The 142,347-nt window shown below is 49.6% G+C and overlaps 2 protein-coding genes and 1 long non-coding RNA gene across 6 annotated transcripts; 2 read left to right on the top strand and 1 right to left on the bottom strand.

Annotated features, from left to right (window-relative positions):
* Positions 1-40,688: 40,688 nt before the first annotated feature.
* Positions 40,689-43,071, top strand: B3GALT5 (beta-1,3-galactosyltransferase 5). The gene is made up of 2 exons (XM_080655265.1): positions 40,689-40,824; positions 42,098-43,071. Exon 2 carries the CDS (start codon positions 42,098-42,100, stop codon positions 43,031-43,033), a length of 936 nt encoding a protein of 311 aa, XP_080511391.1. The 5' UTR covers positions 40,689-40,824; the 3' UTR covers positions 43,034-43,071.
* Positions 43,072-57,953: 14,882 nt separating this feature from the next.
* On the top strand, positions 57,954-118,938 carry IGSF5 (immunoglobulin superfamily member 5). Of its 4 annotated transcripts, none has more exons than XM_080655261.1 (10): positions 57,954-58,082; positions 80,652-80,709; positions 84,182-84,255; positions 88,208-88,525; positions 94,275-94,574; positions 103,853-103,993; positions 107,517-107,532; positions 108,889-108,971; positions 110,224-110,297; positions 117,249-118,938. In XM_080655261.1, the coding sequence occupies exons 3-10, from the start codon at positions 84,198-84,200 to the stop codon at positions 117,342-117,344; spliced, it is 1,086 nt and encodes a 361-aa protein (XP_080511387.1). In that variant the 5' UTR covers positions 57,954-58,082; positions 80,652-80,709; positions 84,182-84,197; the 3' UTR covers positions 117,345-118,938. The 4 variants fall into 4 exon arrangements, with proteins under 4 accessions (XP_080511387.1, XP_080511389.1, XP_080511386.1 ...); XM_080655260.1 differs by lacking the exon at positions 57,954-58,082 and adding an exon at positions 80,104-80,393; XM_080655263.1 differs by lacking the exons at positions 57,954-58,082; positions 94,275-94,574 and adding an exon at positions 80,085-80,393.
* Positions 73,682-80,415, bottom strand: LOC308241733. Its single transcript, XR_013959882.1, has 3 exons — positions 79,943-80,415; positions 76,132-76,370; positions 73,682-75,764 (listed from the first exon to the last, which is right to left on the bottom strand). It is a non-coding gene; the product is annotated as an uncharacterized lncRNA (long non-coding RNA).
* Positions 118,939-142,347: the final 23,409 nt, after the last annotated feature.

Here is a 142,347-nt window from a genome sequence, read left to right as displayed (position 1 = left end):
TTTTTTGTTTAGGTTTCTGACTCCTTGGCCATAAGTATAGCTTCCAGTAATAGAAAACCCTACTTAAACCTGCCGTTAATCAGATGTTGTGAAGTCATTTTTCACTCTTTATATTAGCATGATGGACTTTTAAAAAATCACCTTTTGTAACTATAAACATCACCTCCCATCTTCGCGTCTCCCTCATTTACTGCTTCTGCCCTTATTTCGTGAGAAGGAGGAGGAGAATTTAATGAGGAAAGAGATCTGGAGAGGGTCATATTCCAGTGAGTGCTGGGGGTGGGGAAGGCTGCTGTTTTGTAGATTTACACTGGTGGGGAAGTGCATGTTTATTCTGCCCATCCTTACGAGTAATAAACTACTTCAGGTAAGTTATATAGTCTCATACCTGCCCACCTTTTATGGCGTTTCTTCTGAAACAGGTACATGTCATAGGCAGATTGCTTCAAAGGGAGAACACGATACCTTCCTTTCGGTGAATAAGTCAGACAGAGGAAGACAAATACTGGAAATCTTACTTATATGTGGAGTCTAGCAAGACAAGACACAACTGAACTCACAGATACAGAGAACAGATGGGTGGTTGCCAGAGGCAGGGGTTGGGGGTGGGCAAAATGGGTGAAGGGGTCAAAAGGTACAAACTTCCAGCTGGGGATTAGTACAGCCTGGTAAAAAAATACGCGTCTTCCTTTTAAGGAATGGCTGCGTAGCAATTACAGTTTACATTTAATATTTTTCAATTACAGCTTACAGTCGGTATTTTGCATTGCTCTCAGGTGCATGCACAGTGGGTACTCAGTCATATACTTCTGTTTTCAAGTCAGTTCATCTTAATCAGGTCCTTCGTTAGGGAAGTTAAAACATAATTAAACCCAGATGTGTGCAGCGAGGACCTCAATGTAAGGTTCGTTGACAATTTTTTTATTTAAAAGAAAATGTATTTTATTGATTTTTTTACAGAGTGGAAGGGAGAGGGATAGAGAGTTAGAAACATCGATGAGAGAGAAACATCCATCAGCTGCCTCCTGCACACCCCGCACTGGGGATGTGCCCGCAACCAAGGTACATGCCCTTGACCGGAATTGAACCTGGGACCCTTCAGTCCGCAGGCCGATGCTCTATTCACTGAGCCAAACCGGTTAGGGCCTGTTGACAATTTAGCTCCTGGAAATGCAACACGGCGTGTACAGATATTTCCCTAAGCCGTCACCTCAGCAAATGGACAAGGACAGGGTGCTCTTTGCAAAGGTTTCCCCAGACACTGGGCATCCTTTCTTTTGTAGGGTTTCTAGGTAGGTACTTTGAATAAACAAGGACCGCCATTCATTTCTGATTTTATGAGACTCTACATCCTTGGCCACACTGGTGACTGTCTTCATCCTTTCCCCGGTCAGGCACTTACAGCTGCAGACTCGGGCCAGCCCAGCCCAGTGCTGGCCGGGCTTGAGGGCCGCACACCTCCTTCCTGGGCATGGCGTTGGCCTCGGGCTCCGAGCCAGGCACCCGTGTCGCAGGGGTACCCTGGCCTCCCCAGGATGCTTGTTGGTCCATTGGACTGGGCTTCTGATCAAATTTCTCCTTGATTTTCTGCCAGGACTGCATCCTGGTTTCATGGCCACGAAACACTGCTTGGTCCTTGTCAGCCTCTCCCCTGTCTCCACCCCCACCCCCACCCCCGCCCCCCGGCCCTGCTGCCCGGGGAGAAATGTCTATTCAAGTCCTTTGTCCATTTAAACAAATCAGGTTGTTTGTTTTGTTGTTGATGAACCCAGCGTGTTAACAGAGAAGATACTCTTACTGTCATTAACTTTAGCTCTGGGAAAGATGTTGAGTGGCATTTCTTTCTTTTCCGGTTTCCTCTTTCCACCATAGTTCTCCACTAGTCCTAACTTGTTGATATCCTAGTTTGTCCTGTTCTCAGGCTTGACTGAACAGCTCCATTTCTTCCCACCCCTTCCCACATCAGTTTTCTTTTTATTTTTTATACAACAAATATTCACCGAGTACCTGCCTACTTGCTCCCAGTGGACCCTGAGGATACATGAAGGAGCACCAGTCCCTGACCACGAGGAGCTCATAGTCTAGTTGGGGAGTCAGCCACAGCAAGTGAAATGCAGTGTCAGCACTGCAATAGACGTCCCAGGGTGCTAAGGGAGCCCAGGAAAGAGGGGAATGGTCAGTTCTGGGGAAGACGAGGCCGAAATGTACATAGAGTAGTGGTGCCTGAGCTGGGTTCTGAGGGATGCATAGGAGTTCTCCAGCAGCCACATCCCACGTTTTGGATCATCGTCTTGTAAGACCCCCAAAGGGACCCTTACTCTATCTCACGGATCGGCGGCAACCCCAATCATCCGCAGGAGGCGTCACTTGATGCAAACAGCAAGAGGCTTTATTCCAGCGCGCTGGGGCTCAACTCCTGACTCACGCGAGCGAGGAGTAGAACCCCGAGCAGACAGTCTTACAAGTATATATAGGCAAAAACTATACATCGGGGGGTTACACATGTGAGGGGGAAGAGAGGACAAAGCCGCCAGGAAATTCCAACAGGGCTCGTTAATAACATGTTTAATGACAGGGCCTAAGTTTTCAGTCAACAGTCCCATCCTGTAATCTCCTGTCCTGCTTTTCTTATCTGTCAGAGCACTATTTGCTTTATCTGCTCTTAACTCAGTGCTATTTTCCTGAGACAGGTCCAAGGGTCTTGTTCCCACCACCGGCGAAGGGGGAAGACCTTGGAGTTTTAAGATAAAACGGACAGCTGTAAGAAAACTTTACTCTTTCAGTTAGGGTTTGCTTTTTTCCTGAAGCTCCATTTTCCATTGTTGCTTTTTAATCTCTGGAGTTAAGAAGTTCAGGATTTGCCTCGATAAGATAAAGTAAACAAAATTCTTTACCTTTCATTCCCCCATTTGCTTTTTGGTAAGTTCTAATCATGGAACTTCTGTCTTTACATACTCTTCCCCAAGGCTGTCTCCCTGTCGGAGTGACTGGTAGTGCTGCCTGAGCATTAGTACCTGTACAGCACTTATTCTCTCCCTGATGAAGGTGACTAGGCGATTTAAGATGCAGGGCCCAAAAGTGAGAATTAAAAGCAGTATAATAAGGGGACCCATTAGGGAGGATATGAGGGTGGTGAACCAAGGGGACCGGCTGTACCAACTTTCAAACCACCCTTGATGTGCCTCCCGATCTCGTTGTCTCGTTTCTAATCTTTCTCTAAGTTTGGACATGGAATCCTTTATTACACCGGAGTGATCTATGTAAAAACAACATTCTTCTTTTAGTGCAGCACATAATCCACCATCCTTGAGGAATAGGAGATCTAAGCCCCGCCTATTTTGTAGTACCACCTCGGATAAAGAGGTCAGCGACTCTTCTAATTTTGTGATTGATTGCTCTACTGCTCTTAGATCTTCATTTACAGCTGCCCGTAACCCCTCGATATACTGAGGAGTCTGAACGAGCGCAGCCGTCCCTGTTCCTACTCCGGCCGCTACCCCCAGACCTAGCAGGACGGCTAAAGTGAGCGAGACCGGTTCCCTCTTCTGTCTACGGGGTCGTAGGTCGAACTCAGCCTCGAAAGAGCCTGCCTCATGGTAGATAACTCTGGGCACCAGCTGTACGAGGACACAGTAGTCTTTGGCGGTGTTGAACACCGATGAGGAAACACATGGGGTCAGCCCTGTACTGCAGGCCCACCATCCGCCTACGGGGGGGACCAGATAGTAGTTGGTAGTTGTTTGGGGGCTTCCTATGGTCCGGTTACACAGATGCTTACGGTTTGTAGGAACTGTACCTAAGCAAGTGCCATGCCCAGAGACTTCTGTAAGGGTGAGTTTACTGTTCGACCCCCAGTTACAGGAGTCATGGGAGGTGGTATTGTTAAAGGTCCCTGAGAAGGCAATCCCCTCGTAATAGGGAGGGCTTGACACTAGACATAACCAGCAAGACTCTGTCAGGTTAGGGTTGGAAGCATTGAGAGCGCTGAAAGCTCCCTGTATCAGATTAAGGAGTCTCTGCCCTGTGCTCGGTATCTCGGGTGTATTTACTAGGCCGGGGACCGAGGCAGCAGGAGGCCCCGGTGGGCGGCGGCTGCAGCCCGCAGTCCGGGGACTGGGGAGGCCAGTAACTGGGTTGAGCTGAGCTGTATTATCAGGCCTATTTGTTGTGACTCGGGGAACGGGCGGTCTGATATGGGCGGTTGGTGACCGTCGTTCAGATAGTACTAGGTTAGGCCCTACCTGGACGGCGGCCGGGGTTTCAACCTTAAGCTTGATAGAGAAGGTAAATCCATTGTCATAGCTTGACATATAGAAACGTACTCCCTAAGTTCTCCCTCTAATCCATTCCTGCGATTTCCTTCCTTTCTCCGTGAAGGAGATGTTTAGGGGATTGCACCACCCTTGATTGTTACAGTTGGTGGCCGTAAGATTTTTCTGTACCTTTATCAGATCCCACGAGGAGGTGGGATGCCAATAAGTATTTCCAGTAGTTTCACAGCCCCATTCTGCACAATAATAATGGTCTTTTTCTCCACACCTCCTTGCCTCGTTCCTTGACCTCCCATCCCGGGGGCAGACATAGAAAGGAGTCTGGCTTAAAGTGTCACGGGAGCGTGGGTAGCTACAGCCTGGGTCATACCCCTCGACAAGGCGGTATTCTGCTCCCCCAAAAGGCCTGTCTGAGGGTACCCAAGGGTTGCGAGCCTCCTCGGAGGTCACGGTGGGGATATCCCAATTGTCTAATCCAGCTACTAAGGCGCAAATGTCTGGGGTTAAGGACGGCCACCAGGTCCAAAGGGAGCTCTCCTTGGTGGTGCTCCATATTACATCTCCAGTCTGGGAGAGGACCTGCCATGTTAGTCGTTGGGGGGCATGAGGGTTAGGACTACTTATCGGGGGGAGGTGCGCCAACAGGAGCAGGAACACGGTGAATGCGGAGCTTGAGGGGGTTGTCCATTTTCTCCACTTTCCACACTGGGTCTGGTGGTGGCGCGGGCTTGACATGTGAAGCGTGGATCCAGGCGGCGATGCCATCGACCTTCACTGCAGTCGGTGTTGTGAGCAGCACTATGTATGGTCCTTTCCACCTCGGTTCCAAGTTGGCCGCACGGTGGCGCCGAATGTACACCGAGTCTCCGACCTGGAACTGATGAGGTACTTGCAGGTCTCCTGGCTTGTAGGCCTCGGCCAAGCGACTCCACACTTCCCTTTGCACAGTCTCAAGGGCTTTTAATCTGGTGTACAGAGATTGAGAGGAGTAAGATTCTGGGGAAGGGAGGTGCTGGATGGTAATGAGTGGGGGGTGAGTCCCATAAAGAATTTCAAAAGGAGTTAGCTTGAGGGAGCCAGGGGTATTGCGTACCCGAAACAAAGCAAAGGGAAGGAGGACTGTCCAGTCTGTTATGCCAGTCTCTAAGGATAATTTAGTCATGACCTCTTTTAAAGTTCTATTCATTCTCTCTACCTGTCCTGAGCTTTGGGGCCTATAAGCACAATGTAATTTCCAATCAAGCCCCAGGATTTTGGCCAGTCCCTGACTTACCTGGGCAACAAACGCAGGGCCGTTGTCTGACCCGATTACCTTGGGCACCCCGAATCTCGGGAAGATGTCTTCTAGTATTTTCTTGGCCACCACCTGAGCAGTCTCCCTCTTGGTAGGGAAGGCTTCAACCCATCCTGAAAATGTATCTATGAATACTAATAAGTATCTGTATCCATACCTGGCTGGCTTTACCTCAGTGAAGTCTACCTCCCAGTAACTCCCAGGGCGGTCTCCTCGGAGCCGCTTGCCCTGAGATAGCTTGCTGGGCTGGGCGTTCACCATCTGGCAAGGCTTGCATTCTTTTACAGTTGTATCTGCAAGCTCCCCTAGTTTCATGATATAATACGGTGAAGACTGGACTATAGTTTTTAAATGTTTTGGGCCCAGATGAGTTAGCTTATGAAGGTGTCTGAGAAAAATGATAGCCTGTTTTTTTTTTTTTTTTTTTTTTTTTTTTTTTTTTTTTTTTTTTTTTTTTTTTTTTTTTTTTTTTTTTTTTTTTTTTTTTTTTTTTTTCGAATTTCTCATTTTATTTTATTTTTTTTAAATAAATCTTTATTCAGATTATTACAATTATTTCTCCTTTTTCCCCCCATAGCTCCCCTCCACCCATTTCCCACCCCACCTTCTGCCCTTACCTCCCCCCCACTGTCCTCATCCATAGGTGTATGATTTTTGTCCATTCTCTTCATGAACCCCCCATACCCCTTTCCCCCTGAGAATTATCAGTCCACTCCCTTTCTATGCCCCTGATTCTATTATATTCACCAGATTACTCTGCTCCTCAGGTTTTTAATTCACTTGATTTTTAGGTTCGCTTGTTGATAGATATGTATTTGTTGTTCATAATTTTTCTCTTTACTTTTTTCTTCTTCCTCTTCTTTAAGAATACCTTTCAGCATTTCATATAATACTGGTTTGGTGGTGATGAACTCCTTCAGCTTTTTCTTATCTGTGAAGCTCTTTATCTGCCCTTCAATTCTGAATGATAGCTTTGCTGGGTAGAGTAATCTTGGTTGTAGGTTCTTGCTATTCATCACATTGAAAATTTCTTGCCACTCCCGTCTGGCCTGCATAGTTTCTGTTGAGAAGTCAGCTGACAGTCGTATGGGTGCTCCCTTGTAGGTAATTAACTGTTTTTCTCTTGCTGCTTTTAATATTCTCTCTTTGTCTTTTGCTCTTGGCATTTTAATGATGATGTGTCTTGGTGTGGTCCTCTTTGGATTCCTTTTGTTTGGGGTTCTGTGCGCTTCCTGGACTTGTAAGTCTATTTCTTTCACCAGGTGGGGGAAGTTTTCGGTCATTATTTCTTCAAATAGGTTTTCAGTATCTTGCTCTCTCTCTTCTTCTGGCACCCGCATAATTCTGATGTTGGTACGCTTGAAGTTGTCCCAGAGTCTTCTTACATTATCTTCAACTTTTTGGATTTTTTTTTTTGCTTTTTGCTTTTTCAGTTGAGTGTTTTTTGCTTCTTTGTATTTCAATTCTTTGACTTGATTCTTGGGTTCCCCTATTCTGTTTCTGGGTCTCTGTATAATATTTTTTATTTCAGACAGTGTATGTTTAATTTCTAGTTGGTCCTTTTTCATATCTTCGAGGGTCTCGTTATATTTATCGGCCTTTTCTAGGATATTCTTAAAAAGTCTTATAACCGTGGTTTTGAATTCTATATCCAGTCGTTTGTTTTTCTCCATTTCTTTCGTTTGTGATCTGATTCTTTGACCCCGCATTTTCACTGATTCCCTGAGTTGGTAAGGTAGATATTTGTGCTAGGTTTCCAATATGGCCCAGTGGGTCTGCTTCCCCAGTTAACCTGAGGTGGACACTCTTGGTGCACCCCTTTGTGGACTGTGTGTACAGCCTTGTTGTAATTAAGTCTTTATTGTTGTTGGTATCACTGGGAAGAATTGACCTCCGGGTCAGTTGGCTGTAAGGATCAGCTGTGTCTATGCTGGGAGAAGTTCGGTGCTGGAGACAGCCCTATAGGATTAGACTTGCCAAATTGCAATAGCCTCTGTGCTCAGCTTGGATGGGGTGGAGTCTCAGTCTTGGCTTCCTGTCAGCCCCGCCCCTGCGCGCACGTGCGCTTTCAGTCCTCCGCCTTCCCCAGCTCGAGTCTCCGCCTGAGAGTCCAGACTCCCCCCACAAGAGCGTGGGTCCCCAGGGGCTCGCCTGGAACCGGGGTTCACTGCAGTCAGAACTGGGGCACAGTGCCGTCAGAAGCCTCTGACTCCCCTCCACCAGGGAAAGCCCGCAGCAACCTCCGCAGCCCTTGTGCGCACTGGCGCGGGCACGCTTTCAGTCCTCTGCCTTCCCCGGCTCCCGAGTCTCCGCCCGAGAGTCCAGACTCCCCCACAAGAGCGTGGGTCCCCAGGGGCTCGCCTGGAACTGGGGTTCACTGCGGTCAGAACTGGGGCTCAGTGCCGTCAGGAGCCTCTGACTCCCTTTCACTAGGGAAAGCCTGTGGCAACCTCCACAGCCTTTGTGCCCACTGGCACGCGCACGTGCGCTTTTAGTCCTCCGCCTTCCCCGGCTCCCGAGTCTAAGCCCGAGAGTCCAGACTCCCCCACAAGAGCGTGGGTCCCCAGGGGCTCGCCTGGAACTGGGGTTCACTGCAGTCAGAACTGGGGCTCAGTGCAGTCAGAAGCCTCTGACTCCCCTCCACTAGGGAAAGCCTGTGGCAACCCCCGCAGCCTTTGTGCGCACCGGCGCGAGCGCGCGTGTGCACTTTCAGTCCTCCGCCTTCCCCGGCTCCCGAGTCTCCGCCCGAGAGTCCAGATTCCCCCCACAAGAGCGTGGGTCCCCAGGGGTTCGCGAGGGACTGGGGTTCAGTGCAGTCAGAATTGGGGTTCAGTGCGGTCGGAGGCTTCCTTCCCCCTTCCGCCAGAGGAAGTCAGCCAGGCTCTCAGCCGCCCTTCCTCTCTGCGCGCACAAAGCCCCTTTGCCGTACCTCCAATTCTCTGTGAGCTTTTCTCCTTCCTTCTAGTTGTAGTATTTTCACTCAGCCTGCTTTCCTGTGGTTCAGGATGGTGTCCGTTCTGTCTTTTAGTTGTAGTTTTGAAATTGTTGTGCGAGGCAGCAGTTTAGGTGTTTACCTATGCCGCCATCTTGGTTTTTTCCGATAGCCTGTTTTTCAGGGAGGATTCTTTTTCCTTCTGTAGTTTCCCGGATCCCCTCTGGAGTCTCCAGGCGAAATCCTAATCTGTTCATTCCCTCAAGGTCTGATTCTGAATATTCAATGTTCCTGATAGAGGGATATACCGCATCCTCAGGGTGAGACCTCGGTTTTTCCCCAGACAAAGATAGGACGTTGAGTCCCTGAGCTGCCCGCTTGGCTTCTCTGTCAGCCCTTTGGTTCCCTTCTGCAACCCTGGACCCACCTTTCTGATGTCCGGGGCAGTGAATAATTGCCACTCTCTTAGGAAGGTGAATGGCCTCTAACAGGCGTAGAATTTCTTCTTTATTTTTGATTTCCTTCCCTGCCGAGGTCAGTAGCCCCCGCTGCCGGTAGATGGCCCCGTGGACATGGGCAGTAGCGAAGGCATACCTGCTATCAGTGTAGATGTTAATCTTCTTCCCTTCTGCCAATCGCAGAGCCTGAGTCAGAGCTAGTAACTCGGCCTTCTGAGCCGACGTCCCTTCGGGTAGGCTGCTTGCCCAGATAATTTGCTCATTATCCACTACCGCCGCCCCGGCCACCCTTTTACCTTCTATTATGTAGCTGCTTCCATCAGTGAACCAGGTCAGCTGAGCGTCTGGCAAGGGCTTGTCTCGGAGGTCCCTTCGGGTCCCCGTTTCTTCTGCCAGTATTTCTTGACAGGTATGCAGCACACTCTCCTGGGTGGACGTGTCAGGTAGTAGGGTAGCTGGGTTGAGGATGGCAGGCGGCCCGAACTGGATCCTGTCTTCATTCAGTAGGAGACTCTGGTAGTGTGTCATGCGGGCGTTGGACAGCCACCGATCAGGGGGCTGTCTGATGATGCTCTCCAAGGAGTGGGGGGCAACGACCGTTAGCTTCTGTCCCATAGTTAATTTGTCAGCATCTTTCACTAATACTGCCACTGCCGCCACGGACCTCAGACAGGCAGGCCAACCACTAGCAACGGGATCTAGCTTCTTGGAGAGGTAGGCTACCGGCCTCTTCCATGGCCCTAGAGGCTGGGTCAGCACCCCTCGGGCTACTCCCCTTCTCTCGTCCACAAATAGGACAAAGGGCTTTGCTACGTCCGGCAATGCCAGGGCCGGGGCTGACAGTAAAGCCTTCTTGATGTCATCAAAGGCTTGCTGTTGGCCGTCACCCCACTCAAACGGGGCACCCTCTCTAGTCAGAGGATAGAGGGGAGCTGCCAGGGTAGCGAACCCGGGGATCCACAAGCGGCAAAACCCCGCAGTCCCTAAAAATTCTCGCACCTGGCGGGGTGAGCGAGGAACGGGTATCTGAGTCACAGTTTGTTTTCTGGCCTCCGTTAGCCATCTCTGCCCCCCTTTGAGGGCGTACCCCAGGTACGTTACCTCCTTTTGGCAGATCTGGGCCTTCTTGGCGGAGGCCCGATATCCTAAGCGGGCGAGTTCTTCTAGCAGTAGTCCCGTGCCTCGTTGGCACTCTTCCTCAGTGGCCCCGGCCAGTAGTAAGTCATCTACATACTGCAGAAGTGTTACCTGGGGATGGCTGGCACGGAAGTGGGCTAAATCTTGGTGAAGAGCTTCATCGAAGAGGGTCGGAGAATTCTTGAACCCCTGGGGTAGCCGGGTCCAAGTCAGTTGTCCTGTGGTCCCAGAGTCAGGGTCCCTCCACTCGAATGCAAAGATGTTCTGGCTGGAAGGGTGTAGTCGCAGGCAGAAGAAAGCATCCTTTAAATCCAAGACAGTATACCAAATGTGATCCGGGGGGAGAGAGCTCAACAAGCTGTAAGGGTTAGGTACAGTGGGGTGGATGTCCTGTACCCGCTTGTTCACTTCCCTTAAGTCCTGTACTGGGCGATAGTCTCCTGTGCCAGGCTTCTTAACAGGTAACAGGGGAGTGTTCCATGGCGACTGGCACTTCACTAGGATGCCCTGCTGAAGGAGGCGCTGGATATGGGGCCTAATTCCTTCCCGGGCCTCCTTTGTCATGGGGTATTGGCGTACAGCCACAGGAGTCGAAGTGGCCTTAAGCTCTATGACTACAGGCGGCCTTTCTGCAGCTAGTCCTGTTCCAGCTGTCTCGGCCCACGCTCCCGGATACCTGTTCAGCCAGTCATTTATGTGACTTTTCTCTGCTCCCTGTTCCTCAAAAAGTCTGTGTTCATCATCTAGGCGTATGGTCAGGGTGGTAGTCATTCTCTTGCTTTGGGTCACCTCCGGGCCATCAGGGGTGAAGGTAATCTGGGCTCCCATTTTGGTTAGGAGATCTCTCCCAAGTAGGGGCGCAGGGCACTCGGGGATGACTAGAAACGAGTGGGTTACCCGTCCCGTCCCTAAGTCTACCGTTCTTCGGGTAGTCCATGAGTACTGTTGGTGCCCTGTGGCTCCTATGACCCACGATTTCTTGTGGGAGACGGGTCCAGACGGTTTGAGTAGGACCGAGTGTTGAGCCCCAGTGTCTACTAGGAACTCAACTGGCTTCCCCTCCACCTTTAGTGTTACCCTAGGCTCGGGGAGGGGTTCCGAGCCCCGTCCCTGCTAGTCTTCTTCTTCCTCCAGAGCTAACACTTTCTTGGAGGACCCGTTCTTCTTCTTCTTAGGGCACTCTCTAGCCCAGTGACCTTTTTCTTTGCAGTAGGCACACTGGTCTTTGTCTAATGGGGTGCGGTTGCCCAGGTTACCTGACTTTTTAGCCCTGCCCTGGGTCTGTTCCTGGCCTCTCTCACCTACTACTGCGGCCAAAATCCGTGTCAGGTTCTTCTCCTGTCTGCGATCCCTTTTGCTTTCTCTTTCCTCTCTTTCCTTTTCTTTTCTTTGTTCTTTTTCCTCCTCAGTTTCCCTCTTATGATATACTTTCTCTGCCTCCTTAACTAAATCCTGTAGGGTATAGTCTTGTAACCCTTCTATTCTCTGCAACTTTCTTTTAATATCTATTGCTGACTGCCCTATGAAAGCCATGGCCACGGAAGCCCTTTGCCCCTCAGAGGTAGGGTCAAACGGGGTGTAGCGCCTGAAAGCTTCCATTAAGCGTTCAAGAAATACTGACGGGGGTTCCGTGGCCCCCTGGATAACCTCTCTTACCTTAGCCAAATTAGTGGGGCGTCTCGCTGCCCCACGGAGGCCGGCCACTAGAGTCTGGCGATAGACTGTCAGTCGCTCCCTACCTTCTGCCGTGTTGAAATCCCAGTCAGGTCTGGAGAGGGGGAAGGCAATCTCGATGATGTTGGGGAGCTGGGTGGGTCGTCCATCTGCTCCTGGTACATTCTTCCTTGCCTCCAATAAAATCCTCTCCCTCTCCTCAGTAGTGAAAAGGGTCTGCAGGAGCTGCTGGCAATCATCCCAGGTGGGCTGATGAGAGAACATCAAAGACTCCACCAGCCCGGTTAAGCGCTGGGGGTCCTCTGAAAAGGGAGGATGATTAGTCTTCCAATTATACAGATCTGCGGAGGAAAAAGGCCAGTACTGGAGGGGCTGAAGAGGAGCCGGTCCACCATCCGTTGCCGCCGGCGGGGGCCCGTAAGCCCTCAGGGGGAGGGCGATGGTGGTGTCGGGAGTCATTCCGCGGCGGCTCCTGGTGCCCTGTGCAGGCCCCGGCAGAGACTCATTAGGGGGAGCAGAGGGGGCAGCTGCAGGAGCCAGCGGTGCTTCTGGCTCTTCCCGACCCCCTACTGGAACCGGGGCAGGAGGATACGGGGGAGGTGAGTCAAGGAGAAGGAGGTCAGACTGGATTTCTGGATAAATCTTCTTGGGGGGGTTCGAGTGACTGGATTTCTCCCCAGAACTGGGAGATTGGATGGCTAGAACTTGAGTGGCCGGCCGGGGCTTGGGTTTTACAACCCAAGGTCGAACCCAGGGGGGTGGATTTTGCACCAGGTCCTGCCAGACCACGATGTAGGGCTGCTGATCCGGATGGGCTCCAGGTTCTTTCTGAAAAACAATTTCCTTAACAGCAAAAATAACAGATAGGTCAAAGGTTCCTTCTGTTGGCCATCCTATATTAAAAGCAGGCCATTCTGAGGAGCAGAAGGTCCGCCATGGACCTTTCTTGATCTCAACTGATAGGTCGCGACCTCTTCCCTTAACTTCAGTCCAATGGTCTAAGGTCAGACTAAGAGGGGTTGTCATAGTCTGTCCCATCGTCAGTTCGTACGTCGTCAGAAACACAAATAACAAAAATATTACAGACACAAGGACCCACTTACTCCACCTTGTCCGCCACAAACACGCAACAGAATCAGACGGGCGTGATTTTGACAATCTCTGATCCAACAGTAGAACCCGATCAGCGCCCTTACAGTAGGAGACTACCAGGCGTCCCTGGCTCTCCTCCACCCTTGGGGCGTCCCCCAGGGCTGCAACCTGTGGCCCTCCAGGCACGTCTACCAACCACTGTTCGGCCACTCTCACGAGTCGCCGAACGGCTGCAAAACCGAAAGCGCGCACACAGGACCAGACTCACTAGCAAAACACAAGACAAAGACAGACAACCTCGGGGTACCCCTTCTTACCTCCAAGGTCGACTCCGCGGATGAGGGGGGTCGTCAGATCCCGGACGAGCCCCCAAAAATGTAAGACCCCCAAAGGGACCCTTACTCTATCTCACGGATCGGCGGCAACCCCAATCATCCGCAGGAGGCGTCACTTGATGCAAACAGCAAGAGGCTTTATTCCAGCGCGCTGGGGCTCAACTCCTGACTCACGCGAGCGAGGAGTAGAACCCCGAGCAGACAGTCTTACAAGTATATATAGGCAAAAACTATACATCGGGGGGTTACACATGTGAGGGGGAAGAGAGGACAAAGCCGCCAGGAAATTCCAACAGGGCTCGTTAATAACATGTTTAATGACAGGGCCTAAGTTTTCAGTCAACAGTCCCATCCTGTAATCTCCTGTCCTGCTTTTCTTATCTGTCAGAGCACTATTTGCTTTATCTGCTCTTAACTCAGTGCTATTTTCCTGAGACAGGTCCAAGGGTCTTGTTCCCACCACCGGCGAAGGGGGAAGACCTTGGAGTTTTAAGATAAAACGGACAGCTGTAAGAAAACTTCACTCTTTCAGTTAGGGTTTGCTTTTTTCCTGAAGCTCCATTTTCCATTGTTGCTTTTTAATCTCTGGAGTTAAGAAGTTCAGGATTTGCCTCGATAAGATAAAGTAAACAAAATTCTTTACCTTTCAGTCTCTTTAGCTGCTGTTTCCTTGTATGGAAAGTTTTATCGAAACCAACCGCCTTCGACTGCCTTCTTTATCTTCCTAAAGGATTATCATTTGCTCTCCAACTTGAGCCACAGTCACTCCAATGAAGTTGCCTTTTGGAATTCGGAGAGTTTCTGGCTCCAGTTTTCTGTAGGATTGACACTGATGATGACCCGTCCTTCTTTACTCTCCTTTGGTTCCTGGGACACTGCTCTGTGACACTGAGGGGCGCGGGGTGAGCAGTGGGGTTTAGGACTGTGGACCCGGGGCGCCTTTAGCAGGCTGTAGATGCTGACTGTGAGCATTCATTCACTCCAGGACTCAGGCTAGTGATTCCATCCTGCGGGGTCTCCTCAATAAAAGAGGACATCAGCACCCACCTTGTAGGTGTGTGGTGAAAACGAATGCGTGATCACATGAAAAGGGCTCAGCACAGTAGCTGGGACACAGGAAATGTAGGTTTTAACCACTGTTGGCACATTCATCTGGTTTCCCCCTTATGTATCCAATGGATCCCTTCTCACCTCCATTTTCCCCTTCCCGACTCTTGTTTTCTGAATTCTATTCTTTGCTTGTCATTGTTCTGTTCCTAGATGTCTCACTGTTGTCATTTCAATGTCTCCGTTTATGCAGGCAGATTCTAAAGAGCTCACCTCTGTACATGTTAGTAGGAGACTTTCTTAAAGCACACAACTATGTTGTAGGGACACATTTTTTGGATACATTTGACCCTTGTCAAATCACTCCACATCACCTGCCTCCTCACCAGATCCTGCCATGTCAATTCCACTTCCAATCTGGAAGAATTTGACCTTTCAGCAATTTCTACAAGTGGCATTATTTTGAAGACGAAATCGCAAGTGTTACCTTGCACAGTGGACCTAATGGGACCAAGTCAAGTGATTGTACCCAGAGCATATGTCAGAGGGGATTGTAGGACCTTATGAACCAAGCAAGCTAACATCACCGAAGTCTTAGGAATGATCGACTATTGCCTGGAAGCTTACTAGTTCCTGGGTGCCACGAAGCACTTACTTGACTTTCACAAAAACTTTAGGAGGTAGTTAGTGCTGTTTTCTCATTTTAAAAGTTTTCCATTCTTCTTGTGTAGAGGAAATGGTCTTAAGAAGGTAAGTATGCCTACAGTCGCATAACTAACAAGTGTCAGACTTAGGGTCTGACCCAGTTCCCTTGGATTTTAAACACAGGACTTCTTAACACCTTGATTATCTTCTCTACGTAGCATTTCCCACGTCCAGTTCTCATTTTATTTTTCTTCTGCCCACTTTCTGTATTTATTGGATATGTTAGCACTTAGCCCATTTTAAAGAGCGGGTATGTGCATATCTATCAGCAATATTTTGTTTTAATGTTTAAAGAAATTTAATCCTGCATTTAATTTTATTATTCCTATTTTCTATAATTTTTTTTTGTTTCCAAAATTCTTTGAGGGTTTAATTGTTTTCTTTCTTTTCTTTAATAATGAAAATACTTAAGACTATGCATTTGCCTCTAAAAGCAGATTTGAACACATCCTGAAAAGTTGTAGCTAGTGTTTTCACCTGTTTTATAAGTAATCGGTTGTTGCATATTTAATATCTCCTTTGACCTCATACTTTTCTTTATTTCTAAGTGGTTGAGTTTTTTATGATCTTAATAAAAATTAGTGTTAATTCCTAGTTTTATTGCTGTATGGCCAGGATGGTGGCTTATTGTTTTCCTCAAGTCTGTGGACAGCTACATTGCTATTCAGAAGTGCATGCAGTTAGAATAATGGAAATGCTGCTTTAAAAACAAAATGATGAGGGTTTAAAAGTGGTGCTTAGAAGTCACTTATTTTTATCTAACTTTGAGTTCTTGTTTCTCCAATTGATATGTTTTGTTCTTTTTATTGGTAAAATATATTCTCAATAAAATTTTTAGGGCTCGACAGCTTTAGTTTTTATGGGAAAATGGCCCCAGCTTGTTCTGTAACAACTGCACTCAAAGCCAGATACCAGTGAAAAAATTGTTAAGTGCGACAGTGGGACTCTCTAACAAACCCACCCGTGTTTAACTATTTTAATGAGCTTTTAAGAAGCGTCATATTTTCACTGTGAATCATTTCACATTAAACTCTGTGGTTTTCCTGCCAAAGTTGTCTTTAGTGAAAGCTGTGTCCTCTTAGATTTGAGTGAAGTGAATGGGAGTGAGCTGGAAGCAGATTCCGCAGTAAACCCAAACGCTGGGGCGGGAATGTTCTGAGCACCTGCGTCTTGGTTCTGTTCGTATTTCCTGTGATGGTCTTAGCCACGGAGAATGTGTGAGTCAGGAGGGTCTGCGGAGGTTTAGCTGCTTCTGAGAGTCACGTCTGCGATTGGCAAACATGTGAATTTGAAGTCTGTGCCTGGCCAGACTTTGCTCTTGTGTATGCGCTGTTTTCTGAACAAAGCTGATCTTCTGTCCTGTTTTTTTTGTTGTTGTTGTTAATCCTAACCTGAGGATATTTTTCCATTGATTTTTAGAGAGAGTGGAAGAGAGAGGGAAAGACAGAGAGAAATACTAATGTGAGAGAAACACATTGATTGGTTGCCTCCTGCACGCGCCCTGACGAGGGCCCGGGCCGGGGAGGATCCTGCAACTAAGGTATGTATCCTTGACCAGAATCGAACCTGGCACTGAGCTGCACTGGCTAGGGCCCATCCTCTTAATGTACTTACATCCTGGGACCAACAGGCAAATGCTGGGATCAGTACTATGCATGTACCCATAATTCCCTGTCTTTCTTCTCTGCTCAGCTGTTTATTCCCCTTCCTACCAGAGCTGCCTGACTTATACACTGAGTGGCCAGATTATTATGATCTCTGAACGCATAATAATCTGGCCACTCAGTGTGTGTGTGTGTGTGTGTGTGTGTGTGTGTGTATGAATTCGTGCATGGGTGGGGTCTGGCCAGCCTGGCCAGGGGAAGGGGACATGGGCGGTTGGCCAGCCTGCCTGCTCGTCGAACTCCTGGTCGAGGGGACAATTTGCATATTAGCCTTTTATTATATATGATATACACTGAGTGGCCAGATTATTATGCGTTCAGAGATCATAATAATCTGGCCACTCAGTGTATTTCTGAACACTCTCAACAGCGACCCATGCTTTGCCTCTAATAACCCGCCGGCCTCCTCAGTGTGAACAGTGGGCGGAACTCTTGATATTTTGATATTGCTTCCTCTTCCATTGAAATAAGCTGGGCTCTGTTTCTGCTGAGAAATAACCGAAGGCTTATGAAACGTACGGAAAGCAGAAATACCAAGGGCACGGAAAAGTTTCGCAAAGCAATCTCATCCCGAGGCGATGCCGTGTGAAGCCAGCCTTTGTTTTCCTGTAGGACGATGTATTCCCTTGCACAGAACCCTGCTTCGGCTTCTGGAGATGTGGGCATCTCTCATGGGCCATTCAGGACTTTCCTTTGGGGTTCTAGGTGCCAAATTCCTGTGCGTCGGGACCCCTCAATGGTGAACAACACAGAAAAGAATGCTCCGTCCTCCTGGTGTTACTGACCAGTGGGAAAGGTGGACGGTAGTCTACTAGGAAGGTTTGTACAAAGAAAGAATCAACTCTGATCCCATTAATGGAATTGATAAAACACCACACAATGGGTGGGATGAGGAGTAGATAAAGGGCTGGACAGGGAGGGGTAGGCTAGAGCTAGCTGAGCAGAAGTGGGGGAAGTGGCGGGGGGGAGGGAAGGTGGGGGGGGGAGGAGACGTGAGGGACAGGTGCACAGGAAGGAAGGACCAGGTCTGCTCTGGGAGCTGAGAGGGAACCGGTGTGGCCTGAGGGTGGAGGCAGGGGCGGGTCAGCTGACACAGAGAAGTCAGGGTGTGAGCGGATTCGGAAGGAGTTCGGTGGATGGGTCAGGTGCCATTTTAAAGACCGGCTGTACTTGTTTGACAAGCAATGACATTTCAGGCCATGGAGCTCACATGCATTGCAGGCAGCACCTTCAACCTGAACTTCACAGGGCCTCTTGTTTCGGGAGCTTCCCATAACTGAAGTCTGAGCAGGTCACAGTTTCCAGAATGACCACACTTCCAAGTTTCAGTGATTTCTCTTCCTTCTCTGCCCTGATCCTGGGGTTTGAATTCCTATCACTCTCACGTCCTTCACGGAGGCCGGTCAAGCAGCCTGGGGTCTGTGGCTCTACTGCTCGGGCCGCCTGGGGTCTGTGGCTCTACTGTTCGGGCTGCCTGGGGTCTGTGGCTCTACTCTTTGGGCCGCAGTGTCCAGAATAACCGGGGAGAAGATGTGCTTTGAGAGAAAGCGCTTGTGTTTGTTTTCAAGGTGTTTGATATGGGGCTAAGGAGGATGTCCTTCCTGCCCTGGCTGGTGCTGCTCAGTGGTTAGAGTGTTGGCCCTCGCACTGAAGGGTCATGGGCTCCCTTATCGGTCAAGGGCATGTACCTGGTTGCAGGTTTGATCCCTGGGCCTGATCGGGGCACAGGTGCAGGAGGCAACCAATCGGGTGTCTCTTTCACATTGATGCCTCTTTCTGTCTCTCTCTCTGTATCATTCCCTTCCTCCCTCCCTTTCCTTTCTTCCCTCCTTCCCTCCCTTCCATTCTCTCTAGAAAACAATGGGAAAAATATCCTTGGATGAGGATTAACCAAAAAAATAAAAAAATTCCACAATAAAGAGTGCCATCCTTCCTGTACTCCACCAGACCCAGGCAACCCAAGATCTTTCCCCAAGTTTGCAGCTTTTCCTCATGTGGTTGATTGCATCAGGCCCATCCAGCGTATTCTGCTGTGTTCTTATTTTGCCGTGTTAATAATACGTTTAGTTTTTGGTCAGAGGGAAGGCCCGCATTCTTAGCTTTTTAAAGTAATTGAAAGCTTATTTTTTTTAAAAAAAGGTCATTGTAGATGGGCCTTTCTGAATCCATGGATGCCTTCTCTTTGTTCCTTTTGATGTTGCAGATAAGTTCAGAAAAGAATGCTTCTGAGGTCTAAAAGAGTCCAGCTGCAAACCCTGGAGTCGTGCTCTCGGTGTTTTAAGGTTTGGGAGTGGCAAGTAAAGGCACTTTAAAAGAAAATGGTGGAGGAAGCTTCAGCAGGGGGTAGAAGAACCTCAGCAGGACAGACCCCATAGCACATGCACGTCCCCTCACTGTTCGTCCGAGGCTGTGGCCCTCCGTGTCCGGGGAGAATGAGGGTCTGGAAGGTCCGGACATGGAGCCTCCCAGGGGGAAGCCTCACTGAAGCCTGGAGGAGCGAGCGTTCCTCTGCAGAGGGCGGTCATGTAACTGAGGGAAACCCAAGGAGACCCCGAGCTACTCACCCTGAGCAGCAGCACATAGCAGGTGCTCAGTAAATGCAGAGAGGATCCCTGGTGTGGACTGAATGGGTCCCCTCGCCAAATTCCTATGTATGTGACAGTGTTTGGAGTTGGGTGTTTGGGAGGTAAATAAGTTTAGATGAGGTCACGAGGGTGGGGCCCCCATGATGGGATTAGTGTCTTATAAAAAGAGGTCCACACCCAGCCGGGGTGGCTAAATGGTTGAGTATTGAGCTATGAACCAGAAGGTCACAGTTCAATTCCTGGTCAGGGCACATGCCAGGGTTTCGGGCTCCATTTCCAGTGTGGGGTGTGCAGGAGGCAGCCGATCGATGATTCTCTCTCATCATTGATGTTTCTATCTCTCTCTCCCTCTCTGCAATTAAAAAAAAAAAAAAAAAAAATATATATATATATATATATATATATATATATATATATATATATAAATATATATATATATATATATATAAGAGATCCAAGCCCAGCGGGTGTAGCTCAGTGGTTGAGCGTCGACCCAGGAACCAAGAGGTCACGGTTCGATTCCTGGTCAGGGCATGTGCCCGGGTTGTGGGCTCGGTCCCCAGTGGGGGGCATGCAGAAGGCAGCCAATCAGTGATTCTCATCATTGAAATCAATAAAAAATATATTTATATATATAAAAAAAAAAGATCCAAGAACTAAAGAGAGCCCTCGAGCACATGTTCTCATCCCTGCCCCCCCCCTCCCTCCACCCCTCTCATCTGAGGACAGTGGGAGGTAGGCTGCAAAGAGGGCTGTCGCTGGAACCCCACCTTGCTGGCAGCCTGGTCTCCCACTTCCAGCCTCCAGAACTGTGAGAAGATGAAGTCTGCTGTGTAGCCGCCTAGTCTGTGGCATTTTGTTACGGCCGCCGAGCTGCCTAAAATGTCCATCTCTGAAACGCCTCCCCAAAGCTCTCCCTTGCTGATTCTGAGACCTGTGATCATTGGTATGAATCCCTGGGCCCCATCTCAGTCGCTTGGTTTGATTGGAGATGCCGTGTTCAAGGAAGTCAGGGGGCCCCTCTGTTGAATCATGGGTAAGGGAGAGAGGCCCCATGGGACCCTGACTCATGTCTGCAAAGCCCAGAGAAGGCCTGTGGACCCCCTGACGTCTTCAGAAAAGGTCAGACTCCTCCTGTGTCATCAAGGCCATGCTGCGCCCACCTTTCCTGGTCTCCATCCCCACCTCCAAGCTCTCCCTCTGCACGGTCCCCTGTTTCTGGAACCCACCAGCCCCCCTGGACCTCCTGCCTCTGCCCCGGGCCTCCCTAGAACAGCTCTCTTTTTTAAAATGTGTTTTTATTGACTTCAGAGAGGAAGGAGAGGGAGAGAGAGAGAGAGAAACATCAACGATGAGAGAGAATCATTGACTAGCTGCCTCTTGCACGACCCACACTGGGGATCAAGCCTGCAACCTGGGCATGTGCCCTGACGGGGAATCGAACTTGGACCTCCTGGTTCGTTGGTCAATGCTCAACCACTGAGCCATGCTGGCCGGGCTAGAGCAGCCCTCCTGAGCATCCCAGGTGGGATCTGTGTTCTCGCCTCTCTCTGTCAAAGAAAACCCAGCTGGACGGGGCAGAAAGAGGCAAGACAGATTTTGTTCAGAAATGATTGCCGTAGGGGAAGCAAGACCTCAGTATAGAGCTGGGCTCAACTCAGAACGCAGCGTGGAGGGCAGGCTTCATGGTCAGGGCAGGCGGGTGAGGGGGGCAGTGACTAGTAGGGCAGGATTCTGAGCTGACTCGGCAGGATTCTTGCAGAAGGCCACCGGCCAGGCTGCCAGACACCAGGCCCGGGGGAGGGAATTTGATCAGATTCTGCGGATGGGGATTCTGGCTAGACCCACTCCGCCGGATTCTTGCTAACATTGGGCCATGAGTAACGGCCACGAAGTCAAAGGCAAGGAGGGGGTTCAGAGGGGCCTGACCGGGGTTTGCTCAGGGAGAGGCTGCCAGGCGCACGTACCTCCTTGCTGTGTCATCGTGGGCCGTGACCTGTCACAGGCTCATCTTCCTCATGGGTGAACCCCAGGCCCCTGGGCCCCTCGGCCCTCAGAGGGGGTTCTCTGGGGCTGGGATGAGGGCGCTCTGCCTGTTCTCTGGCCACGGCTACCCTGGGAATTCTTCCAACAGGAGGTGTCCTTGTCCCAGCGGGTCAGCCTCACAGGACATGCGGGATGCCCTGGGGCCATGCTGGGGGCACTGCCTGGTAACATTCCCTAAGCCACAGCCAGTTCTGTTCACCTCTCCTGGCTGAGCTGATGAGGTGACGTGAAAGGCAGAGGAAGAAGCCATCCTCCCCGGGTTGAGACACTTAATTCTCTTCTCACCGGAGAGGAGTCTCCAGGCGCCCTCTCCACCCACGGCGTCCAGAGCAGCCCGAGTGACTGGCCACGGCCAAAGGCCGCTCCTGCCGGGCCCCGGGAGCTGCCCAGGGAGCCCCGGAGAGGGCAGGGCACGTCTCAAACGGGAGAGGGGCTGGAAGAGTGGGCAGTTATTTTAAGTAGGAACATTTTGCCCTGGCTGGTTTGGCTCAGTGGATAGAGCGTCGGCCTTCGGACTGGGTGGTCCCAGGTTCGATTCCGGTCATGGGCATGTACCTTGGTTGCACGCACATCCCCAGTGGGGGGTGTGCAGGAGGCAGCTGATTGATGTTTCTAACTCTCTATCCTCTCCCTAATCTCTGTAAAAAAAAAATCAATAAAATAAATTTTTAAAAAAAGTAGGAAAATTGTAAAAAGTTGTCAGCACCACCACCATTGTCCCCATCAAATTAAAAACATATATTTTACCCAAAAGTGGTAAAATCATGCAGCTCACATGTCCCTCTCTACTCGACCCCAGCCCCCACTCCCAGGCCTCGCTCAACCTTGGGCCGTCAGAAGGGCAGCGCAGATAGAAGTCACCACCACCACCCACCTCAGGGTGACTGAAACGTTGGGGGGTGACCTCCGCCACGGCCTCAATGTCCACCACTGTCTTCCCGCCCCTCGAATCGCTGCCGCCCTTGGTTTTGGAGTGTGAGCATCAGGCCAGGGGCCTGGAGGCAATGCCAAATGCCAGGGCAGAGGAGTAACCTGGGGTCTGACACCTTAGATGGGAAACAATTACAGTCTTTTTTTTTTTTTTTTTAAATATATTTTATTGATTTTTTACAGAGAGGAAGGGAGAGGGATAGAGAGCCAGAAACATCGATGAGAGAGAAACATCGATCAGCTGCCTCCTGCACACCTCCCACTGGGGATGTGCCCGCAACCAAGGTACATGCCCTTGACCGGAATCGAACCTGGGACCCTTCAGTCCACAGGCCGACGCTCTATCCATTGAGCCAAACCGGTTAGGGCAACAATTACAGTCTTATTTGCGAGCCTGTAGCTGAAGTTTCCCCCTCTGCCATCACCACGGCGGGCCCTGCAGCCATTCCCGGGCTGCGCAGCGCCACCCGCTGCGGGGCTTACGTACCAGCTTTTCGTTGCCTCACAGTCTGGAGGGTGGGGGTCCGAGACCAAGGTGTGGGCAGGGCTGGTACCTCCAGAGGCTGTGAGGGAGCCTCTGTCCCATCCTCTCCCCCAGCTTCCGGTGGTTGCTGGCCATCTTGGGGTTCCTCGGCTTGTGGGAGCATTGCCCCTATATCAGCCTTCATCGTCACATGACGCTCTCCCCATCCGTGTCCCAATGGCCCCTTTTAATTAGGACACCAGTCATACCTGGATTAGGGCCACCCTCATGACCTCCATGTGACTTGGTCCATTTCTGACCTCCACATAAAGGTCTCATGCAGAGGTCCTGGGGTCTAGGGCTCCAACATATGAATTCACGGGGACACAGTGAGCCCATAACAGGCACGGGCCCACACAGTAGTGGAAGAAGTCACCGGCATTTCACATCACAATAGTTGTGGGCGTTTCTAAACGCGGACACAGCTCTTCTGCCTTCATTTTTTTTTTTTAATATATTTTATTGATTTTTTTACAGAGAGGAAAGGAGAGGGATAGAGAGTTAGAAACATCGATGAGAGAGAAACATCCATCAGCTGCCTCCTGCACACCTCCTACTGGGGATGTGCCCGCAACCAAGTTACGTGCCCTTGACCAGAATCGAACCCGGGACCTTTCAGTCCGCAGGCCGACGCTCTATCCACTGAGCCAAACCGGTTTTGGCAGCTCTTCTGCCTTCAAAACGCGGTGGAGGCTAGACGTGGAGCTGGAGGTCGTGGTTGGATACATGAGTGCAGAAGTGCACTCGGCACAGAACATTACCCCGGCGGACTTTGAAAACATCTTGATAGCTTTATTTCAACATAGTTGATTTTCTTTGTAATCCTATGTTCATCGCTCTTGGCTGAGCCGTTTTGTTTTATGAACTGTGTTAAAAAGATCCATGATATACCTCGGCCGGCATGGCTCAGTGGTTGAGCATTGACCCATGAACCAGGAGGTCACGGTTCAATTCCCGGTCAGGGCACGTGCCCGGGTTACAGGCTCGATCTCTAGTAGGGTGGGTGTGGGAAGCAGCTGATTCTCGCATCACGGATGTTCCCATCTCTCGCTCCCTCATCCTTCCTCCCTGAAATTAATCAAAAATATTTAAAAATAAGATCCATGATATAGGTTGGTGGCTCCTTAACTGCCTTTGGGGAGAAGTTCCTTCCCCAGCCAACTGGAGGAGGCCCCATTCTGTCCCTCTCGCTGCCTCTCCAAGGGGTCACATGCTCTTCTCTGGTGGCCCCGGGCTGTGTTCCCCCTCCAGGTGCCCTCGGGCTCTCTGCAGGTGTGGCCTGGGTGTGAGCCACCAGCCAGGAGTGAGGCTCTTGGGGCAACTTGCAGACCACGCTTCCCGCTCTCCTTGGGGTTCGGGTCACCCTGTGGACAGTGCACCCCGCTCGTCTGTGACTGGGACCGTGTGGGCAGAATGCTCTAGCAAGGTGGGACTTGAAGGGGAGAACCGAGTTGACACCACTGAGTGACACCACTGAGTGCCACCCGTCCTACTAAAGGGCACAGTCTGGTCAGAAGTCAGACAGTAATGCTGTTGTTGTTAATCTTCACCCGAGGATACTTTTCCCTTGATTTTTAGAGAGATTTGAAGGGGGAGGGAGAGACAGAGAGAAATATTGATGAGAGAGAGACACATCGATTGGTTGCCTCCTGCATGCACCCCGGCCAGGGCTGGGGAACCTGCAACCAAGGTACGTGTCCTTGACTGGGTATGAACCCGGGAATCTTCAGTCCGTGGGTCGATGCTCTATTCACAGAGCCAAACCGGCTAGGGCAAGACCGAGTAATTACTGCCCAGCATCCGGTGACTTCCAGCCACCCTGTGTGGGAGGTGTGAACACCCAGTAGGAGATGAAGACACAGGTCCGGTGCCAAATCACACCACTACTGCAGCCGAGCTGTGTGTGTCTTTCAATGTCATTGACCCCACTCAGTCCCTTTATAACATAAGACCTGGACACAGAATAGGTCTTGTCTGTGGGGTGATACACGGGCTCATGAAATGCATTGTGTAAAAAAAAATCATCAAATGTGTGCTCACATAAGTTGGGGCAATTCTACACAAATATCACTTTTTTTAGAGATTTATTTTTAATGAAAATATTTTTTAAAATATCAGTGTGATATAACTTACAGCAGAATGTACAGATTTTAGCTATATGGCTCAATAAATGCTAACGTGTCTACACCCACATGTAACATGTAACCACCACCCAGATCAAGAATAGAATATGCCCTAGCTCAGTGGTCGGCAAACTCATTAGTCAACAGAGCCAAATATCGATAGTACAACGATTGAAATTTCCTTTGAGAGCCAAATTTTTTAAACTTAAACTATATAGGTAGGTACATTGTTATTAACTTAATTAGGGTACTCCTAAGCTGGACTTTGCTAAAAACTTAAGGGGCCAAAGAGCCGCATGTGGCTCGCAAGCCGCAGTTTGCCGACCACTGCCCTAGCTGGTTTGGCTCAATGGATAGAATGACAGCTTGCGGACTGAAGGGTCCCAGGTTTGATTTCGGCCAAGGGCACATGCCTGGGCGTAAATATTTCTCTCTTTTCCGCGTCCAGCGCAGCTAGAGAGCGGTCCAGTTCCTGAGTAGGGGCGGCTGGGGATTGAGAAAATGAAAGAAAGAGACAGACACAGAGATGGAAGGAAAAACCTGGGACCGGGTGGGACTGCTGCCCTCTTCTGATGGAGACACAGTGACCCAGAGCCAATACAGCATGTTTATTTTATACCCCAAATGCCAGGAAGTTTTACTAAAAGTAAAGACAAAGGAGATTATTCTCATTCTTGGGTGGGCCTGAGTCCTATTCATTCCTGGTGCTTGGCTGGATTTACATAATCAAACCCACCCCCTGGCACCTGGGCAGAAATGAAGGTCAAGCTGACAACACTTCTGCCTTTTGGCAGCATGTGTTTCCAGCATGTGGCTTTGCCTACCGCCCTGGATTCAGCTGACAATTTAAAGAAACGCCCATGTGCCTTCCCAGGGGCTCTCTACACCTGGGTTGTGGGCTCGATCCACAGTGGGGGGCGTGCAGGAGGCAGCTGATCAATGATTCTCTCTTATCATTGATGCTTCTATCTCTCTCCTCCCTCTCTCTCAAAAAAAAAAAAAAAAAAAAAAAAAAAGAATAGAATATATCCAGCTCTCCACAAGCGTCCTTGTGCTCTTTCCTGGTCAATGATCCCCCACCCAAGATCCCAGCTCCTCTGACTCCCGTCATCATTGAAACTCTGCCTGGTTTTCAACTTCACTTAAATGGAAGTATTCAGTACGGACTCTTTCACGTCTAGCTCTCTTCACGCAACACATGTGTGTCAGAGGGCTATGTGGTGGGTAGGTCAACAGTTTTTGTTTTGTTTTGTGTTTATGGCTGTGGAACATTTCATTGGTCCATTCTGCTGTCGATGGAAATTTCTTGTTTGTATTGTGCAATTTCTCAATCGATTGCTTTTTAGCTCCAAATTCGCTTTTTGACTGCTCTGTGAAAATGGCTCTAGGCCCCCAGGGACTTCTGTCGGTGGGCCATGCTGTGCCCTTGACAAGGAGGTCTGGACCTCGGCCGTGGAGAGGGTGCTTTCTCTGGGGTATGAGTATTCATCCTCGGTGTGAGGGGCCGTGGCTTCCCCTCAGATCCGCCATTCCTGTATTTTGAGTTCTCTTTAGTTCTGACGGCTGATCTCTTGTCCCTCGAATCTCTCATTAAAGGGAATGATCCTTTATATTAAACATTCCCTAGTCAAATGACTGTGTGGTTTCTCTCTCCTGATTGAACCAAAGCTGATCTCATAGGTTTTCATTATTATGAGCAATGTGCTCTGAGCATTCTTGGCCGTGAGCCTTGGTGGAGGTAAGTGATCTCTTCTGCTGGGTTTGTGCCCAGGCGTGGTGTGCTGGCCACAGCATGTCTTTTACTGTAGTAGATGCTGCCAAAGTAAACACCCAGAGTGTTGGTAGCACGCGGCATCGCCACCTACTTTATTTCCGTCCTTTTGTGGGTGGCGGTGGTAATTCATGGGGCTTTCATTTGCATTTCCCCAATGACTGTCAATGTCACTTCTTGGGTTTTTGGCCATTTAGGTCATCTTTTGTGACATATCTGCTTACAATTCATTAAAAAAATTTTTTTGGCCTTTCCTTGTTGATTCATAGAAGTTGTTGATTTATTCTGGATAATAGTCCTTTTCCAGATTTAGGTAGGACAAATAGATAGTCTCCCAGTCTGTGGGCCTTGGAACTCTCTGGATGATATCTTTTGAAGTTCTGTTTGTTATTATAATTTTTTGTACGTGTGATAACAGGTCAATTTTAATTCCAGCACCTAATGCTACATACAAGGGTGCGCTTTATAAACCCCCTGGGGCTGTTGTACATGTTCAGTACCACTTAGTATCTCAAAATCAGGAACATACTTTTGAGTTGTTTAGACACAGTCCACAGAATTAAAGAGAAAATCAAGTTACGCTGATTGTCAGTTTGAAGTGTTACACTACCTTCTATGAGAGTCAGTGCCTGGGAGGGTGTTGAAGGTGATTTCAGATCCTCGTCCCGCTGTACTCCACGGGGAAGGGTTCTCAGGAAGCTCTGGGACAGGCCAAGGGTGGGGCTGGCCAGGACCCGAGCAGCAATCACATTCCACCACCGTTTCTGTGGTTTTCACCTTTTTCTTTGTCCGTTAAAAGTGAACAGTGAGAATGAAATACTTAGCTTTACCTAGACACAGGTATGCTGTGCAAGCAAATACAATGTAGAAAAGCACAGAGCAAAAACATTCACCATCTCTGACTCTGGAAAGATCAATTCCATATTTTATATTATAAACAAAATCAGTTTTACTTTTATTTAATGCCTTACCTAGAAATACTTAAAAAGGAAGACAGACATAAATTCTTTATTTCTACCCTCAGCGTGGTTGTGCAAAGAGTTGAATTAGAAAACCAAGAACATTGAAATGCCTAAGTCCAGAATGAGTCCAAATATGTGGCCACATAGAATAGTCTCATCTTTAAGAGTAGGAGTAATAAAAGCTTTTAAAGCTTTTTTGAATTGATAATACAATGAGCACTTTGGTATTTTGGCCACCGGAAAACAAAGGTTGTAGCATTAGTAAAGGTCTGAGCTGTCTCATTTTTGAGGGTTCAATTCAGTGTGTTTAAGGTGGCTGAAGGTGACATCAGAAGTTTTAGAGATAGACAACAATTCACATCGAAACACACACGCCTTCCTATGTTTGTTTCTATTTAGAGTAACAGTGGGCACTATTTAGAGTACCAGAAGTTCACAGTTATTTCAAAATCTATGATTCCAGCTTGGCAAACAGCTTAGGGTCCAAATCAGATTCATCCCTGTTAAAATGTAAGCTCTTAGAAAAGAATGCATGTGCATGAAGATATATATTTCAAAGCAATCAGGTAATCTTCGGAGCCACCTTCGTGTTCCCTGTAGATGTGTCTTGAGATGACCCTAGGATTAGCTTCGTGGAAAGGGTCAGCCAGCTTCTTGGTCTGAGGCCACCAGGGGGTCATTTGTCCCAGCCTGGAAAGGTACCAACGTGACGGAACGGTAAGGAGAGGAGGAGAAGGTACTTTCCCTGGCAGCTGGTCGCTAAAACTCAAGGGATTCTTGGGAAACGACATAGTGGCAGCCTTTCTTACATTTTCTTTCCGTTGGTTCTGGTGAAGGAGGACGTTCTTGCTTTTGAGATTTTCTCATAACCGGGACAAGTTCTTGGAAAGCGTGATCCGCATCCATCCTGATCTTTGCTGATGCCTGTGTGTGAGTCATCTCCAGGTGTCCTGCTAGCTGCTGTGTCACCTGTCTTCGATGGTCCAGGTCTGCTTAGTTACCAGTTAAAATCTTCGGGAACTCATCTCCATCCTTGACTCGGAGAACCTGTCTCTGAAACTGGTAGAGTCCTTCCCACGGCCTCTATCTGTGACTGGAAGCCCGACGGGAAACGCTTCCCCGCTCTCACAGGCTGTTCTCTTCTAGCTTCGTCTCCTCTTGTCCTGTGGTGTCTAGAATACCGAGCCAGGCTGCTCTGACATCGATCATGCTCTGGTTTCTGGAGGAATCCTCGAAGGTTGGATCATAACCCGTCCCATCCTCATGGCCCACCCAGCTGGCTTGGCACCGGTCAGTTCTCTCTACCCCCATGGCCATGGGCCTTGGAGATTTTGGCCCCGGGTGCTCCTTCTGTGCTCAGGGCTGGGCTTGACCATTGATGCCCACAGATCTTTCCCTTCAGATCCGGGAGATCGTCCTCCCCCGCCGTCTGAACGTAACTCTCCAGACCACGGCTTTGGCTTTCTAGCCCGTGGGCAGGTGGGCTCTGAGCCCTTTCCTAGTCTCCAGGGCCTGTAACCTCAGGTCAGAGGTCCTGCCCATCGGGCCTGGCGAGGGACCCTCCACATGACCAGGAGGAGGTTGGGACGCTGACTTGCAGGTTCCTTTGGTCGGCAGTAGACCAGGTTATCTCTGGCCAGAGACAGCGCTCTGTGCCCCCAGTTCTCGTCTTGCTTTTGGAATGAATTCAAACAAGAGACAACAGATAGCCTTGACTGGTTTGGCTCAATGGATAGAGCATTGGCCTGTGGACTGAGAAGTCCCAGGTTTGATTCTGGTCAAGGGCATATACCTTGGTTGCAGGCATATCCCTAGTAGGGCGTGTGCAGGAGGCAGCTGGTCGATGTTTCTCTCTCATCGATGTTTCTAACTCTCTCTCCCTCTCCCTTCCTCTCTGTAAAAAATCAATAAAATACATTTTTAAAAAAAGAGAGACAACAAATAACAGCAAAAGCAGGTGAGGATTTGCTTGTAGGAAAGCAGTGCACTCAGAGAAGCCCTGAGCGGCCGCTCAGCTGGCTGAGACTGAACTGAGTGCCCTGATATTTGGGAATTTAGAGGATTTATACCCCTAGGCGGGAACGAACCCCCCGACCCGGCAAGGAGCTAGTCGCTCCTCCCGCATGTCTCAAAAAAATGTATCTTTAGCTCCAGGGCTCCTTCATCTAGATGCGAGGCTACCTTCTAGACCAGGGGTGGGCAAACTTTTTGACTCGAGGGCCACAATGGGTTCTTAAACTGGACCGGAGGGCCGGAACAAAAGCATGGATGGAGTGTTTGTGTGAACTAATATAAATTCAAAGTAAAGGAGCGGAGGGGAGAGCAAGAGAACCCTCCGCTCTTTCGGCTCCGCGGGCCGGATAGAACAGCCGAATGGGCTGGATCTGGCATGCGGGCCATAGTTTGCCCACGGCTGATCTAGACCACACCCCAGAGGGCCCTGAACCTTCCAGCTCACACAGGGGCCTGCCTCCTCCCTTGCAGTTCGTCAAGTCTCACAGTTACTTCCTCCAAGCCCAGCTGCCTCTCCCAGCCTCTCCCAGCGCGTATCTTTCACCTGCCTCCTCTCCAACACCTTGAGGGCCCTTGCTTTGTGCAATTATTTGTTTCACTGCAATTCAGACGTGCCCGTGTCTAACCAGTGCACGGCCTCTGGGGCACCAGGTGGGGCACACCCATGGCCCTGGGGCAGTCCAGCACAGAAGGGCCCAGTGAACCCAGCCTGGAGCCGGAGCCGCAGCATTGATGCCTGCAGAGGAGCTCACGGAGGGTGGGGGGTGGAGGAGAAGGGAGGAAGTGCCTGCCACCTTCTGACTTGCCATCATCTATAATTCATGTGCAATGGTATCTACTCCAGTTCCGAGGTGCTGAGCCCGTGTCTGTAATGCTCACAGGTTAGAAGAGCAAAGCTTAGCGTGCAGCATTTGCTCAGTAAACTGCTGCTCCCTTACTGCCCGGCCGGCTGGGCCACACAGCCTGTCCTCACAACCTGTCCTCACAGCCTGTCCTCACAGCCAGGGCCACACAGCCTGGGCCTCACAGCCTGGGCCTCACAGCCTGTCCTCACAGCCAGGGCCACACAGCCTGTCCTCACAGCCTGTCCTCACAGCCTGGGCCTCATAGCCTGTCCTCACAGCCTGTCCTCACAGCCTGGGCCACACAGCCTGTCCTCACAGCCTGGGCCACACAGCCTGTCCTCACAGCCTGGGCCACACAGCCTGTCCTCACAGCCTGGGCCACACAGCCTGTCCTCACAGCCAGGGCCTCGCAGCCTGTCCTCACAGCCTGTCCTCACAGCCAGGACCTCACAGGCAGGTCCAGGTGTGCGTGGAAGATGGGGTTTCCATAGCAGAGATAGTAAACCTGTTCATGGCTCGGCCCCAGGGAAGGTGGAGCTGCTTTAGGCTAAGGGCTCCTGCCTTCAGCAGGCCTGTGGGGGCCAGAACCCAGGGATACACACTTATTTCCCTAGAAACGTTCTGCTCAGGCTCTGTCCCCTGAGGGCTCTGTCCCCTGGTGGCTCTGTCCCTATAAATCTCTCTTTTCCACATCGAGCGCGGCTAGAGAGCGGTCCAGTTCCTGAGTAGGGGTGGCTGGGGATTGAGAAAATGAGAGAAAGAGACAGACATAGAGATAGAAAGAAAAAGCTGGGGCCTGGTGGGACAGCTGTCCTCTGATGGAGAGACAGTGACCCAGAGCCAATACAGGGCGTTTATTTTATACAGTCTGATTAAAACAAGGGTGGATTAACATGTATACAAAGGTTCTTGTTTTGGCAATGCTGCATCTCCCACAGCCCATTAGCTACTTAGGAAGGAATTAGGGAAGGCTACAAGGTCAGATTTAATTATGCTAGGAGAGCTCTGCCCTCCAGGCTGGGACTTGTTTGTGGCCCTGCCACAGGTCAGTCTGAGGCTTAATCCTATAGCCGCTGCCTACATCTCCCCCTTCTTTTGTTTTTAAGCTACCATAATAAAACTTAAATATGAAGAACAAAGCTCCGACTATTAAAACAATAACAAAACAATGCCAATGCAAAAACCAAACTACAGACATGTTAACACTTTAAAACTTGAACATCAAGAGCAAAACTCTAGCTATTAAAATAACAAAACAATGCCAATGCAACACAGCAATAAGAGAGAAATCAATCTACAGACATGTTAACATTTTTAGCTACTAAATGAAAGTTTCTTTTGCTGCTGGTGTATATTTTCTGAGTCCTCAGATTTGGCTGCACAAGATTTTACAGAAGACTGGCAGCTAACCAATGCTAGCATAGCCAGAAACATGGTTGAGGGAGTAGCTTCCACTTCTTGCTTTTCTATCATCTGCTGGGCTTCAGTTGTTAACTTCTTCAGCTGACCCCATGTTGGCACCTCGGTCCCTTGCATAGCATTCGTTTTTCTTCTTCCACATTGCTGTCATCAGGCCAACTCTCAGTCTTTGGAATGATGGGACAAGGAGCTTCTCTGGGTCCATTGTGGTGATGCACATAATGCTCTGGCATCCAAATTGGCTGCACTGCTCCTTCTGGAAAGATACAAAACACAGCCTCTTCCCCACATCATTACTGAACCTGGTAAAACTCTTGTCTCGTTTGTGCATCCTTTCATTGGGCTAACCCGGCGGAGGCTATTGTACAGGAGGCCCAATGCCTTTTGGCTGCAGTATGACCTTCTGCATCGCAATTTAAAAAATTTAAGTATAAAGAGCATGACTGAGTTCGTTTTGAGGTGACACATAATATCTGTCTCCCTATTTTTGTTTCAGCAATAGCATTTTAAGAGTACGATTGGGTCTTTCCACTATTGCTTGACCTTGAGGGTTGTAAGGGATACCAGTTTTATGATAAATTTGATATTGTTGACAAAAGTGCTGAAAAGCAGAACTAGCATATTTGGGTTCATTGTCTGTTTTTAGCTCCAAGGGAGGTCCTAGTACCGCAAAGGCGGCTAAGCAATGATTAATTATGTGCTTGGCACTTTCTCCTGTTCGGGGAGTCGCAAAGATAAAGTGGGAGCAGGTATCTACATTAACATGTACCCATCTGTGCTTACCAAACTCCGGGACATGGGCGACATTCATTTGCCAGGTTTGATTAGGTTTAAGACCCCTAGGATTAACCCGTAACAATTGTACAGCACAATGAATTACACACTGAGGGCACTGCTTAACAATTTGACGAGCTTGCTCCCTAGAAATAAGGAAATGTTTGCGCAAGGCAGCAGCATTTTGATGATGCAAAGCATGGGAGGACTGGGCAAGAGAAAATGGGGTAGCCTCTTGCATTATAGCAAGGAGGCGATCAATAGCTTCATTTACCAGGGAGACCTGAATGAGATTGGATATGACCAATAAAGCAGGGAAATTGTTGTTCTCTAATGACCTTTTGAAGGCTGAAAAATAAATGAAAGAATTCCTCTAAATTAGTGTGCCCTATAGTAGCTGTTTCAATAATTCTGGCCATACTTACCACATAAGCACTATCACTGTATAGGTTGATGGGCTCCGTAGCAAAATCTGTCAAGGCATAAATAAGAGCTTGTATTTCTATCCGTTGTCCTGAAATATAAGGGGTTTGAAGGACCTTTGTTCCCCTCCTGCAGTAGTATCCAGACTTTTCAGAACTGGATCCATCTGTAAAAATGGTTAATGCCTGAAGGTAAAGGACGTAACTGAGAGAAACTGTAAGACTTTATTTGTAGGATAATGGTTAGTATTAACTGTTTGTGCTCTTACTTTAATTTCTCCAGTATAGTCCTGATCTACCACCCCAGGGAGAACTTGAAATCCTTTCAATGTCAAATTGCTCCTCCCTAAAATTAATCCCATCATGCCCATGGGAAGGGGACCATACACTCCTGTAGCAATGGCCTGAGGCCCCATCTCTGGGGTTAGTACATATCAGGAGGTGGGACTGAGGTCTGATCCTGCACTTCCTGGGGTGGCACAGTAAAAGGTTTTGAAAGTTGGTTTTGGGATCGAGCCAGCTGGAAAGGCTGCAGTGGGGTTTAGGATAAGACCCCTCCTGTTTGGTGGGGCCGGGGCTGGCCCCGCTTGGTTTCCCTGCCTAGGAGTCATTAAATTATCATCAACATCAGTCTTGGAGTGGCATTCATTTACCCAATGCTTTCCTCTCCTGCATCTTGGACCATTCCCTGAACGTAGGCTGGTCCAATATCAGCACAAACACAGATAAAATGCTTCCATAATAAGTAATCTCCAGGTGAGAGGCAAGCCTCTGTGACAATATTAAACCTTGGTAATCTTAGTTCCCCTGCCACATACACTTATTTCAATTTGTCAATTTAAATCAGTCCGAGATAAGGTTTATTTTCTAACATTATTTGTCCTTAGGGCTGTGGTCGGCAAACTGTGGCTCGTGAGCCACATGTGGCTCTTTGGCCCCTTGAGTGTGGCTCTTCCACAAAATATCACGGCCTGGACGAGTCTATTTTGAAGAAGTGGCATTAGAAGTTTAAGTTTAAAATATTTGGCTCTCAAAAGAAATTTCAATTGTTGATATTTGGCTCTGTTGACTAATGAGTTTGCCGACCACTGTCTTAGAGTGTGGACAGTAAATTACACGAATTGGATTTATGCTATCAGTCTTTTTGAGTATCTACACTAATAAAAGAGAAACATGCAAATTGACCATCACTCCGCTATACCCACCAGCCAATCAGGAGGGAATATGCAAAGTAGAAGGCCAAAGATGGTGGCCGCCCAGCTGCTCCAGGAGCAGAGTGGCTGGGCAGGTGGAGCAGGATGCCTGCTATGAGAGGGAGAGCAGGGGGCGGAGGGATCTACAGGAGCGGCACTCCAGCCACAGCGAAGATGAAGACTGCAGACTCTGGAGCCTGCAACGAAGACGAAGATGGCAGACTCCGGCCGGAGCGAAGGCCTGGGTCCCGGGTGCCGGAGGAAAACTGGTGCTGGAAACCAAGGGAAGGAAGGCCTATTGCACAAATCTCTTCGTGCAACAGGCCTCTAGTATAGACATAAGCTTTGGTTAGGGAGGCAAAATACGAATTATTTACTTTTAAGTGTCCTTGGTTTAGGGAAGATAGGATTTACTAGATGGTCCCAAGCCACTTGGCATTTATATTTTTTAGATGGTTGCAAACTGCTCTTACATGTGAGTCACAAGATTAGAAAATTGACTCTGTAGGTCTTTGCATACACTTAATAAAAACTTCTTAGGATTCTTAAGTATTGAATAAATTTGTCATTTCTCCTGTAGAGATTTTTAGATAAGGTCTTAACTAATTAATGTCCTCTAACAACCTTTAAAAGTAATTTAAGGTCTTGAGGCAATCTTTTCGTATTTCTACCTTTTGAGGCCTAATACATTGATTTTTAAGTACAGTTTCTAGGTATTTGAAGGGCATTTCCCACTGTATTTTTTCCCTAGAGCAATCTCTAAGCCACATTTAGGGAGTTTCTTTTAAAAACTTTTACTTTCTTTTATTTTTTATTTTTTATTTTTAAAATATATTTTATTGATATTCTACAGAGAGGAAGGAAGAGGGATAGAGAGCTGGAAACATCGATGAGAGAGAAACATCGATCAGCTGCCTCCTGCACACCTCCCACTGGGGATGTGCCCACAACCAAGGTACATGCCCTTGACCGCAATCGAACCTGGGACCCTCCAGTCCGCAGGCCGACGCTCTATCCACTGAACCAAACCGGTTTTGGCTACTTTCTTTTAAACAGAACAATCAACTTGGTTGCTTTTCAAAAAAACTAGTAGGAGAGAAACATGCTGGCCAATACTGCAATGCATACATCTCAAGTAAAAGTAACTTTCTTTTTCTTTACGGTGTCTCATTAATGGTGAGATTTAATGCCTAAATAATAACGTTTGGTTTACTTTGTAAATAGTAGTGGAAGAGATTTTAAAATTTCTCCTTTTTAAATTTATTTTTAAACAGTATTCTTTTTGCAAATTTTACTGTGGACTTTGTTAGAACCAATTGCTTATATGTATTTAAACAGAACACAGTTATTAATTTTTATTTGATAAAGCTTCCCACATGATTTTGAATATATTAGATAGGCCTAATTTAGTTTAAAAATATTTCTTTTAAGAGGAGAGAATAAATCCTTGAATCTTTCCAGGGCACTTGAAATGTCCCAAAGCTATCTCTCAGTTAAAGTCTTGAAGTTTAACTTGGAAAGACTATCAAATATACATAACCCAAAGATTATATTATATACCTTTTGTAATTATTTTTAAAAGACATCAATTAAATTCAAACTGGTCTTAGCATTAAAAATTTGGTTCAGACCATAGCATTAATCCTTATCTTCTAATTCGGCCAACAAAATACTATTTCCTAGGTTGAAATTCCACCACACGCAATACACATAAGGACCACAATACACCCCGAACCACCAATCTCTCCAGAGAAAACACGAGAACCATTCTTCTCAAAGATGAACCTCCACACTCCATGTACTCTGCCATCACAGCCATACAATTTCTCCCAACCTAATTTGAACTCCAAACTCGCAGAAGCCTTAAACTCTAGCCGGCAAGCCAAACACCTAGCATTTATCATACTAGCAACATATCCACGTCTCTAAGGATATATTTCAAACAAAACACAAGGCACATTCAATTAATAGATTCAATTCTATTTTCTAGATTCTTCACATGAGGCAAACTCAGACTGACATTTCAGTACCCTGTCATTTTAAAATACTTAGATATTTAACACATTTTTTAATTTAGCAATGTTTCAAAGTCCTAAGTTACCAAGGAATTTGGAAAATTATGTTTACTCATATATAATTACCACTGAAAAAGATTTACCATATACCTTTCATTTTAGTTATGTATATTTTGCCTTAACAACTTTGATTTTAAAGTCAATTATTATTACCCAAGGCATTTTGGCAAATTCTGTAACAGAGATAACTTACTGACTTTCAGTGGCTTTATTATTTTATTTTATTTTCCTTTATAAAAACAGGAGTGCCCCAGGACCTGTGAGACAACCTTAGAATGTGGTCCATTTTTAAAAAAAAATATATTTTATTAATTTTTTTACAGAGAGGAAGAGAGAGGGATAGAGAGTTAGAAACATCGATGAGAGAGACATCGATCAGCTGCCTCCTGCACGCCCCCTACTGGGGATGTGCCCGCAACCCAGGTACATGCCCTTGACCAGAATCGAACCTGGGACCCTTCAGTCCGCAGGCCGATGCTCTATCCACTGAGCCAAACCGGTTAGGGCAGAATGTGGTCCATTTTTATTCAAGAACTACCCTTTTTATGGAAACACTAATCTTGTTGCCCAAATACAGCCTTGTGTCATTTTTGCCATCTTTTAAAGAAAAAGGGAGTCTTGGGGTTTATTCTATAGCATCGGTGAAGAGATATGGGACTCAGTTCAAGAGCCGCCCCAAATCGGGTGGGGCACGCCATTTCTCTTAATCTAGCCTTTGTCTCTTCAGAGTACAGAAATCCCAGATGTATCCCTAAATTGTGAGAAGTGTCTCATCTGTCCAAATTTCAAACGACGGACCGGGAAATAAAAACATGGCAAAATGAGATTTTAATAACACTCCTGGGAGCGGGCATCCATTTTACAGGATCACCAAAAACTAGTCAATGGGCTGGGGCCTTTTTTAGTTACCTCCTTCTGTCTAGGGAACTTTCTTAGCACCTGTGTTATCAGCCACGTGTACCGCTCATATTCTTTCTCTCCCCATTCCCACATTCTGTTTGCTCTGGGAAAATTTAGTAATGGTCTGGCCTTTGTTTAAACTTCCCTGAGTTGCAACTTTTACAGATTTTACACTTTTTAAATTAATCTTAGACTCTTAAAATTTTAACACAGCACAATAAAATCATAAATCAGAGAAAAGTAAATTAAAATTACAATACAAACACATAGAAAGAAATTTAACTAGCTAAGAGTGTCTGGTGGCCTGGGAGGGAAAGAAAAGATTTTTTTAAGATAAAGAATTATTGGCAGTTGCTGAGAAATTCCTTTAATCCTTTCTACTTGGTTCAGTTCACTACAAGTAGTTTGAGCCTCCAGCAAAATGAAATATGAAGTCACTTTCACTTTCAGCTGAGTGCCTGCATCCAGCCATAAAGCCTGGGTAGCTGTGAGCAAAACCTTTCTTATCACCTGAGTCATCCCGCTCTGCCTCAAACTCTTCAGGCGTCCTCAAACTACGGCCCGCAGGCCACATGCGGCCCGCCGAGGACATTTATCCGGCCCGCCGGGTGCCGCTGCCTGTCCTGCTTAGCAGCCGACTCGTCCCGGGCCCGCAGTGCGCATAGGAATTTGTTCATAGTTTTTTTTTAAACTATAGTCTGGCCCGCCAACGGTCTGAGGGACAGTGAACTGGCCCCCTCTTTAAAAAGTTTGAGGACCCCTGCGTCTAGCTCAGCCGTGGGCAAACTACGGCCCGCGGGCCGGATCTGGCTGTTCTATCCAGTTCTCTTGCTCTCCCCTCCGCTCCTTTACTTTGAATTTATATTAGTTCACACAAACACTCCATCCATGCTTTTGTTCCGGCCCTCCGGTCCAGTTTAAGAACCCATTGTGGCCCTCGAGTCAAAAAGTTTGCCCACCCCTGGTCTAGCTCCTGCTCATAATTACGAGGTAAATCTTTATCAGGTGAGCTCTTGACTGGGGTTGCAGGAGTGACAGGCAGAGGTGGAGGAGGCGCAGAGAGGGGAAGTGGTATTTTTAGAGATTTGTATTCCTCCACTGTAGGCTGTAAAGCCATGGCCACACCCTGCTTAGACATTCTTAAACTCTCGGGCGCTGGATCAAGGCCATCATGAATTAAAGACCATAGTGTGAATGTAGGAATAGGATTCTTCTCTGGACCTTCTGCTGTGTATCGGTCACGCAACTGCTGTCTGACCTTTTCCCACATTTGAAAGTTGATGGTTCCTTCTTCAGGAAACCAAGGGCAAGTTTCATTAACAAAACTTAAGAAATCAAGAATCTGACTACGCTTAACAGAGCATCCTCTAGCTTTGAGCATAGTTTTAAGCATTTGAGAGTAGAGACCTCTTTCCTGAGACCCTGAATTACCCATGTTTTACACGCAGCTAATACAACAATCCGCTCCTTATCTTTAATTTGTTTCGAGGCACACTTCTTGGAGCGACCCCCTTGCCTGACTTTTGAGAGTTCCCTTGTACTTAGGTCCCTGGATCCGGGCACCAAATATAAATATTTCTCTCTTTTCCGAATCTAGCACGGCTAGAGAGTGGTCCGGTTCCTGAGTAGGAGCAGCTGGGGATTGAGAAAATGAAAGGAAGAGCAGAAACAGAGATAGAAGGAAAAAGCTGGGGCCTGGTGGGACAGCTGTCCTCTGATGGAGAGACAGTGACCCAGAGCTGATACAGGGCGTTTATTTTATACGGTCTGATTAAAGCAAGGGTGGATTAACATGTATACAAAGATTCTTGTTTTGGCAACACTTGCTGCACCTGCCACAGCCCATTAGCTATTTAGGAAGGAATTAGGGAGGGCTACAAGGTCAGGTTTAATTATGCTAGGAGAGCTCTGCCCTCCAGGCTTGGACTTGTTTGTGGCCCTGCCACAGGTCAGTCCGAGGCTTGACCCTAGAGCCGCTCCCTACGTGCCCCTTTGGTTCTGGGTGAGTTCCTGAATCTACCTCCACTGGAAGGTGGGATCAGGTCCTCATAGCCCACGATATAGACACAATCAAAGATGCCGATGCTTTGTAAATGGTTTGGGAGTGTGATGTCTGCAGAGCGGTTTCTCAGCCGCTGCACTGTTGGTAGGAAGAATGTTCCAATTCACACAAAAAACAACGACGCAGGGAGCTTTGGCCTACTGGGGTCCTGCCACCAGCTCTGCCTCCTGGGTGCCATTTGGCATCCGGCGAGAGACCAGTGCAGGCAGTGAGCTGAGTGCCCACCCGAGGGACTGAGGCCCTGGGAAAGGGTCCTGAGAAGGGGTGCATTGGGGCACAAGAACTTAGGTTTACTGCTGAGGCGGCCCCCTGGAGACGAGCAATGTGTCTGAGACAGGAAGCAGAATAGAGGAATATCATCTTTCTCTTGCATTTAAAAATATTTGATTTCAGAAAGGAAAGGGGAGAGATATAGAGACATCAATGATGAGAGAGAATCATTGATTGGCTGCCTCCTACACCCCTTTTCCCCCCAATGGGGATTGAGCCTGCAACCCGGGTATGTGCCCTGACCGAGAACTGAACCATGACCTGGTTCATAGGGTGATGCTCCACCACTGAGCCAGGCCGGCTGGGCTGCATTGGCTTTTTATGTTTCTCTCTAAAACACATCCCAGGCCTGCAAATAAATAAGCTCACAAAGGAAGAAAGAAGGGAATAGCATTCTCCGCATCCTGCGAAGGCCAGCTCAGACTCCTCCTCCTCTCGGGCAGCGATTCCTCTGACAGTGTGGGGGCTCCGGCTGGAGGGGAGTCCTGGCGGGGAGCGGGGAGGGGAGAAGAACAGGAACTGGACCAGGTCGGCCTCCTGAGAGTTAGCTGCTTCTGGAAAGCTCCATCATTGTTCCACTTCTTTTCTGAACATACTTGAATATATTTGGAACAAAACTTTAACTGAATAAAAGTTTGAGGTCCTCTTTTGCTGTCAATACAACCACCCTTTTCTTCATTTCACTCGGTCATTTCCTATTCTTCCCGGGCCCGCTCACCTAGGATGATGTTTTGAAGACACGGACCCTGAGTTGAGAATTGAAGGATTTCTCCCCTCTGGGAAGTGTGTTAAGCATCAGCCACACTCTGTAGAGAAGTTCGGTATCAGCATGAGAAGTTGGACTGTAACTGACTTATGTCTCCTTACAGAGCTCCGGGTGCTGTCCTAAAGGATGCTCGGGTACTTGCATGATGTTATTGTTGTTGACAGGTGAACCGTGTGGTGGAATTTGTCTCCACTGGACCCGTTTTACAGATGAGAAAAGCGAGCCTGGGGTCGGGCTCTAACGTTCTCCCAAGGTTACATAGGCAGGTGGTGGGGTGACACTGAGTGAACACGGAGCTCAGCAGCCGGTGAAGAGCTAGCTGCCCATGAGGCACGTGTGATTTGAATGACCTGTTTTTGTTTTTTTTTCCCCCTTAGAGTGATTCCTGGGAAAGAGGGTCATTTTTGGTAAAGAAACAAGCCAGAACCTGAGAGTGGAGAACGGCCTATGCAGACAACAGTTTGTAACGAATTTCCTCTTGGAATCTACCCTGTGGCTTAGCTTTCAAACCAGAGGTTCATCTTTTCCAGGAAAACGTGAGTTATTTGCTTTCTTAATGTTGACATTAGCACAGATCATCCGGGATTTGTTGAGAACACACAGAGATGGATGGGCAAAAGATGATAGAATCAGACAGGTGCCTTTATAAAGTACCCTAGAACAGCCCGGCCGGTGTTGCTCAGTGGTTAAACATCGACCTATGTGAACCAGGAGGTCACAGTTCGATTCCCCGGCAGGGCACATGCCAGGGTTGCGGGCTCGATCCCCAGTGGGGGGGGCGTGCAGGTTGCAGCCGATCAATGATTCTCTCTCACCATTGATGTTTCTATCTCCCTCTTCCTTCCTCTCTGAAATCATTAAAAATACATTTTTTAAAAAGTAACCTGGGCCCAAACCGGTTTGGCTCAGTGGATAGAGTGTCGGCCTGTGGACTGAAAGGTCCCAGGTTCGATTCTGATCAAGGGCATGTACCTGGGTTGCGGGCACATCCCCAGTAGGGGGTGTGCAGGAGGCAGCTGATCAACGTTTCTAACTCTCTATCCCTTTCCCTTCCTCTCTGTAAAAAAGCAATAAAATATATTTTTAAAAAAAGTAACCTGGAACAATAAAATAACCACCTCTGGTAGGGGTGGCGTTTCAAGATAGTTGTGCAAATCAGAAAACGGGTCTTTTTATTTCTGGGAGGGATAACATGGTGCTTAATTCCATCAGAGAAGAAGGGTGGTCCTGGCATTTAGAGCGGGAGCACGTGGTCTCCATCCTCGCAGGCTCTGCAGCTGGACTTCCCGTGGCGTCAGAGAAGGGCAGAGCTGGAGGGAGCTGGTGAGCGATGTGGTCGCTTATCCTTCTAGATAAGAACCCCGAGTCTCCCCGGTGAAGGGCTGGCTGGCCCCTGGGCCGGGACCAGTGTCCGCTCCCCTGGTCTGTGTCTCTCTATTGAGCCCCGGCTTCCGTCCTGTGTGCAGCGAGATTCCCGAGCTTCTGAAACACCAGCCCGTCCCCCGTCCCAGCCTCCTGGGTAAAGCAAACGTGCCCTCCTGCTCTCGACGTCGGACCATTTAACTTAAAATAAATTTTTTTTGATTGATTTCAGAGAGGAAGGGAGAGGGAGAGAGAGATGAAAACATCCATGATGAGAGAAAAACATTGTCTGGCTGCCTCCTGCACGCCCCCTACTGGGGATGGAGCCCACAACCCGGGCGTGTGCCCTTGACCTGGAATCGAACCGTGACCTCCAGGTTCATAGGTTGATGCTCTCCCACGGAGCCACGCCAGCCGGGCCTGACGGTTTGATTTTGTGCCTTTCAGATGGCCTCGGCGAAGCTGAGGTGGCTGTACGCGGCGCTGGTGGTGCTGGGGGCCCTCTGCCTGTACTTCAGCATGCATAGCCTGCCCCTGTTCAGAGGAGACCTATTCGTTTTCAAGAAGGAGCGCGGGAGGTTTCTCCAGCTCCCCGCCGTGGACTGCCGGCGGGACCCCCCCTTCCTGGTCCTGCTGGTGACGTCCTCCCACGAACAGCTGTCTGCGCGCACGGCCATCCGGGAGACGTGGGGCAGGGAGAGGGTCGTGCGGGGCAAACGGACCGAGACGTTCTTCCTCCTGGGCACCACCCCCAGCGAGGCCGTGGCCCGCGCCGTGGCCCAGGAGGGCCGGCGGCACCGCGACATCATCCAGAAGGACTTCGTGGACGTGTATCTGAACCTGACCCTGAAGACCATGATGGGCATCGAGTGGGTCCACCACTTCTGCCCGCAGGCGGCCTTCGTGATGAAGACGGACTCCGACATGTTCGTGAACGTCTCCTACCTGGTGGAGCTGCTGCTGCGGAAGAACCGCACGGCCCGGTTCGTCACGGGCTTCCTGAAGATGCACGAGCTGCCCATCCGCGAGAAGCGCAACAAGTGGTTCGTGAGCAGGTACGAGTACCCGTGGGACAGGTACCCGCCCTTCTGCTCGGGCACCGCCTACGTGTTTTCGGGCGACGTGGCGAGCCAGGTGTACAACGTGTCCGAGAGCGTCCCCTTCCTCAAGCTGGAGGACGTGTTCGTGGGGCTGTGCCTGGCCAAGCTGCGCATCGGCCTGGAGGAGCTGCACTCCGAGCAGACCTTCTTCCCGGGCGGCCTGAGCTTCTCCACCTGCCGCTTCAGGAGGATCGTGGCCTGCCACTTCGTCAAGCCCCAGAAGATGCTGAGCTACTGGAAGGCCCTGGAGGCTTCCCTGGGAGAGGAGTGTCCAGCGGAGTGAGCGGCGCATCGGGGGCCCGCTTCAGACAACCCGTGGGCATGTTTGTGAACAATCTCTGGGTGGCCTCGCTGAGGATGGTCAGGGGGTCGGGAGGGAGCGAGGCACGGAGGGCGAGGAAGGAGAGGGGAGGGGAGGGAGGGGAGGAACCACGACACCAGTAGTTTTCCAAAACTGAACCAGAACGCGAGCCGGAATGAAACGGCTGATTCGTTTCGAGTTAGTGCCCGAGCAATAGCACATTCCACCTCCCGCGTCCCTACACCCTCGCACCAGGTGTTCCATGCACACCTATGTCTTCTCATGTTGGGGCCGGCTCCCAGGTGAGGTGGGGCTGCTGCCATTGCCATGGACAAAGGAGGAAACGGTGGCTCAGGGAGCACGGGAACCTGCCCTCAGGCTCACGGCCAACAACCGCTGGAGCAGGGAGGAAACGCTAAGCAGGGGTCCTCAAACTACGGCCCGCGGGCCACATGCGGCCCGCCGAGGACATTGATCCGGCCCGCCGGGTGCCGCTGCCTGTCCTGCTTAGCAGCCGACTCGTCCCGGGCCCGCAGTGCGCATAGAAATTTGTTCATAGTTTTTTTTTTTAAACTATAGTCTGGCCCTCCAATGGTCTGAGGGACAGTGAACTGGCCCCCTGTTTAAAAAGTTTGAGGACCCCTGCAGTCTAAGGCCATCAGCATCCAGGGCTCCCCCCACCCCCGCCCATCCCGCCCCGTGCGACCCAGCCCTCCCTTGGGAGAGGACATGGTGAGGAGGCTCGGAGCACAGCCTCGCTGATGGCACCCTCTGTCCATGTCGGAGTATCCCCTCAACTCCTGACCCTTGTGCCCTGTAGTGCTAACGCTGGGGTGAACACCCCCCGGCCCCCCAGCTGTCTTCTGGGTGAGTCCCTGTTAGACGCTGGCCTGCAGTGGCTGCAGCTCAGTCCCTGAGAAATGGCCGCCCCGGACACATCAGTGTGCACACAGTTCACTCAGACATCACCGCAGGGCCTGGCCCGTGTGCAGACCTGGCCACACGGCTGACCTCCCCAGGCGCATGGCATGTGCCCTGAGCCACCGGTGGCGTCCTGTCTGCTCCAGATGCACTCGATCTGCACGTTAGGTCTCCAGGTTCAAACGGGAGGGCAGTGGGCGCAAGGCTCGGCCAGTGAAGTGTTCTGGAGCTCTTCTGGGAATTCAGCTGGATTTGGGTTAAGTTGCTTTTAAGGACCCCCTGGGACCCTGGTCGCTGGGCTGAGCCCTGGTCAAGCGGGATGGTCTCCCCGTGTCTGTTCCCCAAGCCTGACCCAAGCTCATCTTCTTCGAATTTCTCGTGTGGCCAAGAAGCAGCTGTTTTGTGGTGTGGAGTTCAACCTTCAACGTCCTTCTCCCTGGAGGACCGTGCGGCCTGCTCTTCAGGGCGGCGTGCAAACGAGGCCCTGCTTTGCAGGGGTCTCTGCCCATTCAGCCGCTGTCACGTGACGTGCAAGGCTGAATGCTGCGGGTCACCGGATGAATGGTTCTTCCTGTTGACGTTCTTGAACTTGACTTTGCCAGCACTCAAAGCAAAGGCCTCACGTGGCTGCATAACAGACGCATTGGACTACCAGGGGTCCTCAAACTACGGCCCGCGGGCCACATGCGGCCCGCCGAGGACATTGATCCGGCCCGCCGGGTGCCGCTGCCTGTCCTGCTTAGCAGCCGACTCGTCCCGGGCCCGCAGTGCGCATAGGAATTTGTTCTTAGTTGTTTTTTTAAACTATAGTCCGGCCCTCCAGCGGTCTGAGGGATGGTGAACTGGCCCCCTGTTTAAAAAGTTTGAGGACCCCTGGAAGCTCTGGCCCGAACTCAGAGCAGGTATTTGCTGCAAGACGGTCACGCGTGTAAAACTGCAGAGCGAGGCCCGCGTCCTGTTTTGCACAGCATTTGTGCGTGTGGACCGGCTGCTGCTTGTAGGCGTGTTCCCTTCCCCCGGCTGCTCTGACGTGCCGGGTCACGTTCGGAAAAGCCTCCTGTTCAGCTGGAAACCCAGGGGTTGAGCGCGTTTCCCGAAGCCCAGCTGTTGCCAGGGCCACGCGCTGCTGTCCGGCCGGCTGGGCTGTCCCGATCCCGAAGACGATGGTGGCTGGGTCTGTGCTTAGACGCCGGCCTCGGCTGGTGTGTGTGTCCGTGTGGCCATGGGGCTCGGTGGCGAGGCGTGGCTGAGGCCAGTCCAGCCAGCTGCCTCTGCGCGCTGACGGTCAGCGAGTTACTTACCTTCTCTCTGTCTCAGTTTGCTCACCTGAACAATGGGACAGCAGTGGTTCCACCTCACAGGGTTCTTGTGCTGGTGGAGACAGTGCGTGCAGATCGCTCGGTGTCGTGGGGCAGTAAAAAGAGCAGGGCGATGCTTGCTTCTGCTGGTGCCCCGCCGTTCTCAGCCGCTGGGGCGGCAGCGTGGAGCCTGAGCGCTCACGTGGTCTCGCCTTTGCACCATCAGTTGCACACTGACTACACAATAAGCGTGCGCCACGTGCTGCAGGGGGTGAGGTGGCTGCGGGAATTGTCTGCGGTCAGTCACATGGTGCAGAGACTTACCCGACTGCCAACTTCCAGGCAGAATATCCAGAGAGAGTGAGAAAAGCTGAAAGCGATCAACAGCCTCTCGAATCGGGGGTGTCTCTTCCACGCGAGAGAGCTGGGCGTGTGCCGCTCAGTCATCGGCACCCCTTTGCGTGGGTCTGCAGGCCACGACGGGGCGGCCGGGTGGTTCCCGCGGGCTCCCGCGCCAGCACCCAGCGGCTCCGTGATGGACTGGGCACTTTGCACGTGTGGTTTCCTTTTGTGGCTGCCGTGCCTCCTCTGAACAGTGAGACGGTATTTGCCTTTGCTCATGGCCCCCTCCCACTTGGAAATACTTGTTTTCTCATGATTTTTTTAAAGAATTCATTTTCAGCATTTGCCCCACGAGCGCTGGCATTTTAGCTCTTTTCCTGGAGGTGGTATCAATCAGTCAGCCTCCTCTCTCCGTCCAGGTCCCTGGTGTGATGCCCGGAGGGAGGAGGGAGGAGAAACGGATCTATTGAGTTACCGGTGATCTCACCAAGGAGGGGTCCGGCGGAAGGCTGGGCTGGAGTCGAGGATTAAGTGAACTGTAACCCCCCCCCCCCCCCCCCCGACACCAGCGCCCGAGCCTCTTAGAGATTGTCATTGCCGCTTATTTTCAGTTCTCTTGGTTGCACACGATTCACAGGTCTGTATGTGAACATGAGGAAACTTTTTCCTGGGCTGAGGTGTCTTTGAAGCAAACTCTCAGTTCTGTCCCCGGGAGAGAACGCGGCTTCCATTCTCCGTGTGACTACAAAGGGAAGGATCTGTGGCTGTGGGACCTTAGAAGCGTGAGTTCCTCTCCGTTTCCTGCTTTTCAGGGGTGACACCAGGAAAGGACCGCTGCTCTCCGAATGGCCCTGAAACTGAGCGGTGAGCTGCCCGCCGCCCGCCCCCCCCCCCCCCCCCCACGTGTGGGGCACAGAGCCATGAAGGACTGCTGGGCACATCCAATCGGAATATGGACAAACAAAAAATTAGTTTCAAATTAACTTTAGAAATGATTCTTACTTATCAGACCTAATCAATCTTAAATATCAGTGGAAAAATGAATTCCACAGCCAAATGCTTTTGGTATCACCTGGTGGTGGTTTTTTTTTTTTTTTATGAAGGAGTGGTAAAAATTTAAATTTTGCCTGGAGTAAGTACAACAGTGAGAAAACACTCAGGCTTGCTGGCCGGCTGACCATGGTGGAGGGAGGAAGAAGACAGCGGAGTCAAGGTTGGCTCAGAGAGCTCTGACCTGGCTGGAGATGAGGTTGGGGTTCCTGGGGCAGAGAAGAGGAGCGGAGATGAGATGCAGAGAGTGAGTCAGAGACCTGGGGAGAAATAGAACCAATAGGAGGGGGAGAGTGAGCGCCATTGATTTTAAGGCATTGTCCCCAACAAGGGCTGATGTTGCATTCTTTAAAAAAAAAAAAAAATATATATATATATATATATACGTTTTATTGATTTCAGAGAGAGGAAGGGAGAGGGAGAGAGAGAAACACCAATGATGAGAGAGAATCATTGATCGGCTGCCTCCTCCATGCCCCCTACTGGGGATCAAGCCCACAACCCAGGCTTGTGCCCTGACTGGGAATCGAACCGTGACCTCCTGGTTCACATAGGTCGATGCTCAACCCCTGAGCCACACTGGCCGGGCTGATGTTGGGTTCTTGAGTCGGAAGGCTGGAACTTCAGGCTGAGTTTCTATGTTGTAGTCTTGAGAACAATTCTGTCTTCGGGAAAACTCACTCTGTGCTCTGAAGGCCTTCAGTGGGTTAGATGAGGCCCATCCATGTTGTAAATCTGCTCGACTCAACATCTACTCACTGAAATGTTACTCTTTGCGGAAGGCTACTGATTTCCTGTGTGTCACATGTTTAAAATACCTTCACAGCAACATGTGGGCTGGTGTGGGCCCAGCACCGGGGTCCCACAGCCCCGTCCCGCTGACATACAGCGTGAACCATCACGGTGAGCTTATCATATGTGCCAAGCGTGCAGGGCTGGCCGGACACCCCGGTGGATGTCCCCCAGGCCATGCCTCACTAGGAAGGAGCTGAGCCATTGGCTTGTCGGCAGAAGGTTTGCAGAGGCCAGAGTGTCCATCTTGATTTCCTTTCTCTTCCTATTACCTTGCCAGGTCCCTGAGGCCATGCAGGAACTTTTTTCTCCCCACTGTGATGGGTGTTGTTGTTATCCTTAGCACGAGGATGCCCTGGCTGTCTCCCAAGGAGAATATCTATCTTCCTCACACACTCCTGTTGCTTGTAATTGGATGCAGAGTCCCTGCTCTTCTCTCCCAGATAGACACTGGAGTGTGACCTGGGATGGTTTAAGTGGCTCAGAGATGAATGAGCCCTGGCATGGCTGATGCTGGTTCTTTCTGGCTGCTCCATGGAGACGTTCGCCTCTAAGAAGATTCCAGAGGCGCTCGTGCCTACCGCCTATCAGAAGTGGGGTGGCCCGAGAATCTCAGGGGGTCCCGGTCTTGCCTCTGCCACTGATGTGCCCGGTGGCCACAGCCCAGTCTTTCCTGATCTCTGGCTTCGAGTTCCCCTGCAGACCTGGCTTGGCATCAAGCTCTAATACTTCTACCTCCTGAGCCATCAGGATGGGTCATTTGTGTCAGACACGCATGCACGTGGGATCTGGCATGAGTCGGTGTGTGTGACCATCTGCTCAAGGACTTACGGGCACAGATGACAGGCTGTCAGACACAATCAACCTGAAATCTGAGTGGAAAAATGAATTCCAGAGCCAAGGGTATCTGGTGTCACACTGTTTTGTATTATCCGTTTGTTCTACTACCTCCCTTCTCTGGTTTAAGAAGTTAGTGCCTGATGCATGCAGAGTGTAGATGGCCAGTGTGGTATTTACACAGCCCGGCCCAGAGATCCTGCCACGCGCATGCTCCGGGGAAGTCAGTGCAAGGCCAGGGTCTCAAGGGTCCCGTCCTTCAGTCCCCACACAGAGATAAACCAAAGAGGTGATGATACCCTTAGTTAAGTTGTGCTTTGGAAAATACCAGATTGGGGAGGATTGGCTTAGTTTATACGTGGTCAAATAAGAAAGCAAGGAAAATCCAGCATGACTAGAAATCACTTAATGTCAACCAAGGAGATGTTGTAGTCAGATTTTGTTTTTCCTAAGAGACAGTAAATAAAAGTAAATTTTTATGTTACCGAACGATACTTGAAAATATTGTTTCCCTGTATTTCAGAGAGATCTATTAGACTCATGTCATATTTCGGGAATAGGCGTAAGTATTTATGATTTATTAATAATGGTATACATATTTAATAAAAATTAAATTACTAAAACAGCATAATGTTCTTACATTGGTTAGTTTTAAGTTATAGCTAGATGTAATAAACTTGCACTCTTCCTGAAAATTTGGCAATGTATGGACTAAACTGGACAATATTATTATTTTTGTACATGATGTTTTCTTTTTTATTTATTTTTATTTATTAAAAATATCTTTATTGTTGAGAGTATTACAGATATCCCTCTTTTTCCCTCCCATTGCCCCCTTCCACCCAGCTCCCGCCCCACCCCAGGCCTTCATCACCCTATTGTCTGTGTCCATAGGTAATGCATATGTGCATCAGGCCTGTAGTATACATATAAGATCTTTGGTTAATCTCTCCACTGCCCCCCGCCCCTCTGAGAATCATCAGTCTGTTCCATGTTTCCATGTCTTTGATTCTATATTATTTATCAGTTTATCTTATTCATTTATTTTGATTTTTAGATTCAATTGTTGATAGATATATATTTATTGCCATTTTATTGTTCATATTTTTGATCTCTTCCCTCTTCCTCCTCTTCCTCCTTCTTCTCCTTAAAGAATACCCTTCAGCATTTCATGTAATACTGGTTTGGTGTTGATGAACTCCTTTAGCTTTTTCTTGTCTGTGAAGCTCCTTATCTGACCTTCAATTCTAAATCAGAGCTTTGCTGGGTAGAGTAATCATGGGTGTAAGTCCTTTCTATTCATCACTTTGGATATTTCTTGCCACTTCCTTCTGGCCTGCATAGTTTCTGTTGAGAAATCAGCTGACAATCGTATGGGTGCTCCCTTTTAGGTAATTAACTGCTTTTCTCTTGCTGCTTTTAAGATTCTCTCTTTTTCTTTAACCATTGGCATTTTAATTATTATGTATTTTGGTGTGGGCCTTTTTGGGTTCCTCCTACTTGGGACTTCTGCGCTTCCTGGACTTGTAAGTCAATTTCTTTCACCAGGAAGGGGAAGTTTTCTGTCATTATTTCTTCAAATAGGTTTTCAATATCTTGCTCTCTCTCTTCTCCTTCTGGCCCCCCATAATGTGAATGTTGGTATGCTTGACGTTGTCCCAGAGACTCCTTACACTGTCTTCATATTTTTGAATTCTTTTTTCTTTTTGCTCTTCTGATTGGGTGTTTTTTGCTTCCTCATATTCCAAATCCTTGATCTGATTCTCAGAATCCTCTACTCTACTGTTGAATCTCTGTAAATTATTCTTTATTTCAGTCAGTGTGTGCTTAATTTCTGACTGGTCTTTTTTATGTCTCTGACATTCTCACTAAGATCCTTGAAAGTCTCACTAAGTCCCTTGAAGTTCTCATTGTCCTTTGAAGCTCACATTAAGATCCTTGAATAATCTTATAACCGTTGTTTTGAACTTTGTATCCAATAGCTTGCTCGCTTCCATTTCTTTCATTTATAACATGTTTCTTTGTCTCCACATTTTGGCTGCTTCCCTATGTTTGTGTCTATGTATTAGATAGAGCTGTTATGTCTCCTGGAATCTGTAGAGTGGCCTTGTGTAGTAGGTGTCCTGTAGGGCCCAGTGGCTCAGCTTCCCAAGTCACCTGAGCTGGACACCCATGGTGTGACTCTGTGTGGGCTGGGGTCTTGTTGTAGTTGAGCCTTGAATGTCATCACTGGGAGGAATTGGATGCCAGGCCAATTGGCTGTGAGAACCAGCTGCATCTACAATGGAAGAGCTGCTGTGCAGGATACACCCCTATGGAGCAGGACTTGCTTCAGTGGGGCTTTGGTGCTCACTGAGTCTGCTCTTTGAGTGTGTCCCTTGTGGATGGGTAGAATTATAATCTGGTATGGTCTGAAGCTATCCACCAGGTGATTAGCTCTGGGACCTTCCTGGAGGTGCAAAGTCAGCCACTGCCTGGGGTCACCTGGCAGGAGCTACAGAAAGATGGCTGCTATTTTTATTGGGTGAAGAAGTGCCTAGGTGAGGCCCAGCTGTGAGGCAAGGTAGGCTGGTGCTAGTGCTGGGTGTTGGGCCTTTTATTGATAGGTTTGGGGCACGCTGACTCCAGCTGCTGCTTGTTTAAGAGATTTTAGCAAACTGTGAAGCCTAAGCCAGGACAGGCCATTCCTATGGAAAAGCAGCTGCAAACAGGTTGGGTGGGGCTGAAAATTGGATGGGATGGGGTCTCAGGGAATCACAAGGGCGGAGCGAACAGTGTGGGAAACGCTGGTGGAAACGCAGATATGGCTGCCAGTCAGCTCTGTGACGGGAGGTCCCAGCACAGAAACAATGATCTCTGCAAGCACCCCTGTCTGGGAGAAAGCCACCCCAAGTTCCTGCCCCAATGCCAATCAGCCCAGTTCCTCCTTGTTTGTCCCCCAAAACCACCACCCGGTGCTGGAGCTCAGAGGAAGCAGAACTGTGTAAGTTCTTGTGACGGCCCTTTAAGAGGAACACCTGGGACTCCAGCAGCTTCTGTGTCACTCAACCACAACCCCCACTGGTTTTTACAGCCTGAAGTTATGGGGACTTCTCTTCCAGCTCTGGACCCTGGGATGGGGGTCTGGTGTGGGTCTGGGATCCCTGCTTCTCACGGGAGGCCTTGGCGATACCCCTCCCGATTCAAGATACGCCACATGTGGGTGTTGGGTCAGCCCGTTCTGTGCCTCTACCCCTCCTACCAGTCTCAATGCGCTTTCTTCTTTACTTCTCTAGCCGTGGGACTTCCATTCAGCCAGGTTTCAGGTGGTTCTGAATGATGGTTGTTCTGTATTTTAGTTGTAATTTTGATGTGGTTGTGGGAGGTGGCGAGTACTGGTGTTTACTTTCGCCGCCATCTTGGTTCTCTTAAATGATGTTTTCTATACTTATTTTGTGTTTGGGAAAATATTTTTAACATTTGACTTTGATATGTTTAGGAAAATATGTTGAACAACCTTGACAGACTTCCTTTGTAAGAGACAGAAATTTCTTGTTTCACTTGGACTTTCAAAGTCAAGTCTGACTCTTAGAAGGTCTTTAAGGGTCAGAGTCAGGAGGAGGGTAGTCACTACCCGGTAGTGGGAGGGTGAGGCATCCTGCAGGAATTACACACCCAGAGCATTATGTTGCAGGCATCCTTTGGCATTTTCTTTCTCTCAGGTATATTTATATTTTTGAGAAGCTATTGTTTCAGTTTAAGGAATCAAGCCTTGTGGACAGATATGATTGTACCTTTGAATCTTCATGCTAACTTATCTCTGAGGCATAGATTGGATCCCTGATCTTTCAAAGTGTCATATAAATAAAAATAAAATGATTGACACAGGTGTGTGTGTGTCTTTTTTACTTTAGCTTGTATTTGCCACAATGCTTGTGATGCTGTGAACCTGGAAATCACCATTCACCCACATTCCCTGCAGGTTGCGTCCCCAGACTGTCTCAAACAAAACCAAAGTTGGGGGGCAGGGAGGGGATGCAGGGCTGTGTGTGTGTGTGTGTGTGTGGGGGGGGGGATCAGGCATGGGATGCCTGGAGGTGAGTAGAGAAGGGAACGTCTTCTAAGGACAAATGACCTGCTCCTCCTTACCCTGCAGCCAGGCCTTGTCCCCTCAGAGGTCCATCCTGCCCCATCTGTCCTTTCCACTTCCCCTCTCACACTCCCCTCCCACCACTCTCTTCCTCCGTCCCATCTGCAGCTCTAGTCTAGAACATTCTAGAACATTCTCACAGCACACCGGCATCCTCTCACGTTCCCGTCAGAGACAACTTTCTAGATGCTCCTCCTTTGCCAGTACCGTCCCCTTCTTTTCCCCCTTAATACTAAAACGTCTCCAAAGACAGCCTTCCCACCAGCACCCAGAGGGGTAGGAGGAGACCAGAGCCCTGTGTCACAGAGGCCACGGAGAGAGAGCAAAAAGAGGGAGAAGGTGGCTAGCAGAGTAAACGTGTCTGACGTTCGTGGAAAAGAGGACCCAAGGCTGCTCAACCCCAGGGGTGTCACGAGGCACTTGGCAAGAGCCCTTTCGGTAGCAAAGGGAGAGGAATCTTGAAGGAAGTGAGTAACGGCATGCACCAAAGGCAAGGGAGTGGAGCCAGTGCCATTTCTCTTCTCTCTTACCCAGTTTGGGTAAAAGTGTGTGTGCAGAGGATGTCAATGGTTGACTGGTTGTGAATGAGAGACAAGAGATCTCGGTGAAGATTGAATTCAGCATTCAATCTCACTCTGGGTGCTGGGAGGTGGGTGGGGAGAGACATTCACATGTACTTGTCCTGGATCTGACAAGAATCACGGGTGAATGACAGAAGACTGGAAGCAATCCAGATGGCCATCAAGATCTTGGCTCCCTTAAACAAAATGGTCCATCCCCACAACGGATCACTCTGGATAAGTGAAAAGGAATGAAGACAGTTTCTCTCTATTGATATGGATTGATGTCCAGGATATATTGTTTGGGGAAAAACACACAGTGCAGACCAATATTTGCTACTTCTAATGTAAATATTCTGACTTGCTGGTATTTTCAAAAAGACTAAAAGACACATAAAAATAATACTAATGTTATCCAAAGGGAAAGGGGTGGAGAGGTTTCCACAAATATAGTATACAGTTTTGTTTTTGAACCATGCAAATGTCTTACATAATTTAACAAATTTAATCAAAGTAAGATTAAAAAGCAATTCCTAAAAATGGAAAGCAATGAACTCTACCCCTATCAAGTGGTAGCAGAAACACACAGAAAAAAAAATTTCCTTGGTGACTTTAAAACTCAATATTTTGACTCTACATCCCTAGGAAAAAAATGTTCTAAGAATCAAAACAAGAGCAAATAAATCTTAAACTCCATTTGGTACTTTTACTGTTGTTAGTGATATTCATATTGTTATTATGGAACTATTATATGCTTATTAATGCAAAGCAAATACATAATTATTGTACTGTATTAGAAAGCAAGATTTCCAGTATAAAACAGATACACGCATAAAATAAAATAAGTTAAGTAAAAACTCTATAACATTAAATTTGAATGGGAAATATCAGAATGGTCTATGGTGTTTTTATCTTTAAAAATATTTCTGAGCTCTGTCCATTACAAAGGCTAAAAAGCAATGACACCCAGATTGTGGCTTCTACTACAATTTCCCCACGAAAGAATCAGAGTTCCTCAAAAAGAATGACTGATTTATGGTCTGAAGCAGAAAATGAGCAAAATGAGGCTCATCTTGCTATGCCAGAAAGCAGCAAAGCTGTGGAAGGGGCAGCACAGCGAGGACCACGGGGTGCTAGAGGGCAGAGAAAGGTCATAGGCCAAGGAATCCAGGTGGCAAATAACTTACTAGAAAAATCTCAATTGGAACCTCACCCAATTAAGGTTGGTAGTGTGTGTTGGGGACCCTTTTGAAATGGTGTCCCTCCAGTTTGGAAGTGGCTGAGGCACGGGAGTGAGCCACGGAAGTACTACTGATATAGTAACAGAGGGCACAGTTGAGTTAGCTCAGTGGTCAGCAAACTCATTAGTCAACAGAGCCAAATATCAACAGTACAACGATTGAAATTTCTTTTGAGAGCCAAATTTTTTAAACTTAAACTTCTTCTAACGCCACTTCTTCAAAATAGACTCGCCCAGGCTGTGGTATTTTGTGGAAGAGCCACACTCAAGGGGCCAAAGAGCCGCATGTGGCTCACGAGCCACAGTTTGCCGACCACTGAGTTAGCTGATTATGAAACAGTGTGTGTGTTTCCTCCAAAGACTCTTGGACTATCACAGCGAGCAGGGGTGTGTATGCAATTGAATATTTTTTCTCTACAGCCTGACACCAAGATATTTTACTTTATTGGAGAATTTTATTGCCATTAAAAAATGGCTTGGGCCCTAGCCGGTTTGGCTCAGTGGATAAAGTGTCGGCCTGCAGACTGAAGGGTCCCAGGTTCGATTCTGGTCAAGGGCACATGTCTGGGTTGCAGGCTTGATCCCCAGTAGGGGATGTGCAGGAGGCAGCCAATTAATGATTCTCTCTCATCATTGATGTTTCTATCTCTCTCTCTCTTCCTTCCTCTCTATAAAAATCAATAAAAAATATCTTTAAAAATGGCTTGGCATCCCTGGCTGGTGTGGCTCAGTTGGTTGGGTCATCGTACCATATACTGAAAGGTGGCGGGTTTGATTCCTGGTCAGGGCACATACCTAGGTTGTAGGTTTGATCCCTGGTTGGGGCACCTATGGAAGGCAACCAATTAATGTTCTCTTTCACATAGATGTTTCTCTCTCTCTCTCTCTCTCTCCTTCTCCCTCTCCTCCTTCCCCTCTCTCTAAAAAATCAATAAGCATATCTTTGGGTGAGGATTAAAAAAAGGCTTGGCAGACTAAAATGAATAGAAGCTAAGCAATATTTGTAGCTTCTGAGAATTATAACGATGGGACAAAATAATATACTGGATTGGGAAGATAAGAACGTATATTAAAAATTCATGTCATCAGCAGTGTAACTGACAGTTGTCCTCACAGGGAGCCAGTGGGAGTGTCAATGTGCTGGCCCATCTCACTGACCCCCTCAGGGCACCAGAAGAGGCAGGTGACTCACAACCCTTTGTTTCACTCAAGGAAATCTTTTCAGTCAGCTTTGATTTACAACCCTCAGTTAAGACCTTTAAAAACAAAATAAACAAAAAGGAGATTTTCTCCCAGCAATGTCATAATGTAATTTACTGACAATAAATGTGTTTGTAGAATGTGGGTATGGCAAAGAGCACACAGTGACCTTGAGTTTGTGTAACTTAGCACCTTGAGTTTGTGTGCGGTGAATGTTTTCCAGAGCACAGGCTCCGTTGGCCAACAACTCTGAGAGGTGGTCAGAGGGGTTCCATCCCCATTTTGGGGAGGACAGATAAGATTCAGGCACCTGTCCCCTCCTCACTTTTCCTAATGCTCCACTTCTTGTCCTGCTTGTCTGTTTACAGATGGTGCTATCAGCAGAGCATGTTAATACCTCAGGATCTTCCAACTCTCGTGGCTTTCCCAGCCTCCCTTGCGATTGGTTTGGGGCCAGAATCATTCTTCATTTCCACTTGTTTCTTATTGATGAGTTCTACCTCCTTTTTCTATGCTGCTGTAGTTCTTATTAAGTTCCGTAATGTTCTCATTAAGTTGCTTGAAGTTCTAAGTTGTTTGAGCACCCTTATAACCATTACTTGGAATTCTTTATCTGACAAATTGCTTGCCTCTATTTCATTTAGTTCCTTTTCTGGCGATTCCTCCTTTTCTTTCATTTGGGGGTGTTTCTTTGTCTCCCCATTTTTGTTGTCCCTTTGTATTTGTTTCTATGTATTAGATCAGATTGCTATGCCTCCCAGACTTGGTGGGTGGTCCTCTGTAGCAGGTGTTTTGTGGGACCCAGGGGTGCAGTCTCTCAGACCTCCTGAGCTGGGTGCTCTAGGAAAGCCCTTTGTTTGAGTTATTTGGGTTCTCCTGTTGTAACTGGGCCTTGAATGTTGTCCCATTCATGGATGGAGTCTCCTCTCAGGCTGGCTGACTATGAGGCTCACCCCCAACCACGACATGTGAGCTGTTGTGAGGATGCTGCCAGAACAGAAGACAACACAACACGACACAACACAACAAAGCAAGAAACAAGAGAAACAAAACAAAACCACGCACAAGACCCCCACAACAACCACAAAAGCAACACCAGAGGAGAGAGAACTGGGAAAGAGAAAAGAGAGCAGGAATGATAGAAGAAAAGAAAGAAATAAGAGGAGGAAAAAAGGAGAAAAAAGGGGGAGGAAAAAGGAATATGAAGAGACAGAGATGAAATAAAGAAACTAAGAACAAAGAATAGGGGAAAGAAAACAGTATAAAAGAAGAAAAATATTTGGAAAAGAAAATAGAGGAGAAAGCAGATACACCCAAAATAAGAAAAGGAAAAAAGATGAAAAAGCAGGAGAAAAAGAAAAAAAAAAGAGTAGGAAAAGGGAAGAGAAAAATTAGATATCTGAAGAAACAATAGAGACTAAAATAATCACAAATCAATAAAGTAGACAGAGAAGGTAAACAAACAAACAAAAAAAAAAGGGAAGAGAAGGAAAAAAGTGTCTCCACAGAGCTCAGTGCCTCCTGGGAGCTCCATTTGGATCCTGCTCCTCTGCCGACACGGCTGTCTGCTCTGTCTGCCAGTCTGAGCTTCCCAGAAGGTGCGTAGGCGCTAACCCCTGTCAGACACTGTCCCGCTTTGGCTCACGGCAATCTGCCTGAAGCGGCAACAGATCCACGGTTTGTGTCTGTCTCCCCAGGACTTGGCTGCACACGGAGGGGCTGAGCTACTACCCCAAAGCTGGTTTGTTAGCAGCTCAGGCCTAGGGCCGGCTCAGTGAGCTTCCCCAGGTTCCCCGGGCTCTGCCTCTGCCCGCCTTCACCTGCCAGCCCCCTGTCAGTCTTAATCCCTTGAAGGTCTGCTTCTGAAAGGACTTGAGGTGGAATGGGGAGTCTAGACCAGCGGTCGGCAAACTCATTAGGCAACAGAGCCAAATACCAACAGCACAACGATTGAAATTTCTTTTGAGAGCCAAATTTTGTAAACTTAAACTTCTTCTAACGCCACTTCTTCAAAATAGACTCGCCCAGGCCGTGGTATTTTGTGGAAGAGCCACACTCAAGGGGCCAAAGAGCTGCATGTGGCTCGCGAGCCGCAGTTTGCCGACCATGGGTCTAGACCTCTGGTTCTGGTTCTCCCATGAGGGGGAGGTGCTGTTTAGATTCCAGGAACGTGGTAGGTGATTTTCCCTGCCCCAGAGTTACTCCCCTGCGCCTGGCCCAGTGGGACGGGCTGGCAGCCTGGAGTTGCTATCAGCTCTCCCGTGGGGGGAAGCACCCGTGCGGGGGGGAAGTTCCCAAGATGGGGGGTGGTGGCCCCAGCCCCAATCCAGTCACTGCCGCTTCCTGAGACTGTCCAAACCAGTGGGCTTGGCCTCCGCTGCCGACTCCTCTGCAAAGGTCAAGACGCGGGGTGTGGCCGGCAGGGCTCCCGAGGGCAGGGCGGGCTGGACCACCTCGGGCGGGGTTTTTCCTTTTCCTGAGCGGTGGCTTCCTGGAGCAGGCAGTGCCTCTCAGGGGGGAAAATGGCCATTTCGGTTTGGGGGGGTGCGACTGAATGAATGCAGGATTCCGGCTGCTGCTTCTCATCTCCCCCCAGTGCTTCCAACCTGGCCTCTCCTTAGGCACCTGGAGTCCGCCCGGCCTCCCTCCACCGAAGCCTCGGGTGAGTAGCTGCAACAAACACCTGTGCTCTGTGTTTAAAAACAACCTTCCTTACCCCCTTTTCACCCCCACCCCCTAAAACAAACCCCACAAAAAACCCCTGAGGCTTTCTGTCAGGCCAGCTCCAGACTCCCTGGCGGCCAGCAGCCCTACCGAAGGGCCTTGATCTTCTCAGGGAAATACCCCTCCCACAGCCAAGAGCCCCCTCTTCTCTCTGGACTGCCACCTGTGGAAGCGGGACCAGCCCGTCTCTCGACCTCGCCCTTCCTACCGGTCTCCAGGTGTTTCTACGTGTTAGGTAGATCCTTTCCTGGTACGTCTCCCCAGCTGGACCTCAGCTGGTTATTCCGAGTGCATGTCCCCAATTTAGTTTTATTTCCAGGCTGGCCCTGGGGGGAGGTGCAAGAGAGGTCTGCCTATTTGTTAATGTGGTGTATCACGTTTATTGATTTGCGGATATTGTACCGGCCTTGCACCCCTGGGATAAATCCCACTTGCTCATGTTGTATAATCTTTTTAATGTGTTGCTGGATCCGATTTGCTAATATATTGTTGAGGATTTTAGCATCTATGTGCATCAGGGATATTGGCCTGTAATTCTCTTTCTGTGTGGCGCCTTTATCTGGTTTTGGAATTAGGCGAATGCTGGTTTCATAGAAACAGCTTGGAAGTGTTCCTTCCTCTAGTCTAGGGTTTTTTTTTGAATAGTTTGGGAACTAACAGGTGTTAGTTGTTCAGTGAATGTTTGGTAAAACTCCCCTGTGAAGCCGTCTGGACCAGGATTTTTGTTTACTGGGAGTTTATTTTATTTTATTTTTTTAAATTTCTGCTTCAATCTCATCAGTAGTTATTGGCCTATTCAGGTTTTCTGATTCTTCCTGGTTGAGTTTTGGAAGAGTGTATTTTTCTAGGAATCTGTCCATTTCGTCCAGGTTGCCCAGCTTGTTGGAACAGAGTTGTTCATAGTATTTTCTTACAATCCTTTGTATTTCTGTGGGGTCAGTTGTTACTTCATCTCTTTTGTTTCTGATTTTATTTATTTGGGTCCTCTCTCTTTGCTTCTTGGTGAGTCTGGCTAAAGGTTCATCAATCTTGTTTATCTTTTCAAAGATCCAGCTCTTGGTTTCATTGATTTTTTTGCATTGTTTTTTTTAGTCTCTATGTCATTTATTTTTGCTCTGATCTTAATTATTTCCTTCCTTCTACTTGCCCTAAGCTTTTATTATTGTTCTCTTTTTAATTCTTTAAGTTGTAGGGTTAGGTAGTTTATTAGAAACTTCCCTTGTTTTTTGAGGTAGGCCTGTACTGCTATGAACTTCCCTCTCAGGACTGCTTTTACTGTGTCCCACAGATTTTGGGTTGTCCTGTGTTCATTCTCATGTTTCCAGAAAGTTTTTGGTTTCTTCCTTGATCTCTTTGGTAACCCATTCATTGTTTAATGACATGCTATTTAGCCTCCATTGAGTGTTTTTACTGTAGTTGATTTTTAATTTCATGCCATTGTGATCTGAGAAGATGCTTGATATGATTTCAGTCTTCTTGAACTTGTAGAGGCTTGTTTTGTGTCCTAACATGTGATCTATCTTTGAGAATGACGCATGTGACTTGAGAAGAATGTGTATTCTGCAGCTTTAGGGTAAAATGTTCTATAAATGTCCATTAAACCCATCTGATCCAGTGTGTCCTTTAGAGTCTCTGTTTCCTTGTTAATTTTTGGTCTAGAAGATCTGTCCAGTGAAGTCAGTGGGGTGTTAAAGTCCTCTCCTATGACTGTATTGCTGTCAATCTCTCCCTTAAACTCCTTCAGAAGTTTTTATGTATTTAGGTGCTCCTATATTGGGTACATATATGTTTACCAGGGTTATATCCTCTTGATGGATCAATCCCTTTAGTATTATGTAGTGACCTCCTGGTGATGGCCTTCATTTTGAAGTCTATTTTGTCAGATATGAGTATTGCTACCCCAGCATTTTTTTGTTTGTTTCCATTTGCATGGAAAATTTCCCCCCATCCCTTCACTCTCATCCTGTGTGAGTCTTCTGTTCTGAGGTGGGTCTCTTGTAGACAGCATATATTTGGGTCATGTTCTTTATTACTGCTACATCATTCTTCATTTCTGACTGGTCAACTTTCATAATTTCTATATCTTTTCTCATGCCGTCGAGTATCCTGGAATAAGGATAAATTTCTTATCTCCATTTCATTTAGCTCTTCTTCTGGAGAATTCTCTTGTTCTTTCATTTGAGGCTTGTTTTTTTTTTTTTTTGTCCCCCTGTTTTGGCTGCCTGTTGAGTTTGTTTCTATGTATTAGGTACCTCTGCTATGACTTCCAGTCTTTTTGGAAGTTCTCTGGTAATGTTAGGTGCTGTTTGTGACTGGCCCTGCGCACCCCGTTTGGAGCCATCAGGAATCCACAGCTTGTGACTCGTCTGCTGGGGCTGGATGCCTTTGGAAAGGACTAAGATGTGTATCAAGGTCTGCTTCTCCTAGTCCCAGGTCCAGAAGCAGATAAGGCAAAGACTCAAAGCCTCCAGAGATCTGCCTCTGCCTGCAGGCTGGTTGTTATTCTGAGCCTCTGAATGAGCCTCAGGCTATAGACCACAGCAAGGCAGCGTCTCCACGGGTGGGGCAGAGGTTTTCCAAAAGCTGCCTGGATGGTCAAGTTCTGCCCCGGAAAGAGTTCTGCCGTGTGGGGGAATGACCCAGCACAGGAAACTGAACCCCGCCTTCTGAGCTCCCACCCCAGAGCCCTCAACCCTGGACTCTCCTCAGACAGCTCCAGTCCACTCTGCCCTCCCTCTGCTGGAGCCCCAGGTGAGTGGCTGCACATGAAATTTTGTGCGTTCGCCCTTTAAGAGGGTGCCTGCATTTCCAGCCATCTCTCCCTGGCAGACAGCAACCCTGCTGCTTTTCACAGCCGGATGTTACGTGGGCACCTTTCTCAGTTCTGGTGCTCTGGGCTGGGGAGCCCAGCTTGGGGTGCAGACCCCAGAGTTCTCAGTGGGAACCCCCCACAGCTGAGATCATCCCTCCAGAACTTCAGCTGCTGTCTGTGGGCGCCTGGCCAGCCCTCTTGCGCCTTGGGACTGCCTACTAGTCTCTATGCCGCCTCCACTTTCCATCCTCCGTTATCAGGGTTCTCTCCAGCGAGTCTCCAGTTGATTATGTAGAATGGTTTTTCTATATTTTAGTTGTGACTCCAATTTGGCCCTGGGAGAGTGTCAGTGTAGCTTTCACTTAATCGGCTGCCATTTTGGAACCCCACCGAGTCCTTTTTAAATAAATGCAAGGGATCATAAAAAGCCAAGCATCTGTCATCCTTCGTGGTCAATTATGGGATGCCCTTTTCTTAAGATCGAGTAAAAGGCAACCATATCCTTTCTCACCACTTCAATTCCACAAACTGCTGAGGTGCAACGTTCCAGTCTGGATGGTGACCCACAAGAGCAGGCGTCCTCAAACTACGGCCCGTGGGCCACATGCGGCCCGCCGAGGACATTTATCCGGCCCGCCGGGTGCCGCTGCCTGTCCTGCTTAGCAGCCGACTCGTCCTGGGCCCGCAGTGCGCATAGGAATTTGTTCATAGTTTTTTTTTTTTAAACTATAGTCCAGTCCTCCAACGGTCTGAGGGACAGTGAACTGGCCCCCTGTTTAAAAAGTTTGAGGACCGCCAAAACCGGTTTGGCTCAGTGGAGGAGCGTCGGCCTGCGGACTGAAGGGTCCCAGGTTCGATTCCGGTCAGGGGCATGTAACTTGGTTGCGGGCACATCCCCAGTAGGAGGTGTGCAAGAGGCAGCTGATCGATGTTTCTCTCCTCTCTCATCGATGTTTCTGACTATCTATCACTCTTCCTTCCTCTCTGTAAAAAATCAATAAAGTATATTTAAAAAAAAAAAAAAAAAAGTTTGAGGACCCCTGCACAAGAGGAAACCACCCAGGGAATATGCTCCGAGGTAGGAAAACTTGAACTGTGGTTGACAAGTTGACGGAGGCTCAGTGTGGACAACACTGGAAGCTGAAAGTTCCCGGCCAAACAGTGATAAGTGGTCTCACACAATATTGTCTGTGGTTACAATTTTTCCCCATTAAAGTTCCTCCTACTCCATCGGAATGAATATCTATCCACTTTCCCTTTGCTTGGTTTATATATGTAGCGATCACTAATTCTTCTCTCCCCATTCTACTGCTAGTCAGTTCTGTTTGTCACGTGGCCAAAGGTAGTGCGTCAATCTTCTGATGTAACTTCCAGTGGAGCCCCCTCTCTCGAGATCCTCAGGCCCTGGCCACCCCCAGGCTCGCTGCCCCGTGGGCATCCTGGGTCTCATGCCTGGAATTGGTGTCTTTTAGCCTCTTGTGTGGGCGGAACACACCCTTTTGCATTTACAGAGAAAGGAAGATGTGTGATCTCTGGCTTGTGTGCTGTTGTTGCTTTGGTATCTTCTTAGTTGGCCCACACTGGGGTTGATAGCTTGATTGGATTTGGAAATGGCGTTGAGAATAGTTTTCTTTCCAGTCCCTCTCTGGAAGCATCCCCTGGGAACTGGGGAGAGTGGTTGGCCTTGCAGAGAAGCACTGGGGGTTAGGGATGGTATTGGGCGGGGGGCGGGGGGGGATCCCTTGTTCACTATGCAACTTTTTGTGCTGTTTGATTTTTAAAAATTATGTGTAGACACTGTTTTATAGAGTGATGTGGTACCTACGTACGATGGACTACTACTCAGCTATACGAAGATTGTCATTTGTGACAACATGGATGGATTTTGAGAGTATTAAGAGTATTATGCTAAGTGAAATAAGTCAGATGGAAAAGGACAAGAACTGTATGATTTCACTCATATGTGCAACAAATGAACAAACAAAGCAAACAAACAAATAAACCAGATCATCGATACAGACAACAGAATGATGGGTGCCAGAGGGTTAGGGGAAAGATGAAGAGGGTAAAAGGGGTCAAATACAAAGTGACAGAAGGGGACTAGACTTCGGGTGGTGAACACACAATAATGTATACAGATGTCAGATTATAATGTTGTACACCTGAAACTTATATAACGCCATTAAACCATGTTACCCCAATACATTTAATACAAATTTAAAAAAATAAAGGAAAGACATTAGAAAACACGGCAAATACAAAGAACTTAAATTATCCCTCAATTTATCATTCATTACATTATATTTACCATTGTTTGAGCCATGTGAGCAATATATTCAGTGCAATGCAATGATTTTAAGGGAGCTTTCGCTAGACTATGCCCATGTGTAAACCCAGATATAATGACCATAATTGCATGATATAATGTTATCTCAGATATTAAAAAAAAACACTAATGAAGATTGGAAAATTTTAGGGAAAGGGTGTACAGCAAGACAAATTTTGGCCACCAGAGGTTGAATTACACTGGTTTCAGTCTTCCCACATGGCTCAGGGCTGGCCCACTTCCTTTGTTGTCTTTTTCATGCACCCAAACTACGAGGAGGAACTCCCTTCACCAAGGAGACATTTAAAACTAGAACGTTAAAAAGGCTGGCCAAAACGTCCCCGTTAGTACACAGCAGAGCTCAGACGCAGATGCAGGACTAACTCCAAAGCCTATACTCTCTCACCTGGTGCGTCTGCCTTGGAGAAGCTCACAGTCCAAACCATCAGAGACCAGAGGGAGCGCAGCCACCTCAGGGTGATGCTGGCCTAGAACCAGGGAGGCATCGGGTGTCTCAGCAGATGGCGGCTCTGGTGGATGACACTTGAATCTCCCAGAATCTCCTCTTATTCAAGATGCTGAGACCCAGGGGAATGAAATGCCACCCTGGGAGGCGGGAGGAGGGAATTCACCCCTGGTTGAAGTAGTTTTACCCAGATGTAACCGAGGTGACCCTAAATTATCAATGACTGTTCTTCGAGGAGGGGTCGGGGAGAGCTTGAGATAGAAATGAAATTCAGACATAACAAACCAATAAAAATAAGGAACGATACCTCTGCGGCTCACCTAAGCTTTGTGGATTGAGACACTGGCGCTTTGAGGGCTCTAGCTAAATGCCAGGCTCTGTGCTGGATAATTTATACTGATTAGACCATTTAATAATAACAGCCGAATGGGTTGTCGACGATGATTGTTTGAGACGCGCTCAACTAGTAAATGGGGGAATCAGGTGTATGGGGATTTCTAAGGTTCACTTCCCTTTATTTTGAATGATGAAGAAACAAAAAGTAGAGTCAGATACGCATCAAACTATTTTAGTTTATTCACTGGCTGCTGTGGTTGAGAGAATGTGTTTTGGGCCTGACGCTGAACTTCCATCTTCATGCTCCTTCATTCATTACTTCTTCAAAGTCTAGACTTCATCCACCTCTCCAAAGTCTAGACCTTGCCACAGGTTAGGATCCCCAGGAGATCCCTGAGATGGAGATTTCTGTGCAGGTGGTGACTGGGGGTGGGGGGGAGGTGGGCGGTGATAGGAAGCTGACTCATCTATGAACTTAACCTAGCCTTTTAGCTCCTCTTTGGCAGGTAATAAGGGGCAATTCTCACCCATGTGGCCACAGGAGTGAACTGAAGGAGAAATGCTGATATACTAGTAACAGAGGTCAATGACCTGAGGGTAGGCTACTCACGTGGACATTCTGGTCCTGTGGTGCCTCCTTGGTAGATTCCACTTCTGTTGTGAGAGTTATTTGCTGATTGCTTGCCTGACTTTATGAGTTTACAGGTCTGGACAAGACCCAGGCCATGATGGGCGGTTACAGCTGCATGGTCATTTGGTGTCCATGGTCAGAGACTCGGTCTCTATCAGGACCCAGGGCCAGACAAACACTGTATTTCAGGCAGTATATACATTTCTCAGCTGCCGTTGGCATGCTCTTGCTCTAGAACCCCAGGGGTCGGCACTGGGCCTCTCCTGCTGGTGCTTGTCCCAGTGGCTCCTGGTGTAATTCCCACCGCAGATGCATGGAGGTCTACCAGCCAGTGCGGGCCAAGCAACCGGCCCACGGCCCCACAGCCTGACCTACTGCAGCGCCCTTTCCTCTCTGGGCCTCACTGAGAGGTGGCACCTGCCGTGTCACACAGCAGATGTGGTGAGCAATGGCCCCAAGTTTGGAATGTGCTACCTCCAGAACCCGGAGTGGTCCCCCAGGCCTGTGCCTCCTTCTCAGAGGCAGGAGGCATAAGATGCACTAATTCGTCAGACCGTTGGGCCCTTACAAATGTATTGATGCCCTGGATCCCCATAGCTTTTGTCTCCCACCTTCTGAGCACATATGTCTTACAAAGACCTCCAACATACTTGCCACTTTTGTCCATTCACTCTGCTTAACGTGCCCTCTATATAGCTCGTAGTCCAATGTGATGTTCTGAGCAACATCCAGATGGTCCAGGTCTTCTCAGATTATATTATAACAGAGGGCAGGAGAACTAATATAGCCCTGGGAAGAGTATAAATAAATACCGGTATCCACCCCATCTACACTAATAAAAGAGAAACATGCAAATTAACCATCACTCTGCTACGCCCACCAGCCAATCAGAGTGAGTATGCAAATTAACCCAACAAAGATGGTGGTTAATGTACATATGCAGGCCAAGGGAAGACTGAAGACAGTACACAAGGAAGAGGGAAAGAAAGCAGAAAGCGGAAAGGGCAGGGCGGAGGTGGGAGGGAAAGTGCAGGAGGGAAAGCGTGGGGCAGTGGCGGCGGGAGGGAAGCCTGCCTCGGTGGCCGTAGGGAAAGTGCGGGAGGGAAAGTGTGGGGTGTGGGGTGGGGGCGGCGGCAGTGGCGGGAGGGAAGCCTGCCGCAGGTTTCGCTCCCTTTTCTGCTTCGCTCAGGCTGCAGGAAGCCTTATTCTTGCAGGAATAGGCCCGAGGAAGCCCTATTCTTGCAGGAATCTTCCTGCAACAGGCCTCTAGTATATAATATATAATAATAAAAACATAATATGCTAATTAGACCTGACATCCTTCCAGATGACCTTCTGGATGAAGCTGGGGCTGTGAGGGAAGCCCGGATTCCAGATGCTAGAGGGAAGCTTGTGCTGGCAGCCGGGGGAAGGAAGGCCTACTCTTGCACGAATTTGGTGCATCGGGCCTCTAGTTTATCAGAAGGACAAACTGCTTCTGATCCCCCTTCCTGATAAAGATGGACAATCATGCATCCATCAAACCAGTGGCCGCGTGCCATATCTGGGCTAATCGGCTCTGGAAAAGAGACCGCCTCTGCCACAACAGCTGTATTCGGGGCTACTGCCTGGTTGAGTTTGCAGGAGTTCACTGTTCCCTTCCAAAACCGCTATGAATTGGAAGGGGCCCTGTTAGTGAATGAAATGGGGGAGGTGATGGAATCTACCGTCCCCCTCAGTGGCCTTTAAAGGCCTGTCCTTTCTCTTAGGAAACTTTTTTTTGTAATTTATTGTCTAGACTGGAATTCAATTTCATGTTTCACTTGGCCTTCCCTCCCTGATGGTTCTAGCCACAGGCCCAGGAACCCAGGTGTGATGGACCAGTGTCCTGGGGCTGCCACACACAGAACCACAGCTGGGGCCTACACAACAGAAATCTATGGTCTCAGTCCTGGAGGCCGGAAGTCCATGATCAAGGTGTCAGGAGGGCTGGTTCCTCCTGAGGCTGTGAGGGAGAATCTGTCCCATCCTCTCCCCCAGCTCCTGCTGGTTGCTGGCCGTCTCAGGGTTCCTTGGCAGTAGAAGCATCACCCCATCTCTGCCTTCATCGTCACATGGCATTCTCCATGTGTGTCCCGGTGTCCACATTTCTCTCTCTTTTTTTTTATAAGGACAACAGTCCTATTAAATTAGGGCCCATCCCAGTGACCCCATTCTAACTAATTCCATTTGCAGCACCCCATTGCCAAACAAGGTCACATTCTGAGACACTGGGGATTGGGACTTCAACATAAGAATTTTGAAGGAAACACAGTTCAACCGATACATGTGGGCTTTGTCATCCACCACGTCCGTCTGTTCCAGTTACACCTGGAGGACAGGGACGTGACCACGGGGAGAGTGTGGACCTGCTGGACCGGGGCCACGCCTGCCTTTGATATCTACCCCCAGCCTGTCCTCGCTCCAACATGAGCACCTGATGGCGCTTGGATGCCTGGTATCAACACCGGCAGGTGTCCCCTTTCCTCCCTGTGCAGCCACCCACTGAGTGGCTGGGCGTCCCTGTGGGGAATGACCGGGAATCATTACCAGGCACATTTGCTATCGTGTTGAGGTTCTTTCTACTGAGAGCACAGTTTCCCCTTCAGTCAGTGGCTCCAGCCTGAGAACTGGCTCAGGTGCAGAAACTGGGCCTCCAGGGGGGACAGAGGCAGGACAGGCCCGGGGACCAAGCAACAGAAAGGTGCTGGGAGCAGAGGCCTCACCAACCCGAGCCCGGGAGGTGGAGTGGCCTCTCAAGGGTGTCCTGAATTGAGGCCTGGGCTGGGCCTTTGTCTCACCTTGGGGCCATTGGGTGTGGCTGCCCTCGGGAGGGGAGTGAGGCAGCTCCCTTTGGCCGAGGGCCACTCCAGGGAAGATGCTAGACTGCGAGTCACACAGGCAACACTCCTGGTGGCTGGGGCCCCTGGGGACCACTTCAGCCTCCACAGTGGGCCTCCTTGGAGAGGGCATGTGTACAGTGCAGCTCAGATCCCAACCAACCTCGGAAAGGAGCCTGTCCTGCCTGTGTCCTGACAGTCCCAAAGCCCAGACCTACTTCCCAGGAAAGAGTTCAAGGTCCCAGCCCGAGCCCCGGTCCAGGTGCGCTTCCCCCGGAGGACAGGAATGTGCAGACCGCACAGATGTCCTGGGTCGAGGCCAACCCACAGAGTGTGTGTGTGAGGGGGCAGGGCCCCGCCGGTGCCTCTCCCCCAGGGCTCTGCCTAGATCTCTGACCTCTCGGGGGCAGGACTGTGAGAGGTGCAGGGAGAGAGCGCCCCCCCCCCCCCGCCCCCGCCCCCACCCAGTGGAGCATTTCCCCAGAGGCCAGCAGCGTGCACTCCAGAGCAGGCAGGTCTCAGCCAGAGCCAGTCCCCTCGGTTCCGCCCAGCTGTGCTGTGGGTTTGGTTATCCAGCATCCATCCTACTTCTTCTTTTGTTAAAATTCTTTATTGTTTAAATTCTTAAAAACAGGGATTCTCCTGGAAAAGGGCTTCTCCCCGTGTGTGTGTCTGGGGAGTCAAGCTGTCCGCCAGCTCCAGGCAGAGGCAGGCACAGGACACACAGACGCTCCCTGAAACTTTAACCTTGAGGGGCGTCGTCCACGGAGGGAAAAGGTGGCGGGGGCACGTTCATGCCACAGGTAGGGCCTGAGTCAAGGAGGAGAAGCCCTGCTGTGTAGACACCAGGGTCTGGTCCTGCTTCCAAACCCAGTTCTCAGTTCCGTCGTTCTTGGAGCTGCCCTGCATCCCCCCACATTTTGCTGGTGACCCCGGGGGAGGTGCTGTTTGCAGCCAAAGGACCTGAATTGGTCTGATGCGATGCAGCTGAGGTCTGGCCTCGAGGTGTGGGCTCCAACCAGGGCTCCGGGCACAGAACCTGAGCGAGCCAGCCGGTCCCTGAGCAGCATGTGGGCTGGCCGAGCCCGTTCTGAGCTGCGTTGCTGTCCTGGCTCCAGACCTGTGGTTGAGGACTTCCTGCTGAGAGGGGGGTGGGTGGGGTGAGGCAACTTTTCTTAAAAGGGACAGATTCAGATGGAGGAAGGAGTCCTTATGCCTAAATAATCCTTTCTTATGAAACTTCCTGTTTTGGTGATAAATCTACATTTTCCTTTTCCTTTGTAAAAAAATCTTGATTGGAATTTTCCTATTTCTTATAAAGATTGTGCTTTGGAGTCACTACCAGGGAGCATCAATGTTGACCACAGACCCTTAAAGTGGGTCTCCCGTCTCCTTTCCGTTTCTCAGCCGCCCCTGGGACGTGATTGCGGATAATCCTGTAATGCTGGAGTTTTATTATGGCCACAACTTCATTTTGTACCAAACAATGCACACATTTGGTTAGCATGGGAAATTTTCTTTTTTGTTAAATTTCTTTCTTTCTTTCTTTTTCTTTTGAGAAACATCAACTTTTTGTTCCACTTGTTTATGCATTCATTGGTTGATTATTGTATGTGCCCTGGCTGGGGCTTGAACCCGTCATCTTGCTGTATGAGGACAATGCTCTAACCACCTGAGCAACCCGGCCAGGGTTAAGTTTCAACAAGCAAATGGGACTCAGTGTTTGAAATGCTTCTTTTCTTCTTCTGTTTTGCTGACGGACATTTTTTTGAAGTGCTTTCTTATTTTTTTTGGTGTGTCTTATTCAGGGAACTGAAAAATAAATGATTTAGTGTTTTTCTTGGTGCATTGGCCTGGAAAAATATTTTTATCTTTGACCAGTTTGTTGCTTGGTGAATGCTATTTCCTGGACACTGGGTCTTAAAACCTCCCTTGAATGTGCTTTTTTTCTTCACTAGAAGGGGAAAATAAAACCCTTTATTTTCATATTGAGGGTGGGATCAGCAAAAACGGAGCTGGCAAAAATTTTAGCTTTTTATTCCAGCTGACCCCTTTTCCTCAAGAAGAGCATGTCATTCTCTCTTTTAAGACCTACAGTTGATGATTCCTGGTAAAGGCCTCTTTTTAAATGTAAATAATTATGTGCTTTTCTTTTTAACTGGGTTACATTATTCCAACTTCCATAAAGTTCTGTCTAAGCTGCTGGAGGTCCATATATTGACCTTTTTAATAAACTAGTCCATTCATGGATTCATTCATTCTCCATGGAGCACTTACCTATGGCTACTTTTGTTCTACATCAGTGGTTCTCAACCATTCTAATGCCGCGACCCTTTAATACAGTTCCTCATGTTGTGGTGACCCCCAACCATAGAATTTGTAGAGTATAAACAATGTTCTGGCTAATTTTAGCCTGAATTATGAAAGTAGGAAAATAATTTTATTCAAGAAGAAAATATGGCTGAAGAATAATCACTCATAGATTTTATAATTAGTATGATTAATTATCTTTTTTGTGTGTTCCAGTTTTAGGGTGAGCATTCGTAGAATTACTGACTCATCCAATATCACAGAATAAGATGAAGTGCATGTGTGTGTGTGTGTGTGTGTGGTCTGTGGGGAGGGAACCAACTTCAGCACGTTATTAAAATAAAATTTTATGTGCAATTCTTTCTTACTCAGTTTATTGCCCTGCAGTGCCATCTGGTGGTTGATAAGAAGGAAACCATTTCAATTGTCACTCAGATAATTGGAATAGAAACGTTTCACCCTGTACCTGGGATGAAAATGTCGTGTATTACCCAAACTTCAATAGTTTGGGTGTAAAAAGGAAACCTATGAAGGACTTCCCAGAGCAACAGGCATAAAGTTAGACTGTCAAAGAAAGGCAAACCTACACTGGATACAAGAGTAATAATTAGCCAAAACCGGTTTGGCTCAGTGGATAGAGCGTCGGCCTGCGGACTAAAGGGTCCCGGGTTCGATTCTGGTCAAGGGCATGTACCTTGGTTGTGGGCACATCCCCAGTGGGAGGTGTGCAGGAGGCAGCTGATCGATGTTTCTCTCTCATCGATGTTTCTAGCTCTCTATCCCTCTTCCTTCCTCTCTGTAAAATATCAACAAAATATATTAAAAAAAAAAGAGTAATAATTATACTGAGCATTTATATGATGCACCAATGCTTTCCATATGTTATTTCATAAAATCAACACAGTACAGAAGTGAAAGGTACATGTAATATTATCCTCATTTTATTGGTGAAGACCTGGGGCATGAAAGTTTTCCAGGTAAAATATAGGCGTTCGGTTAATTTCAGACAATCAACACATATTTTTTCAGGATGTCCCGGATATTCACATAAGCAATGAATAATTTGTAGCAGAAGTAGATCCCATGCGGTAGTTGAGACATATTTATACTCGTTGGTCTGTTTTTGTTTGTTTCCTTCCCCCTAAGTCTGGCAACCCTCGCTCGGAGTGGTGAGGTGCAATCACGTAGACAGTAAGGACAGAGCCGGCATGGACACCAGCTCTCGCTGCAGGCTGAGCGTGGGGACCACGGTCCACTCCTGACGAGGCGCACCTTCGGGTGGGGAGGCAGGAGCCGAGCTATTGAACTGTGCTTCTGCTTTCCACGGTATCTGGCGTGGACTGTGTGGCTCGTGGAAGTATGGACTGTCATTATGAACAGCACGTTTATTTCAAGTGAGTGAACTTCACAGAATTTTAGGGCAGGAAGTGCACTTGGGCAAACAGGCAGAACAGAACCCAGGCCTGGAAGGCGCTGGAAGGTGCTGGAAGGTGCGAGAAGATTTTCCCATGGTAAAGCAGAAATGCCAGCCTGGAACCTGGGGTGCCGTGCAGTGGGTGTAATGCCTGGAGTGGCAACACGATGTGAGCATGGGGAGCACCTGGGGACTCCTAAGGGGACTCCATGCTCACCTCCCAACCGGCAATGAAACCGGGTGGCGCAGACGAGGGCGCACCCTGAGGCCCTCTGGCCAGGGACCAGTCTGTGGCAGCCTGGCCTCGGCAGACTGGCAGCCCGTCTGTGGCTGTGAGCTGGGCCTGAGTTGGGGCCCCACTTGTAAGACCAAGTTTGGCTGGTTGCCAGCGCCAGAAATGCAGGGAGCATGATTTTAACACAAAGGAGCAGTGTATTAGAAGGACGCTAGGTGACTCCCAGACGTCACGGACGGAGCTGGGTCTCAGGCACAGCCAGAGCCCCACACCTGCCCCCCTCGCTGCCCCCCATGCCTCCCGCCCCCCTGTGTGCTGCCCTTCTGTGCACATGCCACCAGGCCATCGGCATGTCACGCTTCCAGCCCTGAACGAAGACTGACGTGTCCTTGGGTCTCACGTCGGGGAATTCTCACCACCCCCTCCCAGTCTGCGTCCACCTCTGGGCCAGCCCGCTGTGGCCTGATGAGCAAGGTGGTGAGAAGCAATGGCCGGTCCACAGCAGCCCACGGAGGCGGGTGAGGGCAGCTCCTGGGGAGAGAGGTGCGGGGCCCCACCAATGCGCATGTCCCCTAGGGCCAGCCCTGTGGTTCTCACTGTGGCTTGTCAGCGGGCGGATGGAAGCCTCTTGTTGTGTGGCTTCTGACGGGCTTGTCTCCAGGGTCCTCTGACTCTGCAGGGGCCCGTGGGTGATGGCCCTTCACCTGGCTGGTCCCTGAGGAAGCCACAGGTTTCCCACGGGACCCGCCTGGCCACTAGGTGGCGACAGACCTCAGAGGATGGGCTGGGTCATTTGGGTGTCCCATGCTCTGGGACATCAGAGCCCCGAGTCCCGCAGAGGGCCACCCAGGGGGACTGGAACCTCAGGCATGTCCCCAGGCAGGAATGCAGCAGACACTTGAAGGCTGCAGGGTGGGGCCCCTGCAGGAGCTGACTGGAGGGGGGCGGGGGGCAGGAAGCCTGCAGGGCTGGTGGGAGGGCGCTCCTTGGGGCTCTGCCGTATGGGGAGGTGGCAGCGTGGTTCCGAGGCCAAGACCCAGGCTCTCACTGTGGGGGAGACATCCTGGGGAAACAGTCTCCAAGGAAACCCGTTTCTGGGTGAATTAATGATAACGTAGCTGTCTCCTCACTGAACATGGGCGGGAGGACCGGGGGTGGGGGCCCCGATTCTGTGCCAGGCGCCGGTGTCATCCGGTGACAGCGCTGATGGTGTCACACAGACCAGAGGCTGAGGGCTGCCGGAGCTGCCAGGAGCACACGGCGTTTTAGGGGCTTCCAGAACCGGAACACGGTGCTCACCTGGACTGTGGGCTCCAGATGGGGAGTGGGAGGCAGCAGAAAGGCAGGCCTGGGCTCCCGGTGCTGCGAGGCCATAGGGTCCCTCCTCCCTTCTCCCCTTTCCCCCTCCTCCTCCTCACTCCTGTGACGACCCCCCAGCTCCCGGGCTGTCACCTCTTCCTCAGGTGGCACCAGAGACTAACTAGAGTCCTGCGGTTAAATCCTAAGTTCCCGGGGAATGGCTCTGGTCGCCCATCTAGGTCCGGTCCCTGCTGCCAGCTGCCGTTCTGGGCAGAGGGCCGGCCACTAGGGTTAGAGATGGCGGCCAGGGGTCAGGAAGGACGTGGATTTGGGATGCCCCTCTGTGGGGTGGAGAGCAGGTTTCATAAGGAGCGTGTGGTCCAGGAGATGCCTCAAAACGCACGTTCCGGAAGTTGGTGGCTCAAGCTCAGGCCCAGTGTGAGCTCCTCCTTCTGCCCCCTGACGCCTTTCCTTCAAAGGGAGGACATTACACAAAAGCACAGATACCAGGAGGCAGGGGGTCCTGGGAGTTCAGAGAGGTGAAGCCACTTGCCCAAGGACACACAGCAGGCTTTTGGTGTCTCTTCTCTGCTCCTTGGAATCACCTCCCAGGTAAACTCCTTGTCACGATTCCTTTATCCCAGGCTCCTCCTCTTGAGAAACCCAGGCTAAGCAGCCACACGGTAGATCTTAGCACAGGGGTGGGCAAACTTTTTGACTCCAGGGCCACAATGGGTTCTTAAACTGGACCGGAGGGCCGGAACAAAAGCATGGATGGAGTGTTTGTGTGAACTAATATAAATTCAAAGTAAACATCATTACATAAAAGGGTACGGTCTTTTTTTTTTTTAATTTCAATAATTTTATTCATTTCAAACATTTTAACAAGAAGAATGTAAACACTAATTATTATAATTTGAAACTTCAAAAAAATGGAGGAATCATAGACAATAACATACCTTATATTGAAGATGGCAAAGGCAAAATAAAATTGCCTAACAAAGGAAAGGTACAAAAGCCTTTCAAATTAAACTTAAATATAATAAAATCATTTAAAACTAAAACAAATAGAAAAGAACAAAATGTGTAAACAGTAAATTAAACATTTTCTTTAGTGCAACTTCCAAATTATGCCCGGGACGTAGATGTAGATGGCAATGTAGACTGGGTTGAAAGGTTTTTGGTCTTTAAAACATCCACTTCAGTGGGAACAGTGTTGTTGGTCTCCTTTTTAGCTAATGCTCTGATACTGTGCTCTCCAGGGGCGTGTCTCCCTACATCACCAGGATAACATGTCTGTCTACGCATTCCCAGGGTGATGTCGGGGGACGCGTCTGCGGGCATTACAAGGAGCCTCTGGAAGACTGAGAGGTTGTTCCTTCTACTGAATGGGGATATAAATCCGCCCACTCAGAAGAAGGAGCTGCGGCCGTGTTTCCCGACGTTGCCATGTTAACACTGCTGCTGGTGAAGGAGCGGAGGGGAGAGCAAGAGAACCCTCCGCTCTTTCGGCTCCGCGGGCCGGATAGAACAGCCGAACGGGCCGGATCCGGCCCGCGGGCCGTAGTTTGCCCATGGCTGTCTTAGCATCTCTGTTGTACAGAAGAGAAACCCAGTGGGTAGAGGTTAAGGAACACACCGTTTGTGATCCCCGAGCCACGTCCTTTCTAACTCCCTGGGACCCAGACTTTGCCCAGGAAATCTTGCATTTCCCTGATGGCATCTAGCTTTTATCCATGAATCCAAATGTGTTAGTTAGTTAGTGTTAGCTGCTACAGAGATCAAAACAACAGCGGCTTAAACAAAGGAGACATTTATTTCCCTCTGCAAGAGCCTAGATGTGGGCTCGCCCTCTTTGGAGAAGCTTCTAGGGCTCGATTGCTCCTGTCTTTCTCCTTGCTCTGCCACCTCTGGGTGTGCTTTACCCAGAGATGAGCCATTCCCACCTCCACTCGCCAGCCGGCAGGAAGGTGGCAGGGGCTCGGGGGTGGGGGCAGAGGAGAATACTGCTCTTTAAGGGCAGAATCTATTCATGCTGCCCTCACCACAATTTGCCTCACGGCCATGCCTAGCTTCGGGGTTGAGGGGAGGGCGGGGAGATGCCGTCTGCATTGGTGCCCAGCTAAAGAGTAGGATTCTGTGGCCACAGAAGATGGGAAAATGGATATTGGGGGATGCCAGCAGCTGTTCATGGGCACTGTTTGCACGGGGCACTGTATCAAGCTTTGCTGGGAATAGAAAGACAGACACGTGGTCGCCTTAGAATTCAGATGAGGGGGACCCCAAAGGTAAAGTTTCCTTCACAGGTAGAACTCTCCAATGTGGTCCATGGAACAACTAGGGTACAGTAATGGGGGTGTGTGGATACCCCAGTATTGCCAGCCAGCAGGTTTTGGCCTGAAAAATCCACAAAATAAATACTTAAACGGAAGGGGGACGAGAAGGTAATATTAAGCCAGCGCAGGGCTTGAAATGCAGATCTCCGTGGCATACGATAAAAAACCCGGAGAACCCACTGACTGACTTCAGTTTTGAAGGAGACACGCCAGGTGAATGCAGGCAGGGTGGGGACACGAGAGACACTGGACCGGCAAAAGCTAACTGGGCAGCTGCATTCTCAGTGATGAGACGAGGCCAGCAAGCACTGGTGTCTTAGCGTCTGGGGCTGTGGAACGAAGGACCACCCCAAGTGGCTTAGAAAGGGCACCGTCTCACAGTCCTGGGGCCAGAGGCGAGGCGTCAGGGCGTCACAGGGCACGTGCCCTCTGAGGCCTGCAGGAGAGGGTGCGTCCTGCCTCGTCCAGCTCCTGGTGGCCCCAGACGGTCCCTGGCTGATGGCCTGATTTCAGTCTCTGCCTCCGTCTTCATGCGGCCTCCCCCGCGGTCTTTCCCCCTTGTCTTCCTCTATGCCTGTGGCTAGGTCCGAATTCCTCCTTTTTAAAACAAAATTTATTTTTATTGATTTCAGAGAGGAAGGGAGAGGGAGGCAGAGACAGAAACATCAGTGATGAAAGAGAATCATCGATTGGCTGCCTTTGGCACGTTCCCCCTACTGGGAATTGAGCCCACAACCTGGGCATGACCCCTGCCTGGGAATCGAACCGTGACCTCCTGGTTCATAGGTTGATGCTCAACCACCGAGCCACACCGGCTGGGCCAAATTCCTCCTTTTTGTAAGGCCCCCAGTCCTATTGGATTAGCGCCCACCCTAATGACAGCATTTCAACTGGACTTCTCTGTGAAGACCTATCTCCATACAAGGTCACATGCGGAGTCCTGAGGGGGTGGACCCCAGCATACCTTTTTGGGGAGATACAGTTCAACCCAGAAGGGTTTGCTTGATGGATGTTCGTCTCTGAAGTCAAAGCAAATTGCACTCGCATCCTAGAAGCAAGCAAGGCGCCCTGCTGGGGCCGACACTGACATCCGAGCTGCGTCTGCAGGCAGCTGAGCCCTGATTGCCAAAAAAGGGCCGTGCAGGCGCTTCTCAGCGCGCACCTGCGCTCCGTCAAGCCGTGTGACATGCCTACACGAGAATTCTGCAGTAAAAATAGACGAGAAGAAATTAGATGGCGATGTTCCAACGGCACTTTATGCTTGTCTGTGCTTTGGAATTCATTTTCAGGAGACTTTTTATTGTCTTTTATAATCCAAGTTCCCTTTCAAAGGGCCACCTTTATTTTGCTTTCTGTCTGGCCATTAGTATGTGACCTGAATTAGGGTGTGAGCAGGACAGTAATTAAGTGAGGGCTGGGGCACCAACAGAGAGCCCCCCACATTTAATGACGGCTTTCAAAAGCTTGGGTGCATTTAAACTATTTTTATTGATTTCAGAAAGGGAGAGGGAGAAGAAGAAGGAGACGGAAAGAGAGAGATAGAAACATCAATGATGAGAGAGAACCATTGATCGGCTGCCTCCTGCACACCCCCTACTGGGGATGGAGCCCGCAACCCAGGCATGTGCCCTGATTGGGAATCGAACTGTGACCTCCTGGTTCATGGGTCGACACTCAACCACTGAGCCAAGTCGGCTGGGCTTTGGCACATTTTGCAGCCCTGTCACCCATCAGCAAACACCACTCTTTGCCCAGTGACAAGGCCAGGTGGTCCTCCCAGGCCTCTTGTCACCCAGAGGACAGCTGGCACCTGAGCCCCGAGGCCCTGGGCTGGGAGCCTGGTGTCTAGGACGCCTCTGTAAGCGCGGGTCAGCTCCTCCCACGCCTCACGTCCTCTCCTCACAGCCCAAATGATTTGGGGATGTGGTGGCTTTAAAACACGACCCCAAGTTCTTCGGCATTTCTCCACCGAGGGGTCTGAGCCCCCGCTCCCTGAACCTGGACTCCGGGACTGCTTGCCAATAGAACACAGCGCAGTGGCTGCCGGAAGGATTCTCAAATAACCACCAGTGACCCCCATCACCCCATCACACGCTCAGTGTGGTGGGACCCGTGACGATGCTAGATTATGGGGCACAAGGGAGACTTCCCAAGGGGGCCTCATCTAATCCCATGAGCCTTCCTACTCACTTCACCCCAAACGTGCCCACCCCCATCTGAGCTCAAACCCAGCTTCCTCAGGGGATCTGCCCCCACTGCACCCCTCCTTCGAAGATTTCTTCAGAGCCTTCGCCACAACTCAAATTACAGTGTGAATATGTTGTATTTTAATTTGAACTTCGTGATTTTAAAGTAGGCTAAAAATATTAGTCGAATACCTCTTTATGCTCAAACTTTGAAATAATGCAAATCTCCCAAATTCAAAAAAAAAAAAAAAAATCCCCTCAGGATGGCACAGTCTGAGAGCTGCATTTCCCAGGATTTAGAAATGTATTGCCACTGGCCTGGGTGGGCATCTGAGCAAGTGGTGGCCAGCAGTTTCCTGGCCCCGGCGTTGGTGGGGATGGGGTTGGGAGACCCCACCTTTGCTACGGAACTTCTGAGAGTGGTTATCCTCATTATATGTGCATTGTTGGGAGGGCACTTGCAGGGGGTCAGAAGATGACACCCCAAAACGTGCCACTTTGGCATAAGGATTATTTTAAGCTGAAGATAAATGAGAAACAGCAGACACCAAAGGAACTCTGCCTTCCCCTGCTTTGTACCAGGAAGGGCAAAGGATCGTAACCACTGGAGACTCTTAACAGAATCTACAGAATAAACCTTCCCCTGACAGCCTTACCTTCCATTCATCTCTCCACTTACTCATTCCCCCACAAGTCTCCACCCGCAAAGCCTAGGTTCATTTCCTTTGTCTTGCCACTTCTCTAAGGACTTACTCTTCGGGATGCTAATTATATAAGCCCAAATTCCAACCACCCCTTGGAGTTACTCCTCACTGACTTTCTCCCAGATGTGTGAGTGCCGCATCTGTTAATAACCTCTTGTTAACCTTTGGTCTTTGTCCTGCTACTCTGTCTTTTGTCAATTTAATTCTCAGGCCCCAAGCCACAACACGGAGGAGAGGAGAGGAAAAGTTTATTTTTTCTTCCCAACACAGTCGTTGTAGTTATAACAAATGTTTGTGGAAGCTCTAACAATATTCATTGGTTGTAGTGCCAAGGCCAAGGCTAAGGCTGGGGCTGGAAATCTTGGGAGTAAATCAGATGCAATACCAGTCCTTGTGACCCCCATGCTGACTGATATTCTAAATATCAGGACTGAAGCTGAGAAAAATTTTTAAAAAGCACATCAAGGCAAAAAGAATTATACTGCCCTTAGATTTTTTTTTTTTATTCCTGTGGCTCATTATTCTAAAGTTATTTGAGTTTTGTATTATGCTAGGCCTTATGACCCTCATTCATAAGTGGCAAGGCTCATGAGTAAGATGCTATGACCCCGTGTAGATTTGTAAGATTATCAGACTAACTCATTGACTCCCTGAGTATCTGATTTGCTCACCATTTTTCTGACCAGCTCCTAACATAGGGCTTTGTAGAAAGGGGGAAAAAAAAATCTTTTCTCTATCCTTTTATGTCCAGTGGCTGGGACTTGTGAATTAAAAAGTCAGATTAACTGGAGAAAAAGTTTATTTTGCACGAATATAGGACCAACAAAGAAGTAATTGGCTCATTTAATGGTTAAAGGTTTATATCCCTAATTTATAGGAAAAAGGGAAGGGGGGTGGGAAGACAGGCTTCTTATGGGATGAAAACATAGGTTTCTTGAGGAAGGATAAATAGAATTTTAGGAGCACAGACAGGAGGTAATAAAGTGGGAATGCTTGTTTAATAGGTACGCGTGGTCTTTCTGTCTTCAGGATCGTAAACTCCCAGGAGAAGGGAGTTGGAGTGGGTCTGTGCTCTCCCTATGGGAGTAGATCCTGGGAGAAGAATAATTTATGGCAGCCCCAGTGCTCCAAATTGCTGCTCTGAGGTGCTGTTTTCCTTTCATCTGTTGAATCTCAAATGTCTTCAGCTTAAAATAATCTTTCTGCCAAAGTGGCTATTTTGGGGTGCCATATTCGGATCTCCTTCGACTGGAAGGGGCAGCAGTTCCCACTTATTTACTTCAGGGTCTCATTCTAAATACATGATCCTCATTTCTGTTGGTATCTGTAACTGTGTAGATGCCCTTGACCCTGAGTCCCTCACAAGATTAAAATGTAATGGGGACCATCAAACATCAGAGGGAAGGTAGGGGAGGATGGGGGTAAGGGGGAGAGATCAACCAAAGGACTTGTATGCATGCATATAAGCCTAACCAATGGACACAGACAACAGGGGGGTGAGGGCATGAGTAGGGGGTTGAGGCGGGTAATGGGGGAATAAGGACACATATGTAACACCTTAATCAATAAAGAAATAAAAACAAATGTAATGGGGGAGCCCAGATGGCGTGGCTCAGTGGTTGAGCATCGATCTATGGACCAGGAGGTCAGGGTTCGATTCCCTGTCGGGGCACATGCCTGGGTTGTGGGCTCCATCCCCAGCGTGGGGCGTGCAGGAGGCAGCTGATCAATGATCCTCTCGCATTATTGATTTTTCTATCTCTCTCTACCTCTTCCTTCCTCTCTGAAATCAAGAAAAAACGACGACAAAAATGTCATGGGAAGACAAGCCAGGTACTGAAAAAGAACCACGTAAGAGAGGACAGTTCAATATGGGGCTACTTACCGGGACTTAGGGCGATGGCTTTTTCCAGAAATTGTCACAACGCTCGCTCGGAACAGCCAAGTTCCTTTGTTTACACCTGAGGGGCTGGGCGTGGGGCCTGGGAGGCCCCAGCAAACTTCCTACATAACAGCTCCGAGCTGACATTCACAGGAAACTGATTCACTCCTCAAGGTGGCCACAGTCCAGGGCTCTGCACCCCAAGGACTCTCTTGTTTTTCTTTCACAAAGAACCCGTTCTTGTGCGTGTGGAGGTGCCGGCAGGGAACCGGCTTCACCAGTCCCTGGCCGTGCCAGAGGCCACAGGGCACAAGGTTGGCTGGGCTGCGTCCTCGGGGCGGCAGGACCCGGCAGCCAGCAGCCGGTGGCGGAGGACGGCGCGCCCCGACGGTCTGGGCTCTGCAGGACTTAGAAAGGCCCCCGAGGAGGAGCAGGCCCTGCAGGCCGAGCCGAGGTCTGTGCCGGCCCCAGGCCGTGGCATTCCTGGGCCGGACTTTCTGGGCTGCTGCTGGGGGCTGGCTAATGATTACCAGGAAACAGGCTGGCACGCCCGCACCTTCGGGGAGCGAGGGCCCGTGGCTGGCCGAGGCTGCCTCTGCGTTCAGAGCCTGGCCTGTGACGTGACAACCCTTTCGTGAGGAACTTCCTGCTTGGGGCCGAGCCTGGGTCAGGGTTCTCTGTGGCTGATTGAATTGTTCCCGTGTTTGTGCAGAGACAGGACAGAGGCCAAGACGGCTGCCGGAGCCTGGAGGGAAGATCTACCTGCGGAGGTAAGACGCCCCCCCCCCCCCACTCCCCGGTGGGGTCCCGGACAGGTGCAGTGGGTCCGGCCCAGGTGCTGGTCTCTCCAGGCAGCCGGATCCCGCTGTTCTCCCAGGGGAAGTATTGGGCGATCAACACCTATCCTGGCTCCCCACTCCCACCGAGTTAAACATTGAAAGGGCGGCTGCTCTGAGGGTGAAGGAATTTGAGACGATGTCTGATCAAGAGGGTGTCCCTGTCCCAGCTCGCAGGGATGCGCTGGGGCTGGGACCGGGGAGGTCAGGCTTCCGTGCCGGAAAGTTACTGTGACTCCGGTGTGCCCAGACACCCTCCCTGGCGTTGGATTAAGTGCCCGAGGAGAGGCCTGTGGGCAGGCGACATGCGGTTCCGAGGCTGGCCTGCGTCTAATAGGCATGCGTGGTCTTTCCGGCTTCAGGATCATAAAAGGAATCTGGCTGTTCCTAGGGTTGTGGCAACTTCTGGAAAAACACATCTGCCCAAATCCGGGTGCCACGGCACCTCCCAGTGCGGGGCACGCAGAGCCCGGGGGACTGAGGGACCAGGGGCGTCGGTACCCTCTCGTAGGCACAGTGGTTTGCAGCAAGCCAGTTAATTCTCACGCACCCTGCAACGTGCTTCTTCCTTTTGGGGCTTGAGGTGTCTGCTAGCAGAGAGGGACGGTCTCCTTTGGATGTTCTGGTAACAAGCTCTGGCCGAGAGCCCGGGAGTAGGCATTTGTGCGTGGGGTGATTAAGGGACATGGTCAGATTCAGCAGTTTTCTTCTTGAGGGGACTATCTTGGGGCTTTAAGGAATTGGTTGGGGGTTAAATCCTGTCTACTGAATACAATTTAATAAGATTTAAGACTTTCAAGAAGACTGAAAATTTTCCACTAAAAGTAGGTAATTCAAGTCTTCCCCAATGAAATGAATGAGAACTTAAAATCCAGGGGCCCCTCAAACTACTCCACAGAGATAGTAACGTGCAAATTACCCGGCACAGGTCTTCAAGCACTTAAGTGGCTTGTCTGGTTTTAGTTTACACTTGAAATCAGCTTTATGACAGTTCCCTCCTGCACATGCCCTTCCGACCAAACCCGGGTCTCACACCCCATCAAAGACCCTCATCTGTGCTCACCTGACCCTACACCACCGTCCCGGCTCTGCCCGGCTCCTCAAAGTGGAGCCCCCGACAGAGAACGAGCGAGATGGCGTGTGGGCGGTGGCGGGGCGAGGCATTAATAAGCTGTCATCGTTCCCAGTGGGCGTGTGGGGTGAGGCATCAATAAGCTGTCATCGTTCCCAGTGGGCAGCCTGACCGCTTATCAGCGACCGAAGCGTTTGCTGGTGACCTTTAGCTGTTGCCCAGGCTTCCTGGGCGCGGGGCGCACTGCTCATTTACTGCTCTCGGGAAACTGTCACCGTGTGGGACCCGGGCTCAGTTTCTCCCTCTTCCTCTGCGGGGGGCCAGCATTCTAGACGATTGGTGGCGATGGACGTGTGGGGTTGCGCTCGCTGATCCTCGGAAATAGGTGCTTTGATTGGGGATGTTGGGCCGCTCTCACGGGCTGTGGTTTCGGTTCGCTGTGTGCACAGCTGCTGCCAGGCGTGCAGTGTCGGAGGGGTTTGCTGAGTCCAGTTCAGATCACGGCACGGGGCGGGGTTCCACAGGGGGAGCTCCCAGCCCAGACACTGAACCTCATGCCCCGACTTGAGAGGTTATGGTCATGCACGTGCTGACATCTGCTTCCCAGAGACGTCAGACACAGGGGGCGGAAGCCCGTGTTCCTTCTCATGGGCTGTGACTACCCAGCACCACACTCACATAAAACATACGGACCCATGTTCCTTCTCATGGGCTGTGACTACCCAGCACCACACATGCATGTAGCATGTGGTCCCATGTCCCTTCTCATGGGCTGTGACTACCCAGCACCACACATACATGTAGCATGTGGTCCCATGTTCCTTCTCATGGGCTGGGGCTATCCAGTATCACATTCACATTTAACACATGGTCCCATGTTCCTTCTCATGGGCTGTGACTACACAGTACTACACGCACATGTGACACGTGGTCACGGCCTGAGTACCGCTGCGACCCCTCGCGCTGCTGCTGTTGACTCAGCGCCGTGTGGGAGGCGTGTCCCCCGATGCCGGTGTGGCCGCCTTTCCCGGTGCCCATTTCGGGGCTTGTATTTCTGCTCCTGAGTCTGTCCGCTCTGCCTGTAAGAGAGGAAAGGGACCGGAGCCCTGGACTGGGAGTCCGCACACTGCAAAAAGCCCGCACGGAGCTCTGATGGAACCGGCACCCCATGTCCTCCAGGGAGGTGTGGCTGCCCCCAGCACAGCTGTGAAATCGGGGTGATGCCCGCGACGCAGGGAAAGCCACCCTGGGTCACTGTGCCCCACATGGTGGTGGTGGAAGAACGTGTGCCATAAAGAGACCCTTTCCTCGGGTTAAGGAGGAGCTGGCTATGGTTTTATTATTTTGTAGACAGTTCATGATACGTTCGGTGGGTGATGTAGCCCTCACTGCTTCCGTGAGACCCAGCAGTGCTGGTGACTGCCTTGGGAAGGCCCGTCTTTGGGAGAAGGGAAGAATTAGGAGAAAAAAATGCAGGGATGGAGGATGAGCAAGAGGGTCACCAAAGAGCAAAGGGTTGAAAGGGAGGGCCGAGAGGTGTACATGGCGGGATCCCCACGTGCTGCCAGAGTGGAGAAGACCTCACTCTGTCGCCTCTTGACCTCCCCTACTTCTGACTTCTCCCCTTTCCCCCCTCCCCTGCCCCAGCCCCAGAGCCCTCGCTGCAGTTCCTCAAGTGTGCCCGTCACCACCCACGCCAGGGCCTTTGCACTGCTGCTTCTCTGCCTGGGAAGCTCGTGTGAGGCACCCCCATTGTGGCCTCCCTGTGTGAAGTGACAGCCAGCCCACCCCAGCACACCTCCCGCACCCACATTCCCCTCTTCTGTTCCTCTCCACACCTCTTGCTGCCTTCTCACGGGCTTCTGACCTGTTCTTCCTCTTGTCGCCTGCTTTTCCCTTTGATCATGTAAACGTGTCTTGTGCAGGAATTTCCTTTCTCAGCGATCCAAGCGTCACGGTTGCAGCGAATTGCTGTAAGTCCGGGCTGTCACACCGTGGTCAGCAACTCCGTGGCAAGGGTATCCCAGGGCACCCCGGAATTGGTCCTGGGCTTGGCAGTAAGGTCACGGGATGCAGTGATTCTCAGACTTGAGCACATGCAGAAACGCACATTGCTTGGACAGGCTGCGGGCTCAGCTCTGGCGTCGCCGGCCTAGCCGGTGTGGGGTGGCCCCAGCATCCAGCTTTCTAACATGGTCATAGGTGAGGCCGGTCCACGGGCCACACCAGGAGTGCTGACTCCTCCGCCCTCGGACGTGGGGCGGGTCGGCCTCTGCGCAGCGCTGCCTGTTCCCACCCCTGCTGGTCACCTGCCTGCCTGCTTTCTTTTCCCAGGTGAGGAGATGCCAGGATGGAGGGCAGCTGCAAAGGTGTCCTGGCCGCGCTGGTCGTGGTGGCTGGCCTAGCAGGTAGGTCACACGAGCGTGGCGGGATGTCCCACGGCTTCCGCTTGGAGTGGGAACCCAGGGAGGCCCCGGCGCTGGCGGGTGTGGCTGCCAGGGGCTGTTCCTAGGCCCCTCCCACCACGCCCCTTCCCTCTGGGGGCTCTTTAGGGGGACCCACTTCCTGCTGCGCTGACTCAGCTCTGGGGCGGTGCTGCAGGTGCAGCGGACCCCCAGTTCTCTTCATCGGGGTTCGCGGCTCCTGGCCATGTGCCCCCGGGACCTCTCCACAGCCATCGCTCCTGTTGAGATGTCCTGTCCCTTTTGTGTTTCTCTCTGGACCTCTCCCAGGGTGTCGGTCGGCATGGCCTCGGGGTGTCCCCGGCCAGGGTCCCCCTCAGACTCTGCCACGCAGGGCTGAGGTGTGCAGACCTCGAGGTCTCAGAGCAGCCGGGCTTGTCCCCCAGCTCTGCTTTGGCTCCGTTGGTGGACAGGCCGTTGCTCAGGTGTGCTGGTCTCGTTTCCGGCGGGAGTTTGCTCCCCGCGGGGGAGGCGTGCTGTGCTCCGTCCGCGGGGGTTTTGAGGCCTCGCAGTGGAGAATTTGCACGCAGTCATGAAGGCCCGGCTGGATGAGTCGCCACGAGCCGAACACCTCGTGTATGAGCATGAGGCCAGGAACCCTCCACCAAAGCGTCTTCGCGCCCCCCACCCCCAAAGGGACCACTGTCCTGACGTCTAACGGCAGAGTATCTTCTGCTGGTTTTGGACTTATATACATACTAGAGGCCTGGTGCATGAAAACTTGTGCACCTGGGCGGGGGGCCCTCAGCCCAGCCTGCCCCCTCTCACAGTCCGGGAGCCCTCAGGGGATGTCCTACTGACAGCTTAGGCCCACATCTGCGGGAGGTGACTGGCCGATCATGGGAAAGCACCGCCCCCATTACCCCCTTGCTGCTGCTGCCTCTGGCCTCCCTCTGTGGGAGGCGACCCGCTGATCAGGGGAAGGTGATGCCCCCATCACGCTGCTGCTGCTGCCCCTGCCGGCTACCGTGGCTGCCTGAGCCTTGGCCCGGCTCTCGCAGCAGCAGCCACTACGGCTTTGTCTGGAAGGCGTCCTGAAGACGTGCAGTCTCATTAGCATATTACCCTTTTGTTAGTATAGATGAACTCTATTTCAGATGGCTAGATAATGCTGCTTTTTTAAAAAAATATTTTTATTGAATTCAGAGAGGAAGGGAGAGGGAGAGAGAGAGGAACATCAATGATAGAGAGAGAATCATGGATCGGCTGCCTCCTGCACGCCCCCTACTGGGGATTGAGCCTGCAACCCAAGCACATGCCGTTGACCGGAATCGAACCCGGGACCCTTACGCCACAGGCCGACGCTCTATCCACTGAGCCAAACTGGCTAGGGCAGAAGGGAAGCCTGTCCTCTTTGCGGAGGTGGACTGGTGCAGTAGGGTCATGGGGCGAGAGAAAGAGAGAGAGAGAGAGAGAGAGAGAGAGCGAGCGAGGGGCGGGGGAGAGGGCGAGGGGCAGGCTGTAGACAAGCTTTGGGAAACTGGAGAGTGCCGGCATGAATAAGTATCTTGCATGCAGATAGGATAAGCCCCTGGCGGGGGGGACCTGGTGTTGGGTGACCACTGTCGCTGGCATACAGGAGGTCCCTGGGAGGGGGACATTGATCGTCCCCATGGCTCTGCCCCTCACTTGCCCTTTCGCTCTACACAGGGAAAGGGAGCAAAGGGGAGGGGAGCTGTGTGCCGAGGCAGGTGACTTTGATTAAAGGTCTTATTTATAGTTTGCTCATATTTGCTCTGGGTGGGACAGGGTCATGCACACCACCAGCTGATGGGGTGCAGGAGAGAGGAACGCGGCCCCAGGACCCCACTCTTCCGGAAGGGCAGCTTCTGAGTCACGAGGAGGAGCTGGAGGGCGTTACCCGTGGTGGGAGCCCAGATGCGGGCTGCGTGGCCAGGGCAACTCAGTGCTTAGGGTTTGGCGCCTCCTGTTTAACTTAAAGGTCAAGTTCAAACTCAGAGAGTTCCCATTTGGTGCAGGTCCCTCCCCCTTCCCTCTCCCCCTCTCACCTCCCTAGCTGCAGAGTAAGCTAGGCAGCCTTGGGCCTTCTTGGTCACACGTGCAGCCGGCAGGGCATTCAGATGGGTGTGGAGGGCACAGAGTGTGGAGTGAAATGATCAGCCTCGCCCCAGCGGGAGAGGATCCCAGCCGAGCTGTTATTAAAGTCACACTTTCTCTTTTGCTCTCCTGCCCGGAGGCACAGCAAAGAACAGGGAACAGTGGTCATGCTCACCCAACACAGGAGCAGCCCGAGTTACAGCTGACCTTCCCTCAGGTTGGCCTCTTTGGAGCCAGGGCCCCCCCGCTTGACCCTGGCTGCCACTCTGCCCCGTCCTGCTGGCCTCGGACCCTGTCCGTGCAGTGGTTCATTGTCCGCCCTTAACCTGTTCCTGTGGTGCATCCCCGCAGTGCATTCTGGGAACGCAGGCGAAGTGTTGCTGTGTTAATGGGTGTCCAGCGGTGCGCTTTCTTCCCAGAAACCTATAGGGCTCTCACGAGATTCTTTTATTTTTTTATTTTTATTTTTATTTTTATTTTATTGATTTTTTACAGAGAGGAAGGAAGAGGGATAGAGAGTTAGAAACATCGATGAGAGAGAAACATTGATCAGCTGCCTCTTGCACACCTCCTACTGGGGATGTGCCCTCAACCAAGTTACATGCCCTTGACCGGAATCGAACCTGGGACCTTTCAGTCCGCAGGCTGACACTCTGAGCCAAACCGGTTTTGGCACGAGATTCTTTTAGAAGCCGCCTCACAGCTGGTGAGCGGAGGGCGAAGTGTTGGGAAAGGCGTGATGGCAGCAGCGCTACTTTAGTCTCTGATTTTCTTGGCTCATCTTGTTGGTCCACGTGACCCCTTCTTGCAGGTCATGTGACGGTGACCGTCCACTGAGTGCCTGCGGGTCACATGAAGGGTTTACACGGATCGTCCTATTTGGTCCTTGACTAAGTCCCGGTGGCACTGGCGTCCCTGTTTTGCCGCCGAGGAGCGTGGGGCGTGGAGAAGTGGAGATGACTTGTCGGGTGAGCCAGGATGCTCATTCTGGAGTCTGAGGTCCCACACTCTGGAGGTTTTACACTCAACCAGAGGCGGTGAGACTTTCTGAGGGGCTGCCCAGTGCATGCCTGGGTGTTCTCATGAGGGCATCTAATGCCCTACGCCTTTCTACCCATTGTCCCTCTCTGTCTCGTCTAGTCCTTAGGAGGAGGGCGAGGCCCCAGGGACAGTACCATCTTGTTGATACTTCGAGATGAATTTCCCAGGACAGTATATGCACGACCCAAATTTCATCTCTCCAGCTGTATTCTTTCCCTCGCAACCTTGTTCATCCTCCAGCCACAGACACTGTCCTAGGTGCCCCACGTGGGGGGGGGGTCTCAGGGTGCAGGGGGAAGGCATGGGCCATGATCACAGCATGTCAGGGTCCCCATCCTCTTTGTGAAGACGAGGTACTCCACTGTCTCCTCCCAGCCCTGGGAGAAGGTCCTCCTCATTTCACCAGGAAGAAAAATGCTCATTTCATAGTGAGGCTGAACAACTTCCTACAGCGACAGAGCCGGGCTAGTGGTGGCTCTCTGGACCACGCTGGGGTCAGATACCTGAGGTCACATCCCGCAGGAAGAGGAGGAGGGTCATTGTTCCCTCACTGCCAACCCAGCTGGGGTGCTGAGGACTGTGGAGTGAGGAGAGGGCCATGGGAAGGAGGGATGGAGTGGCTTCCTGTCCACTGGAAGCTCCTGATTATCTGGGAAGACCTGGTGTTGGGACCAGTAAGACCTGGGATCTGAGCCACAGGACAATCACATGGGGCTCACAACTTGTATGCAGAAGGGTTAAACTCTACAGTTGATCTATGTAGATTCATCACTTACTTGAAACATGGGGTGTCTTTTAGCCTTTGGATCCAGCTACCAAATCATAGAAGGACCCAAGAACGCCACGGTGCTGGTGGGCCAGGAGGCCCGCTTCAACTGCACCGTCTCGCGGGGCTGGAGCCTCATTATGTGGGCTCTGAATGGCACGGTGGTCCTGAGCGTCACGCCCATGGGGGTCATCATCACCAGCAACCACTTCACCTCCGAGAATTACACGGAGGGCGACGACTTCACCTCCGAGATGATAATCCATGACGTGCAGCTCAGCGACGCGGGGCACATCAAGTGCAGCCTCCAGAACAGTGGCCGCGAGGGATCCGCTTTCCTTTCCGTCCAAGGTGCGCGTGCGTGCGGGGGACTCAAAGAGGAGCGTTGGGAGTTTGTTGGGTTCAGTGTCAGAGAAGTGGAAGGGACCTGCTGAAGTGCATGCCATAGATGGTGACCTGAACCGATGAATGTGTTCTCATATTTGTCACTTCCCTCCCCTCTCCCTTCCTATTTTTTTGTTTTGTTGTTGTTAATCTTCACTGAGGATATTTTTCCATTGGTTTTTAGAGAGAGTGGAAGGGAGAGGGAGAGACAGAGAGAAACATCGATGTGAGAGAGACACATCGGTTGGTTGTCTTCTGCACGGTATGTGCCCTTGACCGGAATCGAACCTGGGACGTTTCAATCTGTGGGCTGACGCTCTATCCACTGAGCCAACCTGCTAGGGCCCCCTTAAAAAATATATGGGTTAGTCATCAGTTAGTGTTACCCTGAGAATTCTTCTGACCTGACGAGTGTTTGTTGTTGTGTTGTTTATTTCTCTCCTGCCTTCCTCACGGCCTCTCTTTCTACTTTCTTCCTTTCTGTGTCTCTCCCTCTCTTCCTTCCATCTCTTCTTCCCATTTCTATGATTAAGACTCTTAAAGACAGGTTTTGTCTCTTCCCATCTCATCCATGTTGGTACCTCCTAGCTTTTCTGGAGTTATATCCTGGAGGTCTTCTGGGGCCAGGCCTTCCCTTGTCTCTGAGGTAGAGCGAGGTGGTGATCATTGCCTGTCTCCAGTCTTACCCCTCTTTTTAAAAAAAATATATTTTATTGATTTTTTTACAGAGAGGAAGGGAGTGGAATAGGGAGTTAGAAACATCGATGAGAGAGAAACATTGGTCAGCTAGCTGCCTCCTGCACACTCCCTACTGTGTATGTGCCCACAACCAAGGTACATGCCCTTGACCGGAATCCAACCTGGGACCCTTGAGTCCATAGGCTCTATCCACTGAGCCAAACCGGTTAGGGCGCTTTACCCCTCTTTGACACCTTTATCAATTTTGAATCATGTGTGTCAAGGGTTTTAGAGATAAAAGAGTAAACAAATTTATAATAATGGATAACTTAATTTTTTTAAGTGGTACTTCCATTGCCTCTTTTTTTAAAAAAATATTTTTATTGGTTTCAGAGAGGAAGGGAGAGGGAGAGATAGAAACATCAGTGATGAGAGAGAATCATTGATCAGCTGCCTCCTGCATGCCTCCTACTGGGGATCGAGCCCACGACCTGGGCATGTGGCCTTGACTGGAATCGAACCCAGGACCCTTCAGTCCACAGGCCAGCGCTCTATCTATTGAGCCAAATCGGCTAGGGTGATAACTTAATTTTTATTTTCAAAGTTAATTTTTAGGCACTGAAGATCATGCTGCATAGTGGAAAAAAAAAAGGTTGATTTACAAGGATTCAGAACATGTTTATCAAAGTTTAATCCCTTTGCATTCCTTAAAAATGCAATTATATACTCTTTCTAGATGCACTGGAGCCAGCAGAGTGCCCGCTTCCTATGGCAGCATTTTTTTAACAACAGACCACATTGTGTCTTTGACATTTTTCTTATGTTTACTGGTATTTATTTGCTTGTCAGGGAGAAATTCCCAAAGATTTGGTCTGCATTTATGCTGTCATCAAATCAAATGGGGAACTTTTGGTGCAGATACATGTCTACCTATTTCTACTTGCATTTTTAAATTTAGCCAAACTGTTGTCTCTTTATGTGTCTTTAGTTCCATGTGGTTTAATTAGGGGCACGTTGATATTTTGTGATTTTGTGGCATTTGTTGACTTAGTGAGGCTACTGGATTCCCGGCCTAGTTCGCATAACCAGATTCTTATTACAGTACTTAGTGGTATAAGGGAAAGAACACTGGAGAAGGAATCAAAGGTACGGGTTCTGGTGTTTCTGTCATCACTTACCACCCTGATGACCCCTGAATTGGCTCCATGTCTTCACCTTTAAAATTGGGACAAGACTCTGCCCACTTCGCAGGTTGGCCGTGAGGATCAGTGGATGGAATAACTGGGGATGGTCTGAAGACTCCAGAACCAGAGTGGGCTAGTGGCCAGCAGTGCAGACTTGGGTGCCCCACTGCCGGGCTTAAGTCCCTGCTTTACTGCCCACTAGCTGTGTGACCGTGGGCATGTCCCTTCGTGACCTGGTGCCCTGGTTTCCTCATCATAGGGATGTTGTAAGATCAGATGAGGATCGTCTATGTGTAAAGTCTTTAGAACAGCACCAGGCTCATTGCAATCTCCAGGTAGTCATTCGCTATTATTATTATTATTTTTTTAATCCTTACCTGAGGATATTTTTTCCGTTGATTTTTAGGGAGAGTGGAAGAGAGAGGGAAAGACAGACAGAAACATCGATGTGAGAGAAACACGTTGATTGGTTGCCTCCTGCATAAGCTGACCAGGCCCCAGGTCCGGGGAGGAGCCTGCAACCAAGGCACGTGCCCTCAACCGGAATCGAACCCGGGACCCTCTGGCCACAGGCCGACACTCTATCCACTGATCCATACTGGCTAGGGCAATTCGCTATTATTTATTGCATCCCCGGTAGGAGCATGCCATCGGGTTAGGCATTCAAGGGGGACTCAGAGGTGAACAAGACTAAGTAAGACACAGCCCACCCTATAGGCCAGTGGTCGGCAAACTGCGGCTCGCGAGCCACATGCGGCTCTTTGGCCCCTTGAGTGTGGCTCTTCCACAAAATACCACGTGCGGGTGCGCACGTACAGTGTGATTGAAACTTCGTGGCCCTCGCGCAGAAGTCGGTTTTCGGCTCTCAAAAGAAATTTCAATCGTTGCACTGTTGATATTTGGCTCTGTTGACTAATGAGTTTGCCGACCACTGCTCTAGGCCCTTAGGAGAAGAGAGGCTCATGCAAGTGCATGAACCACAGCGGTGCACGCAGACGCTGGCAAGTGCACTGGCAGGGAGACAACTCAAGTTCAAATTGGGAAGGAGGCGAGAGAATCGGCAGTCTTCAAGGAGGACTCCAGAGAGAAGGGGCCATTGGCGATGTACCTCAAAGGTCTGGAGATGCAACATGGGGATGAGAGAGAGGAGGGAGCGCTCCTGGATCAAGGAAACAGGACCAAGGCATGACCTGTTACTGCTATGTGTTTGGCATATCCAATGCCTAAGTCTATGTGGATTTATAGCATCTCTTCTCAAAGCTATACATCTATAAAGTGTCTTCAGGCATGCAGTTTTACAAGTTAATAATGACTGTAGCTTTTAGTTTGGAAACAAATAGAAGAATGTCTTGGGAAGTTAAAGTCTTCCCCACGGACCCCGTAGAACAGAGGACCCCGTAGAACAGAACTGAACTTGATCCTTTGAGCCTGGTTCCACTGGCCTGGATGGTACTCTCTGCTCAGAGGGATAATGTTCTGTGAGAATAGGGTCTCGTTCAAGAATTTTGATTAAAAAAAAGAGGAAGCATCCAATTTATCTTGAAAGTAAATTTCTAAAGATCTTTTTGTTCTCTTCAAGTATCAACAAGAAAAACAAAGAGAACTTATATAACTCCATACTGAGTCATCCAAACATCTATGTAAAATGTTCTATCACCTACTATAAAGTGTCATGAAAGCCAATGGGAAAAGTTGAGTCACAAATATACACAGAAAAAGCAAATGCTTCCTTCAGATTCTGCATTTGTCCACTCCACCCATTCATCACACACCACACTCTAGACCTCTTGTGTTTTGAGGGCCAACTTCTTCTGTTATTAACTGAGCCAGTATCATTCCTCCTGGTTTCTGCCAACCTAAACGTCTCCACTGAATGAAGCAATGAACAAGCCAAAAAGAACAAAGACAAACCCTTTGGCCTTGAGGGACCCATCGGGTGCCCTCTCACTGCCCGAGGGGCCCGTCCGGTGCCCTCTCACTACTGGAGGGGCCCATCCGGTGCCCTCTCACTACTGGATCGGGTGCCCTCTCACTGCTGCGTGTACAGTAGTCCTATCACTAGCAAAGGTGCTCTACTTGCTCAAAGGGACTATTCAGGAAAGAAATATCTAGAAACCGAGCATTTCTGAGTCCTCGGATGGAGCTTTCAGAGCAGATCCAGTTCAGTCTCGTCTGGGATCGCCTGGGTGTCTCCCAGGCCCTTTGGGGTGGTCTGTTTTCATAACAAGACTAAGACGTTTGGTGCCACGCCCACTCTTGCTCTCCCATGTGAACAAGTTCTCCACTGCACCCTGGGGAGGGTTGTGTAACTCCGAGGACCAGCGGTTTCCAAGGGACTGATGTGAAAGGGCAAAAGGAGCCGTTAAAGGGCCAGAAGGACAGTGGATTTTAACATCACAGACCAGGAGGGCTTCTTGATATAGTTTCAGATTCCACAGCGCAACTGACCCTCCAGAAGCCACTACTTGTCAAGTTTGGGTGCAGTATCAGAGAATGCCCATGGTTGTCTGGAAAGCCTAGCGTGCTCCTCACTGCGTCAGCACATCTCTGTGAAGTCAGGTTTTCTTTGTAAAATGTAAACAAAGCCATCTATCACAACAGATGGGATACAGAGGGGATGAGAGTCCAGCCAGAGACCGAAGAGAGATGCATAAACATAAAACAGTATCACTCTTCTTGCTCATGTATTTCCGTTTAGGATGCAGGCATTTTTTATAAAAAATATTAACCTCTATTTACATGTCAGGGGTTGTTATTATTTTTTTGAATATTGAAAAATAAACATATTTAATTCTAATTTCCATCATGGTAAGTCTTGATAGATATAACCCACATAAACAAAGGCCTTTGGAGTGCTCAAGGATCTGTAGGAGTGTTTAAGGTACGGAAGCCATGAGGATTGGAAACCACTAATCTAGTCAAATCATCTCATTCGACGGGCAGAAAACAGCCTGGAAGTCTCAGTGACTTGCGGGAGGCGATGCCTACGTCGTGGCAAAGTCAGGATTGTGGGCAGAGGTTTTGATTCTTAGTCCAGTGTTCTTTCCCTTATATTACGCGGCTGGGAGTTTCGACTATTTTAATTGGAACGTTTCATTGCATCTGTGTTTCAGTAAGGCTGTCTACCGGGCCGACCTCAGGTGACTTTGGTGACATGGGCACACACCAGGGTTACCTTCAGATGGGTTATTTCTAGGGTTGACACTGGCACATGGGAGTGGATCCTCTATAGAACTTTAAAAAATTTATCTGATAAAATACAGATAAAAATGTATCTGAGCAATATATTCTGATTGTGATCGAGGATCGTTATTTCTTTAATTCTGTTGGATTTAATGTTGATTTAATGTTTAACTAGAAAAATATTTTAAGACCTATCATAGGAAGTTACGTTTAAAAATATGGACTGCCTCTCCCCCACCCCCTCAAAAAAAAAAAAAAAAAAAAAAAAAGAGAATCTGACTGATCATGATGTGTCCGCCTTACAATGAAAAGAAGGTAAAAGTTATTTCCCTTTTTGCTTTGGCTCCCAGGCAGCTCAGGACAACTAGCCACCTCTGTCCTCTCTTTTCCATATAATTTAGACTGCTCTGGGCCCTGATTTTTATTCATGTCTCTGGAATTATATTTCTGGGGAGCAATCTCACTTTCTTCTGTGGGTCTGGAAGTCCAAGTAAAGACACAGATAGAAGCTGCATGAAGGTTTCCCACTGCGGCCACGGCCACGGCCACGGCCATGGCCGCTCTGGGTTCAGGGGTAGTACTCCTGCAATGTGATTGGAGGAAAACTGAACGCAGACCTGGAACGGAGAGGCGTGGCCATTCCTTCAGAATGTTTCTCTTTTCTCCTTTAGTTGTGGGGGAATTGCTCGTTCCCACTGACAGTCTTGTAGTCATTGAGGATGAACCTTGTAATGTGACTTGCCGTGCGGTGGGCTGGAACCCGCTCCCGGAACTTTCCTGGGAGATCGGTGTCCCCGTGAGCGATTCAAGCTTTCACTCCGTTCTGGAGCCGGACGACCCTCCAAGTGTCCTGAGCATCCTGGCTCTGACGCCGAGAGGCAGTGGGAATCTGACGTGCGTGGCTAAGATGAAGGGGCTGCAGGCCCGCGATTCTCGCACGATAAACCTTACCGTGGCTCCGCCTCACTTGGGTAAGTGAAGACTCTTTGCTTTATGTAAAGCAGGTTATTATTGCTACTTAGGTTTTATGTGCCCTGCTGCCTAGTTTCGATGTTTAGGGATCTTGATTTCAGGTTGGAAGGGAGACAGATTACTTAGAGAGTGTCAGCTTAATGACCCTGCAATGTTACTTGATTTAAAATCCCATCTTTCAAGTATCCACGGACAGATGATACATCATTAAGAATCTCGCCAATTAGTAGCATGAAACAGCATCAAGTTCAGAGATAAATACGTGAATTCCACGTTTTTCTCCAGTTTTTACCCTTGGTTCCTGTTGGATCCCATCCCTGCGCCCGGAGGAAGCAAGCTCTTCTAACGTTAGAGCACGATGCCTAGCGCTCTCAGATTCCTCCCAATCTTAGTGGGATGATAAGGTTTCATTTTTAAAATATTTATTATTGAAAGCATTACATATGTCCCGCTTTTTTAAAAATATATATTTTATTGATTTTTTACAGAGAGGAAGGGAGAGGGATAGAGAGCTAGAAACATCGATGAGAGAGAAACATCGATCAGCTGCCTCCTGCACACTCCCCACTGGGGATGTGCCCGCAACCAAGGTACATGCCCTTGACCGGAATCGAACCCGGGACCCTTCAGTCCACAGGCCGACGCTCTATCCACTGAGCCAAACCGGTCAGGGCACATATGTTCCCCCTTTTTCCTGATTCATCCCTTCTAGCCCCCTACCTCTGGCCTTCACCACCCTATTGTCTGCGTCCATGGGTTCTGCAAATATGCATCCAAGTTCTTTGGTTGATCTCTTCCCACCCCCCCATCCTCACCTTCCCTCTGAGATTCCGCACTATGGCTCTGGAATATGTTATATTTTAAAAAGCTATAAACAAATGAAATCTTGCTCTAGCTGTCTGCGACAGCTGGGGCTAGAGGCAGGTAAAACTGGAAGAAAGGAGGTCACGGTAGGTAATCTACGCGAGAGGAAATGCCCGAAACCACGGGGATAATTGCACGAGATATTTAAGGAGCGAGATGTATGGTGAGTAAGTAAGTACGGGGAAGAAGAGAAGGAGAAGGACAGGGTGATACCAAGGGTTTCAGGCTTGGTAACTTGCAGACAGAAGACATAGAGGGGGCACTGAAGTTTGGGAGAGAAGGTGTTGAGTGTAGGCTTGGACAGAGAGAGTTCGTGAGGGAGGTCCATCCAAGAAGAGATGCCTGGGAAGTAGTTGATTCTTCAGGCCTCAGAGCCCAGGAGAAACATCGGGGCTGGACACCTACATCTGGGAATCTAGGTCCTAAGAGAAGCAGTAAGAATGAGCGAAAATCGCCAACGCTGCTCTGTCTGTGGAGACAGACGTGACCACCCTCAGACGTGAACACCCTCATTTTACACAAGAGGAGAGAAAGGGAGGCCCAGAGAAATGCTGGGCTGTACCAGGTCATCGGGTGGCCAGGCTTTTCCCAGCATGAAAACTCCTTCCCTTAAGGTCTTTCCAAGTTGAGAACAAAGCTATAGCCAAAGCAAGGCGATGATGATGATGATAGCAATAACCACAATAATAAACAGCACCACATAGCACTTACCGAGTAAGGACCTGCTTTAAACCTCTCACATATGAACCAGACTCACCTGCACAACCACCCTCTGCGTGCAGGCTGCTGTATTCCTGTGGTAAAGGTGAGGAGACAGGGACACAGGGTTGTTTGGAGTTTGCCCACGTCCCTAGAGCTAGTAAAAGGTGGGAGGTGAGCCTGCCAGTCTGCCTTCAGAATCTGCTTCCCTGTCAACTCTGCCCTCCCCTGGGTGAGCAGCCACTTGGAGGTGGGGGGAGTATCCTGGGGCCGAGGAAACCAAGTATAAGTGGGTGGCTTAAATAACAGAAGTGGATTGTCTCACGATTCTAGAGTCTGGACGTCTGAAGTCAAGGTGTCAGCAGGGTTGGTTCCTTCAAAAAATATTTTTATTGGTTTCAGAGAGGAAGGGAGAGAGAGAGAGAGAGAGAAACATCAATGATGAGAGAGGATCATTGATCGCTGCCTCCTGCCCACCCCCTCCTGGGGATTGAGCCTGAGATCTGGGCATGTGCCCTGACCTGGAGTCAAACCTCGATCTCCTGGTTCATAGGTCGACACTCAACCACTGAGCCACACCGGCTGGGCAGGGTTGGTTCTTTTTGAGGTCCGTGAGGGAGCATCTGTTCCAGGCCTCTTCCCTCGCTTCTCATGGTGGCTGGCCATCCTTGGCATTCCTTGGCTTCTAGACTCATCACCCTGATGTCTGCCTTCGTCTTCACGTGGTATTCTCCCTGTGTGCTCGTCTGTGTCCAAATTTCCTTTCTTAAAAATAAGGACACCAGTCATATCAGATTAGGGCCCATTCTATATCCAGTGTGACCTCACCGTAACTAAACTGCATCTTCTATACTCTCTTCCCAAATAAGGTCACATTCTGAAGTACTAGGAGTTAGTACTTTAACATGAATTTGGCAGGGGGGCGTAGCAGGGGGAGGGGAAGAAACACAATTCAGCCTGTAAGAGATGGTGTCCCTGTGAGCTGTGAAAGGCCATTCAGAGCCCAGCTGTGCTCAGCATGAGTGGCACTGTGTCCTGCAGGGACTGACCCCAGTGCGATCGCATGCAAGCTCGCCCCGACATTAGGCCCTTGTCTCTGTCTCCAGCTCAGATGCCCCAGAGACCAGGCGGCCAACAGAAATGAAAGCATGAGCGAATACAGGTCAGGGAGAAGATGGAGTGGAGGGGCCGGACAGCACGCCCCGTCCGCGGGGAGCAGCGGTATCTGCGCCAGCTGGTGTTGCCAACAGGCCTGGGGACCAGGGCTGCCAGGTCTGTGACCTGATTCTGGTGCGCCTCAGTGCATCTGAGAGTCAAGGACACAGAAATGGGCGTCCCTTTGATTTTTAAGTCAAGGTAAATTAATTTCAGCTTAAGAAACGAGAAGGAACGTAGGTTAGTTCCCAGCAAGACTCTATCAGAAGAGGAAGCTGGAATTCAGCTAGCTTGCTTCTCTCCCTCCAGCTTATTATTTTGAAAATTGAAAAACCCCAGAAAAGTTGCAAGAACAGGACGGTGAATACCTAGACACAACAAATGTTAACGTTTTGTCATACTTGCTTCTTTCTCTCCGCTTTTCTTTCTTTTTCTTTTTTTTTTGCTGAGTGATTTGAGTTAGTTGGAGACTTTATGACACTTGACCCCTAAATACCTCAGCGTGTGGTTCATGAGAACACGGCCAGTGCATGTATCCCCAATGCATGGGCAGTCAGGAAATTGAACATTGATACAGTACTATTACACAATGTATGGCCCATATTCACATTTACCCACTTGTCCTTTATAGCTATTCCCCCCAAACCAATATCCAGTCAAAGGCCAAGCATTGACTGTCAGATATTCTTAAGTCTCCTTTCATCTTCAACCGTTCACCCATCTTTTTTGTCTTTCCTGATAGAAACATTTTTTTGAAAGGTAATTTTTGCAAGATGCCCTTCAATAGATTTGCCAGAGTGTTTCCCAGCACACTTTGATTTAGGCTAGACATGTTTGTCAAGACATGGCTGAAGTTATGTGGGCACCTGAGGCCAATTTTCTCTCTCCTGGAGAGTGAGTTTGATCATTTGGTGAAGGTGGAGACCCTTCATTGTAAAGATGCCTTTAGCCTTTATAATGAACACACAATCTGGGAGACTGTGTGAATTTCTTGTTTCTCAGTATTCTTTCATCTGATAGCTTTTGGGTTCATCGATAGGTCTCTGCCCGAAGCAGTTATTGGTTGGTGGTTGTGAAAGAGCTATTTTCCGGTGTCCTTATTTTCCTGTATTTATGAGTTGGCATTCCTCTGTAAAGGAAAGACTTCCCTGTCCTTTCCATCCTTTTCCTAAGAACAGCTTTAGTGTGGGCTCATTTTTATTCATTACATTGTAATTTTGCTCCCAAATTATTTACTCTGATGCTCAGCTTGGCTCTGGCGTCCTTCTGACACGTCGCGATTCATTGTTGAGCACTTGGCCTCGTAGGATGTTCAACTCCCATCGCCTTCCCCTGCCCTAGCCCTAACCCTCCATGTCTCCGACCAGCCACCCCGGCTTGCTTTAAGCTCTTTAAATATGATATAGAGTGGCCCGGGCTTTGAATAGGCAGATTGAAAACAAGTCCCATTAGCACCAAATGGAATGAAATTGACTGCGTCTAAACTACGCATCTTAAAAAAGGAATAATGCAGCCAGCAGCTCCGGTCTGATGGATGGTGCCCATGGACATGGATTAGGGAGCCGAGTTGCCTGCAAACGTTTTCTGTGGTAGGGGAGGGGGCGGGGCACTCAGCTCCCCGCATCGGCTTTCGTCCAGTTGAATCCTTCCTAGACCAGGACGAGGGAAGGGAGCAGCATCTAGGCAGCTGGAGTCCCTTCTGCCTCACAGAGGGGGCGCAGTGGGGGCCTCGCCACGAGTCTTACTTTATTGGGCTCGTTTGGAAAAGGGTAATTTGTTTCTAAATTATTCATCAGGTTCCAGAGCAGCTGGTGGCTGGCTGCATGGTGTCTGTTTTATGTAAGTTTTATTGGCTGGGGGAGCTGGCGACGAGAAGGCTCCAGGAGCCCCCCAAGTTCCCGGCCAGTCCAGAAGGGAGGAGGCTGTGCCCGTCCGGCTTCTTCAGGAGTCGGACCTACATCAGCCCTGACCCCCATGTCCTAAAAATGCCAGGAATTTGTGTTCATTTCCAGAACGATGCCTTTGAAGACTGCCAGTGGCAGCTTAGGAAGCCTTATTCTTCCAGGCAAAAAGTTGTATGAAACACGCATTGATTTTTTTAAAGGAAAGGGCTAATGCCAATCAAGTTTTCTAAGAATCGATTTTCTCGATCCCGGAAGCAATGCGAGCTCCAAGCACTGCAGACACGTGCACCCGAAAGCCCTCCCGTGGCCGCCCGGAGAGAAGCCCCATCAGCCCCGCCTGCCCACCTGGGTGGCTTTCTCTTACTTTCCTGCCTGGGCTGTGAGATGTTAAAACAAAGCCATCTTTGCAGGACACAGGGGCATCCTGTAGAACGGAGTGGCTCCGGGTGATCACCTTAGCTTTGTGAAGAGTGGCAATGGCAAGGGCAGAGGAGAGCGGCTGGAGGGTCAGGCCTGAGCCGTAGGTAGCGCTGCCACTCACTGGCTGTGTGACTGCGGACAAGTCACCCACCTGTGGGCTCAGCTGTCCCGCCTGTACACCGAGCGGGAGGAGGACAGGGCCGACGCTCTCCCTGCTGCTGCCTGTCAGTCTCGGGGGAGCTTCACCGCAGAAGGACCCGCCCCACACGCCCTGATTTCATTGGTCTGCGCGGAGCCCGGGAACTGGCATTTAATGAAAGCTCCCAAATTACTTTACTAGGCAGGCGGGGTTGGGGACCACTGAACTAGAAAATCTCAAAATTTAAAGCTGGTTTTTGAAATGAATACACTGACCATGGACTAAAAGAAAGAGAAATATCCTCCATTGATAAATCAAACGTCATGACCCAGCTCGGGACCCGAGACAGCCCGGGCTCAGAGCCAGCTGGCCTGCTCCCTCGCTCTGGGACTTCGGTCACGTCACTTCAGTTTTCTCACCTGTGAAACCGACACTATAAGACCTGCCTGTGGGTTCAGCACCCATAGGACAGGCCCTGCCTCAGAGCCACAGGACAGCAGGGAGGGGTTGTCACCATCGCTTTCACGGATGCAGATCCTCCGGGTCCCTCGGGGTCCCTTCTGGCCCGCACGTGCTGCGCTGACATTCGTGTCGATCCAGTTGGTTTAGGGAAGCTGTACGCGCCCTTTTGGAGCCTGAGCATTTCTGTGAGAGCGTCTGGGAAGTGCTATTTCCTTTTCTCCACAGATGGGAAAAGGACAGCCTCCCCGCGGAGGCTGCTCGCACCGTCAATTCGGCAGCGCAGCCCTAAGGAGCAGAGCCGGGGGGAAGGGACGTGGGGAGGAAGGCGAGCCGTGAACGTGGAGATCATCTCCCTCAGCCACGTTGGTGGGTCGGGCAGGTACAGTCCTCATCCTCTCCAGCGGGGCCCAGGCCGCCTCCCCTGAGCCATCACGGCCACCCTTCTCTAGAGGCCCTTGTCGGGGCGGTGTCCGCCCAGACGCCCCGTTTCCTGTGAGACCCGGGCTGTGTCGCCCCCAGGAGGGGTAGTCCGTATTGGACACGCTGCGGGGCAGAATGGAGACACGTGAGTCCAGACTCCAGCCCCTGCTCTGAGTGCCCTTGACCGCTGTACCCAGTCTCTTTGTCCCACGCGATTCATCTGCAAGGCGAAGGGGCTGGATTAAGGATGAGCTCATTCCAAGATTCTTAGGACTACGATTCTATAGGACTACTCTTTATTTTTCTTTGAACCCACTGTCAGTGTATTCATTTGAAAATTAGCTTCCTACTAAGAATTCCATGCTGTGTAGGCATATGAGTATAGGCATATGTGTATACATATATTTGTCATATCTGATAAATTAAAAATTATTATTAAAATACGAAGGGTTCTCCTGCGAAGCTCTCGTCCAAATGACACCTCCTCCCGGCACACACGCCACGCCCTTCTTTGGGCTCCACGGCGGCAGGGGGACAGCGGCGGCAGGGGGACAGCGCCAGTCTCTGTTAGGTGCGCAGCCCAGGGCTGGCTTACTCCCAACGGAGTGTGGCCACAAAATAGGAAGGGAAGGCCTGAGCCGTGGGCACCGCTGCCGCTCTAGTGACCCTTCGGGGCTTTTAGGGGTTCAGGCATCACCTGGCTGAACCTGGTGGTTGAGTGAAAGGACACGGGTGTGTGTGAGGTCACAATACCGCCCTCTCTCTTCCGCGATTTGGTCACCAGCCCCTGCCAGGTGGCCCTTCCCTTTCTTTAAACAGGGCCTCCCGGAGGGTGAGCCATCTCTGTGCGAGGTGGTGTCAGGACAAAGGTGACCGTGTCCAGGCCGGTTGGCAGCAGCTGGGCACGCTGACAGTTCTCTCCAGCGGGCGCGCGTGGTGAGGCAACCGCGTGGTGACTGTTTCCAGTGTGAATTGGAAGCCTGTCTCTTGAATCTTAAGCCGGGCCTTCACGTTTAAGCTGAGCTGCCTCCCTTACCATGACAGCTCCTCATGTTGTCCACCTGCGGTGTGTAAACAGTCTCCATCGGACCGCACTGAGGGGGGCCACAGCCGTCTCGAACACGTGCGCCATCCCCGAGTGTCCTCAGCATCTCACGAGCATCTCTTGAGTCTCTGAACAGCCTGGTGGGGGCAAGACCTGTTACCAGAGGCCAAAGGGAGCTCAGAGGTCCCCCTGACACGAGGCCCAGAGACCACCCTATGGGAGCTTCACTTATTTACTTATTTATTTTTTAATTTTTAATATTTTTTTTATTGATTTCAGAGAGGAAGGGAGAGGGAGAGAGAGATCGAAACATCAATGGTGAGAGAATCATTGATCGGCTGCCTCCCGTACGCCCCCCACCGGGGACCGAGCCCGCAACCTGAGCATGCGCCCCTGGCCAGAATCGAACCCGGGACCCCCCCAGTCCATAGGCCGACGCTCTATCCACTGAGCCAAAACAGCTAGGGCTGATTTATTTTTTAAAAATATATTTTATTGATTTCAGGGAGGAAGGGAGAGGGAGAGAGAGAGAGAGAAACATCAGTGATGAGAGAGAATTAGTAATCGGCTGCCTCCTGCACACTCCCCGCTGGGGATCGAGCCTGAAACCCAGGCATGTGCCCTGACCGGGAGTTGAACCGTGACCTTCTGGTTCATAAGTCGATGCTCAACCACTGAACTACGCTGGCTGGGCGAAGCTTCATTTATTTAAAAGCAAACCTTATCTTCCTTCCTTGGAAGTCTGTGCTTTAACATTTTCTAATGACTAGGAGCTAGTGAAATGGCATGCATTTACACTGAGATAGCCCTAGGCACGCAGGGTGGACGGCAGCCTTCCCGAACCGCAGCTCACACTTAAACAGAGGAAGCTCCGTGGGGTCTGCCTGCACTGGCTTCCCCTAGGGAAGAGGTCCAGGCTCTTTGGCTCATCAGTGCAGTTCCATGGCGCGGTGCTAGGGGGCGTTGTCAACAGGCCTCTCCAGGATGGAGGCAATGGTTCTGGATCTGTGGCATCGGAGCCCTTGCAATGTGGCCAGTGGGACAGGCGCTGAGCATTGGATTGTGTATAATTTTAATTAATTTAAATGTGAATTTAGGTAGCCGCAGGATGTGTGTTGGAGAGCTCTAAGGCGTGGCTGTAACAAATGAAATTGGCTTTTCTTCTCTCCTTCCTTCTCTTTCCACCCCCTTTCATTTCCTGTCTGCCCTGCCCCTCCCCCCCAGCCTTTTTCCTCCACTCCATAGGGCTGCCCCCCCCCCCCAGCCTTTCTCCCCCACTCCACCAGGGCCGCCCCTAGCCTTTCTCTCCCCCATCCAGGAGGACTGGACAAAATAGGAGGGCGGACAGGATAAGGAAGGTGGCCCTGAAAAGCCGTGGGAAGAGCAGTTGCTACGTGGGAAGTGAATTCGTGGGTGGGGACCGGGTGGCCCTGGAGTGAAGGCTTGGCACCGAGTTGCTTCCCGAGTGACCGTCCCTCAATCGTCCTCGTTTCCTGTGGACACTGAGCTCTCGGCAGGTGGGGACATGGAAGCGAGAACCAAAGGTCCGTCTCCGGTCTTGTCCAGCAGTAGCTGCTCACCAAGCATTTATTTTAATATTTCTTAAAGTTTTTATTGATTTCAGAGAGGAAGGGAGAGGGAGAGAGAGAGAGAGAAACATCAATGATGAGAGAGAATCATGGATCGGCTGCCTCCTGCATGCCCCTCACTGGGGACCGAGGCCACAACCCGAGCATGTGCCCTGACCGGGAATCGAACCGTGACCTCCTGGTTCATAGGTCGACGCTCAACCACTGAGCCACACCAGCCGGGCTCACTGAGTATCTCTTGACTAAATAAAGGCGGTCGGAGCAGGAGGATCATTATTCCAATCGGGTGCCGTTGCCTGGCGCAGTCTCACCCATGTCTCAGGCGCGGGAGAGGCGCGCAGTGTTACTAAGCAGGTCCATTGGCGGCAACAGGATTGTAACGGAAGATGCTGTCAAGGGTTGATACTCGCACTTGGCAGGGAAGTGGGCCCGTGGCACCTCGCTGCAGCAGGCCGGATGGCTATAACAGCACTGGAAACGTAATCTAACGTATGGTGTGGCAGAACCAGGGATGTCATGCCCCAGACAGGGGCCAGCATTACTAAAATGTTTTTTCTTTCTTTCTCTTTCGACCTCATAGGCAGTATTGATAAACTAGACTCCTCGTTGCCTACCTGGGCCATAGTCCTACTTGCAGTGTCATTCTCATTGCTTTTCGTCCTGATCATCGTTCTGATTGTAATCTTCTGCTGCTGTTGTGTCTCCCGGAGAGAGAAAACAGGTAACTTTTTGTTCGTATGGATCTGTATATATTTTTAACTTTTGGTACCTGCAGGTGAAGTTCATGAGCTCCTCAGCTCTTCCCCAAAGTACGCTGGCTTTTGTAGCCTGTGAAAGGAACCATGTGACATTGGCATCGGGGGATGCACGTTCTTGGGGCTGGGTGCAGGGGGACGGGTCTTCCCATGTTTGGGAAGGTGATGAGGTGGCACCTTTGTCACCAAAGACACTGACTGATTTGTGTGCTTATCTGCAAGGACATAAGGCTACTGTGCTGTGTCATTTAGGTGCCATGTTTTTTTTTTCTAGAATAATACCTACCTATCCTAGCACGGACTAATCCAGCCGTGGGCAAACTATGGCCCGCAGGCCGGATCCGGCCCGTTCGGCTGTTCTATCCGGCCCGCGGAGCCGAAAGAGCGGAGGGTTCTCTTGCTCTCCCCTCCGCTCCTTTACTTTGAATTTGTATTAGTTCACACAAACACTCCATCCATGCTTTTGTTCCGGCCCTCCAGTCCAGTTTAAGAACCCATTGTGGCCCTCGAGTCAAAAAGTTTGCCCACCCCTGGACTAATCCTAAATTGTTTTCTGTTTTGTAGAATTCCAAGTCTTCCTTTGTAGGTGAATGTTGACATAGTGGTAGAAAGAAAAATCAAAAGGCCTCCTGTTAACCGAAATAGCACAAATCAAATTAATAAAAATCATTACACAGTTCTTCTGAATGGGGTCTTTGGAGCTACCCCAAGGTCCATGGAGGCAGTGGCCTTGTTTGGGGGTCAGGCTCCCACACTGGGGTGGGCTTGTGACGTCAGAAATCAGTCTTTGGCATGTGGATGGCTCAGGACTTGGCAAGTGCTGAATGGGTCTCCATGCTTATCTTTGTCTCCAAAAACCTTCACCTACTTTTATTTGAGTATTTTCTACAACTAAGTCATTTTTCTTTCTTTATTTTTAATATATTTTATATTGTCAATAGTATTACAGATATTTCCCATTTCCCCCTCCTCCACCCAGCCCCTACCCCACACCCCCAGGTTTTCAGTACCCTATTGCCCACGTCCATGAGTTACGCATCTACATCTCTTCTCGTTCCCCCAACTCCACATTGAGGAAGTCACTTTTCTTAAAATCGGAATTTTGAAGTTAGGCTCCGTGTTGGTTTAATGGCATTTTGATTTTATGAACATGGACTGCCATTCGATGAGTGCTTTTTGGGTGTGTGTCAGGCACTGTGATGCGCCATAAAGAGCATGGCCTAGCCTTAGCCTAACAGTCTAGCCCAGCCGTGGGCAAACTTTTTGACTCGAGGGCCACAATGGGTTCTTAAACTGGACCGGAGGGCCGGAACAAAAGCATGGATGGAGTGTTTGTGTGAACTAATATAAATTCCAAGTAAAGGAGCGGAGGGGAGAGCAAGAGAACCGACTAGAACAGCCGGATCCAGCCCGCGGGCCGTAGTTTGCCCAAGGCTGGCTAGCCTTTGCTCTTGCCTGGAGTTGGTTTGTGATTGGGCCATTGATTTTGTAATATAACTTTATTCCCGAGGAAACAAAGTGAAAATTCCTGAACTCCCGTTGGCCCACTTTTGATGGGAGCTTGTCTTTACCTGGGAGTCACAGAAGAACAACTCCAATAAAATCAACTGGAATTTAAATGGAAACTCCTGGGTGACTTGCCCTTTAATTCAGACCTGACCAGGATTATTCAGTGCTGTGGGACGATTCCCGCACCAGCCGTTGTGGCAGAGTCGCAGAACGTCCTGGTTGCTTTGATCCTGCTTCCTACTGGCTTTTGTCTGCTCCCTGCTACCCTAGGAAGAAGGTTTGGGGTGCTGGTGGCCCCCGGGAGCATATGTAGAACCACGATTCTCTGGCTCTTAGCTTCCTCATTTGCAAAATGGGAATCAGGCTTAACCTATAGGGTAGTTGTGAGAATCAAAGAAACGAATGTATTACACATTTCTATGATTCACCCTGGAATTTATCTTTTAACTCTGAGGTGATAAACCCGTGTAAGAGTGAGATGTTTTTATTCCCCCGTGAGGTGAGGGCCTGTGACAACCTTCTTACAAGGCCCGCCCCGACGGGTGTAACTCACAGCGGACACGACACCTCACCTTGATGTGAATGTCAGGGATCCAGCCGAGTCTTGGACTTCCCCGTGACAATGATTTCCGCGCTTGCAAATAGTAAACATCACATTTTCTTGGAAGTATTTCTGACGTCCTGCTTGGCTGGTGCCAGGAGAATTCTCAGTTCTGACTGGTTACCTGGGGGCTGACTGAGGATGGCTGCAGACCCCGCTCAGCTGGCCTGGAGGCCATGGGTCACAGCTTCTAGCAGAGGGGCTGAGTGCCTGGTGCCCACGGGACGCCAGCGATGTGCCCTCATTACCAGACCACCTCTCTCTTTCAATCCGATTGCTTCTGAGGTTCAGTGTGGGTGTGAATCAGCAGGTGTTGTGAGAACTGAAAATAAGTGAGAACATCATCTAAACAATAAGGAAAATGAATGCTTTTTAGATCTAAAGCGTCATGAATGGAAGGCAGAGGCAGGGAAGCAGAGCTGTGGAGGACACGGGCCTTAGAGACCGACAGTGGGGACTGGTGTGTGGCCCTGTCACTCCCCATTTTCAAGTTCTCGATTTTCTCCCGCCCAAGAGCCCATTGAGTAAACACATTAGCAATTTAAACAGCCTTTTTTTGGGGGGGGGGGCGAACACAACTGTATGAATTGATACCATTGATACATATTAATTGAAACCATATCTTAGAGCCGTGGTCGGCAAACTCATTAGTCCACAGAGCCAAATATCAACAGGACAACGATTGAAATTTCTTTGGAGAGCCAAATTTTTTCAACTTAAACTTCTTCTAACGCCACTTCTTCAAAATAGACTCGCCCAGGCCGTGGTATTTTGTGGAAGAGCCACACTCAAGGGGCCAAAGAGCCGCATGTGGCTCGCGAGCCGCGGTTTGCCGACCACGGTCTTAGAGCTACAGAAATACTAGTAGAGTACTTGAGCAGTCTAACTCCTCTGTTAAAAATACGGTAATGCTAACATAGTGATGTCTAGTCTGTTAAAAATATGATTGCATTAACACCTACCTCTTGCGTTGTGACGATTAAATGAGACAATGCCCTGCACAGGGCTGCCAGGGTGCGGCACCCAGTGGGTCCTGAATGAATGGCAGCACGTGTGGAATGCAGGGCACCCCTGCAGGGCCAATGCCATCTTTATAATCTTGCTGGTCAACTGCAATATTCACTAAGCACTTAGTAGGTCCCTGCCATATTTCAGGCATTCAGGGGTCATTAATATTTATGAGAGTGAGGAATGAGTTCTACTTTCCTTATGCGTGGAAGCCGTTTGATCATTCTGGGTAGGGGATCTTAAGACCTACTGGGTCACTATTCAGTAATGTGTTAAAATTCAGGGGAGCCTGAAAAAAGTGATGAGATGTTAGTTTCAGAATTACTGTCCTGATTTTGCTAATGCAATTTCATGTTTTGTTTTGTTTTCAGAATCCAGTTCTCTAAGGTAAGTTTGAAATCACATCTACTTTCTTAAAACAAAAACAAATGAAAAACAACCAAACAGCAACACCACACATACACACACACACACACACACACACACACACACACCCCGTAACTGAAGGATTTTAGGACTATGCTACTCAAAATGAAGTACTGAAAACGGACAACTCGGATAAGCCCCTATGCCACCACAGACTCCCGTGGCGACATGAAGGGTGGGATGCACCAGGTGGCTTGCGGTCTGCTTTTCCTGGCTCTCTTAGGGAATTGGAGGTTTTCTGCTTGGTGTCTGGCATTTGCAACTCTTTCCACAAGAGGACACTGTGCACCGTGACTGTTGTCCCTCCTGCTTTGAGTCAAAGCTCAGGACTCGAGGACACTGCAAGGATGTTGGACAGCCAGGCCCAGGTCTTGCTGGAATTCCTGGGCCCGGGGTGGGTTAGGGCACATGAAACTGGCCAGGCAGACAGTCGCGGTAGGTTCACTGCTGTATGTTGGAGAGGGCGGGGACTGGAACATTCCTGCCATTCCTGCAGCTGCCCGGAGTAGCTGCGAGCACTTTTAAGGCAGCTGTCCTGTGGGACTCCATGGCAGAGCTGTGCTGCCGCTGGTTTCACTAGTCCCCTCTGGGTGGGCACCTGTGCTGTTTGCAGTTCTTGCTACTGTAATTAGCTCATGAATGAACATTCTTTCAAGTAAATCTTTGCATGTATCCTAGATTATTTCCCTGTAATAAATTCTGACTGGCCAAGCATGAATATTTACAAATCTTTGGATTTCTATTGCCCAACTTCCTGTCCCTAGGAAGCTGCACTGATTTCTGCTTTATTTTAGAGGCTGCCTTTTGCTTTATTTTAGAGGCTGCCTTTTGCTTTATTTTAGAGGTTGCCATTTTATTCTAGAGGTTGCATGCTTTTTCTATGAAGGGTCAGAGAGTAAGTACTCTTGCTTATGTGGGCCGCCTGCTCTCTGTCACAGCTACTCAACTCTGCTGTTGTAACATGAAAGCAGCCGTAGACAGTATGTAAGCAGACAGGTGTGCTGTGTTTCAATAAAACTTTATTTATAAACACAGGTGGTGGGCCGGATTTGCCCTGAGGGTTGTAGATTGCCAACCTGCTTTATTTGGTCACTGGTTTCTGAGGGTTGAGAACTGACTTGGGAGTGGAGTCCATAGACCCCATATGGTGGCTGTGAGTGTCCATCCTGAGGCTCATTTATGCCCCCGCCCCCCACGAGCCATCGGCTGAGCCGTGGCTTATGCTAAGTTCAATGTGTGAGAATGCTCTGGGCAGAGCAGTGTGAACTAAACATCCATCGCTGACTAACGTATGTTTTTTAAATGCTCTAATTCTAGGAAATCTGCAGATGTGGAGACAAACCAAGAAACGCTTGAGCCAAAGTTGAAAAACGGAAATGAGAACTATGGCTACAGTGCAGGTGAGAGGGCAGGGAGAATGTCCAAAGATGCAACCCAATTCTGAAGTCTTTTTGAGCATCTTGAAGTCTTACCTTGAGAGGATACACTCCCAGTGGGGCGACTTCCCAGAAAGCACGGTCACTAACAAGAGGCGGGCGTAGGATTTTAACCCAGATCCTTTTGTAAGGCAGACACATTTCTCCTTAGCAGTTGGGGAGGGAGGCCTGGCCCTAAAAAAGTTGTCTGGCAAAATAAATTCCACAGAAAGATTTTAAGTTCATCAAGTGTTGCTGAGAGCTCTCCCCATCCCCACCCGCCACCCCCTACCCCCCAACCCCCCACCCCTGACTAAAATTCCTGCTTTGGATGTTGAAAACCTCCACAAAGCATTGACTGTGTCCTTTGATAATCTGATCTCAGCTTCTTGCAGCATTTCCTGTGGGCGAATATTTATTCATCAGTATTTTGCGCCATGAATCTAGTAGCTTGACCAGGATTGTGGCCCTGACCAACCCTCTTGCTTCACTCCCCCATCTGCCCCGTGTTTGTTTATTTTCCTCGGTCAGCAATTAAGGTGGTGGATTCGCCTGGTCCCTGGATGACACGAGTATGTCGAGAAAGGAATTGATTTCCAGCCTGTTTGCCATATTTTTATTTCCTTAGAAAACTTAAGTTCTGAAAGGATGGGACCTTCAGGGAACTTTAAACACAGTCTGTGGCCCTAGCTGGTTTAGCTCAGGGAACAGAGCATCAGCCTGTGGACTGAAGGGTCCCGAGTTTGATTCCAGTCAAGGGCACGTACCTCAGTTGCAGGCTTGATCCCCAGCCCTGGTCAGGGTGTGTCTCTCTCACAGCGATGTTTTTCTGTCTCTCCCCACTCCCTCCTACTCTTTCTAGAAATTCAATGGAAAAAATGTGCTCAGGTGAGGGTTAACAAAAAACAAACAAACAGCCTGTGTCCAGTTAAGGATCATTTTGTGCCAGGGGTGCTGTATGAAACACAATTGCGTTTCTCCGTAAATCAGAATTGTTAGCCTGTGCAGCTTGGCTTTGTCTCATGCCTCTCTAAACCAGGGGTCTTCAAACTACGGCCCGTGGGCCACATGTCCTGCTTAGCAGCCGACTCGTCCCGGGCCCGCAGTGCACATAGGAATTTGTTCATAGTTTTTTTTTTAAACGATAGTCCGACCCTCCAACAGTCTGAGGGACAGTGAACTGGCCCCCTGTTTAAAAAGTGTGAGGACCCCTGCTAAAGCCATCCTTCCCTTGCAGAGTCGGCTTCTCCCCCTGCCAAGTCCCCCGGCTCCAGCCTTCCCGCGCAGCCGAGCAGCAGGCAGCCGCAGCAGGTACGCAGACCTTCCCACCTTTCTTTCCGTTTAAAAACTCTTACCTTGTGGTTTTCGGGCAGGGTGGGGAACCTTTCTCCTGCCGAGGGCCATTTGGATATTTATGACATCATTTGAGGGCCACACAACATTATCCACTTAAAAATGAGCCTGCTATATTTGGTCAAACATTTAATTAACTCACCCCTCATGCCTGGGCAGGGCCAGACCCAATGATTTCTTGGGCTTTCTATGGCCCGTGGGCCGGACGTTCCCCACCCGTTTTAGGTGGACGATGAGAGAACGTGGCCTTTGCTCATGTCCAGGTCTAATACCATCCTGGAGGGAACGGGGCCAGGACATGTGGCCTTGCTTGTCCTTTGTAGTGGGTTTTGCTGGGGAAAGACCAGAAGTTTAAGCAGGGCTTGTAGATCTTGAGGTGTCAGTTGGACATCCCCCGAGAGATGTTGCGTGTCCAGCGGAGTGCACAGCCTGGACTCCCTGGGAGAGGCACGCGTGTCCATGTTACTGGTCTGAGGGCAATTCTGCTGGGTGTCGTCCTTCTGAAGGACGTTAAGGTAAAGAAAACAGTCGCTTGGGATCGTGGGAACATAGTATGTTAATTTTCTGACAGAGTCGGCGTCGGTTGGCACCCATGAATGACACTTTATGTGCAGAAAATACAGTTCTTTTTAGCCAAAATCATGTTAGGCAGAATAGAAGTCACAGAACCATCTCTGACTCGTAGAAATACAACCTTAAACGAGAAGTGCATTTTTACGACCCTGCGATGGTGTCCCCAGTAAGAACGGACGTTCTCCCCTTTTGGCTGCTGGGAAAGCTGGCCTCACGGACGGGTTTCCACCGGGGCGCACCCAGGGCGCTGGCCCTGTTCTCGGGAGTCGCTGCCTTCGCAGCCCCTTCACTCGCTCGGTGTACCAGGCGTCCTCAAACTACGGCCCGCGGGCCACATGCGGCCCACCGAGGACGTTGATCCGGCCCGCCGGGTGCCGCTGCCTGTCCTGCTTAGCAGCCGACGTGTCCCGGGCCCGCAGTGCGCATAGGAATTTGTTCATAGTTTTTTTTTAAACTATAGTCCGGCCCTCCAACGGTCTGAGGGACAGTGAGCTGGCCCCCTGTTTAAAAAGTTTGAGGACCCCTGGTAGACGCGCATTGCGTTCCCGCAGCTGCAGCTCCGGCTGTGAGAGTCCTCCCTGCAGTGGGGATGCAGCTCAGCCATACATCTCGCCAGGGCAGGGCTGTGCCTCGCAGGCCTTCGGCAAGGGGAGCTCTGAGGGGTGCTCACCGCCTATCAGGAGGGCCCAGGCGATGCTTTATTTTTTTAAATTTTTTAAAATATATTTTATTGATTTTTTTTAACAGAGAGGAAGGGAGAGGGATAGAGAATTAGAAACATCGATGAGAGAGAAACATGGATCAGCTGCCTCCTGCACACCCCCCACTGGGGATGTGCCCGCAACCAGGGTATATGCCCTTGACCGGAATCAAACCCGGGACCCTTCAGTCCGCAGGCCGACGCTCTATCCACTGAGCCAAACCAGTCAGGTACAGGCGATGCTTTAGCGGCAGCAACGGCAGCCAGGCGGGAAGACGCCACTTCCTCAGACCGGTGTCAGGAAGATGGAGAGGTGCCGGGCTTCCCATCAAGGCTGCTCTCTTGATGGTTTAATGTGGTGCTGGGAGGGAGGTGCAGGGGTCCCCTTTCGAAGGGCCGGCCTCTTGACTCAGAGGTGGCCGGGGAGGAGGAGTCATCGCCAGGCTGTGAAGAATGTCGCCTGTCAACCCCCACGCCTGGACCTGAGTGGGGGTTGTGGGGTGATGAAGGGGCTCCCTCCCACCCAGCTCCAAGCACGGTCACCCCAGAACGTGTTCAAGCCCACCATTACTTCTGTGGCTTTTCCGTAGTTACCTTTGGTCACCTGTCTTTCCACTAGACCAGCCAGCGTGCTGGGGTCGGGTGGGGGCTGGGAGGCGGGGAGGAGATTCAGAAGAGGGTCCTATCGGAAGGTTCCCTCTGAAACATAGATGAGGACAAGGGGGAACCCTAGATGCCTGTGGAAACAGGAATGGAGAATGACGTTTCGGAACTCTGGATGCTGCTTAAGCTTTAAGTGTTGTTTCGAAGATGCACCGGGAGAGAAATTCAAGAAGTTTCGGCTACTTGGACATGTAACCAGCTAAATAATCTATCGGTGGAAACAGCAGTGGCCATCGTGCTGGCCCAGAGGGCTGGGAACAGCCCCGTGTTTCCTGAAGTGGTGGCGAGGCTTGTTCTGGGGGAGCCCTGCGTGTCGGCCCAGAGCTCTGGGTCCTGGAGGAACAGACAGGATGCAAGAAGGGGAGCTGGTTTGCCTGGGCTGGAAACTTCCGAAGGGTGTTTAAACCGCTGGATTTTCCTGCTTAGAGTCGGAGACTCGGGACAAGCAGCTCTGAAGAGGCCCATGGTTGATCGCTAACCAAAGGGTGCCTTTGCCGGATGGGCCCAGGCACTGTGAGCAGGTGCCCTTTGGAGAACTTGGACTTGGGACGTACCATGGGCTGTGTTTCTCCTGAGGCACTTACAGGAAAGGGCCAGGCCTGGGAGCATGCCAGCTCCCTCTGTGCCCTGGGCCCAAGGAGGGCATGGTCCTGCACGTGGTCAGTCGGCCACTGGAGAGCCTCCCGGTGGCCAGGCCTCTGCTTGAAGAAGCAGGTCAAGGTGAGCCTGGAACAGAGGGTCCTTTTAGACTTCCCCGAGGCCAGGCCTCTGCTTGAAGAAGCAGGTCAAGGTGAGCCTGGAACAGAGGGTCCTTTTAGACCTCCCGAGGCCAGACCTCTGCTTGAAGAAGCAGGTCAAGGTGAGCCTGGAACAGAGGGTCTTTTAGACCTCCCCGAGGCCAGACCCTGGGCTTCGTGGTCTCATCCTTACTCTGCAGGCCAATGAGGACTCCTTCAGAAGTCACAAGACCACCGCGCAGCACAGTGACATCTGCACGTTCTTTTCCCTTCACCGCTCTCCATTCTGCAGTGAGCCTCGTCCCCAAAGGCCCAGGACAGGCAGCCGAGCCCTTCACGGCCCCTTCCCCCCTTGTCTTTTCATCCGGCCTCCTCTCTGCATGGCTCTGTGTGACTCCAATTTGCCACGCTGCTGCCTGCACTGCTGCTGGGTGTGTGTGGGCGGGGGTGAGGGGCCTGGGGAGAGGGGGGTGTTTCCAGTCACCCAGCGGGACTCCTGCCCGAGAAGCTGGCTCATTTGAGTCCTGGGCTGTTGACCACAGGTTACGCCGCTTTGTGGAACCTGTGCCATGGGATTGGGTCCTGAAAAGTGTGTAGATTAAACCGAGAGGCCTCAGGCTGTGACTCAGTGGGCAGCAAAGGCCCGCCCCAGGCTTCGCCCTGGGGAGCTGGTGGGGGAGGGGCACGTCCTGCGGTGGAGGCAGCAGCTCCCGCTCCCGCTTCGCTCCATGGAACCAGGTCTGAGAGCAGGTGACCTTGGTTTTGTCATCAGTACAGCAACTGCCCTGTACGCGTGTCTGTCCCGTCTGCACGACCTGCCGATCTTACTAGCCCGCGGCACTTTCAGAAGGTCTCCCCAACGGTGGCCATGGACGCCCCACCGTCCGCACAGCCTTGCTGGGGCCTCCCCGCATCGCCTTTCCTCTACGGGCAGTGCGGTCCACGCCCGGCTGTGCTGTCACAAGCAGGGGATGCGGGAGGTGTGCACGGAGGCACGCCCCTCTGCTGAGACTCCCCGTCCAGTCACGACGAAGATGTCGGAGCGGCGCCGGTGAATGTGCAACGTAAAAACAAGGTTAGGTTTGGGGCCTCTGAGGAAACCGGAGTCATTCCCTGTCAAGTGCCATTTCACTCCTCAGGGGTCTCGGGGACGTTGGCTTTCTTCAAGGGTCACCCGTTCAAACATGATCCAAGGAAGGAGAAGCCGCAGGGCCCGGGCTGCCAAAGGGTGTCGTCTGAGTGGCCTTTGGAGGCCGATTCTTGGTCCCCACCTCTGGGCTGCCTGGCTCGGGGAGCTGAGGCGGGGCGTGGGGGGCAGTCTGAGCATCCGTGTTTCAGAACGACCTGCGGGGGTTCTGATCGGTGGCTGGGTTCAGGGTGATGGGCTGCCTTGTAACGGGATGGTAGTGAGGGGTGCTGGGACAGAGTGGGGCATGGCCAAAGACCAACTTGCCTACTTGGCAATTTCACACCACCCGGAAGCGCCATTTGCTCAGAGTCCCAAGGCATTCACCGCGCCTGCACCCCCTACACGGCGGGGTTGTGCTGGCCCCTCCCCGGGGCTGGCGGTGCCTGGACCCCCGCTGGAATCACATGGACCCTCTGCCGGCAGAGGCAGGTGCAACTGGGCCCTGGAGTGTGGACCACAGGCAGCTCAGCCCGAGCACGGGCTCTGGGGGGCAGGCAGCGTTTCTGGGTTACTCCCGCTGTCGCCTTCCATGCCAGCCTTCCCGTCCCTGGGGACAGTGTCTGAGGAGCCGGACGTGTGACTACAGAAGGCAGCCGCCGTGGTCAGAAGCTGAGGGGTCGGTGGCGGGCGTAGGTCGGGGCCATGGGTGGTGCTGGGTCGGGTGCCATGATGGGACGAGGCACCTGCTGGCTCGCGGAGGCCCCTTCCTCGCTCACCCCACCTCTCAGCCCACTCCCCGCTGGGGTCTCCCGTGGGCCTGGCATTGTTTATCAGAGGCTGAGGGAGGAAGCAGTCCTTGCTCCTGCCACCAGGAGGCAGAAATGGGGGTCCCCACGAATGCTTCCTGCACGGGGCGGTGCACCCAACACCCGCAACACGCTTGCTGGGTGGGTGTCCCGCGGGTCAGGCAGTGGCCCTCAGTCGGAGGCTCGGTGCAAGGTCAAATGCAAACTCCTGGGCCTCTCCCAGACTTTCTGGGCCGGACTCTAGGAAATCGGGCCCGAGAATGGGTATTTTTACCACGTGCCCCGCGGGTGATCTGCTTGGAGGAGAATGTTTTGTGGCCCAGCGTGCAAACAGGGCATTGTTTCCGGGCAAGAGGCAGCTTGGAGAGCTGGGGGTTGGGAGCGATGTGGCTCTCACGAGCCCGCGGCCTGCGCTGGCCGCCCGTTCCGGGAGGAGCTGGCGCTGCTGGTGGGGGGTGTGACGAGTGTCAACTGGAGAAGTCTCCGTGCGGTGCACAGAGCTGGAGGACACCTTTCAAACGCCCGAGTTTCAGATGGGCCCCGAGGCACACTGAGGCACACTGCGTTCAGTGTGCGTGAAAGAAACAGGATCTCAGGCGGGAGAGGCCCCGGACCATGCGTTCAATAGTAGGAAGGTTTAGAAGGAAAAACAGAGACAGGTGTTCAAAACGGACACATACCCACCACGACACTTTCCTCCCCGATTATTCCCATTCGGACCCAACCTACAGTGATAACGCGGACGCTATCTCCCACACGCCGGTTTCTGTCGGTGAACGACAAGCAGCCAACTCAGGTGTAACCTCCCGCCAGCACATGAGGACGAAACGAATGAAAACAATTAGAAATCCGTACTGAAAATTACAGCTGACGGGAAAGGCAAGCGCCTTTTATTTTTATCCGAAGTCACGGGGCTTGGAAATGGGTTTCATCTTGATGAATATTTAATACAAACAATTCTCTCCCCCCCCCCCTTTCCCCCTCCCCCCCCCCCCCCCCCCGGCTTTCCAGGCATCAATTCACTGCCGGTTTATTTTTCTGGTTATTTTAGGCAACTCTGTATCTTTCTCTGCTGGGCCTGTCAGTTTGGGGGATGAGAGTATGAAAACCTGGAACCTGGAGCAGATCTTCCCTGTTAGCCCCTCTCCTATGGAGATGGACATAAATAAACTCCTGGTCCATGTAGAGACAGCCTGGTCTGTGCAGCGGGCAGGGGAAACCAAGGCCAGACCATGGGAGCGGCGTCCCCGGCCCAGCCACACAGACGCACCGATCTCACAGCGCTTCGCTAAGGGGTCCCTTCCGCCCTCGGTGCCGTGTGATTGGGAGGCAATAAATTAAGCCCGGGAGCCGGAGTGATTCTATCCTGGAGACCGACTGCCATTCCATCGCCACGTAAATCATGCATGGGGCCCGGTTCCATTATTTACGATGTTGGGTGCAGCCACAGCACCTGGAGTCGGAGCGGGCATTCTCAGCGCCGGCAGGAAAGCAGGTAGCACCCATTTGAATGGGGCGACACCCTCAGACAGGCCGTGGCCCCTCGAGGAATGAGTGGGTGGCTTGGGATTACAGTTCAGAAGGAGAGGGGCAATGACATCTGGATGGAGCCAGATGGTGTATGTGGGGCTGGTCCTTCAATTTTACCCCGTCCTTCAGAGGGACTGTGTGTTTTTAAGGTTATAAATACTGTATATTTTTATACAAAAGCTGTAATTTCCACAGGAAAATCGAAAGACAAAACGGTGCATCTTTGCAGGAATTTGCCTTCATACGAACAAATATTGATTCTTTGAGTTGGGTTGCTCTTTAGGTCCTGAACCTGGGAAACTTCTAGAATGTGTTTTTGAAAATCCTTAAGTAGCCCTAGCCGGTTTTGCTCAGTGGGTAGAGCATCGGCCTGTGGACCAAAGGGTCCCGGGTTCGATTCTGGTCAAGGGCATGTACCTTGGTTGCAGGCTCCTCCCCAGCTCGGGCGCTGGTCAGGGTGCGTATAGGAGGCAACCAATCGATGTGTTCTTCTCACATCGCTGTTTCTCTCTGTCTTGCCCTCTCTCTCCCACTCTCTCTAAAAAATCAATGGAAAAATATCTTCGGGTGAGGGTTAACCAAAAACAAAAACAAAAACAAAAAAACCCCCAAAAGAAGAAAATACTTAAGTAAAGGAAGGCCCTGTGTTAACATTTGGGTTCCTCGCTGCACCCTCATTTTCTCTGACCTGGCGAGTGGGGGTGCTTCCCGCCGCAGTGCGCCTGCACAGGGATCTCTGCCTCTTTAACCGGCCTCTCCCCTCTGTTGCAGGAACCCGATCTCCATCAGCAGGCCCCAACGAGTCGCCCACACGTCTCCTTTTACACGGTCGGTCCCAGGATGACCAGGAACGTGACCTTAGTGTAGCGAGGGGGCTGCCCTTGGCTGATGACCTGCACCACGACCGGGTCAGCACTGCTCTCCCGAGGCCCAGCCCGCCGGCGTTACCTGGAAGCAGCAGCGGTGTTGGAATCATTGAAATGGATATTTCAGGGAGAGAAGGAACCGTTGTTCCCAACTTCCCAAGTGGAAGTTCACTTTTCGTGTGTTTTCAAGATTTCAGTGGCTTCTGTAAAGTTACTGAGTCAAAGCTGCAAACTGATAGGATGATGCTTCTCAGCACTGCACACTCCTCCTTGCTGGTCCAGTGAGTCTAGAGCCTGCCATGAGTTTAAACAAGTTTTTATTACCTTACATCATATAAAGTTTATATGTATGTCTGTGTACTCCGTGGGCATTATTGCATAGGATCAGCGAAAAGAAGAGGATAAAAGTTAGGCTCTGTCAGACATCTAACATTACCTGGACAGCCAGAACTCAGGTTACAAATAAGATCACGTTCTAAAGCAGATGAGCACCTGGTGAAATATCTCATTGGGCATTTACATGGAGACATTCATTTTTATCTGCCCCCTTATCAGCTGCGCTCACGTCCTCAGAGGACTCAGATGTGGATGATGCTTTGTAGGTGGTGTAGATCACATACCACAAACACTGTGATGAAGCTGGAAACGGGTAATGTGTTCCTTGTTTTGTTTGGTTAATCCTCACCAGAGGATATTTTTTCCCCATTGATTTTTAGACCGAGTGGAAGGGAGGAGGAGAAACAGAGAGAGGAAACATCGATGTGACAGAGACACATCGATTGGTTGTTTCCCGCATGTGCCCCAGCCGGGGTCGGGGATCGATCCTGCAACCGAGGTACAAGCCCTTGACCAGAATCAAACCCGCGACCTTTCAGTCCAAGGGCTGACACTCTATCCACTGAGCTATACTGGCCAGGGCAGGGTAATGTGTTCTTTAGTAAATAAAGGAGAAAACACGAAGAAGCTAGCATTTCCTCCCTTAACTTCACTATTCAGGTGGTAGTTTACAGAATCACGGTGTTCAGGAGTCAAGCACTTTTTTAAAAATTGAAAGCAGTTCTTTAGCATCATCAAATAGTAATTCAGTACTAGACTTTTTGTCACTGTCTTGTTATTTTTTTTTTTATAGTTAGCTTTTTGTTTGTTTGTTTTTGGTTTAGGACCTCGTCTGGGTTCCTATATTGTATTTGATTACAGTATCTGTTAAGTCTCCTTTATTTTATTTTACAGCTACAGTTGATATATAATATGATATTAGTTTCAGGTGTACAAGATAGTGGTTCGACACTTACATACCTTACGGAGTAATCACCCCAAAGTGAGCAGCATCTGGCCCCACACTTATTACAGTACTACAATATCCTGTATTTCACACCCTTGTGACTATTTCCATACCTGGCAAGTTCACCTTCCTCAAACCCTTTCACCTTTTCTCCCATCCCCAGGAATCAAGCATTTTCCAAGAAGCAAAACAGATGTTTGTAAAAACAAAATCACATCTTCTTGGCAGTCCTGGCCCATTATGCATTTGCCCCATTTAAAGTGAATATAATGTTGTTACTAAGAATAAAAGAATGAAATTGCCGCCTTTTCAGAATACATGGTTTCCATGTAGGTCTTCTCAGGGCCTTCATATTTCACTGAGAGGTGGGGCTGCTGTCTGGCTGAGCTCTGCGCTAGTTGGTGCAGGGTTCCATAATGGTTGGTAATTGACAGCTCCTCTGAGCGCCCCTCATGCCCTACCATGCTATTGCCAAATAGAATTTGACTTTTAAAATGTGTGAAGATTTTAGTGAATTCCTTCAAGTTACTAAGTCATCCTGTTAATGTTTCTTGTTACTCAACACTCCTACTTGCTGGCCCGTTAAGTGTATATATAAGCTGATTTAGAAAACACTTATGATCTTAAATCCCATTAGGGTCCTACCATGCACCCCCTCCTATGAATCAGGAGTTAACGCAAGGGGTATTTGCTGGCACGTAGGGCTTTGGGAGGTACCCTGCCCATTCTGATTGGTTGGTGCCTATACAATGTCTATTCTGATTGATCGGTGCCCATACAATGTCTATTCTGGTTGGTTGGTGTCCACACACTATCTTTTCTGATTGCATGGTGTTCATACCTTACTGGTTGTCAAATAGTTTGAATATATAAGCATGGTTTGAAGGATCCTGAAGAAAAATGCCATCTCTTCTAAGACTATATGCCTAAAGTGAGGGGACTGGCTGCCTATTTTTGTTGGAGTAGAACTGAAATGCAAGATTTTTAAAACACATTCCCATTTTGCTTTTCCACGGGGCCATTTTCTGGGAAAAATTGCCAATGCACCTGCTTGTAAAACAAGACTCTTGTTTATTACACTAATTCTTTACTCCCTGGCAGTGTGGTTCTGTCTCCCACCACCGTCCTTGAATGCATACAAGTCAAGGAGAAAGATGAGAAGGCTCGGAACCCTGTGGGCCGAGCTGTTCATTGTGTGATCTTCACATTCTTCACTTAATAATTTTCTCTCCTTCAACCACCACAGAACTCAGATCCTAGGACAAGACAGACATCATGTCCCTCGTGCCTTTTGTAACCTTTACAGAATCTGACATTCTGTAGGTATTCAGGAAGTATTGGTATTGAATAGGTCAAAATAGAGAAAGACAGTATATTGAATTATCACAAATATTTGCCACCTGCAGGCTCTAAGTATTGTATTTCTGTGGTTATTTTAGGAGTCGGGGAGGGGTTACATGTAGAATATAATTGAACTTCAAATTCTGAATTGGGGAGCACAATGCCAAATGATTTTCGTAGAAATTTCTCCAAGTTAGTGTGTGCTTATTGAGTCACTCTCAAACTATTTTCACGTTCATCAGACTGGGAGGTTTACCCGTGTCAGCAATGAACAGGTTTTTTTTTTTTTTTTTTTTAAATATATTTTATTGATATTTTACAGAGAGGAAGGGAGAGGAATAGAGAGCTAGAAACATCGATGAGAGAGAAACATCGATCAGCTGCCTCCTGCACACCTCCCACTGGGGATGTGCCCGCAATCAAGGTATATGCCCTTGACCGGAATTGAACCCGGGACCTTTCAGTCCGCAGGCCGATGCTCTATCCACTGAACCAAACTGGTTTCGGCAATGAACAGGTTTTATAGCAGCTTATTCCAGGAGCAAGTTTCTCAAGTTTTCATTTCACAAGAGGTAGATGAGTTATTTGAATAAAATTACCAAGAGCTGCAGTATCCAATAGTATGTGGCTTTTCATAGTTAAAGTGTTTGAAGTTAAATAAAATGCAAGATTCACGTCCTCAGTTGTACCGGCCACAAGTCAAATGCTTAATAGCCACATTGGCTATCGGCTACTGTATTGGACCGTGCAGATTACAGCTTCCATGGCTGCGGACAGTTCTATTGACCATGCTGACCGAGAGCCAGCTACTTGACAATGACCTTCATGTGTCCAGGACCGGCTTTTACACAAACATGCCATCCGTGCTTTCTCTTGGTGTTACGTCTGTGCATGTGCCAGTTTCTATTTAGGATCCTGCAAATCCCAAGGCAGCTCCCAACTGAAAATGGGGTTTTGCTGATGTGGAAAATTCACCTCTCACTTCTGTAATGCAGAGAGCTGACACGGGCTCAGGGGCACGGGATGAGAGGAGTCAGTCCCTGCCAAGGTCATGGCTAAGGGTGTTTCTCAGAAAGATAGCTATGGCTCTCCAATGATGAATGGCAGATGAGGCTGTTGTTATTTATTTTTTAAAAATATATTGTTATTGATTTCGGAGAGAGAGATAGAAACATCAATGATGAGGGAGAATCATTGAACGACTGCTTCCTGCATGCCCCCTACTGGGGATCGAGCCTGCAACCAGGGCATGCGCCCTGACCAGGAATCACACCGTGACCTCCTGGTTCATAGGTCGACGCTCAACCACTGAGCCATACCGGCTGGGCGAGGCTGTTGTTATTTAAACAAACATCCCTCAAAGCCCCTTGCCATGAAATCCTAGCTTGGTAGACCACACCTGCCCACCCTCCTTGGGGTCTTGGACCTGGTTACTCTGCCAGATACTGAGCATGCCCTGCACACTCAGGGAGCGCCCATAGTTTACCTAGAGGGGGACTACGTGGCAATGTCAACACAGCGAAGATAATTGGAGATCTTGAATAAAATCGCTTCCTTTGTTCTGTGTGGCCCTGACCTTGGAAAACCACTGGGGCATTGAAGTGGGGTTGCCAGTTTCTAGGAGTTGGATGACCTACAAGGTGAATGGATGCTGCAGAACGTGCAGGAGACGCTGGGTCAAAGTGCAATCTGCCACCAAAGTGCTTGTGATGTCCGTGGGGAAACACTCCATCCTGCATGAAGAGGGAGGCAGACATCTCTGTGGAACAGCGCAGGACAAGAAGACTTCAGAGGCCAGAGAAATGAGGCAAGACAGTAAGGAAGGAGGGTCCTGGGGGCAGGTGTAATAGACAGGATAGGGTGGATGGGTGGTCCAGGAGGCCTAGGCAGGACCCGTGGGCCTGAGGAGCTGTTACCATCCACCAACTGATGGGCGGGGAGAGGGGCTAGACCTGTATGGAGAGGGTCGTCGACAGCTACGGGGCCTTAGGTGGAGGGACACAGTCAAGCCCTGGAAACCTGGCAGGCGGGGAGTTGGAGTGACACAGACTCTGGCCTCCCAGCCCAGCCCCCATCCCCTCCGCATGCCTCCCATTCACCATGCCCACCCAGAGCCAGAGGCCAGGTTGCCCTTAGGGATGGAGGAGGGTGGAGCATGGATGTGGAGGGAGGGGCAGGCAGGAGATGCCCTGCTAGGAGAAGCTGGCAAAGTTTAGGAAACAGAAATCGAGGGATGAAGACGGTTGTACAGTCCCGAAGAGATGGTTTGCCTAACAGCGTTCCACTTTTTTCTCTCCTTAGGGATGAATCCATTTCCCTGGGACGCTAGCTGGAGAAAAGGCATTTGGCTGCATTGAATCTGAGTCGGTCATGACTTCGATGACACATGAGTAGAACAAAGGGATTGGATGGTGGACCCCTAAAATCCCTTCTGGCACTTACCTTTGTCGAGATGTTCACACACACACACACACACACACACACACACACACACACACACACGCACACACACGCACACACCCCTGCCTGCTCATCTGAGATGGCCCAGCTGTTCGGCTGAGGCAGCCCCGGGCTCCTCTGCAGGCGGTAAATATCTAATTCTCACCCAGCACAGACTGAACCATGCCAGGGCTATGGCCTCAGGGGTGGGGGTGGGAGTCCCCAAACTCCTGAATTCCAACTCCCACCTGTCAGCCGGACCTGGACAAATGCAGACATGGAGGGGCAGGCTGGGTCCTGAGCTGCCAGCCACCCCGCCATTGTCTCCCCCTTTTGCTGGGTGCGTGCTGTTATTTCTAAACACACAGGGAGTTCTGAGCCCGCAGCTGGTGGAAGGCTGGTGAGAATTATTGCCCGGCCCTGGCTTCGGGCTGAGACACCGCTGCCCAGCCTCATGATCATACCAGGTGAATCAAGCAGATCATCTAGAAGATTCCAGTAAACCTGTCAGGGGAAGTGGAGCTCGGAATGAATTGATCACGTTTCTTTTTCTTTTTTTTTTTTTAAAATATATTTTATTGATTTTTTACAGAGAGGAAGAGAGAGAGGAATAGAGAGTTAGAAGCATTGATGAGAGAGAGACATCGATCAGCTGCCTCCTGCATGCCCCCCACTGGGGATGTGCCCGCAACCCAGGTACATGCCCTTGACCGGAATCGAACCCGGGACCCTTCAGTCCGCAGGCCGACGCTCTATCCACTGAGCCAAACCAGTCAGGGCTGATCACGTTTCTTTTCAGAAACCTGAAGAATGTATGATATTTCCTAGGGTAACACTTTGGAAACAACTGGTAATATGATGCTTTCATTTCATGGCTAATAAAGTCTGAGGCAGTTCAAATAATAGCAAATCATCACCTAAATCAAAAACTAATTTAGAAAATTACAGCTGATTTAGCTTTCATTTTTTTCCCCTCAAAAAGTGCAAATTGGATTGGATTCGATGAAATGTAGTCAAGCCAAAGGCTGGGATTGTGGTGTTAGTAGGCGGTGGGAGAATTCGCCTGTGCCTCTGCGTCCTCACAGTTTGTAGGGTGTGTGTGTGCATGTATGTGCATTTGGTGTGTATATGTGCACGTGTGTGTGTGTGTGTGTGTGTAAAGAACAAGGGGAGGGAGAGACACTTGTTTCGTGTCTACCACAGGGGTCAGCAAACAGTAACCCACGAGAGCCCAGTCCAGCCTGCTGCCTGGTTTTACGTGGCCCACGAACGAAGAATGGTTCTCCCATTTCTAAGTGGCTGGAATACAATCAAAAGAAGAACATTTTATGATGTGAAAATGCTATGAAATTCAGACTTCAGTGTCCACAAGTGAAGTTTTATTGGAACCCAGCCGAGAGTGACGTCTTGCCTGTGGCAACGTTCCTGCCACACAACAGAGTTGAGCGGCTGAGACAGAGGCTGCGTGACCCTCATCGCCTGAACTGCATACTCGCTGGCCCTTTCCCGAAGAAGCGTGGCGACTCCTTCTCTCCTTTCCATCACCCATAGTGCATGGTGTGGGGTTTTTGTCTTGAGATGGAGCTATAGAGATGAGTGATGCTGTCTGTGAATTTCATTTCAGAATAGTAAGATGGGCAGAGAGAAATGGTTGTTACTCTAATCAGTGTTGCATCTGAAAGGGTCAGAGGCTTGAGTCTACCTGCCTGTGAATATCCTTTTAGCTTTAGAGTACCCCTGCGTTCCCCCAGTCCTCAGTCACATTTCATTTCTAAAGGGGTTTGGCAGAGGGAAGAGAGGGATCAGAAATTACCATGCTTAGGTATCAGTTACTTCTCTTTCCACCTGTTGGCCCTCTTAACCCGATGTTTACATATTTCCTGAAAACCTTTGAGCAGTGGAGGACGATCAGCAGCCTCAGAGCTCCCTGGTCATGAGGGGGCTGTGCTGGCCACTGTCTTGTTTGCAAAAGGTGTTTTTGCTGGTGCTGAGTTTGCACGCAGCAGACTTGCCACTGGAAACTGGACATGGGTCCACTTGGGCCTGGGATGTAGGAAGCGAGAATGAACGTCGTTCGGACTTTAATGAGAAAAGCCTAGAGAAACCACCAAATCAATAGCTTTTCTTTCTTTCTTTTTTTTTTTTTTAAATAAATCTTTATTCAGATTATTACAATTATTTCTCCTTTTTCCCCCCATAGCTCCCCTCCACCCCTTTCCCACCCCACCTTCTGCCCTTACCTCCCCCCCACTGTCCTCATCCATAGGTGTATGATTTTTGTCCATTCTCTTCATGAACCCCCCCATACCCCTTTCCCCCTGAGAATTATCAGCCCACTCCCTTTCTATGCCCCTGATTCTATTATATTCACCAGATTATTCTGCTCCTCAGGTTTTTAATTCACTTGATTTTTAGGTTGGCTTGTTGATAGATATGTATTTGTTGTTCATAATTTTTTCTCTTTACTTTTTTCTTCTTCCTCTTCTTTAAGAATACCTTTCAGCATTTCATATAGTACTGGTTTGGTGGTGATGAACTCCTTCAGCTTTTTCTTATCTGTGAAGCTCTTTATCTGCCCTTCAATTCTGAATGATAGCTTTGCTGGGTAGAGTAATCTTGGTTGTAGGTTCTTGCTATTCATCACATTGAAAATTTCTTGCCACTCCCGTCTGGCCTGCATAGTTTCTGTTGAGAAGTCAGCTGACAGTCGTATGGGTGCTCCCTTGTAGGTAATTAACTGTTTTTCTCTTGCTGCTTTTAATATTCTCTCTTTGTCTTTTGCTCTTGGCATTTTAATTATGATGTGTCTTGGTGTGGTCCTCTTTGGATTCCTTTTGTTTGGGGTTCTGTGGGCTTCCTGGACTTGTAAGTCTATTTCTTTCACCAGGTGGGGGAAGTTTTCGGTCATTATTTCTTCAAATAGGTTTTCAGTATCTTGCTCTCTCTCTTCTTCTGGCACCCCCATAATTCTGATGTTGGTACGCTTGAAGTTGTCCCAGAGTCTTCTTACATTATCTTCAACTTTTTGGATTTTTTTTTTTTTTGCTTTTTGCTTTTTTGGTTGAGTGTTTTTTGCTTCTTTGTATTTCAATTCTTTGACTTGATTCTTGTGTTCCTCTATTCTGTTTCTGGGTCTCTGTATAATATTTTTTATTTCAGTCAGTGTATGTTTAATTTCTAGTTGGTCTTTTTTCATATCTTCGAGGGTCTCGTTATATTTATCGGCCTTTTCTAGGATATTCTTAAAAAGTCTTATAACGGTGGTTTTGAATTCTATATCCAGTCATTTGTTTTCCTCCATTTCTTTCGTTTGTGATCTGATTCTTTGACCCCGCATTTTCACTGAATCCCTGAGTTGGTAAGGTAGATATTTGTGCTAGGTTTCCAATATGGCCCAGTGGGTCTGCTTCCCCAGTTAACCTGAGGTGGACACTCTTGGTGCACCCCTTTGTGGACTGTGTGTACAGCCTTGTTGTAATTAAGTCTTTATTGTTGTTGGTATCACTGGGAAGAATTGACCTCCGGGCCAGTTGGCTGTAAGGATCAGCTGTGTCTATGCTGGGAGAAGCCCGGTGCTGGAGACAGCCTTATAGGATTAGACTTGCCAAATTGCAATAGCCTCTGTGCTCAGCTTGGATGGGGTGGAGTCTCAGTCTTGGCTTCCTGTCAGCCCCGCCCCTGCGCGCATGTGCGCTTTCAGTCCTCCGCCTTCCCCAGCTCGAGTCTCCGCCTGAGAGTCCAGACTCCCCCCACAAGAGCGTGGGTCCCCAGGGGCTCGCCTGGAACTGGGGTTCACTGCAGTCAGAACTGGGGCTCGGTGCAGTCAGAATCCTCTGACTCCCCTCCACTAGGGAAAGCCTGTGGCAACCCCCGCAGCCTTTGTGCGCACCGGCGCGGCGCGTGTGCGCACTTTCAGTCCTCCGCCTTCCCCGGCTCCTGAGTCTCCGCCCGAGAGTCCAGACTCCCCCTACAAGAGCGTGGGTCCCCAGGGGCTCGCCTGGAACCGGGGTTCACTGCAGTCAGAACTGGGGCTCAGTCAGGATCCTCTGACTCCCTTTCACTAGGGAAAGTCTATGGCTACCTCCGCAGCCTTTGTGCGCACTGGCCCGTGTGCGCCTCCAGACTTCTGCCTTTCCCAGCTCGCGGTCCGAGGCTTCCTTCCCCCTTCCGCCAGAGGAAGTCAGCCAAGCTCTCAGCCGCCCTTCCTCTCTGCGTGCACAAAGCCCCTTTGCCGTACCTCCAATTCTCTGTGAGCTTTTCTCCTTCCTTCTAGTTGTAGAATTTTCACTCAGCCTGCTTTCCTGTGGTTCTGAATGGTGTCCGTTCTGTCTTTTAGTTGTAGTTTTGAAATTGTTGTGCGAGGCAGCAGTTTAGGTGTTTACCTATGCCGCCATCTTGGTTTCTCCCCTCAATAGCTTTTCTTGAACTTATCAGTCAGAGAGCTAAGCTCATGGGCAATCGAGTAGGAGAGACCCCCCCTTCCCCAGAAAAGGCGGGACATAAGCATTGTGGCCGGACAGGAGGTCACCTCTGCCATAAAAGTGTTGCAAAGAAATCAGCTAGAATTTTAACTAATTGCCACAGGCCTGGGAATTGACACTCGCTCACAAATTCTCTTCTGTGGACCTCTTTGTGGGGTACAAATTAGGATCAGTCAGACATCTTGTCATATTCAGTGGACACCTTGCATTCTTCAGCTTGCCCTATCCGTTGGTGGCATTTGGTACAACTGGTCACTTCCTCCTGTGATCGTTCCTTGGGATTCCATGAAGCTCCACTACCTTCTCTTTCTGTTTTTTTTTTTTTTTGTATGTCTTTAAAAAAATTCTCCTCTTCTTATGACGTCTAAATGTCGGTTCATTCTGGATAGAGGTTTTGATTCTCTTTTCTGTCTACAGTCTCTCTGGGCGGTTTCACATTTTCACCCATGGCTTTAAAAACCAGGCTTAAGCTGACTGTTTCATGCTTTTATATTCACCCTTGACCTCCCTCCTAAACTCCAGACTTGTTATCCAATTCCCTTAGCATCTCATTTGGATGTTGACTAGACACCTCAAATCGACATATCAATCCTAGGTTTCTCCCCAAACCCACTGCTTGCCAGGTCAGCACATTGTCTTGTTGGCAATATCCTTCAAATACATCTGGAGTCCACCTATCGTCACCACCTCTGTGGTTGGCAGAAGAATGGCTCCCTCCTCAAAGGTGTCCATGATCGAATCTCCAGAAACGTGTTCCTTTACCTGGCAACAGGGCCTGTGCAGATGCGGTTAAGGTTACACATTCTAGATCATGTAGGGGACCCAATCTAATCATGAGCTCTTCGTGGAAGAGGAAGGCAGAAAGACAGACCAGAGAGAGATGACGTGAGAAGAACTCCCACTATTGCTAGCTTTGAGGCTGAAGAAGAGAGGTGAGGAGCCAAGGAATGTGCACCTGCAGAAGCTGCAAACAGCCCTCATTTCGCCACCAGGAGAAAACTGGGACACTGGTCCTGCAGCCACAGGGAAGTAAATTCCAACAGTTTAAATGAACAGGAAGTGGGTTCTTCCCGAGGGCCTCCAGAGAGACCTGCAGCCCTGCCCACACCTTCATTTTGACATCACCAGATGGTTCTGGGTTTCTGACCTGCAGACTGGAAACTAATGACTGTTGTTTTAAGGCACTGAGTTTGTGCTAACATCTCACAGCAGCAATGGAAACGGAGATGCCCTCCATGGCTAGCACCCTGTCAAAGGCGCCATCCTCTCTGACCGGCAATGGTCTCCCGATTGTGTCTGCTCCAAAAAATAACCCAAATGGCATTTTATAATAACAATGAGATCATGCCATTCTCCTGCCCTGAAGCCTCTAAAAGCTTCTCAACCCATTAAAAAACAAATCCAGTTCCTTTAGTGTGGCCCACAGTCTCTGCAGGACGTTCATGTAGCTATGAATTCTCCCCTGCTCCTCTCTCATGTTGCTCCAACCACAATGGTCTTCTTGCAATTTCTAGAACGTGCCAGGCTCATCTCTGCCTTGGAGCTTGTATCCTTGCTGTACCCTTTCCCTGGAATCCTGGAATCCTAGATAGTTACTGGGTTTCTCCCTCATTTTGTTCACATCAATGCTAGCATGGCACCTCCAGGGGCAGGACCTCCATGATGGCTGTATTTGTAATTGTTCCATGTCCCACTCTTGGCACCTCTGTTCCTTCACTGCTGTATTAGTCTTGATTGCATTTATTAGTATTTAAAATGAATACTATAGACACATTCCTTTGCCAGTTTATTGTCTGTTTCTGCCACTTCATGAGGACCCTAAAGCTTGTCTTGTGTGTTGCTCTTTGGTGGTTGCTGGCTGGTATGTGACAGCGGTTCAATATCATTTTGTTGAGTGAGTGAGGAAAGGGCAGAATGTGGTGAGAGTATCTAAGTCTATGATTCAACGAACCCATCTCTTCCACACCTCAGGTGCTTGGAGAGGGGAATGAAGAGAGATGTTCTCAATTTTCTACGCGATTAATTCATCAGACAGATACACACATCAGAAGGTTCCTGGGGTGAAGGGTCTCTGTGGGGCCACGGGAGGCAGTAATGCTGGATTGGGCTGACACCTGGAACACATCCCAGTGCAGCAGACCTAGAGTTCAAGGGGAAGCATCTGATGGGGATGGTCAGCTGCCAGCACAGGGCTCAGAAGGGCCAGAGGTCATGGCATCTTGCTGGCTCCCTTGGTTTTCTGCTGAACCCACAGAGTTTTTGGATATCGTGATAGCTGAAGAAGGTGTTTCCTCCTCCCACTTATAGAATGGGCTGGTATCACGCTGTCACGGCCTGCAGGTTAGGTCACCAAGCACGACCTTCCAATTAAGAGCTAGCATCTCTCATTTCTGATGACATCGCTGAACTGCGGGGACATCAGGGCATGTGATGTTAAAAAGCTACTTAGGGAAGGTGGGGGAGGGAGGGTGGGTCAACAAAGACCTTGTACGCATACGAAGTGGACTAGAGGAGGTCAATGGGGGAAAAAGGGGGATATATGTAATATCGTACTTTCAATAATAAAGATTTAAAAATTAAAAAAAATAAAGAAAGAGCTCCTTCCTTTGGAAAAAAAAAAAGGGAAGCTACTATTCACAGAACAACTCCTTCATCTGGGAAAAATATTCCAGCCAGTGTGTCCTTCAGTCTACACACCCAGGAAAACCCTCCATCTGACCGTCCCCCTGCCTCCCACCCCCTTCAGGATCCAGCGGGCAAGCAGGACTCAAGCCTCCCTCACCTCCTGTGTCTACACCATGAGTGTTCTTGTAGTTTTTACCAAACTTCTTTTAATATGACTTAAAATAGAAATGTACATTTATTTATTTATTTACAAAATGGTTAATCTGTCCTGGTCATGATCCTCTGCTGGCCCCCTCTTCCTGATGGAGTGCACACTGACTTTGGTGTTTCTACCTGTAGCGATCTACAGCGTAGGTGTCCCGTGGAGCTGCACACGAGACATGCCTTGTGATGATAATGCTGCATCATAGCATTTACCGGAGCTTACTATGTGCCAGGCTCCTGCTAAGAGCCGCCCTTTGTATGCACAGCCCCTCCTCCCCTGTTCTCTTTTCAGCTCAGTCCAGCTCTGTCCCCGACACAGCAGGGAAGTGGCTGGTGCCAAGGGCACTGATGACCGCCAGCCACCTCGCCAAGGTCTGGGAGAGCCACACGGGCTCTCTCATTGGTCCTCTAGGCAGCGTTGACCGAGTAGACCACTTCCTTCTTCAGAAACACTTGTTTTCTTTGACTTCTATGTTGCTTCATTCTCTTGATTTCCCTCCTTCCTCAAACGGCCTTCTCCGTTACTTGTTTTTACCAGGTCATGTGCTGAAGGACACACGGTGCAGGGCCTTCTCTCCTCCTGTTTACATTTTCTCCTTGGGTGCTTTGTTCTGCTCCCATGTCTTTAAATAGCATCGGGATGATGATGACTTGCAAATTTATCATCACGCCTGATTTTTTCCAGGAGCTCCAACTTCCTGGATACAACTGCCCCCTTGACATCTCTGCTTAAAGGTCCACGAGGCTTCTCAAAGCAAAGAGTCCCCAACTGATAAAGTGCCCCACTATAAAATTAAAAAAAATAAATAAAAGAGATCTTTGATGTGTGTCTCTCCGTCATTACCACATCTACATGCATTCAGAAGCCCTGCCTGGTCTGCGTCCACACGACACTTCCCACGCCCAACCACGTGGCTCACCCCACAGCTCTCATCTTGGCACAAGCCCTCACCCCTCAGCTAGAGAAAGACCCTTTCCACTGGTCTTCTCACTTCCATTCTAGCTCTAGCCCAAACAGCAAGGAGTCTCCACCGATGTAAACCAGAGAATATTTATCCCTTTTCTAAGGCTATCCAATGGCTGCTCATTATCCTTAAGGAGAAAATATCCTCCAATCTCCCCTCCTGCGGCTCTCCACGCAGGGAGCAGACCTGGTGGGGTAAGAGGCAGAGACTGGAGTGATGCAGCCACAAGCCAAGGAGTCTGGGGGCTGCCAGGACCAGCAGGAGCTGGGAGAGAAAAGGAAGGCGCCCCGTGAGAACCTGCAGAGGGAGCGTGGCCCGCCGGCACTTGACGTTACACGTCTCTGATTTTTATGAACTGGTTTGAGGTGGTAATTAGTTATGGCAGCCCCAGGAAACGAACACAGTGTATCAATAGGAGTAAAATGTTCAATAGCAGTGAACCTTCCCACAATCACTTTTTGTTTTTGTTGGAACAGCTTCTTTATGTTTTCAAAAGTGATTTCCAGCCATCTGTATGAACAGACAGTGCATTCATGGTTCTCAACTCAAAAATAAAACAGGGCGCCGAAACCGGTTTGGCTCAGTGGATAGAGCGTCGGCCTGCGGACTGAAGGGTCCCGGGTTCGATTCCGGTCAAGGGCATGTACCTTGGTTGCGGGCACATCCCCAGTAGGAGGTGTGCAGGAGGCAGCTGATCGATGTTTCTCTCTCATCGATGTTTCTAACTTTCTATCCTTCTCCCTTCCTCTCTGTAAAAAATCAATAAAATATATTAAAAAAAAAAAAATAAAACAGGGCATGCGTCAGAAGACCCCCCTCTCTCATCCCTTCCCGCACGCCTCACCTCAGCTTCACAGGCAACAATGTCCATGGGCCTCCTGTGTTCTCCCAGGAGAAGTCTGTGCACATACATGCAATTCAGGGACATGCTCCTCCCAGGCTTGAAGCAAACCGGAGCATACAGTGCACTCTGCTTGGCACCTTGCTTTGTCACTCAATTATTTATCTTGGGAGAATTCCCATGGGAGTACACAGAGACTAGCTTGATTCACTTTTACGGCTGCAAAATTTTCCATCCCGCGCTTGGAATGATCATCTATTTCGCTGGCGCTCTCACGGCGTCCACTATTTCACTGTTATAAACAGGGCTGCCGCAGACAGCGTTCGACATGGGTAATGTCATATGTTTGTGATGAAACATGGAGGACACTTCCCCAGAGGCGAAATAGCATCATCCTAAGGGCATGCGGTTTTTCTTCTTAACCATATCTTTATTTTATCGTGGCAATATACACGTCATAAAATGTAGCATCCTCATAATTTTTAAGTGGCATGAAGTACCTTCACATCGTTATGCAACCATCACCACCATCCGTCTCCAGAACATTTTCATCTTCCCAAACTGAAACTCTGTCCCCATTAAACTAACTCTCCCCACACCCTCAGCTCCTGGCAGCCACCACCCTGCTTTCTGTCTCCACGAATCTGGCCACTCGCCGTAGCTCATAGGCGTGGAATCATGCATCATATTGTCTTGTTGTGTCTGGCGCACTTCACTTAGCTCTTTTAGGTGGTTATGTTGGAACACGGGTCAGAGTTTCCTTCCTTTATGAAGGCTGAAAGATATTGCATTGTATGTATACACCATGTTTTCATCCATTCATTCATGAATGGCCATTTGGGTGGTTTCTACCCTTCTTTTTAAAAAATATATTTTATTGATTTTTTACAGAGAGGAAGGAAGAGGAATAGATAGTCAGAAACATCGATGAGAGAGAAACATTGATCAGCTGCCTCTTGCACACCTCCTACTGGGGATGTGCCCGCAACCAAGGTACATGCCCTTGATCGGGACCTTTCAGTCTGCAGGCTGACGCTCTATCCACTGAGCCAAACCGGTTTTGGCTGTTTCTACCCTTTGGTTCTTGTGACCATGGGTGTACAAATATGTGTCGAGTCCCTGCTTTCAGTTCCTGTGTATAGTCTCAGAAGTGGAATTGCTGGGTCATGTGGTAATTATATGTTTAATATTTTGAGGGGCCCCCATACTGTTTCTACGGAAGCTGCACCATTTTACATTCACACCAACAGTGCACAAGGGCTCCAATTCTTCTGCCTCATCAGCAATACTTTATTTCTTGTTACTTTCTGTTTTTTAAAATAATAGCCTTAATGGGTATGCAGCGCTCTCTCATTGTGATTTTGATTTGCGTATCCCTAATGGTTGGTCATGTGTTCATGTGCTTATTGGCCATTTGGACATCTTCTTTGGAGAAATATCTAACCAAGTTCTTTGCTCATTTTTAAATTGGGTTCTTTGTTGTTTCTGACTTCCCCATTATTACTCTTTATATATTTAAACATCACAGAATTTTGTATTATTTTTGATATATATATGTATAACATGCAGTGGTTATAATATTACTACCTTTTTGCATAACATCAAACAGAAATATTTTTTTTCTTCCTAACTCAGAGATGTCTTGCCTCAGTTTTTCTACTACTCAGAAATACGAGGTGTTGGCCATTTTTCAAATATCCAGATATTGCTATTGCTGAGCCAACATTTTCATCTTTTTGGTGTAAGATTTTCAGTTCACTTATTGAATTAACATTTAATAAGAATCTGTTATGTAGCAGGCACTATTCTGGGGTTAATGAAGCAAAAATGAGTTAGAAATTGTCCCTGTCTTTACAAAACTTGCAGATGAATAAATGAATGATTGTAATGGAACATGGAAGGGCTGTATGTCATGGCGGGGGGGCGCTGTCACAGGGAATCTTTTTGGCATAACTTAAATCAGGAATGCCTTGGGCTCTGTTGCATGTGTTGGAAAATGTAGAGGAATGTTACTCTACCAGATAATCATAAATTAGAACCAGAGCAAAGGCCACTTGCAATGTCTCCATCCCAGAGTCATTGCCTCCCATAGACTCTACAAAATGGTACTGGAAGTGCCGCATGAACTCACCAAGTGGACACCTAGAATAAGAGCTAATCACTCTAATTAAATTGCCCAATATTGTGCAAAGGCAGGGTCAGAACATGCTCCTCCGACCTTCTTCATGCCAGCCCTGGAGTGATGTCTGTATCCCAGGGCTGGTCTGAAAAAAATATGGCATATGGCACCCATGGCCAACTCACTAAGTGATGGTGGCCTTTCTCCACTTAGCTCAGTAGTGGCTTCTGAACCCATAGCTACCAGTCAGAGGCGCTGGCATTGGAAATTAAAGTCATTTGTTATTTGATTGTTGAGGGTCCCTGTGTATAAGAAATTCAGGAGTCTCTATTCTGTTTTTCTTCTTAAGTTGACCATTTCTCCCTTTTTTCCCATGTTGTGTTTTAATAATGAAAGCAGCAATGTACTTGCCCCAAGATGGAATGGTTGTCACAGGCTTTGATTTGGTTGATATGTTCACATTTCTTTGGGTCCCATTGGTCTTTATCTCCCCAGCTCCAGTCATAGCGCTTGGAGCCTGATGGGGCTCAGAGAACATTAGCTGGTGAATGACTGGATTTACAGGAAACCAGAGTCTCAAGCTGACCCACTTGGTTACATAAAAGTCCAGTTGGATGGTAGGCCAATTACCAAGTCACCAATGCCAGGCAAGAGGAAGTATCACACAGGGTTGCCACTTGGGAGCCATTCGCATGCTCATTCATTCAGCACATGCTTGTCTTGGGTACTTAGGGGCAGACAAGGAGCGTGATCCCCAGCCCCATGGAACTGACAGTCTAGTTGAGGAGACTTACCTCAGACAAACAATACACACCTATCAACTGATAAACACTAGGAAAGAAAGAACGAGAAGGACTCAGTTGAGATTGGGTTTAGGACTGGCTGGTTGTGAGGTGGGGTGGAGTTTTACACCCAGTTGGTCACCTTGCACACGTCCTGACACACGTCCCCAGTGGGAAGGACCAAGGAGCTCTGGGATCAGCTGCTCTGGGCGTTAGAGGCTCCGGGTTCTTGGAGTGAACGGCTCTCCCTCGTGAGGATGCCGTCTGTCACCTAACATGCTCCACGGACAGAAACAGTGGTGACTGGAGCGCTTTCTAACATCATTAACATTTCAGCTGCTGGCTGAGACTTTGGTTCCAAAGAGGCAATAAACTAAATATTTAAGAGAACCCAGAATTACAATGGACAGGTGGATCCAGAGAAGTTTCCTACTTTGTAATGATCAGAATCAGCATATTTTCTACTTCTTAAAAATATACATTTCCAGGCTTTATTGGCTTCCACTTTTTGGGAGCTTAACTAAATCTGAGCCCTCTGAGTTTGGATTTTTAAAAATTCCATAAAAAGAATGACTTCGTTTGTTCTATTTAAAGCATTGGTTTCTTTTCTCTGTTTTATAAAATGATGGGCCGGATTCCAAATCCTGATAAGACTTTGGAATGCTTCTTCTATTCGATTGGGTTTTTAAAAAAGTCTTCTCTCTCTTCTGCAAAATATAGAAGTTGAACCCTAAAATAAGAACCCTAAAATGAAAGCCTAAAAGCGTTCGAACCCGATTTCTCTTTACTAACACAATCCGTGAAGTATTCTGGTTATCTCCGGGTAGGACAAAGGAGCCATGTTACCAAGAAGGGTGTTGGTTATAAGAAACAAAATGTTTAAAGATGACTTGTTAGTAATGCTCCCTTCATGTGACCACACACTGATTTCAAAGAGGTCAATATCTAGTCAATTTTGAGCTCGCTTTTGTACAATCCAGTGTGCCCAGTATCTATTTCTCCTCCCTGGTCCTGACATTTGTGGCCACTTGCTGCTTCACTGGCTTTGGACAGTGTTTCTCGGATGTTCCACTCAGGGTTGTCTTGGCAGTAGGGAGGGGAGATGTGTGTCCCCGAGCTTCTGGGGAAAGACCTGGATCATCTTACCCAAAACACAAAATGTTTGTATGAATCTCATATTTCAGTTTCACATTTTGCTTATGATTTGCATTCTTATCACAGTCCTACTTGTTTTCATATTAAAATGTCTATTTTCCCCAAGCACTCAACATTGACGCTTTGGGAGGATGTACTAAGCACATGTGCCCTGCGGTTGTGTGTCTGAGAAACGTGGGGGTACTTGGCCCAGATAAGCCAAGGGGTTCAAGGCCAGAACCTGACCTCCTCTTGTGGCCCCAGCAACCTGGTGCCCCAGCAGGGGACACAGTTCTAGCCCCACCTCCCCCCATGTGACTCCTCACATGTGTGTCTCAGCAGAAGCCTGAGAAAGCAGTGTCACCATCACCGAGCCCAGCCAGGACACCCTGTCTGGATTTGCATATCTGTTTCCTGATATAAGACACCCAATGGAGCCTTTCCAATTTCCTTCCACATCTCCAATGCCTTCTCCTTCCTGAAGTTTCCTTTATCACCTCAGCTATAGATCCCCCTCCTTCAAACCCACACAGTCAATGCAAAACAGAAGAAAGGAGGAGACAGTATGAGATGGAAAACGATGGCGCTACAAAACCATTGTTTTGCAGTTATCACTGTAACTGCGCCAGGTGCAGTCCTGAGGTGGAAAGTTGTTGGGGAGCAGGGTAGTCACAAGGCAGCAGAGTAGCCCTCCCTCGGTTATTATTAATTACAAGGGGAAACTTCCCTTCCAGCCCAGCCTGGGTCATCAGGGTCACGGGAGAAGCTGACTTCATGGGCTCCTGCTCTGACGCAAGGGAAGAGCATCAAATATTTAGGGCCCAGGGCTTAACCTGAATCTAACAATGAGGACACAACCAGGCACATTCAAACTGCAGGCCAGTCTGCACAGCAATGGGCTGGACTCTAAAAACATTACAAATGAAAACAAAACCAAAAACATAGGCAAGGGTTTTGTTCTAGGCAAAAAGAGACTACAGAGGCACAATGATGAATACACTGCATGACCCTTGGTAGAGTCTCGGCTGACTGGGACATTTGGCTATGCACTGTATTCTTTTTTTTTTTTAATATATTTTATTGATATTTTTTACAGAGAGGAAAGGAGAGGGATAGAGAGTTAGAAACATCGATGAGAGAGAAACATCGATCAGCTGCCTCCTGCACACCTCCTACTGGGGATGTGCCCGCAACCAAGGTACATGCCCTTGACCGGAATCGAACCTGGGACCTTTCAGTCCGCAGGCTGACACTCTATCCACTAAGCCAAACCAGTTTCGGCTATATTCTTGATAATAGTATTTATCAATGTTAATTTTTATAGGTGTCATCATGATATTCAAGTTATGTAGGAAATATCCTTTTTCTCAGAAGAAATCTTTGTGGATAAAACATTTGGGGATGAAATGTTATAATGATTTCAAATTACTTTCGAATGACAGAGACAGACGAGAGAGAGGTGAGAGAGAGAGAGAGAGAGAGAGAGAGAGAGAGAGAGAGAGAGAGAGAGATGGTCCCTCCTTTTTTCTGTTCTGAAAGAAAGTGTGTATCATCTCAGAGGTTTTTTAGGGGAAATGTTAGCAGTTGGTGAATTGGAGTCAAGGGTGCATAGGTGTTTGTTGTAATCTTTGACTGTTTTAGTTTTTAGGTTCAAAGTTGTTTAAAGTTTCACAGGAAAAAGGTCCACACAGCAGCATAACTGTCTACAGCTCTCGTTCGGCAATTTTCTTCTTGTCCTCCAGTTGTTGTGGGTGTTCTACTGACACTAATGAGATGCTGGCTTTTCTAGGGAGAGGTCCCATCGCCTACCTCCTTCATGGCTTTTCACGCTGTATGTATTCATTACATATCACTCGCATGGGTGCTGAGTATTAACATCTATACATTGAATGATGAATGAGCCTCTCCTCCATCCTTTCTGGGGCAATAAAATGGGTCAGAATTTCCATTTTCATGGGTCATGAAGATCTTGTGAGCCCTTCCAGAGTCCATGCCCCACACTTAGGACACTGGGCCTCCTGACCTTGAAAGCCTGACCTTCACCTCCACAAGATGTTTTTGTTTGTATGTTTTTGTGTGGCTTGTGTGAGGGAGTTGCCCAAGTTGAGAGTAATGTAAAAATAAGGCCTTTATAACAGAGCGGGGGTGATGCCCAAAGTTCCAGCTGATAGTGTGTGTGAAGAGAGGATTTAAGGATACAGGGCATGGACAATAAAAAGGAAACGCACTTTAAGTTAGAGCAGTCACGTTTTTCAGGATTGTATATTTACTCGAGCTTCAGGGACGCTGTGTACTTCACTCGTTTTCATTTGGTTTGGGAAGCATATAGCTCATCAAGGGGCCTGGAGGCAGCGAGGAGGGCTCTGAACCTTGGCATCAGCTCCCAGAGAAGTGTTGGGGTTCTTGCCATCTTTGTCACGAGGACTTCATGGTTTGTTTCTCTGCACCACCCGGGGTGGGGGTGGGGGTGGGGGGGAGGCAGGTAGTTTCTGCGCTGAAGGATCAGGTGGATTTCCGGAGACTCCTCCCCGCGCCTTAGGAGGACGGCGTTTTCTCCACGGTGGTTCCTTCGCGAGTCTGGAATCGGAGCACCTCCTGGTCGGCAGGTGGCAGGCTCAGCACTGTTCCTGGGGGGGCGCAAAGCAGACGCCGCCTCTGCTTCAGTCTCACCGCCAGCCTTCCTAGCTCACCTGCAGAGCAGGGACACCCGGCCAAGGTGAGCGCCACTGTTTCTGGGAGACAATGCAGTTGGTTTCGTCCCATGAAGGGGTGTCGCTCCTGTTACATCACCTCGTCATTGCCTCTTGCGAAATGATGAACCCTGGCGTCACTGTGCCAGGAGCTCTGGCTTCTTCCCAGGACCAGCTTCCGTTGCAGGTGCCACCTCTCTGGCTGTGAATGGGGGTCCCACTGCCCGCAGGGAGCAGGACACCGCTCCAAGGCTTCCCCAATGATGGGACCAGGGGCGTGGTGTCCAGGCCACACGTTTGTAAGGTATTAGGGCAGGCGTCCTCAAACTACGGCCCGCGGGCCACATGCGGCCCGCCGAGGACATTGATCCGGCCCGCCGGGTGCCGCTGCCTGTCCTGCTTAGCAGCCGACTCGTCCCGGGCCCGCAGTGCGCATAGGAATTTGTTCATAGTTTTTTTTTAAACTATAGTCTGGCCCTCCAACGGTCTGAGGGACAGTGAACTGGCCCCCTGTTTAAAAAGTTTGAAGACCCCTGTATTAGGGGGTATTTGATGAAGTTAAGACCACAGTGTCACCCTGTATCATACGTACCACTCTCCGCTTTTCCATTTTGTTTCCATTTTGAATCTCTGATCCTCCCGCAGAGGTGGGGCCAGTCGGGGATGTGTTTCCCCTCATCTCGAGGTCAGAGGCCTTGTGGCGCCGTCTCCAGCTTCACCTCTGCAAGCTTCCCCCTCACCCCTTTCCTCAGTGCTGCGACCTCAAAATGTGCTCGTGGTCCTGGGAAGGAGCTAAACCCAACCTACGTTGGGGTCTTGCAAGTGAAAAAAATACTTTCTTTTGCTAGATTGGACGCACGTTTTAATTTATTCGTGGGGTGATGGCCTCCCAGAGGTCGGGCACGGCTATCTGGGAGCAGGATTTCATCTGAGATGCTGAACGCCTTTGAACTTTCCACTTGCCATTCTCAGTGGCTCACTGACTTGCGCTTATCACGTAAGACATACCAGTTCAATGTTCCTTCCCGAGAAAGAAAGGAGGGAAAGAAAATGCCTGCTCCAAAAGGGAGGGGGCCGTCTCCGAAGGAGGTCTTGGGGGATCACAGGCATAAATCACGCCGCAAGAGCAGTCGGAGGGCATTGCGCTCCGCTGGGAGGCACTGCCTGTGTGATCACCGTTGGGCCATGAGAGATGAGAACCCCGTTTTCCCACCCGGGGAGAAGGCTCTGACATAAAAAATATTTTTATTGATTTCAGAGAGGAGGGGAGAGGGAGAGAGAGAGAAACAGCAATGATGAGAGAGAATCATGGATCGGCTGCCTCCTGCACACCCCACACTGGGGACTGAGCCCACAACCAGGGCATGTGCCCTGACCGGGAATCAAACCGTGACCTCCTGGTTCATGGGTTGATGCTCAACCACTGAGCCACGCCGGCTGGGCTGGGAAGGATTTTCTTTGAGCCTCTTGTGCATGAAGAAATCCATCTTGTCTCCAGCGCACCGACAGCTCCCTTTCCGTGGGTGTTGGATGCCTATCCTCCTAGGGCCGTGGTCGGCAAACCGCGGCTCGCGAGCCACATGCGGCTCTTTGGGCCCTTGAGTGTGGCTCTTCCACAAAATACCACGGCCTGGGCGAGTCTATTTTGAAGAAGTGGCGTTAGAAGAAGTTTAAGTTTAAAAAATTTGGCTCTCCAAAGAAATGTCAATCGTTGTACTGTTGATTTTTGGCTCTGTTGACTAATGAGTTTGCCGACCACTGCCCTAGGGTTCTCTCTGCTGCGGCCCTTACAGCTCGAGCCTGGCACCCAGGGTGGGTGTGGCTCTCGAACCCACATTTCCCCACGTCAGAAGGGAAGTGTGGGCAGAGGTTCACTTTATTCTCACCCCTTTCCTGAGCTGTAAGAAGTACGGAGGCCTTTGTGGAACACGTTAATTTCCTTGTCGGAATAGATTGACATTTGTTAACTGATAATTAACGTCTTTTTTTAATCTTTTAATTATAAGTTAACTGCCAGGAAAAGTGCCGAGGAGAATCCCAGCGCTCTATACGCAGGCACAATACTCTCTGTGCTTCCTGACCTCCGGCCAGCAAGGGTCCGAGGGCACTATTTGTACACAAGTGACACGTTAGGGACTTGGGGAGATTGAAATAAAAGTTATTTTTATGCAAAGTTATGCAGAAGGTGAGGCTGAAGCAAAAATGAAAACCATCTCCAAGTCCAGAGCTCCTTCAGCCCCAGCCCCAGCACGCTGGTTGCCCGCTGTTATTGCAGGTATGGGCTTTTTCCAGAACCTTCCACACCTAAGGACAGAGGCCCATCATCTCTAAGATGCCACGGGGACCATACCTTCTCTTTGCCCTTCCAGTTGTCATGAGCTGTCACAGATGGTGCGGAACTAAAATCTCCCCACAGGCTCCTTGCTCCCCACGTGGTTTATTCCTCAGCTCATGGCATGTGCTATAGTCTGTCCAAGGCTGGGGGTGGGAGACAATGTTCCCACCTGGAACTTTTAAAAATTGTATCTTGCACAACCCGAGTGCAATTTGCATCCTCGTAGGATGCAGGTTGTATTTCGTTCCGTGCCAGGCACCGCGCGGAGCCTTCCAACGTTGGTTGGAAGCTGCAGCTATTCTGCCGTTTGCCCCACAGAAGCAGGCATTTCTTACCACTCAACCCAACCCCGGATTTTCCTAACCTTCACACAGGTCTGCGGGGGAAGGTGTTTCACTTGTTTTCTGGATGGCGAAGAGCCGGTTCAGGGCTCTCAGGGTGTCTGCTGAGGGTTGCATGGCCTGTGGGCTGCAGAGCGGGCGGCCTGTGCTCACAGCCTGTGCCTTTGGCTGGGGACCGCCCCTCAGTGTTTGGAAAAGCGTGGACTGTGCTGCAGCGCTTTCAACAGGATGCTGCTGCGCTCCGAGGAGGCGCTTCAGACACAGTGGCCAGCTGGGCGCTCGCTGGGTGGACCAGGGCTCCCTAGGGACCCTGCGGCATATGGGCTGTCCTGACCAATGGGCCGCCCTTCTGCCCCAAATGCCAATTTCTTTACTTCAGTAACACTGCCCGAATGAACCCCAGGGTTTTGGATAATGGAATCTGAGCCCGCCCAGGTGGGAGTTTCTGTCTGTCAAGAACTGGCAGGCTGGCTGACCAGTCCCCGCTTTGAGGACACGCTGGCCTGCCAGGCTCCGGGCTGCCTCCTGGAGCCATATCTGTCATGTGACTATGTCACACATCTGTCATGTGACCATATCCCCCAGGCATAGTCAGCCCATCCATGGGCGGACACCTGGCCAAGCTGGGCTAATTCCTGGGAAACCTGACCACGTGTACTCATAGACCCCATGTAGTAGGAAGCACAGTCGTGAACTTGGGCTGGTGGGTGGCCATCTTCCATCTTCTCCACCCTGAAGCCGACAAGGCCAGTTTGCAAAGAAAGGAAGTGGAAAGTAATCACCAGTGGTTCGAGGTCCCTGGGGACCCAGGTCCCAAGTCCAACCTTCCTTGGTGATCACTTGATCTGTGTGCCTGGTGCCAGGAGGCAGCCTGCTCCGTACAGTCAGTCCTTCTCTTTGGCTTAAGCCAGTTGGAAACGGTTACTGTTCTCTGAAACCCAAATGAGCCCAAGCAGGGAGCTCAGCCGCTCTGGCTTCGCCGCAGGCGGGTGTGGAAGACAAGCCACGGTTGACTCCCTCTTCCCAAAAGAAAGTCAAGTTCACGCACGAGTGATGGTGCTCATCCGAATGTGACTCCACAGGAGGCTAGCATTTTTAGAGTAGACACACCGGGCTGTCATTGTTCAAGTTTCCATAATTCAAAAGGCAAATCACCTGTGAAACTGGAAACTGTTATTAATTAAAACAATTTCCAAAGAAAACTTTCCTGGTTTCCCAACTTAATAACATTTTTTCCTTTGAAGTCCTCCTTTGAAATTGGTTTTGTAGTTTGTCTGGAGATGTACCCAATAATCATCTATTTTTTGGGGCAGCTAATTTTAATAAAATGGAAATGTATTATTACCAAACTACATTTCTAAGGAGGAACGTGGGTGCTTTCTACATCAAATAACCATTACCTACGAATGCTTTTCACCTCACGGA

The sequence above is a fragment of the Plecotus auritus genome, assembly GCF_963455305.1.
Source record: "Plecotus auritus genome assembly, chromosome: 2".
Classification (NCBI taxonomy): Eukaryota; Metazoa; Chordata; class Mammalia; order Chiroptera; family Vespertilionidae; genus Plecotus; species Plecotus auritus.
This window is presented reverse-complemented; position numbering and strand designations above follow the sequence as displayed.

Excerpts from the sequence above, each read along its gene's own strand:
- B3GALT5 (XM_080655265.1), top strand. The coding sequence starts at position 42,098 with ATGGCCTCGGCGAAGCTGAGGTGGCTGTACGCGGCGCTGGTGGTGCTG.
- IGSF5 (XM_080655261.1), top strand. The coding sequence starts at position 84,198 with ATGGAGGGCAGCTGCAAAGGTGTCCTGGCCGCGCTGGTCGTGGTGGCT. Across the intron at positions 84,256-88,207 it reads CGTGGTGGCTGGCCTAGCAG|CCTTTGGATCCAGCTACCAA; the intron begins GTAGGTCACACG and ends GGTGTCTTTTAG. Across the intron at positions 94,575-103,852 it reads CGTGGCTCCGCCTCACTTGG|GCAGTATTGATAAACTAGAC; the intron begins GTAAGTGAAGAC and ends TCGACCTCATAG.